Source organism: Pseudonaja textilis, chromosome 2, assembly GCF_049901715.1.
Source record: "Pseudonaja textilis isolate UNSWEBS1 chromosome 2, rPseTex1.2, whole genome shotgun sequence".
Taxonomy (NCBI): domain Eukaryota; kingdom Metazoa; phylum Chordata; class Lepidosauria; order Squamata; family Elapidae; genus Pseudonaja; species Pseudonaja textilis.
Genome location: NC_141991.1, coordinates 58,528,471 through 58,672,649, shown reverse-complemented (window position 1 = coordinate 58,672,649; position 144,179 = coordinate 58,528,471). Strand labels below are relative to the sequence as shown.

General features: G+C 38.9%; 2 long non-coding RNA genes across 3 annotated transcripts; both read right to left on the bottom strand.

Moving 5' to 3' along the window:
* Positions 1-35,395: 35,395 nt before the first annotated feature.
* On the bottom strand, positions 35,396-39,608 carry LOC148126866 (uncharacterized). Its single transcript, XR_015741411.1, has 3 exons — positions 39,429-39,608; positions 38,866-38,958; positions 35,396-35,630 (listed from the first exon to the last, which is right to left on the bottom strand). It is a non-coding gene; the product is annotated as an uncharacterized LOC148126866 (long non-coding RNA).
* A 12,666-nt stretch (positions 39,609-52,274) lies between these two features.
* Positions 52,275-101,399, bottom strand: LOC148126865 (uncharacterized). 2 transcript variants are annotated; one of them, XR_015741410.1, is made up of 3 exons: positions 101,274-101,399; positions 60,814-60,895; positions 52,275-52,401 (listed from the first exon to the last, which is right to left on the bottom strand). It is a non-coding gene; the product is annotated as an uncharacterized LOC148126865 (long non-coding RNA). The 2 variants fall into 2 exon arrangements; XR_015741409.1 differs by lacking the exon at positions 101,274-101,399 and adding an exon at positions 66,420-66,629.
* Positions 101,400-144,179: the final 42,780 nt, after the last annotated feature.

Genomic DNA, 144,179 nt, shown 5'->3' with positions numbered 1-144,179 from the left:
AAGTAATCAGTGATCTCTGGCTAAAAAAAAGAGCAAATTTAATTTTATGCTGGTTCAATAGAACACTTCTTTCCAAATTGTAAGGTGTAATAGTACCATTTTACTCTGTGTTCATCAGATTCTACCTCAATTGTTGTGTCCTGTTAAGGGCGTACCTTAAAAATGCTTCAGCATATTAAAACAGAAAGTGGAATGTTATCTACTGTGGAAATTTTAAATGAGACTGGCTGTATTCAGTAGCCTAAATTATTTCTTTTTTCTCTGATTCCTTCCTCAACATTCACCACAGTGGTGCTGCTTAGGCTTATGATATTTCAATTTGTTCTTTCACCAGTGTCATCATTTTTCACAACTGCAAAATGACATGCTAATTTTTGTTCTCTCTCCCACCAGATTGTTGATAACTGTCAAGATAATTTCTGGGAGATAGCAACTCTTGGGGAGGATACCTGGCTATGTGAGGGTGACTGTGGAACCTTCTTTATTATTATTATTTGGAATGTTTGATTGTAATCTCTACAACTGTACTTAACAACTCCACTATGGTTGAGACAGAGGTAGTCCTGTCAAACAGCATAACTTGCAATGACCATGTGGGAAAGGGGCCTGTCACAGAAAACCTCATTAGACAGTGGCAGTCACTGTTCTGCTTTGCTTCCTTCTTCTCTCTTTTGTTTGTACTCTGCATTGTTATTACTCAGATAGTTATTTATTACATCCCTGAAGGGTTAGCATTATCGTGGAGATAACACTGACTGTACCAAGCAATGTTCCTGGTACTCTGGCTATTAGGCTACGACCATAATTGCTAAAGAATGGTTTGGGGCTTGTCAATGAAAAGTTGGGCAGTTTTCTAGGAGTTAGTAATTTCCATTGAGAACAATATATCATAAAGGAGATTTTTTTTAAAAAAAAATCCATTGCAAAAGTCCAAACAAAATGATCAAACATATGCAGTTAGTGATGGATCCCTTTTGTAAATAGGGCAATTCAATGAGTCCCAACATTAAACGGACCAACCGGAGCTAAAGCTAGTAATATTTTAGAGGTTGGTTTGAAATATTACCTGATCTAAAATCTATTACTTTTGATAAATCATCTGTGATTCTGGGCTTAGAAATTTCTTCTTAGAAAGGAGTTCAATTTATATGATCTTTATGGAATAGAAATCAAAACTGGAAACAATGAGCAAGAGAATAGTTTGGGGAGAACTAAGAAAAAAGTTCTATGTGTTTCCAAATTTTCTGAAGAAGAAAGATCTTCCCTATGGCCAAATCAAACTGTGGAAACTACCTGCATGTCTGAAGATCCAAGTTAGTGGTATTTTCACATGTCACCAGAATTAACGGATAACCCTGGAAACAGTTAACCGTAGGATGGTTTGTTAATCCAGTCTGCAAAAATTATGGAATCAGATCTGCTAATGGTATATCATGCAGGAGAATCTGAATTTCATGTGCCTAAATTCTCATAAAGCTAGTATTAAAAATGAAATAGTTTCTTTTTTTCTTTTTAAAAAAGAAAACAGCTAGTGGTGGGCCCCTGGCCCATTTTTTCCCCTACAAAATGAATGTACATTAGCATTGACTTATTAAACTGATGTACTGTGTCCTGAATACTATGTCTTGAAATAATTTCCTTTACATTTCCCCATTTGTAAACTAAAGAAAGAGTTGTCAAAAAAGGAAGCATATGAAAATTAAAGTAGTGGGAGGCATATTTGAAAGGAGCAAATTGGCATGTCAGTATTGTTAAAGAAAGCAAAGAACGTGTTTAAGAATTTGTAGGTAGCCTGAGATTAAAGTTACATTACTAGATAGTAATAACTCTGAATACTTTTTCACTTAAGAGTTTAACAAATCAATCAATATATTTTCAATCAATTAAAATACACACTACATTTATGTGTTATGTACAAAATGGAGACAGACCAACTTTTAAAAAGGAAACAGAACTGTCCCTTCCTAAAAATGAAAAATTGTGGTAGAAAGAGTTCATATTTGATCTTACAAGATCAAAGACTTAAAGAGTAATCTTTCCTATCATAATTTGCTTATCTGGAACAGAAACTTGAATGACACTACTGAAATTTCTTCTTTGATGAAATACACCCTCATTGTTACAATCATAAAAATTTGGTTGGGAGGAAAAAAAGTTAAACCAAACCTAAAAATGTGAGCATTTGAAGTTCTATGACCAGCTTGGTTGCTTAGTGTTTTGTCCAGTGGTGGGATTCAAATGTTTTTACTACCGGTTCTGTGGGAGTGGCTTGGTGGGTGTGGCGTGGCTTGGTAGGCGTGGCAGAGGAGGTTTATACTGCAAAATCCCCATTCTCTTCCCACCCCACTGACCAGCTTTCCAGCTCCATTCTCCTGTGCAGGGCAATAAAAGAAGACCCAGCCGATCAGCTGGGACTCGGGAGGCAAAGAATAGATGGGGGTAGGGCCTGTCAGAGGTGGTATTTGCCGATGCTCCAAACTACTCAAAATTTCTGCTACCAGTTCTCCAGAACTGGACAGAACCTGCTGAATACCACCTCTGGTTTTGTCCAGCCTTCATCCGCACCTAATCATTTGGAAATCTCATTGTTCTGCAGCAGGAATCAGTAGAGGTGAAGAAAACGGATGATGTCATAGTTGGGTGCATCATGGTGCAGGTGGCATACAGCAAGGCCCAAACAGAAGGATGAGAGAGATGAGTACATCTCTGTGATGTTTGGCCCAGGCTATAAATTGGAGATAAAATCAAGAGTAAATTGTAGCTGTTGGAAAGTGTTTGTGCAAATTAGAGATTCAAAATAGTCACAGCCTCACCTGTGTCTGATTAAGTGATGTCTCCTACCTAATTTCCAGATTGCAATTGTTAGTAGTTTTATAGAGGAGATGCAAAACACAAGGCCCCAGGGAGGAATGCAGGCCCAGAAACGTTGAGTGTGGCCCCTAGAGGCCCTCCAAATGTTGCAACCTTTAATAGGACATAAAAAGTACATTATTAAATGCTTGACTGAATAGTAATCCTGTTAACTCTATTTAATGCATTTAATGCTAATTAAGCATAGCCATTAATGAAATGAAATGAAATTTCATGTTTGCCTTGGCACAACTCACAGGCACACCATTTGACATTACACATTCCTTTTTATGTAGACATAAAAGAACAGGGGAAAGAATAAATGTCTGAGGAATCTTGGCTGTTAAAGAGTTAAGCGGTAACCTCTCAGCACAACCTCCTAGAAATGTCCATCAAAGTAGCAGCAGAAACCACTTCCAAAGTGGTTCCAAAGTGGTCTCCCAACTAGAATAGACTATAAGGAAGGATTCTGTGCTCAATGATATCTGAAGTGCTTGAAAAAGCCAGCCAAGACTTCTGGTTTGAGCTTCTTCGGTGACAGACCAGAACCTTGTCTCTCCGAGGCTTCGATCCATGCTCACCACTGGAGCACCTTAAGCCAGCTGGTTTTGGGGCTAAGCCACCCCGTAGAGGTGGTGAAGAGGGGGGAGACTGCCTGCAGGGTTGAGGAGAGCCGCATCTCTCCTCCCCAGCTGGCCATTACTCTCTTTCCCGAAGGCGGTTGTAGCAGTGGTCAGAAATGGCCACCACAAAGAAGAACTTGACTAGAAAAGAATGTGCAGGAGGAAGATAAGAAGAGAAAATTTTGGTTGACCGGGTCAAACAGCAAAAGTAACAAATAAGGTACCCTGGAATTTAAACTTAACAACATTGTTCCCAAAGAAGATTTTGAAGCTGTGAAGGAAAGAGAGAAAGGAAAGGATTAGTATTTTTTTCCTTCCCTTCCTTATACTTATTGCTAAGAGACAAGCAAGAAATTGGAAAAAAATCCACTTTGACATTAATAGGCATCTAAGCTGAAAATAAAAGTCAAAGGGATAATAAAGATTTCTGGACATTTAAAAGTTTTTAAAAGCAGGAAAGGAGAAAAAAAAGAATAAAAGGGCAGGATCTGGAAAAATGGAGGAGACTGTCTGGAATTAAGGAATGGAACTGTAATTAAAAGGAACTTACACTGAAATTTTAATAAGATTCCTCAATGATACATTTTAATGGAAACTTGGTAACAAAATAATATAACCCCAGGAAGAGAAAGTGGAAAAAAGAAGCAAGTAGAAACAGCCTTGGATTATTTGGATTATTTGGTGATTTTGGGTTTTTGCATCTAGATGACTAAAATTAACTGGGTGGTTGTTTCAAAGTTTTTAAAATGGTATCACTCTTAGAAGAACTGAAAACAGAACTTAAAAAAATAGAAAGAAGATGCACAAGAAGGGAGAAGTTCTTTTGGCTTCGTGTTTCAATTCTTAGAAATGGAAATCTGGAACTATGAGAAGCAACAAGAAACACTTGCAGAACAAGAAGATTGGGACAAAGAAGAAGCCATCTTTAATGATCAAATAATTTTAAGTGGGGGGGAGAAAAGGGGGGAAAGAGAGTGAAAGGTTTAAGACTAGAAAAAACAACCAAAAACAAGAACAATTTGAAAGGTAAGTATAATATTAGAAAGCAACAGAAGAGGGGATTACAGATGAGAGAGTTAGAAGTATAGAGAGAAGAGGGGGTAAAAAAGGGAGGGAGAAGAAGAGGGGGAAGAAGGCAAGGAAAAGAAGTTGTAAAAGACAGAAACAAGAAATGGAGAAACAGGGAAAAGATATAAGGATTGTAACCATAAGTTTGTTTCGAGATAATGGGTGAAAATTTAATTGTAAAAGGGATTCTGCAAAGGTACATAAAATAGCTTTGTTATATTACTAATAGAAATAACTTTAGAAAATATGATAATGGATAAAATATTTACTGTAATGTAGTGGGATGTTTGTTAATAACTAAATGAATTAAAATGATTGAGAGAATTAAATGGGAACATTTTTAATTATTAGTAATGATTTATAAAAATATAAGTGAGAAATATGGAAAAAAAAGAATTAACTATGGAAAGTTTATAAGTGTTCACAAGGAAGTATGATATTTAATTGAAAAGAAATGTTAAAGATGTTAAGATTTTAATGCATATTAATGATAGAATTGAATTGGAATGGAATGTGTGTTTTATTTACATATATATATATAATTTTTTCTTTTTAAGAATATAGTCTCTATTTTAAGAATGTACCAAGCAGAACTTGATTTGAAGTTATGTATTATATTGAATGCTATAATCTTAAAGGTATACATTGAAGCTTAAATAAGAGTTTGAATGGATAACATTAAAGGATATAAAGGTGTCATACTCTAATTGGTAACTACAGGGAAAAATTTGCTTAATAAGAAAAGATAATGTGAAATTGAAACAGGATAGGCAAAAGTATAAATATAATGATTTGAATTGGGATGAGATAATTAAAACAAAGTTGAGAAAATTAAAAGAGGGGAAAAACTATGTAGAAAATATAAAATGGTAATAAGATATGGAATAGAATATAAAAATGAGCATGAAATTGAGTTTTGTGTCTGTATGAAGAAGTGATAACCTGGGACCATGCTATTTTCAAAAAAGATCTTTTATTTGTATTTTGTTTTTGTGAAAGCCCAAATGAAATTTTCAAAAAAAAAAAAGCCAGCCAAAAAAAAAAAGCCAGCTCCTACCTCCTGTGGTTTTCTCTCTACAAAAGTTACCACACAAGAATTCCAATGAAACAGAATCTAGATAATAAGTTTCAAAGAATGGTTAAACTTGCTAATTCCTTCCATTCATTTTTTCAATACATGGACAGTAAACGGGTTCCATAGCTGAACATAGCATCTGAGTCCGGGCTAGGTTTCTGAATGACTGGTCATATCACAGTTATTTTAATGGCCTCCATAACAGAGCACAAAGTTACCATGAACATATGCATTTAATGATGTCATCTCACAAATGTTGTGAGTGTGTACCTCTATTAGCAAATCTCTCTCTCTCTCCCTCCCTCCCCTCCCTCTCTCTCTCTCACACACACACTTAAATTGAGCTTTAACATTACCAGGAATATGTCACTATTTCCCTCCTTTCCTGGTCTGCAAATGTCCATCTCTCTTCCTGGATCCTAGACATTTATCTAGGAAGAGCATAGTTAAGTGTACAAGTATTCTTCCTTATACTCTAATTAGTGAAAGCCTTTCCACAAATAAACATGTAATTGACACAGAAAATAACACACGGATGGGCAACTATGGCCCCTTTATGACTTGTGTATTTCAACTCCCAGAATTCCTGACCTGAGTCCACAGGACATAAGGGAGCCATAGTTATCCATTCCTGCAATAACAGAATAGGAAGGGACCTTGGAGATGTTCTGGTTCAGGGGTCGGCAACCTTAAACACTCAAAGAGCCATTTGGACCCATTTCTCACAAAAAAGAAAACACCAGGACCCACAAAACCCTTTTGACATCTAAAATGAACACTGCATATATTGGTTTTTCCCCCTTTATGCTATGTATAAAAAAACTGTAGTGTGTTGCATGTCAACTCCTAATAAATCAATCTTTTTTACTCTGAGAGATGCGGCTAGAGACTTATGATTTGAATGGGGGTGCATGTTGGAGTCCTGACAGCTAACTGACTCTTCGAGGTGACACAGGAGACAACTCCAATATTTAATCAAGTGAAAGGGCTACCCCTTATCAGAGGCATCTTGGGTAAAGAGTAGGAACATCCAAGCTGATTGCCTTGTGATGAAGTTCCATGCAGAAAACCCAACCAATTTTTTTTTGGGGGGGGGAGGGGGGTTGTTTTGCAACCCTAAGTTCTAGACCCGCAATAAATTTGTTTTCTTTTTGTGTTGTACAGGTAACCTTCAAGAAGTGAGGGGAGCTGAATGTCAACTAAAAATAGTTCTTTGGTCTTTTTAGTTGTTAGCAGAAAGGAAGGTGGGAAAGCAGTGCATTCCTTAGGCTTTAGATAATTACTTTGGCAACCGAAGCTTCTGGCACACAAAATTATTACTGGAGAGCATGATTGATGACTCTTGGCTAAGGATGTGTCTCATTGGAGAATATACATCCAGGAGGTGGGGGGAAGACCAGGGTCAAGGGTGAAATGAATGATGTGTCAGAGTCAGCTGCAACTGGGAAACGCTGACATGTCAACTCCTAATAAATCAATCTTTTTTACTCTGAGAGATGCGAGACTTATGATTTGAATGGGGGGACATGTTGGAGTCCTGACATTGCATTTATGAAATCAACAAACTGCTACAGAGAAAACAAATTTTTATTTCTGCATGCAACAAAAACATTTTGAACTCTAAAAAAAAAAGATGGGTGGAAAAGCTCAATAAATTGTCTGCTGGCAGGTGTTGCACATATGCTTTGAGCGACAGGAAGCCACAGCAGAGGGACGAAAGAGCCACATGAGGCTCCAGAGCTGCAGGTTGCAGATCCCTGTACTAGTTCAATCCTCTGCTCAAGCAAGAGACCTTATACCAGTGGTAGCTAACCTTTTTGGCACCGAGTGCCCAAAGCACATGTGCGTGCATTGCCAAAATGCAATTTATGTGTGTCCTTCCGCATGCCTGCATCTCCCCCCCCCCAGCATGTGTGTGCATCCCCTGCATATGCATGTGCGTCCTCATGCATGTGTCCCATCCCCCACACATCAAGGCAGAGACCCGAAGACTAGTTGGCTGGCAGGAGGTGCATGTGCATGCATGGAGGAGCGGAGCTAGGGCAACAGCTCGCATGCCCAGAGAGAGGGCTCTGCGTGCCACCTCTGGCATGCATGCCATAAGTTCGCCATCACGACCTTATACCATTCCAGACAAATAGCTGTCCAATCTCTTCTTAAAAACTTCTCAGTGATGGAGCACCTCTGACAGGAGTGTCAAACCTTTGCTATACCCGCAGATGTACAATTCTCTATGTGAAATTGGTAGTGTTTTTTAATGGGATAGTTTTAGTGGAATAGTAATGGAATATTTGGTGGTAAAATCACACATGGAACCTAATACTTGGAAAAATACATTTAAAAAAAAATCAAAAATTGAAAATTCACCACTTAATATTCTAATGAAGTTTTTAGTAAAACATGTGATAGGCTTACTTTAAGGAGCTTTTTGTTAGTCTGGTAATACCTCTTACCCCTGATAATAGGTTAATGCATATTAGGTTTATCGCATCGGAAAAGGAAATAATAAATGCCAATGTTCAATTCACTCAGACTTCAGAGCCTTTGTTTTGGCCTGACACTTCTCTCCCTGGGCTGCATTCACAATGCATCCATATGACAGGTTTTGGGGAAATATTTTATAGAGCAGCTTTACTCAATAGAAATGTTGGACTAGTTCCTACCTGCCTAGGTTTTTCACTTTGGGAATGATAATCTGATTAGGTGAGGCTACTTGCTTCCCGAAAAATTTGGCTCAGTGCCTGACACCTGGAATGGATGGCCTAAAGTTCTTCAAAAGTACTGTATTACAGGCCACAAAAACCTTCCTGAAGGTTTTTCCAGTAAATTCAACTGTATAGGATTACATCAAAGAATTAGAATATCCTATGATAAAATACTACACTTTGTTTTGGATCTTTATTTCATATTGTTGTAAATTCATTTTTATGGGGTGTTGGATTGGGACTTGTCCCTGTCCGGTTTAAAAAGTGTTCATCTAGGAAGAACCTTTGTCTATAAAATATAGCTTGTTTATTGATCAAAAGGAAAAATATTTATGGATTTTATTAAGATTCATTTTGCCTTGCAAATTTTCAGTTGCAACTGTATAAAATACATGCAGGTAGTCCTTACTTACTGATTTTTTCATTTGGTGACCATTCAAAGTTACAACGATGTTTTAAAAAGGCTTTGCAACCCATCCTTACATTTTTGACTAAATCAGCATCCCACCGTTACATGATCGCCATCTGCATGCTTCATAACTGGATCCCAACAAGCAGAGTTAATGGAGAATGTGGAAGTAAAATTGCAAGTCATAATCACATAGTGTCTCCTTTAACAACCAGTGACTTGCTTAACAACTGTATTGGAAGTGATGTTATTAAGTCCATTGAGATTATGTAATGAAGTACAGTGCTTAGTGACAGAGTTGCTGCTCCCAATTATGGTTACTAAGTGAGAACTACCTGTACATTATGATTTTCATTTAAATATATACTAGATTGCATTTAGGTCAGCACCGTCATACTCATTTTCTTAAGCCTTAATGTTTGTCTTGTAAGTAAGGCTATTTAAGAGTCCTGGTGGCACAATGATTAGAATGTAGCACTGCAGGCATTTTTTTGCTGACCGCTGGCTGCCAGCAGTTTGGCAGTTCGATTCTCACTGGCTCAAGATTGACTCAGCCTTTCATCCTTCCAAGGTTGGTAAAATGAGAGTGTTGAGGGCAGTAAGCTGACTCTGTCCACTGTTTAGAGAGGGCTGTAAAGCACAGAAGAGGTTTATAAATCCAGGTGCTATTGCTATTTGAGCATAGCTAGTTCAAGGAACCATGGCTTGATGCAAGATGTTGCATCAATGTTAAGAAAATGGATAAAGTTTCTTGTGATCTTAGCTCTTCCACTTATCAATTTGAGCCCTGTCTGATTAAAGTGGCCAAGGAGGGGAGAGTGAGATAGATTCAGTCCATAGTTGTTACCACTTTGCAGAGATAGGTCATGCCACTGAAAATGGCAATAGTCTATCCCACTTCTCAAGAGGGTTACTCTGGACCAGTGTATGAAGCTGTCAGGTGAGGAGATATAGGTTCAGATTCAACCTAAGCAAGATGAAATAGCTATTTATTCAGAAAATGCCAATTCTGGGATTGTAATAGCTTTGATTCTTGATGGTGTAGTGAACCTCATGGACAATGCAATTTTTTCCAAATAAAGAAACATTTTTAGTTTAATAGTTGTCTCAATAAAAATATGCAAAAGGGCAATCCATCCATTCATTCACCCACTCTCACGCACCTTCTTATCTATACGATGATAATTAAAGTTTAGTGCTTTCAGGGTATTTCAGGGTATTTCACAGATATTATCTCAGAATTACTCACTGTTAAGAATATGGGCATTTTGCAGACAGAGATGAGAAAATAGCATTCTGGACTAGTGGCGAGATTTAAACTGGGGATTTAAGCCATCATGTGCCCTTTGGATATTAGCTTAACCAAATTAGGGCCGTCAAAGGGTAGTAACTGTGTGTTTAGTTGATAAAAATATAAAACTTCTTTAATGCTTTGGCAAAAATAAGTTTTAATCTTAACAAACAATAAATCTTCACTCATTCCCTGTGTATCATCACTAGCTTCCTGGTTGAGTTCCATCTACTGAGAGTATGTGGTCCTGTTCCAACAGGTTCCTTTATCTGTCTCCAACTTCTTGCTGCTTCCTCTCCATCTCTAGTTTGCGTAGGAGGCATTTGTCTTTCCTAACTTGTGCTGACTTCAGTGTGGGCTTGCCTGTGCCTAAACATGCACTGATAAAGCAGTTTGGGATGAAAATTCTGCAATTATTTATGTACCAAGAACTTTTTGTTATGGTTGTTAATGGAAGTACACAGCCTTTGAAAGGGCGTGGAGTGGTAGCTGTTATTAAAGGCAGATGAAGCAACTGTTTTTCTTTTCATCCAAAACGCTGAGTCAAATTGTTAAAAAAGTGACAATTTGTCACATTTGGAGTATTTCTAAGAAAAATCATTGCCTTTTCTCAGACTGAGTTTGACACAGCGGAATGAGTTTGAAAAATAACGAAAATTACAATAGGTCCATGTTGCTAACTCCCAAAGTCAAAAGAGAATTGATCACATGTTTTTGTATGGCAGCCAAGCTTCAAAAAGATGTGTTCATGTAGCAACACACAGGAAAAAAAAATTCCATCCAGTTCAGGCTTGATATGATATAATCTGAGGATTTGAATATGAAATTGGAGCATGGTGGCTCATGTGGTTAGGACACTGGGTTGGAGGCTAGCAAGCCCGCGTTTGAGATCCGAGTGCTGCTGCATGGTGGGATGAGCACCCATCTGCTCCAGCTCCTTGATAGGGACATGAAAGGAGCCCCCACCAGCATCCCATGGGCAATGGTGATGTCACCAGCTAATCTTTTCAACCCAAAAGCACATTAAATGCTACCTCCAACACAAACAGAGAGAATCCGAAATAATGAACTGCATTCTAAGAAGTCTTCTAGATGCTGAGTCAACAGAATATCTTATTTAGATCAGGCTTATTGTTCCATCCAGATGTTGTCATTATTATCCCTTATCTAGTCCGAAAGTAGTGTGTTCCCTTGTGTGTTTCCTAGAGACAGAAAATTATGCTTCTTCCTCAAACCTGCTCAGATTACTATCCAAGTTTCTCAAAGAGCCATCCTTTTATGATGTCAAATTCAAAATCATTGGGGGTAGGGGAAAGCTCAGGTTTTCCTGTCACCATTTCCCTGTTCTCCCAAGCCCATTTACCATGGAGCAGAAGATTCATGTGTCTATTAGCATTAGCAGAGAGAAATGATTTAATGGGGGGAAAAGGATACTGGGGAAAGGAAAAGGATGAAAATGCCTGATTCTTAGCATGTTGGCCCATTCTGATTCCCATAATTATCAACACATTCACAAACACACACAAGAAATTATTTTGGTTTTTTTTTTTTACTACATCCCCCTGTGGTACCTTTATTTGATATATGTGAGGAAAGGAAGCAAGAGTAGAGAGGGGTAGTTTTGTCCCAACTTGGTGATATAATTAAGAAAAAAGAGAGAGAGACTGAAAGAATGGGTGTTATCCAATTAACCCATTTCTGATGACTAACTAATAAGGGAGGAGAGGGAATATCTCTTCCTTTTCCGTACTCAATGAATTGCCCAAGTTTCCTTTGGAAAGGATACAGGGAAGTAGAAGAGGACCATGCTCTTTAGAATATTGACCTAGCAAATATCCAATATCTCCTCCCCTGTGACATCTAATGGCACTTGACATTTGGCAGTCTTCTATATTGGACAGTTCTATAATTAGAAGATGATATTTAATAGCCAGTGATATTTCATAACCTACTCTATGCTCCGTGTTTTATAACTAGTCTCTGTTTTATAACAATTAGAATTTTGTGCGCTCTACAGATTAAGACTGTATCTGTGATAAAACTGTAGAAGGATGTGGGTGGCAAAGAATTATGACCCATCTGGATGTGTTCTGAGCAGGATGGAAAAATAAACACCCACATGGTTTCTATACTGCCAAAGGCTCAGCTCCCATCCTGAAGCGCCTTTATTTTTGGCCTTACATTGAGCGGGGAAGGGAGAAGGAGCAGGTTTGAAATCCGCAGGGTGGCATAATTTTTAGTGACATCGTTAAAACAAAACAGACACCCAAACACAACTGATTTAGAAACAAAAGGTTGAATTTTAGCCTAAAAAATCCAGAAAGAACCATATATAATTAAATGGTCAAGATAATATGAGAGGTTTTGACATATACAATGCAACACTTTCTGACCAAATGTTTCAAACCTGATAAAATGCAAAATATTGTTTTTTTAAAAATTGGGGATTATCAATACAATACGTAGGGTCATTGGGTGATCTAGCAGACCACCACCCCAAAAAAAGCCACAGCCCAGACCAACAAAATGACACAAATTCTGACAAATAATACACATTTCTTCTGATAAAGTATTCCCACTTCATCTCCCAGAGAAAGGGAGTCAAAAAAGGGCCACATGGCAGCTCCAACATGTCAACAAAACTTCACTTTGATAGACTTCTGTGTATCAGTTACAAAGGAAGATTAATTTTGGAAAGTAGATGCACTGCAAAACCAAAATAGCCTTCATCTACTTATGGTACCAGAAAAGCCTTGTAAGTAAAGCTTATTTTTCAAGCAAATTCTAAAAATGTTGCCTGGTAACAGACATGCATTCCAGTAAACCTGCATTTGTGGGTTTTCCCCATAACTGGGAAGAAAGATGAACTGAGATGTAAGGGGCCAAGCAGGCAGTTCTTCATCAAATATCTTCCAGTAAAATTCACTGGTGAATGCCACAGAATTCTTGGAAGCCTGGCACTCAGATAAATCAGACATCATCAGGCACATAGAGATAAATATCTACATATCATTCAAAAGACATAATCAAAATACCAAAAAGGAAACAAAAAGACTAAAACCCCTCCTTACCAGCAATCAACACCCAGATGAGTGGGGATTAACACCAAGTTTAACACTAGACCAAGAATTAAAAAGAAAACAATACCCCAATCAAGAAACTACTAACTCAGACAAACAAGGTAACAGTAAACAACAGTCCAATGATGGAGCCACTAAGACCACACTCAGCAACACTGACGGGGCAAGCATATAAAATGAAAGTAAATTATACTCTGTTCTTGCACTGATGGTGTTATCTGGTTTGGTAATAAAATGTCTACAAAAAAACAACCAAGCTCAGTGAGCACCAAGTATCCCTTAAATTAATTAAATAAAAATTGAAAATAAAAGAAAACTCATTAGACTACCAAATGTTGTGAGCCTTTGCAAGGGATGAGAAATTAGAGCAAGAATTTAGGCTTTTTAAAATATTATTCTTGCATATACTGATATTTAGAAGATGGAAAATAACATGCATGCTATTCATTTGCCACCTCTTATGGCAATATCTTTTAAAACTGTTAGAGCAAGGTTTCCCAAGCTGTGAGTGGTACTTCCCTTGGGGAGGTGCTGACAGAGTCCAGGGAGGGTGTGAAGAACCTTTTAGGTGTTATTGTTAAATAAATACACATTTCCCAAAATTCCATTATATTGTTTTCATTGTTCATTTGGGTTCATTTTAGTCTTTGGGTTTTTAATATTATAGTAAAGGGAGATGTGAGAGCAAAAATTTCAGGAAGCTTGCTCAGGTCCTTCCTTCCTAGAATCAGAATAGCTGCCACTCAAAGTTTAATGTCTGATGTTCCTAGTTTAGAATGCACATTGCAAAAAGAAATGGATTCCTTCTAAGCCTGAGAAGTTTTATGTTTCATCTGGATCGGGTTGCACTTCTCCATTTGGCATCAGTGCCCCAATTGGGTCCTGAATTCTCAGCTACTGCTAGAAGAGCTGATGGCAGTTCTGGCTAGGAGGGCTTTTGCACACGTTCATTTTGTGGGCCAGGTGTGCCCTTTCCTCACCCAGGAGCCCTTTTAGATGTCTTAGGCACTCATGGTTTGACTATAGCAATGTGCTCTACATGGAGCTACCATCCAGAATTAGGATAGGTTCACAATGCAGCAATGTGAAGAGCAACAGGTACTTCTCATTATGCCCATGCATCATTCCTGGTATATCCAAGTTGCATTGTTTACCAGTTGACTAATGGGTCCAATTCAGGGTGCTGGTCATTACCTATAAAGACCTCCATGGTATATAGAGTCTGATTATCTGAAGGAGTGCCTGTCTGCAAATCTATCTGCCTACCCAGTTCATTTAGGCAGAATAGGTGATCTGCAGTTCTCACTTAAATACTGTCATCTTGTAAGACTGAAGAATCAGGCCTTTTCTGTTGAAGTCCCTGTCCTCTGGAACAAACTTCCCTCCAGAACAGAGATGTACAACTATGACAACTGTATGACCTGTGGACTTCAACTCCCAGAATTCCTGAACCATCCAGATGAAGTCCACAGGCCATGAAGTACTTCTGGTTTCCCCTTTCCAAGATCAGGAAGTCCCTTAAGATCTGACTCTGTTCTCTGATCTGGGTTTAGACTGTCTGTGGACCCCTGTTGTGTCTTTAATCTGAATAATGGGAATGCTGTTTTAGTTTGGGAATAAATGTTATTTTAATGGCAAGCCACCAGAAGTCTCAACATTCAACAAGGAAAGCTGAGGGGTCAGACCATTTTGTTAGCCTCCAGGAAGGCTTTAAGATACCTTTAGATACTTCCCTGCACCCAACAGGCCCTTGATTGATGATGTTTTGTTAATATTGTAGGTTGTTATTTTATTATTTTATATGATTTTTTTGTAAGTTGCAAAGATCAGCAGGGTAATAAAACAATAATATAATAATGATGTTTATTAATTTGGTTTAGCATGGTGTGTGAAGTTACTCATAATTATGTGCTCCTATGAATGGTTTAACAACTATGATTCAAAAATCCTAATAACCATGCAAATACTCTTCTTCCCACTTTGTTCCGTTTTATTTCTTTTACAATCATTCTGTGGCCACTATTATAATGTGTTGCTTAACATAGATTTTTCTTTTTCTTTTAAGCATTATTAGAAGGCTTTTCTTCATGAAGCATTCCCTTGCTTGTGCAAGTTTTGGCTTCACTTATTCCTTCAAGCACCCTGGAAAAATCAAAATTCTTGGGCCACATTACAAAAATCTGTGTTTACTGATGAGGAAGGAACAGAGGAGGGCACTGAAATGCAGCCAGAAAAAAGTAGAGAAAGTGCAACTCATTCTTTTTCAAATCTGCACTCCCATCTTTATTAATTTGTGTCCTTTGATCCTGATCCAAAAAGTTAAAACAATGATTTAATGCAGACTGTCTTTTAGAAGGCAATGCAACTGGTAAGGTCTGTCTGAAATTTCCACTCAATAGCCCACCATCTTTTTTTCTCAATTGATACATTTTCTTTGATTAAATTTCTCAATTGTCTGGCAATTGCTGAAGGACAGATTGCTGATGGCATCAATAACTCATCCCAAACTACTAATGAGACTTTTGCTTTGCATTTTTGCTTCTGTGTCAATGATAGTTCTGGGTTTTCAGAAACATAGCTTAATGTGTTATGAATGCTCCCCCCCATGATAAAATTTGAATTATAGCACTGAATTTTCTTCAGTGAACAAATAATATATGTAGGAAAACTTTTTAATTTTAATTAGGGAAGGGGAGAAAGAAGGGGAAAGAGGAATAGGTACAAGGGGAAAGAAAAAAGTATCAACTTCCAACTTTTTTCAGTGCAGTAAAGTACAAAATAAAATTACAATCTGAAAATTTTACTTCACTAACTTAGCAAATACTTGCCATTTCTATAACAACAAATTAGCTTAATTAGCAAAATCCAAACTTTCATTTTCAAGCACAAAGTCCAGAAATAGCTTCTCCAGAAGTAGAAACAAAGTTTGATATGTTCTTATCTTTAATGAAACCAGTCAATTTTGCCATTTCTGGCAGTCACACTCCTTCTCCTCAAATTTTTCCATCCATTCTTTTGTTGTGGGGACTGAAACATATTACCATTTCTGTGCCTATTAAATATTCACTACATTCAATGTATACAACAATAAAATTCAGAAATCAGTTTTCTAACACACTCTGCTAGAGAGAAGTTCCCTGAAGCACAAGCTCCAGCACAAGTCCAAAAGCTTGGAAGACAAAACCCCTAGTTCCAGTGACCAACCCAGATTGGATCCTGTTTTCCAGCTCTTTATATGTGTAGGAAAACTTGGCAGCCTAATGTTTGCCATTTCCTTCTAGAGTGTCCAAGTCATGTATATGTATGTGTATGTCCATGGATATGTTCATACTTTAGAGATAGATACAATCTACAGCTTGAATTTTTTTTTAGTTATTACTCTTCCTTTTGTCATTGTCTTAATATTTAAGGCAACGTACAAACCAGCAACTTAGGCTATTCCTTTCTATCAGTTACAACAGTTTCTACATGTGGTAACTGTATAGATTATCTCCTACCAATTGGATTTCAGGTTCTCACCCCCCTGCCTCCTGCCAATGTTCTAATACTTTTGGTGGAGATTGCTGGCAATTGGCGGAGGTGAAAACTCTTGAGGTTCTCCTCCAGGATTTCCAAAGTCTCCCAACTCTTAGTGGTAGCTTATCGAGTCTCTGCATTTATCCACATGTTCTTTAGCAATTCAGAAGGGGAGAAAAAAGAAGGTAGATAGGTAGATAAGTATGTAGGTAGATATGTGGGTAGGTAGATAGATAGTTAGGTACACAGTGTTTCAACTGAAAGTGGTGTTACTTTAAAATATTATCTCCTTTCTTCTTTGCAGTAAGTTGAACTAGCAGTTTTCATGTTGATCTGTCCATTTGCACCAGGAAAGGAGCAGGTCTGCTTAGGAATTGTAAAAGGGCTGTGAGAGTCTGAATACTTTCTCTGTGGGAGAGAGATCTGTTTTGTTCCCAGGTCAGTGGAGATACATGCTTATTAAAACTGATGAGCGCTTTTATCTACTTTCATCAGCAGTGAAAGCTGAGGCATGAGTGAGGATAGCGAAAACCAAATTATGATGGTTTCTCATCATGAGACTGACGAATCCTTGCCCACATCCTACCTGGCATTCACCACTATCTTTAGACTTTTGTCTTCATGGGAACTAATTTCCTCCCAGGGTTTTAGGTAATACGTGATCTAACCAGTCGGGTGACTGGACACACCCTTGGGACCTAGAAGTCTTGTCTTTCCGCTCAGCTGCTGTCATCTGTTGACTCACTCTTGCTCTCTCTATCTTTCACACACACCTGAGTATACTTGTAAGAATAATGAAACATTTCCTAAAGTCTTTTCCATTACCAATCACAAGAAATCCACGACATTCCAGAGGTGAGCTATAAAGCACACTTCCTGGTTAATCACTTAATACTAAAAGGTGGGGTGTATTCACAATCAGTCACTGTATTCTCAATGCAGGTAGTTCTCAACTTACAACAGTTCATTTAGTGACCGTTCAAAGTTACAATGGCACTGAAAAAAAGACTTATGATTTTTTTCACAGTTATGACCTTTTCAGCATCCCTATGATCATGTGATCAGAATTCAGATGTTTGATAACACATTCATATTTATTACAGCTGCAGTGTCCCATGGTCATATGATCACTTTTTGCGACCTTCTGACAATCAAAGTCAACGAGGAAGCCAGATTCACTTAACAACTAGGTGACTGACTGCAGTGATTCACGTAACAACAGAGGCAAGAAAGGTCGTAAAATGGGGCAAAATTCACTTCACAAACATCTCAAGAACAGAAATTTTGGGCTCAATTGTGGTGGTACGTCAAAGACTACTTGTACGCAGCATTTTGTTCAAAATCGGCAACAGCTGATTATTACCTGAATATGAATGTAACTGTTCACCAAATTATATACATTCTATCAGTAGCAAAATGTTGAGATAAAAATGCTTTAAAAAAAAAAGATGGCAAGTCTGGCTGGCAAATACTTCATTAGCATAACCCTAGATTCAGAATGTCTCCAAACTTGGCAACTTTAAAACTTGTGGACTTCAACTCCCAGAATTCCTCCGCCAGCCATGTGCAAGGTGTCACCATTTATGACAAAACAAAGTGTCGGTGTATGTGAGTGTATGATAAAAAGTACATTTGGCCTAATCTGCCACTTTCTGGGGGAGAGGTGATTTTCTAGGTAAGACGAGCACATATAAATTTAATAAATAAATAAGTAAATAAGAGACACTTTGAAAGAAGAAAACTCCTTGCTGTTTTATTTGAAGATGTTGTCATTTCTGAAAATGTATAGTTTTGAACAAAGGATCGGGGAGATCCCAGGCAGAGAATCAGGGAGATGACCTTGAGAGAAATAGACAAGAATCGTTCTAGAAGCAAGAAGGGCTGATTCATTCCCTGAGTCCTGGGAAACAGGACAGTTATTTGGTAGAGATTCAGACAGGCTCCTCCCTGAGCCATTGGGATATAGGAGAGATGAAGTACAATCATGCTTGAAAGATTTTGTCATTATATTCTACCTATGTAAACATGAGTGATGTGGTGGCCTAGTGATGAAAATGCTGACCTCCCACTTGGAAGGTTGAGAGTTCAAACCTAGGCATTGGCAGATGTTTCTCTCCTAAGAAATTTTTTTTTTTTGCTGCGAACTCTGTGTGGTGTCAGGAAGGGCATCCAGCCAATAAATGCTCAGCTCCATCCATATGCCACAACTCTACCACAATTAAGGGATTACTGGATTGTAAAAAGGAAGTATACTATACCTATTTCAATAGCGTATAGTTGTTATCAACATGTGGAATTAGTTCCTGATCTGGTCTAACTGATAGGGCTGACATCCTAGTTTAAATTTCTGTTTGGCTATGGTGAATCAGTCAGGTGATCCCATTAGCTTGCTTTACTTCACAGGGTTTTTAGAAGACTAAGATAGAGAACTTGAATGAAAGGTAGAATTAATAATAATAATAATAAAAATCAATAAAGGAGAAACAACACTCCTTTCTAGCACTGATGATGTTACCTAGTTAGAGTAATAAACATCTGCAAGAAAACAAGCAAACTCAGAGAGCACCAAGGGCCCCTCAATAATGAAAATGTCCATACATGCCTTTCTAAAACAGTAAAGTTTAAAAGCTTTAATAGCAAGAATTAAAGACAAGTGGAAACATGGGGGGGAAATCTGTTCCATCTTTTTCACGATTATTTCATGAGTGCAGTTAATATGGCCTAAGTTCCATTAAAGACAAATGATACTTTTTATAAATGAGGCAACAAAAAACTCTTTCTGAGCCAAGAAAGGACATTGTGGTTGTGTTCACATATTTATGACGAAAATGAAGTTTCTGGGAATCAAAATATGTACAACTATGATAAGTAATAAAACGAATAACATGGAAAGCACCAATTACACCCACATCCTATCTGATTTGGGGCAGTAAATGAGTTCTATGTTGTGAATCAAGACCAACTGGGCCAGCAGAAAAATCTAATTTGGGGTGGGATGAGAACTGTTGAGCACAATATATCCTGATATCTTATAAAACGTGCTTTGATCTGGTGAGTTGAAAACTTGCTAAGATGCAAACGTTAGCAGACCATTATAATATAGTTGTATTTTTTTTTTGATAAGCTTACCTTCAAAAACAAGAATTATCCTGAAGATTTTTCTTAATGTTGGATATATGCAAGGGCATCATACAAAATAAGGACAAGCTGAGTCTTTTGGAACTCAAGTGATTCAGATACCTTTCAATGGAAATGTTTGAGACTTTGGTCCACAACTTGAATCCCCAAGGATAGTACCAATGCAGAAACAAAGGAATAATGCCAAAGTCTTATATTTCCCTTGGTTGTGCTATTTATTTTAGTGAGTTTTAGAAGGGGGAAAATGTCCAGAAATTCCACCAAAGTAACATTTATTTAAGAAACAAAATATTTTCAAGGTATAGGACTGAGGCAATTAGCAATGCCACTTCAAAACAAATGTTAGCAAATGCCTTAAAAACACTTCCATTATCTATGGAGATTCTGAATCATCCGGTTCATAGCTATCTCAAAAATGCTTTTTCCAAAAGCCAATTAAACTTCCTTGGTTTTTTTTCTTTGAAAACATTTTGCTTCTCATCCAAGAAGCTTCAGAACTGACAAAGAGTTCAAAGAAAAAACCAAGAAAGTCCAGTTGCCCTTTTGAAAAAAACACTGTTGGGGCTACTATAGGACTTGTTTTGGCTTACTGTTTGACTAGAAAGTCATAAAGGATCATATTTTATTTCAGTATTAAGCCATCTTGAGGAATTGAGATGGTTCTCTTGTAGCCCAAGTTACCCTAGAGCAAGAATATGAATAGGTAGATCTTCTCTGTTCTCCCACACAGTATTTTTACTAATCTGATCTTGCAATAATCCTGTACCAATCTTACAGTAGGTGTGTTAATTATATTAATGAGTCCTTCAATCAGTTCTCTTTCTTCATTTGGCTTGTACATGGACTAGATACTCCTTTTCAGTGGGAGGTACCTCGAAACAAGATCTGATCAGATTCCTGTTGACAAGAGGAGAAAGTAGCATATCAACAGATAAAGCTAAGGAATGTGGATACAGTTTTATCTGAGGCTAAGAATAATTATTCCTCTCTAACTGAAATGAAACTAGATCTAAACTTGTCTTTCTCCTGACAAGAAAGGTCATTATTTCTTTTCAATATTTACTATATTTCTAATCCATCCAATAAACAAGCAAAGTCAATTAGAATAATATATTACAATTATTTAATGAATTCTGCTATTCATAAAAGAAATTAGACCTTTGGAAAAAGGAAATGGCAAGAGGGTTTTTCAGCAAATTCCTCTGGAATTCTTTGGACTGCTTTCTTCTTTCCTTTGATGGGTCTCCCAATAATCTAACATTGTCATTATAGGAGATTTTAAGAAAATAAAATGAGAAATATGTATCCAACAATTTCTCAAGAATGGATCCAACTTGATAGTGACAATAATGTGAACAAACTTAAAAGAGAGAAACATCCCCACCCCCCCGGGATATCTTTTTTTGGGATCTAACCAATTGTGAAGTGCCAGGGAAGCAACAACTACTTGACAGATCATTTATGATGAAAAGAGATCATTTGTAATGGTCACGTTATCACTCAATAAACACAAACACCATTTCCACCCACAAGAATAACTCTCAATTTCTTTTATCCTTTGAAATATTTGCTATCTACAGCATATTTTGTTTCCCTCAAATGAATGGGAACTATCAGATCAGGATAATTTATTTGACCAGCAAGTCCTTGGTCCAATGAAGGATGAAGCCCCCATGATTTCTCCATGTTCCTTCATGGTCAAGCAGATCTGCAAAAGAGAAGAGAGAAGAATGACGGAACTATAGAAATCCAGAATTGTCATTATAGGAGATTTTAAGAAAATAAAATGAGAAATATGTATCCAACAATTTCTTAAAAATGGATCCAGCTGAATTTTATTTTGACACTGTCACTGGATGCCCTCCATTGAATCTGAAGGTTAAATTAGGAGATATAAAATGTATTATACAGCCCACCTTGTTCTAAAATAATTACAAAACATTACTAATACGGCAGAAAAGTACAAAGATGAATAATGGGGATTTGGGTACGCAGGATACTGAACGCATCTCACAAGTTACAGAGTGCTCATTTCTATCTTACACTGCTAGTTTTCCAATTTGCATTGATAGTCAGAACAGAGAAAGTTTGTAGAGGAGGCAAGTTGAGCTAGCCTTTTCACACATGCAAAATGTACATCCTTGCTGGCAATATTTGACAGGCCCTTCAAACTGATGTGACATTGTTCAGAAGGAATGTTGGGGAACATGCGTTATCAGTGCTGTTAGGCCCACACAAAAGCTAGTGTTTGTCATCTGAATTTATTATCCAGTCTTTTTAAAATGGCAATAATATTTCAGCAACGTCAGATCATCTTAAGCCATTGAATCAAAGTGAGTTGAACAACTTAAGATAAAACATTACTATCAAGATAGTCAACAATGAGAAATTGGCATTAGTGCCTAAGAAAGAAAAGTCAGCAATATCATGTTATTGACTAGGTACATATAGTCTGCAGGGTGTAAGCTTTTTACTTCAATAAAGAGCAATGCCATACACTCCCCAGATCAGTGTTCTAAGCCCTTGAGAATCAATAATGGCTAGCCAGCATGTACTTACATGTTTGGACCTATTAAAGCCCAAATATCTTCCCATCTCTAGCCAATGCCAGCAATATTCAGTAACCAGCAATTTGGAAGTTATGTGAAGATTTGGATTAAAAATACTACTAATGGTTTCTCCTTATATTAGATCATGCAAATTATTCCTTGGAACCTGACATATCTTGATAAGCACTAAAAACTATTTGAAAAATATAATTTGAAAAATATAATTATAAAATTAATAAATGGATTTTTTTTAGCAAAAAAACTTTGCTAAAGCAGATCAAAGTCCATCTTGCTCAGCATTCTGTGTCCATCTATAGCCTGCCAGAAGCCAGCTAAAGAGTTCACAGCCAACTCATTCATATTCTTTCTTTCTGATGAATGTGAATAAAAGCCATAGACATATCAACACTCCATGAATCTAATAGTTTTTAAAGCTGCCATTTCCACTGGACATTGCCACATCTTGGAGCTATAGTTTGCAGTTAATTATATGTTGTGTAAATAATAATATTTTCCGGTCCTTTTTCTCTGGACCCATTAAAATAGTTACTTCAAGTGAGGGACACTGTCAGACATATGTTAATCTAAACCATTCCATGCTGTTACACATTTTGTTCTTCAGCTTTCAATGTTACTGAATTAAATCTATGGAAATTTCTTTTTATTGCTTTTTAGCTTTAATGTAAGCTGCTGAGAGTTTTGGAGTTGGATGGCCTCTAAATTTTTATAACTTTTATAAATAAATAAGCAAATAAAGACATTGATCACATTGTGCCTGGATTCAAAATTGTTTATTCGTGATCCTTCTTTTCCTCAGACTAATTTTTCTAGAATTGACTTCATATTAATAAATATTAATTTTATTGATCCTAAAACTTTATATAGTAAGACATAAATGTATCTTTGTGATGATGCAATATCACCTTATATCCGGGAAGCTAATGGCCCAAAATTTTTAAACTTTTCCTTATGGTCTAAAACCTCTGATTTCAATGCTCTGTAAGGTATGCTCTGGTTTCAATGCTCTGTATGTGAGACTGATGCAGACTGAGCCAGTCTGTTATGAGAAGCCTTTCTCAGAAGTCTTAGCATTTTTTGCTCTATATTTGGAAGAACAAGAAAATAAACATTTATGCATGAATCTTCACCAAGTGATGATCCTTGTTTTGCTAGCTTTATGGGTTTTTTTTTTGAAATGGAATGAGTAGAAATATACAAGTTGAAACCTCTTTGTTCTGGCCTTCCCCAAACTGGAGCCCTGAAGACATGCTGGGTTTTTAATTCCCAGAATTCCAAGGCTTTATCCATACCATCTTGGAATTTGGGGATTCATAATTCCAACACATCTTGGAAGCTTCTAACATTGAGAAACATTGATCCATGAGGGTCTCCCACCTATGTGTAAGTTGGCAGAAAACTATACTGGCAAGAAATTTACTGATCCCTGGCTTTGTCACTTTTCTTCCAAGTTGTTGACCTGATAGTTCTTTCAGATAACCAGTGCCAAAATCAGATAGATTTTACACACTGTCAAAATAAAAGTGTAACTTCCGGTTTGAGCTTCTTCGGGGACAGACCGAAATCCGCGATCGTGTGCAGTTTCAATCCGTGCTCGCCACTGGAGCACCCCGAGATGGCTGGTTTTGGGGCTAAGCCACTCCGTAGAGGTGGTGAAGAGGGGGAGACTGCCAGCAGGGTCGAGGAGAGCCGCATCTCTCCTCCCCAGCTGGCCATCACTCCCCTTCCCGAAGGCAGTTGCAGCAGTGGTCAGAAATGGCCACCTCAAAGAAGAACTCGACTGGAAAAGAATGTGCAGGAGGAAGATAAGAAGAGAAAGTTTTGGCTGACCGGGTTGAACTGAAAAAGCAACAACATAAGGTATCCTGGAACTTGAACTATAAAGAATAACATTGCTCCCAAAGAAGATTTTGAAGCGGCGAATGAGAGAGGGAAGGGAAAGGATTTGGGTTTGTTTTTTTTCGCCATATTGACAGCTAAGAGATTTAAGCAAGAAACTGGCAAAAATCCACTTTGACATTAACAGGCATTTAAGCTGAAAATAAAATGTCAAAGGGATAATAAAGATTTCTGGATTCTCAAAAACTTTTAAAATAAGGAAAAGAGAGAAAAGGAAAAAAACAAAAGGGTAGGATCCGTTAAAATGGAGGAGACCACCTGGAAGTGAAAGGAATTAACAGTGAAACTTTAACAAGATTCCTAAAAGATACGTTCTAACTGAAACTTCGTAATAAGATAATAGAACCCCAGGAAGAGAAAGTGGAAAAAAGAAGTAAGAAGAAACAGCTTTGGATTATTTGGATTACTTGGTGATTTTTGGATTTTTGGCTATTGGATCTAAAGGACTAGAATTAATCGGGTGGTTGTTTAAAAGTTTTTAAAATGGTATCACTCTTGGAAGAATTGAAAATGGAACTTAAAAAAAAAGCAGATGCACAAGAAGGAAGATGTTTTTTTGGCTTCATATTTCAATTTTTAAAAATGGAGATCCTGAACTATGAGAAACAACAAGAAATGTCTGTAGAACAAGAAGGATGGGAGAAAGAAGAAGCCATCTTCAATGACCAAGTAATTCTATATGGGGAAAAGAAAATAAAGAGGGGAAAGAGAGTGAAAAATTTAAGATCTGAAAAAACAACCAAAAAAAGAGAATTGTTTGAAAAGTAATTACAACATTAGGAAGAAATAGAAGAGAGGATTACAGAAGAGAGAATCAGAATTAGAGAGACAAGGGTCAAAAAGGGGAGGGAGAAGAAGAGGGGGAAGAGGGAAAGGAAAAGAAATGATAAAGGACAGAAACAGGATATAGAGAAACAGGGAAAACCTACAAGGATTAAAGGTATAAGTCTATTTAGAAGACACAGAGATAATGGGTGAAAACTTAATTGAAGGGGGGATTTTGCAAGGCTACATAAGACAGTATTGTTATATTAGAAATAGAAATGAACTTTGAAAATATGAAACAAGTGTGATTAAAATGATAGATAAAATACTCATTGTAATGTAATGTAATGTTTGTTAATAAAGAAATAAAATAAAGAGAATGAGAGAATGAAGGAAAGGAGGGGAACATTTTAATTATTATTAATGAGATAAAAATCTAAGTGAAGAGGAACATGAAAGAAATATGAAAAAAAATATGGAAATATTATAAGTGTTCCTAAGGAAGCATGATATCCCATTGAAAAGAAATGTTAAAGATGTTAAAGATTATAACTAACATTAATGATAGAGCTGAATTGGAATAGATAAGTATTTTATTTATTATTGTTATATATATATATATACTTTCCCTTTAAGAACTTAGAGTGTATTTTAAGAATGTACCAAGCAGAATTCGACTGGAAGTTATGTGTTATATTGAATGTTATAATTGTAAAGGCATAAATTGAAGTTTAAATAAGAGTTGAATGGATAAAAATTAAAAGATACAAAGGTATCATACTCCAATCTGTAATTACAGGGGAAAATTTTGTTTAATGAGAAAAGAAAATATGAAATTGAAACAGGACAAACAAAAGCAGGGGTGGGATTCTACCAGTTCACACCTATTCGCTAGAACCGTTTGTTAACATTCTAAGCAGTTTGGAGAACCGGTTGTTAGAAGAAATTACTGGCCTAATCCTGTAGGAAGGTAGGAAGGAAACATTCTGGTATTGCTTACAGAAACTGCCTCTCCGTTAACCCTGATTACATTCTTGGCAGGACTAGACTTCCTGTCTCTGGAACTTCTCTGGAGATTTTTTCCCCTCCTTTGCTGGTACTTTGCTTATGTGGAGTGACCATTCAAAGTTACAATGGCACTGAAAAAAGTGACATGACAATTTTTCACACTTACGACTGTTGCAGCAACCCCATAGGCCAGGCGACAAGATGCGTGCCTCAATGTGAGTGATGTTGAGTTGGCCATGCCCACCAACTAAGCCACGCCCACAGAACCGGTTGTTAAAAAATTTGAATCCCACCCCTGGACAAAAGTATAAATATAACGATTAGAAAGATATTGAAACTTAGAAAAAGAGATATATATAACTGAATTTAGAAAGGAATGAGATAATTAAAAGCAAGGTTGTGAAAATTAAGGGAAGGGAAAAATTATTGAGAAAATGTTAAAATAGTAATAAGATATGGAATAGAACACAAAGACGAATATGAAATTGAGTTTGTGTCTGTATGGAGAAGTGATAACCCAGAATCATGCTATTCTCAAAAAAAGATATTTTATTTGTATTATGTTTTGTGAAAACCCAAATACTTTTTTTTACAAAAAAAACAAAATAAAAGTGTAACATAAGTTGGATATGCAATATCCTTACAAACATTTGAAGGTGTTCAATGCATGCTTTGAAGGCAGCATAGTAGACACTGCATGAAAATATACCACCAGGGCAGTGATGGGATTCAATTTTTTTTAATACCGGTTCTGTGGGCGTGGCTTGGTGGGCATGGCAGGGGAAGGTTCTCCGAACTACTCAAAATTTCTGCTACCGGTTCTCCAGAACTGGTCAGAACCTGCTGAATACCTCCTCTGCACCAGGGCATATTTGTTGGTAAATCCAACAGGGCAAGGCCTGTACCATAGTGTTCCCTCTGATGACATATTGTCCATTTTATTCAAACATTATTATTATTTTAAAAAGTATGTTTAGATTTGCTTCTTCTTTTTTTTACATAGCCACATAAATGAGCACACAGTACCTTTTTTCAGGGTGGTGAGAATCAGATACTGAGCTGAAATACTTAACATTTAGATAAGTGCTGTATCATTAGCTTTTCCAGGAACTGAAATGTCTTCATGGCCCATCTAGATTATGTTGCTCATCTTACATACAGATGTCTAATAGCTCTTCCTTCCATTTAATCTAAGAGACAACATTTTAAAACGAGTTCTGTGAACAAAATCACCAGCGCTCTTGCAAAACATAGTTTTATCTCTGGGTTGTTTTATTAATATATGCTGCTGATTATATAACTTCCTGTTTCTATAATTTATTTCATCATAGTATTTGCATAAGCTTCAATTTACTTATAAACTGAAACTAATTTTCAACTGAGGATTGTCACATAATAGATGGAGTCATTGATCTATAAATTCAGAAATGACTAAAAAGCTCCCATAGATTTAGAATTAATCCATCCAGTTTGAACAATCTAAGTGCAGAGGTGAACTGAATAAAATTCTGAGGTGAGGCAAAGTTTTGTCTCTATGAGGTTCCTAACCCAGATATTGCTGTACACAACATAAAGATTATTGTCTTGAAGACCAAAAGGCTTAGGATATAAGCCTTTGAGCACTGGTCCTCACTGGATTTACGAGACAACATGAGAATAAATGCAATGCCATGCTAGATCGGACTTTTGGCTCATCTAGTCTAGCAGTCTATTCTCAAAATTACTGGCCAACTGCACATGGAAGCCCACTAGTCTCCCAGCAAGTGGCCTTCAAAAGAAGTCACGGTGCCATTTAATAGCCATTGATCCCCCATGACCTCCATTAATTGGTTCAACCCTTATTAATCTCAGCCAAGCTGGTAGCCAGCACCACATCTAGTAGTTGCAAATTCCAAAGTTTAATTATATGTTGTGTAAAATGCATTACAGGTTCTTTACTTGGTCTAAAAAGAAAGAGGCTGTGGCACATAAATAGGGGAAAAAAGTTAAGGATGGATTATCATGAGAAAATCTATGTAGTCATTAGGAGTTGAAAAAGACTTGATGCACACATATAAACCTCTGAGATTTTCACTCTTGCCTGAAATCACTGACATTTTGAATGATTTCATCACAACAGTCCTCTCTCTTGATGCCTAGAAATTGCAATTGGCTACCTCATTCCGTCTAATGGTGCAGCTGCCTGCTTCTATCGGTGTTCCTTAGTGGAAGCAGATGGCCATTTAAGGGCATCTTTCACTTTATGGGATTGCATTGGTAAACATCTCTATAATAACAATGTATCTGTGGATTAACACTATATAATTTAAAAAAAGCAGCCAGTAGAAGAAAAAAAAAGGAGAAAAAGACTAATAGCATATCTTTTTGACCTCTTTTCAGATGAGTCTTGCCACTTTATATGCATATGGTATTGATCTGACAAGAACTCAGATTGCACTCAGACATCTTTCCTAGAAATAAGACCCATATTAGATTTTTTTTTTGTGTGGAGGAGATATTTACAGGATTCCACTTTACAGGATTCCATTTTATGAGTAGTTATATATTTAAAACTTACTGCATTGACAATTCTATCTACTTAAAATTATAATTTTCAAAGGGAGACTAAAAAAAAAATCATATTGAAAATCATTTGAAGAATGAAAGGAAGAAAGAAATCGTTGTGTTATTTTATTTTTTTTACTCTAAACTTTGTTCCAGCCACTATATAACTAAGCATAAAGAAATTATTAAAAGTGAAGATTCTTGTAGTAATTATGAACATGTAAAGTTTAGGGATATAACTATTAAATAAATAATTTAATGTGATTTGTTCAACCAACTTTGTTTCTAACAGTTTTATTTTTAGGCAAGGGGACTTTATTGTTTGCTTAGAGTTAGCCCATGGAAAGAGAAAATTACTAAAACAGCCTACTTACTTTTCAATGAAAAATATACACTTTTTTTTAAGAAAGAAAGAAAACGTTCAACGTTTCATTCTAACTAGCCCTAGAAAATGTATTGGCTTATGGTAGATAGTGGAACTTCAAACTTTTAGTTTTGAAAGAATGTTATTTCCCATGGGATATACCTGTGATTAAAATGTTTTAGAAAAGTTGGGCATAAAAACTGGACATTTCAGAGAAGCTCTGTAGTGCAGCAAATGTTTTGCAGATGATCCTGGGTTTAAGGCAGGGGTGTCCAACCTTTCACCTTCCCTGGGCCACATTAGAAGATGAAAATTTGGTTTGGGCCGCACATAAAATAAAATAACAGTAACGATACCTGATCATCCAAAAAAACCATAGAAAACATAGTTAACATATTAAATTCATTTGGAAATGAAGTGAGTGAGATGTTTTTATTATTAATTATTTATTAAAAATTATTTATTTTTTATCACAGTTTTTTTATCACGGTTTTTTTTATCATGGTTTATTTTCCGGCCAAATTTTGCGGGGGCGGGGGGAGAAAGCTCACCCGCCTCGTGCCTACCTCTCCTCCTGCAAATGGCCCAGCTGGATGAGGCAGGACTGGAAGGCAGAAGCAGCAGCAGCGGCGGGGGCAGAAGCAGCAGCGGGGGCGGGGGCAGAAGCAGAGGCGGCGGGAGCAGAAGCGGCAGGGGCAGAAGCGGCAGCGACGGCAGGGGCAGAAGTGGCAGCAGGGGCAGAAGCGGCGGGGGCAGAAGCGGCGGCGATGGCGGTGGTGGCAACAGCAGGAGGTGGCGCTCTGACGGCGCCTGCTTTTTCTGTTGCTGCTTGGCCTGGCGCTCGCCTCGCCCTGCCTCGCGCCTGCTTCTCCTCCTCCTCCTCACTGGCTCTGGCACGAAGGTTGGGGTGGGCACTGGGCCGCATTACAAGGTGACCTGGGCCGCATGTGGCCCTTGGGCCGCAGGTTGGACAAGCCTGGTTTAAGGCCTGCAACCTTAAAGAACCATTTGGACTCATTTCCCACAGAAAAGAAAACACTGGGAGCCACAATATCTGGGTGGGCATGGCCAACTCAATGTCACTCCCACCCAATCACATGACACCCCCCCCCCCATGCCTATCCAGGATTTGTGGCTCCCGGTGTTTTCTGTGGGAAATGGGTCTCTCTCCCTCCCTCCCTCCCTCCCTCTCATTTCTGTTTTTTGGGTTTTACCTTCTCAGGCCAGGCAAGGAGTGACTGGGAGGGGAGGGGGTGAGGGGTGAAGCCAGCCAGTGGTGGGATCACCCAACACGAAGCTACAGCAGAAGGCCCAAAGAGCCACGAGGCTCCACAGCCACGGGTTGCTGACACCCGATGTAGAAGATATGTAACACATTTAAAAATCCAAGAAACCTAGCCTCACAGAGTCACCTTCCACACCAGAAAAATCACACTGCTCTATATTGTTGCCAAAGGCATTCCATACTTGTCTCCAAGTAAAGTGGAATCTTGTTCATCAAAACATTTTCTCTCATTGTAAAGAGAAGAATTGTTTGGATAGCTCAGTGATATAATATGAGCAGTTTCATTGGTTTCTAACTTGCACTTTTCACCTCAATTTTTCACCTGAAACCTTCATATTTGTAAGAGGGCCCTGTTAGCCTGTCTCAGTAAATACAAGAAAAAAAGCATTTTAGCCCTTTTATGGTTGAATTGATTTATTGTAGCATAAACTCTTGTGAATTCATGTCCGTGAGACAAGACAAGTCAGAGGCATATTTATGTGAAAGCTTTAGCTTGATACATCTGGAAGACACCTGGTTGGGGAAGGGTGAACTAAAATAACAAAGTATAACATTCCAGTTCAAAGAAAAGCAGTTTTAACAAAGAAGATAGCAAATCTAATTAGTAAGTTGGTAAAAATGTAGGCCGAATGAGAATGGTTTTCATTTGCTGGCCAAAAGTATTGGAGGAGGATTTCCTTGGACTAATATAACTATCATGTGGGATGCAACCACAGAAAAAGCTGTAATCTGTGGTGCCGTATCTCTCAACAGAGCTTATAACAATCTCCAGACAGTGTGGCCAGCATGAGTCATAGTCCAGGACATCTGGAGAACACCAGGTTTGGAAGGGTGACTTAAAATATACTGTGCCTCAGCCATTCCAGTTTTAAAACTCCTTACTTAGGCCCACCAGCAAAATAGAAGCAAGGTCAATGAATTGATAGCTGGACTCCATGCTTTAGTTTTTAGAGCCAATCGAATGTTAGAAAAAAATTAAGTCAATGGACTTGGGACTCTGTTTATCTGTGTCTCAATCAGTGGGATAAAAACTTAACAGAATGGGATAAAAACTGATATGGGTCAGCAAAAGAAAGATTGTGTTAAAATGAGCTTAAATTATGCAGAGGGTGAGTACGAAAGAATCCTGTCAAATATCCCCCAAATATCTCTGTATTAGAAGCAGTAGGGCAGTGGTGCCGTATCTATCACCTATTCTAAGCCTCCCTGCCTCATTCTTCGTAAACATGAGATTTAAACCAGGGGTCTCCAACCTTGGCAACTTTAAGACTTGTGGACTTCAACTCCCAGAATTCCCTGAAACAAATGCATTCCTTTTTGATATGTCTATCCACTGTAGCCTGTTTACTCTCTTGTAATCCCTTTCTCTGCATTCTCTCCGCTGTAGCCTGTTTACTCTCTTGTAACCCCTTCCTCTGCAATCTCTCCGCTGTAGCCTGTTTACTCTCTTATAATCCCTTCCTCTACAATATCTCTGCTCTAGGGGCGGGGGGGGGTGAGAAACAGGCATGGCTGGCTGAGGAATTCTGGGAGTTGAAATCCACAAATCTTAAAGTTGTCAAGGTTGGAGACCCTGATTTAAACAACCTTCTTTGCGCTTCCTAGTGCACATATACATACAAACCACTTAAGTAAAACATAAGCAGAAAGCATAAGTATGCATATATAGGCAACACATAGGCACCCATCCTGATTATGCTATCTTTCTCTCGCATACACAAAGAGGCAACATATATGCATCTGTCCTGATTAGACAGACACATTTGCACATGTGATTAGTCTCTGGGAAGTCTTCTTTCACGCACAGAGAGAGATGTAATATTAGCCAGGAGAAAATGGTTTTTATGGACAGTGCTGGCAAGAAGGTTGAAAAAATAATCTAGGAATGTTCTTTCCCTACCTTAGTTGCTTTCTGGTTTGTTTAATGTAAACAATTGTGGCTTAGTTCATATCTCATGCTTAGGTAAGCTATGATTTACGAACTCTAATAGTTGAATTCAAACATCATAAAAGACCAAACCACACAACTCATCTTAAGCTTAAAATGATGTGTCATCCATCCAATCATGTGCAGTATCCTCTCTTGGAACAATTGCAGTGTTAAACCAGGCCTTACAGTTTTGCATCAGGGTGATATGTGAATGAGACAAAGCAGATTTTCATATTTAGTTTAGTTTCCCACAACCCAGATTAATTCCAGAACAACACCCACCCACCCACCCATCCAGTGTGTTTATCTGAAAAGAACTAACATCACACCATTCCTTATATGATCTCTGACAAAAAATAAAATAAAATTGTGAACTTACTCAACATACTCAGAGGTGAGCTACTGGAGGTTCACAGGGGTTTGGGAGAGTCCCCAGCTAAGATTCTGTGCAGTTCGGAGAATCCTAAATCCCACTTCTGGCTGGCCTTGCCCACCCTGCCCTGCCCTTCCCTAGAATTCCCACACGGTCTGTTTTGGATGCAGGTAAATGCAGGGTGCGTGCAGAGGCTCAGGGAAGATGAAAAACGGGCCTCCCGGAAGTTTGGGAAGGCCAGAAACGGGCCCGTTTCCAGCTTCCAGAGAGTCTCTGGAGCCCGGGGAGGCTGTTTTTGCCCTCCCAGAGGCTCGAGGAAAGCCTCCAGAGCCTGGGGAGGGCAACCCTGCCCCCCGCTGTGATGCAGGAGGCCGACTAGACCATGCCTACCATGCCCACTTCCACCCAGCAACCAGGCAGAGAACCCTTTGCTAAAATCTTAGAAGCCCACCCACGAACATACTGCTCATTTCTCTGGCTGTTCAGAACTGCGGTTAGAACTTAACTTATTGCAATAACATCAGCTAGATCATAAAGGTTGTTTAGAGAAAATTCACAATTAGTCTAATGATACCTGCAGGGAAGGGAGGGGATTTGGAGCTTCATGCCTAAAGCAGCTGCCCTGTCATAAGGACCAAAATAAATGGTATGAGGCTGTCACAACCTATAACGATCTACTTCCATATAAAGATAATAATACATCTGACATCAGCTTTATGAGGACATTGCAGGCAGATTCATGCAAGAGCTGCTTCCATTACAAGGAGAGGCTTTCTTCATCCCTTTGCCGCGCAATCCCTCTTATGGCTTGTGAATGATTTCCAGAAGAAATCAGAGGAGGTGGAGTTTACCCAACCCAGAAATCAATGACATGCTTTAGTTGGTCTTGACTTTGGCTGAATGTATTGTATGAGCACAGCCCAGCTCAAGGCCAGAGGATTTCCAATGCTGTAATTTAGTGTACTAGGTGCAATGGCACCAATTTTGTCCCAGCTATCATTAAATTATTCAGGGTTAGGATACTGAAGCTTCTGCTTAATGGAGCTCAATTTTGTCTTTATAAACCCAAAAACCCAAAGGAGCAACACAATATGCAGCATATTCCTTATTGTGTCATTACAATTCATCAGTGGAACTTGGCCTTACCCTTTGTGCAAGGTCACAACAGATCTTGCTGACTAAAATATGGACTAGTATTGGATTTAGCAGTTCCCTGGCCTTATAAGTAAACAATAAGTTTATTTCTTGTCCCAAAGGTGCTTTTTCAAAAGGCAATTGGGCTTTGTTTTTCCTTGAAGAGGTTTCACTTCTCATCCAAGAAGCTTCTCCAGAACTTCTCCAGAACTGAAGAAGCTTTTTGGAGGAGAAGTGAAACCTCTTCAAGGAAAAACAAAGTCCAGTTGCCTTTTGAAAAAACACTTTTGGCACAGTTATGACCTGGATGACTGAGAATCTCTATATACAAATTTACTTCTTGGGAGAAAAGTCCAACTTTGTGCACTTGTAGATAATTAGTAAACTTTGGGAATGTCAGAACTTGAGGGAGTCATTCCAGAGCATAGAATTTTTACTGCAGTGGTACTTTAATATTTTTGCTTTCCAAATTGCTTTTTCTAAAAAAATAATCTTTTGTTCCCCTCACAGAAGTGCATTTCCATTTGTCACCCTCCTTGCCTTGTCCTCCGTACTCTTGGAAGAAAGTGCCAACAATATGCCAAACGAAGACAGGCTGTTCAGTTGGCGTGATAGAGGTAGTTTTGCATGTTCTGTTATGCTGCCCTTTTCATCACCCACAATACTCCGAACTATTAGTGTGCCTACTCACTTTTCACTTAAGGAAGTTGCAGAATAGAGAACTAGGAGAAGACCTGGGACTGGCTCCATTCTGAGGTCAAGAGCTGAAACTCAATGAAGCCCAAAGCCACAGCACTTAGACTTATATACTGCTTCTTAGTGCTTTACAGCCCTTTCTGAGCAGTTTACAGAGTCAACATATTGCCCCCAACAATCTGGGTCCTCATTTTACCCACCCCAGAAGGATGGAAGGCTGAGTCAACCTTGAGCCTGGTGAGATTCAAACCCCTGGCAGTCAGCAGAATTAGCCTGCAATATTGCATTCTGACCACTATGCTACCATGGTTCAATATTATCTCTCCCCCAAAACTTGTGGGAAGCAGTGAATTTAATAAGACATTCACATGACATAGTTTCCCCTTTTGCCTTTCCCATGGAGGGAGCTGAAATTGAAATATGTGCTATTTTCTGCTGCTGCAGCAGAAAATATCCTGAATTGGCATAGTTATATGATTTTTGCTAGTATCTGATTCAATTCACAAATTGGTTTGGGTGGGACGAGTGAATTAAATATGACCAGAAGCTCCCTTTAAAGCATTACATTGCCCTAAGATTTAATAAATTATTCATTCAAATCAAGGGTAACACAGGAAGACGTTAAAACTTTCAAGATGGGGGCCACCCTCATAAAGCCCCACCCATTTTTACATATATGTAAAATTATATGATAAATTATACAATAGGTAGAAAAAGGGGTGAAGTTTTGATTAGCCAGTCAGGGCCACCTCTTGATTTTTTTCGATCCTCCCAATAGATGCTCCTAAGAGAACCCCAGTTTGAAGGTTGTAACTTATTTAAGAGGCCATTGTATCCTCATGTCTTCAGTCCAGCAGGCAGGGCCTAAAGATCTATTTTATTTTGCCCATCTTTTTGAAGGCTTGGTTTTTTTTATTATGGTTCATCACACAGTCAGCTAGATGTTTAGACTGGATTTGGCATTTTTACTAAATAACAACAACAACAATAATAATCATTGTTGTTGTTATTATTATCTCTTTTATTCATTAAACATGAAACTCAGTCAACTAAATATTTAAAAATGTATCACAATAATAATAATAGTTGTTGCTTTTATTGACTGTTTTTATAATAGTTGACATTCAAGTTTTTGTGTAATTGTGACCTTGTAAATTATCTGCATCTTTGTTTTCTTACTCCATCAACAGATTTGACAGCCTAGATTTACATTATTCAGTTTATTTCCTGATCCCAGCAATCAGCTTCCATTCATCCCTTTCACTGTGTGATCACTGCGGTTTGTAGATCACACGATTCGTCATACATTCCTATGGTGAAGTTCAAAAAGTGCATTGTTATTATCATATAGTTTGAAAATAAACATTCATTGAAAAATATTACAATTGAAAAACCAATGTTCTGATCCTAGAAATTTATTTATTTATTTATTTATTCTATTTATATAGCTGCCCACCTAATGCTTTTCACACTCCTAAGTACTTGGCAGTTTTTTGTACAGCAAAAATTGCTATAATTTTCACCATGGATACCAAGAAGGTTAATCTCCATCTCTGCCCTCTCCCCTCTTTGGAAGACCTTTATGGCTCCCGCCACCTTAAGAAAGTTCAAAACATTTTCAAAGATCCATCTCATACTGGGCAACCTTTTTTTTTTTTTGCACTATTACCATCTGGCAGATGGTACAGAATAATAAAAACAAGGGCAAATAGGTTGAAAAAAACAGCTTCTAACCCAGGGCAGTAGCTCTTTTGAATTCTACTGTATAGTGCAGTGTTGGTGTGTTATCGGGGTTTTTTGGTTCAATGTGTGGAGTGTGAAGGATGTGTGTTTGTGTTCATTTTCATGGTCATGATGTGCACTGAAGATGGTGTTTGATCTCATTGTACGAGGTGCAATGACAATAAAGTAAACTAATAATAACTAATAAGGTTCAGCATTAAGTGTGTCTTTCCCTCTTCCCATTTGCCCTCCTTTCTATTTGTCTGTCTCCTCCTTTGCCCATTCGGATACCTGGTAACCTTATTCAGGTGTTACTGAAAAGACTTGAAACTCAGTGCCAGGCAATCCTCTCTGAGGCATCTCTTTCACCAAAAAAAAAAAAAAAAAAAGCCTGGTAATTGCTGCTTGCCTCACTTTCTCTGTGGTAGCTCTGGGAACTCTCAGGAGAACCTGAGATTTCAGGCAGGTTGATGTAGGGCAAGCAATTTTCAGGTAACTAATGAGGTGTTGAAAAGTAAATAGAAGCATTCTCAGCTGTGCTGGGACACCAAAGACAAATCAATGCCGGATATAATTACTGGTATAAATTAATGCAAATATAAAGTTCCAGGTAAAATGTGGACATAACTGAAGCTTGCTTGTTTGTTTCCAGATAATTTTCTCATTTTTCTTCCTCTGCTTATTGTTCTCAATTAGAATTGAACCTTGGGTTTCTTCCTAGTTCTTGACATAAGACCACAATTGAGACTGGAACTTCCATGGCTAAGCAAGGCGATTGATACAGGAGACATGCCTGACGTTGCAATCTTTTTTTGCCATGGCCGTTAAGCAAATCACCACGGTCATTACATGAATCCAATTTCCTCCTTTAACCTTGCTTGTTGAAACCTCTTGAGGAGGTCTCTCTAACGGGGAACTTGTGCCTGGGATGCTGCAACTATTATAAATAGATGGGTGCCAAGTGCCTGAATTTTGATTATGAGATTGTGGGGGATACTGTGATGTTTGGAACTGTGAAGACTGGTTGTAGGTCACTTTTTTCAGCACCATCATAACTTTGAACATTTGCTAAACAAATGGCCATAAGTGGAGGACTCTCTCTACTAGACCAGAAGGACCATGATGCGTTTTAGCTTTTTGTATTTCTCCATAATGCAAATAAATTATTAGATCAAGTCTCTTTCATCCGCCTACAAGCTCACAATTAGTTTTTGATAAAGTGGCTTTCTCTAACTGATGAGCAGACGTTTCTTGGCTTTTGGATGTTCATGAAACACGTGCTGGGTTAAACCTTCAGCCAAATTAGCACAAGACTTGGATACCAAGGAAATGGGGGTACTGCAGAGGCTTTCCCTTGTTATCATGCCCTTAACATGTTCACTCCCATCTCAACTTTAGTTTTCAGCACTTACTTACGGAGTTTTAACATGTTGCCATTTAAGCAATGGAACAGCTGAGAGGCACCTTGTGAGCTTGTTTAGGATATTAATTGTCCTTAATTCAGCTCTGTGCCCACTTTGCAAACCAACCTGTTGCCACATCTTTGGCAGCAGCCTGGCTGAACCTTGTCAACTCCTTGCAAAGGAGATGGTCACTGGCAGTATCACTATTTTCGTTTCTCCCTTTACGTGATCTAAGAAAATGCTTCTGCATTATTGTTCTGACCCAGCCTTCATAGAAGCAAGAAATGGACTCCACACCAAGAAAACCCCCTCTTTATTTACACATTGGGAATTAATGCATTCACCAACAGAAAGTCCAGGCAAGAGTCCTGCAATAAGTTAATTGAAACAATAAATAGTCTTTATCAGCTCATTATGATAAATGTAAGGCTGTGAGCTCCCAGCCGGGAGGATGCATATTAAGTTAGTTCAAACAGAGAAATAGATAAAATTCAATTCTGGCAAGGCAGTCTTTGTCACATGAAACACACAAGGAGCAAACTTTCTAGAATTGAGAATGGTTGTCTGCGACAATCAAATCACTCTCCTTTCCTCCTATTTATTCCCCAGTGAGGGAGAAGCCATTCAGCATCTATGTTTATTTTGCTTCCCGAGCCAGCTCATTGTCCTCTGTTGTGCACCTCTCTTATCTTGCTTTGTGTTTATCCACATCTGGAACAGGCCCCAGCTGTTCCTCCTCCTCACTCATCTCTGACTCCAAAGGCAGCCACTTCTCTGGCTGGGAAATGCAGGGCAGCCCTGACTCTATCGCTGTGTCCGACGCGGAGCATCCATCAGAGCCTTCCCCAGGGTCCAGAACTGGCCCAAGTTCTTCCCCAACCTCCTCATTGTCTGAGTCTGCTGTCAGCTCTGCTGCAATTATTACTGAGATATCTAGGAAGGAAGAGCTTGGCATACGGATTTCAAAATATTCAGAAATATTTTATTTATTTATTATATTTTTAGCCTGCCTTTATTATTTTTAGAAGTAACTCCAGGCGATGAACATATCCAACACATCTTCCTCCTCCTATTTTCTTCACAACGACAAGCCGGTGAGGTGAGGTGAGCTGAAAGAGTGTGACTGGCCTAAAGTCACCCAGCTGGTTTATTTCATGCCTAAGGCAGAACTAGAACTCATTTCCCTGGTTTCTAGGCCAGCACCTTTATCACTACATCAAATTAGCCAAGGAGAATAAAGGAGAAGGGGAAAAAAAGCAAAAATGTCAAGTTGAAGAATGATATACTTTTATGTTAAAGACTCTGAGTCTCCTTTTATTATACTGTATTATTATTAATTGGCCTTCAGTCCAATATTCTGTACTTCCAGAGCTAATGGGATCCCAAACATCTAGTCAATTATTGTTCTCTTGTGGCTTACCTATCTTAGACATGGATTTTATTCCTTGGGTGGGGACTCTGCTGTTCTCCTCCATGCAGTTTCCCTTGAAGTTCAGGTATTGATCTGTACTATCTTCAATGGATTCAAAGAAACAGGAGATATTATTTCAGCTCCCACTGAAAACTTTTCATTTCTAGTTTGTGTACAAATATTTGTGTTGCCCTTTGTTCTGGATTGTCTTTGATTTCAGTAAACGACAAAGTCCATGGAACGACCCAGGGCATCTGAGGAGTAATAACCAGCCCACCCTCCCAAGTTTTTGTCCTTGTCTTGATAAATTAAAAACAAATCTGGTAACTGAAGAGAATTAAAGATCAGTGTAATATACTTTCTTGATCTGTTCTGTTAAAACACCTATGAATTTCACTTCAGCCTCATTGCTTAGCTGGCTGGCTAGGCCTCCTAACCAGATTCAAAACCTGCTCTGCAACTTTATTTTAATGAATGAACCTTTTCTTCTTGTTTCTCATTCCAAATTTGCTGATTTGATTGATGTTTCTCCCTATGTTTATTTTGCCTGCGCACACGCACACATATTGTACCTTTTTTGTCCCTTTACCTGTCAAGGCCGTAGCAAAAGTAAGAAGGCTATTTGATGCCTTTTTTCTCTTGTCCATTGAGTGCAATGCTGCCTGAAGAGTGTCCTCTCCCTGGCTAACGCACAGCCTGAAGTTCAATTCTTCTGCAACATGTAAAATGAGTGGGATGTTTGGAACCTTGGAATATCCTGGAAGAAAGAGATGAAGTCCATGGAGGAAGCACTTTCAGAACACAGGGAAAAAACAAAATTTGTTGGGCCATTAATGACATCCATGCTTCCAAAGCAGTGTGTTTATGTGTCTTTTTTTTTATATTTTGTAACTCAATTATACTTCCCTGGTTGTCTAATTTCCTTTTAAAAATGGTCCTTCTCTGCTTTGTATTTCACATAAACAACCTTTACACATGTACTGAAAATGAAACTTAAATGCGCCTTTATTGTCAAATGTGCTTTTTTTTCCTTTTCTTTGCGAACTCTTCCAAATGTGAGTTGGGCACTTGAGATAAATATACACAACAGAAAAGATCAAGGACCACGTAGCCTCCTAAAACATTTGAAAAGGACTACAATAACTATTTTAATACTTCTCTAAGGATCTTTCCTTCTAGCATCTTCGTTTTAGACTTCTACCATTTATCAGTATACTAATTTCATTCTGTTTCAATGGTCTGCCTCCATCTGGTATCCTCTGGAAACTAGTATGGCAATAATAAGCAGCATGGAGCCCCCCCAGATACTTTGAATCACTAACTACTCCCATAAATCCCAGAGAATGAGGTGACTGGTCAGGGCTTATGGGAATGTTACTTTGAAACAAGTGGAAAGCATAAGTTGTCCACCACTTGATTAAATAGGTTTTCCAAAATGTTAGCTAATTTAGGGTTGTTGTTGTTGTTTTTTTAAATGAGCATAAAAGTATTACCCATGAAAACCAAGACATCCCCCACCCTTGCCCAAATGATAATGTAATTTCCTCATTGAGGAAGTCAGGGTTTTTTTAAGGCACTTATCATATACGTTCACATTTGGCCTGGGTTGGTTTTCTTCCTCTTTTCAACTCTTTTCATTCTGTTTGGGCAAAGATTTTTTAAAAAAGGATGTGATATGTTTTTAAGTTTTGAAGATTAAGAAAATGGGCTGTTTCAGTTTCCTTATTCAATGATATGCTGATCTAATCTCTCTCTCTCTCTCTCTCTCTTTCTCTCTCCCATCCTCCCTCTCCCCACCTCTCAGGTAGAATGGTAAAACATCCAGGGTTAATTATTTAATTATTATTTCAAGGTAAACTAATACTATAGACATGGAGGGTAGCAGATTAGGAGGATCACTATTGGTGACTGATTGATTTACTTATTTGTGTTCCATGTATTTTGCCTTTCCTCATTTCTCAACCTTGGCAAGCTCGCTTCTGGCTGCCTAGGGAATTCTGGGAGTTGAAGTCCACACATTTTAAAGTTGCTAAGGTTGAGAATCTCTGCTTTAGGAATTCAAAGTGGAATTTGCAATGCTTTTCCCTTCTGTTATGGAGAAAATAGTTTCTATTTTTTCTACCCCACACAACAACACAAGAAGGCTGTATCCTGCTTTTCAGTTTACTTGAAGAGTCGCCAATGAAACCATGACAAGCAGTGGGTGGCTCTTCAGGCAAGGTTGCCAAGGTTGAGAAAAACTGTTGCTTGGTGAAGCTTTTTTGAATACACAAACCCTTGCCTTTTAGTTTTAATTAGACAAACATAATTATTTCTTAACCAGGCAAAAATCCAGCTATGTGTGTTGTAATTATAGATCTATTTCCTTGATAAATGTGGATGCTAAGATTTTAACAACTACTTTGGTCTACAGATTACAGTTTGTTCTTACAACTGTTGTAAATCAGGCTGGATTTAGATAGAGTCTGACAATATCATATGTTTAATCAATGGTTTTGCTCCAACTCAAAATAGATTCACATTTTTGGGATGTGAGAAAGTTTTTGACATATTAGGTTTTCCTAAAGGCTTATATTTTGCACTGATATTATGCATTCCATCCTAAATAACATGCGATCATAGTATATTTTCTTCTTGGTTGGATTTTAGGCTAAAGCACACAATAAGGATATCTGCTTTCTTTCTTTAAAAATGTGTTAGATTTTCTTGCCTGTCTAATTAGAACTTCTGAACACATTACTACAATTACATCAGATCATATTATTCTACTATATGTTATTTTATAAATGCAGATAGTGTTTAATAAATAGACCAGAAATGTTAGCCTTAATCATGTTTTATTCAGCTATACATTCAACAATAATCTCTTTGGTTACATTACAGTATATAATGGAGTAAATCAGACTTGATGCCATGGAATCATATCAAGAATGTCGTCATAAAACCATAGGACTAAGATTTCAGATTATGTTTTTATTTATTTGTTTGTCATAAATATATTCCCAGGACATTCCCCCCCAATTGATAGAAATAAATTTATCCCTTGTTTCGATGCAAATGAAAGAAAATCTAGATAGATGTGTTTTATTTATTTCTTTTTAAAAAAATTATTAAACAATTTTTCTTATGCTTCCGTGATGGTATACATACTTTTACATAAATCTTAACAATCCATACATTTGTCTATATTCCTTAATCTATCTTTGTCCACTATAACTTTTACCTTATTACCCTACTGTCATTTCTCTATTCATCTATATATCTATTATTTACAGTACATTCCACGTCAAATAATAATCAGTTTCCTCTCTTTCCTTTATCTCCATGGTCAACTTATCCATCTCGGCACACTCTAGTATCTTTTTAATCACATTTTCCGCTGGTCACATACTATCACTTTTCCAATTCTGTGCGTAAGTTATTCTTGCCACCATTAATAGATGTAGCATTAGATACTCTGTTTTCTTATCATATTTTCCCGTTATTATACCTAATAGAAAAGTCTCCAGTCTTAATTCAATTTGCTGTTTAATTATTTCTTCTTAGATAGATGTGTTTTAGATGAATTACATTTTGAGGGATCTTTCAAGTTAATATATAAAGGGTTGTTGTTGTTTTTTTTGCAAAAGCTTGTTGCAAGACTTTTCACTGTGCAAAATGGTAATTCCAAGCCAGAGTTCTTTATTTAAGATGGGAAACCATATAAATAGTTGAAATTAATAAATTAACCATTAAGAAAACTGGATTTAACCTCCTACATTTTCAAAGCCATCACTGGGGCATCATTTTAACTTTGATCACTAACTGGAATAAGAAAATTCAGAACTGGTTCTTATTTGGGCTTATCTTGGAATAATTATTTGATTGTACTAAAATCCTGACATCTATTGGGATAATTGTTTGTTTTGGGATCTTATTTAATATTGGCATTTAATAACGCAAAAATCTAAAGAAAAGATTGGATTGGAAATATAACTTTGACCCTTTTATAGATAACAGCTATACTTTATGGGATAATTTGGTTTTGTTTTTTTTTAAAAAAGGACAGATCTACTTATGGGTAAATTAGATTTTTCATAGCAGTACTTTGGATTAAACAGTGTGAAGAAGGAAGCCATTTTAAACACTGTAACTGTTTTTATTTTTTACTTTGTCTCCTGCCCAGATTTGGTTTTGGTGTTGGTTGGTTAAGCTGGAGAGACTTATATATTTGTCTAATAAACATTTTCTTAACTGATCACATGCCTTCAAGTTTATATCAACTCCTAACAACCTCTGCACACAGACAAGCAAACAAATATTGCAAAAGTTGTGGCACAACTTTTGCAAGAGTTCTGGGGGCTGCCCCCAAGATTTTCAAGAGCCCCCAAATCCCTGGGCTCTCAGATGGGGTATTTCTGGGCTAGACTGGGGTCTTGGACTTGCTTTCACATCTGGCAGCCAGATTGATTCTCCAGACTAGACCTAGGAATGCAGTTTTCTCCCTATGGAACAATAAATAGCCCTGCAGAATAACAGGAAAAAGGAGCTGATACACAGAAAACATGTGTTTGGAATGAGAGTGGAAATGGTTAAAATGTTGCTTTATATTTAATCGTACTATGCATTAAGTGCACCCTCAGCCCTGAAAGGCCATAATATCGGAAGATCCCACAACCAATCTAAGACTCTGTGGCAGGATACAAATCAAACAAAATAGGGAAGAAAAACAGCAGTGCTCAGTGAAAATTGTTGTATTTATCAGATTAAAGGAAAGCGAACTTTTCTATTGTTCAGCAACTTGAACAGGGATTTGGGTTATTCTAAGAATAGCCAGTAAGCTGATAGAACTGGATTCTTTCTATGCTTGTTGTCACATCTAAACCAGTGTTTTCAAACATGGCAACTTTAAGATATGTAAACTTCAACTCCCAGGATTCCCTATTCAACAGTTGGCTGAGGAATTCTGGGAGTTGAAGTCCAGACATCTTAAAGTTGCCAAGTCTGAAAAACACTGGTCTAAGGCTTCAATGATAGTAGCAAATTGGATGAAGAAATAATAACCAAAGCTTAATCCAGATAAGACAAGGAGTACATGAGAAATGTGTTTGTGTCTGTTTGTGTGTGTGTATTTCAAAATGGCCAAGATGATGGCTGCAATTCTATGTAGCACCAGCACCATGCATATAAAATAGGGTGGGATTTCAACGACAGTTATAGCCATAGGAACCCAGTTCTGCCTGCCTTGTAAATTGTTGTTGTTCTTGAGTCAGTCAATCGCTTCCAATTCTCTGTGACCTTTTGGGCAACAGTTTATGAAGGTTGTTGATCAGGAACTGCTTCTCTCAGTTCTTGTGAGCTCAGTCTGTGGTATTAGCAATAGTACTTAGCCACAATATCTCCTGCTGGCCTCTTTTTCTATTGCCTTTATTTTCTCTATTCTGTAGGTGAGGCTCTGCTTGGCTGTTTCTCCTCACCATTCAGGCAGCATTTGATAGGAATGTGAGAAAGGATCATTTCAGAGATGACACCAAACTTTGGGATTCTTTCCCTTGGAAGACATGCTTGGCCCATTGTTTGGAGAGGTTGGGGTGGATAAGAAGACTTGCCCATTTTCTGATATCAATTGTTGCATTTTAATGGATTATTTTAATCAGACTGTGGAATATGCATGTTTTTGTGTCTCTGTTTTTATTTGATTTAAGTTGTTTTCGAGGCGATTTGATTGCAGGTATGAATTTAATACGTTTCCTACATTGCTTTTTGAACCAGTCTTGATTTCTTAATGCTGCAGTCTTTTGGAAAATATCTTTGTGAATCTGGCTGAATCTGAAATTGATAGTCCTCCACACAAAGTGACTCTTGGGTTGGTAAAAAAATGTAATTACTATCAATCAGCATATAGGCAGATGAGGGTTAGGATCTGGGGTATCTTATTATCGGAGCACTCTACTTTCTTTAGCTTGGTACCCACAAGCTACAGTTGTTTTTCAGGCCTTGGTTCTTGAAGCAACATGGATATTAAGAATGCTGTCTGGGGCTGATTGGAACTGTTAAACTATTTTGAAAAGTGTCAGATGGGGAAGGGGCCTTTCAGTGGGGGTTAAAAACTATTCCAGGGACCTTGACCTTCATTTTTAGTTGATTCATGCCAACTGCAGTCAAATGTGGAAGCTGGAAGATGCAGCAGATGCCATCTGGCAAGCAACAAAGAACTATCAGTACATAATATCTGAAGCAAAGACATGTGTCCTCCTTCAAACTGCCACAATTTAAAGCCCCACTGCTCTCATAATGATGTACCTTAGTTCCCAGATACTCTCAGAAGAAACTGTGCCAACTTGGCATATATTCCAAAAGCCTTTCTATACAAAGGTAAGGAGATAGATCCTAAATATACGTGCTTGCAATGAATGAATTTCAGCCTGCTGGCTTCTAAGAGGGATGCAAGAAAGTGTTGCTAGATGTTCTTAAACTGATATCAGAACATCTATTTAAAGAAAGAAGGCATTTGTGATGTTGATGGGCTCCAGGTAAGGAGTAGCAATGAAATCTGCATGCAAATCTCTTTGTTCAATAGGCTTAGTAGCACAGGATGGGAAAATGTGTAGAAATCCTGTCTAAAACAATCTGATTCTAGAGAGATACCTAATCCAAAAAAGAAAAAGGATTAAGGTTAGGGTTAGGGTTAGATCTAACCCTAACCTGGACCTAAACTTGATGGATCACATTCAAAATGACACACAGCAATCTCCTGCATTTCTAACCAGCGGTACAGTTTTCAATGTACTTTAAGGTACGTGTGCACTGGCATCAAGCAACAGGAAACTCAAAGTTCTGAGAATCATCTCACCGATAATAATAGTGCAAAGGTGCTGAGACAAAAATATGAGGTGAAAGGGAAGTTGAGACTGCGTGCCAGGCAACAGTTTTCAAGAAAGCAATATGTTACAATTATAGACAAAACACTGTCTCTTTGTTTACACCAGATTCTGGATGTTTATCACTTACACATTCAGCATCATGGTCTGTATTTGGAATGAGGAAGGAAACCAACTGTGGTGATGAGCCTTATGTGTTTTTATTTTGCCTTTCACCACAATCCTTATCTAGTTTTGCATTTGGAAAGACATACGTAATAAACAGTGCAGTTCTGTGCATAGGTCCCACCTTGCTGACTGGGATGTAGTAATTTATTGATTGATTAATTAAATGTAATCACATTGTCACCCATCTCACATGAAATGACTCTGGGTAGCATACAACAATCAAATAAAAGATAAATACAACCTTCATAAAATATAAAAGAATTGTTATTAAAAATAAAATATGTGAAGAAATAATATAGGCAAACCATAGGTAGAGAAAAAGTAAATGTATCAATACTGGAGCCATCTTAAGATGTTATTGATTCTCTGAGACATAACCAAGTCTTGAGGGATTTCTTGAATACTAACAGGGACTGGGAGTAGGGGAAAATGTTCCATTCAAAGGATGCCACAGCAGAGAAAGCCCACTTCCTGGCAGTCATCAAATAATAATAGATGATGCTCACAACATATTTTCTCTGCCAGATCTTGGGCCCGTGTAATTGGGGGAGAGGCATTCTCTCAGATAACCTGGTCCCAGGCCACAAAAGGCTTTTAAAGGCTTTAAAGGTTAAAACCAGCATCCAAACACTGGCAGCTAGTGCAACTTGTGGCCCAGAAGTGTAACGTGTACTGTTCTGAGAACCCACATAACTGCCCAGGCTGCTACATATTGCACCAGCTGAAACTTCGGGATACATTCAAGGGCAGCCTCATGTAAAGCACAGAAGTCCAATCTGGAAGTAACCAAGGCATAAGTGACTGTGAGCAGAGTCTTCCAATCTAGGAATGGACACAACTGATACACCACATGAAACTATGGAAAGGTACTCCTAATTACATCTGTCACTTTCTCTTCAAGCAGGAGCTGTGAATCTAGGAGGACCTCCAGATTGCACAGTGTGTCTGTCTGGGCACTGCAACCACATCCAGTACCAAAGATGGCATAGTTCTAAAACCCAATTGCTAACCCAATTGCTAATCCAATTCCAACAGAACAGGAGAACAAGCACAGCCGTCTTCAGCATAGCCAGTCCTCTCACCAGTTCCTCAATCTACTCCTCCAGAAAGTGACCCCCAAATTCCTAAAGCAGCCCCAGATCCAATCACTGTCAATTCAAGTTAGAAAAAGCAATTGCCAAAAAGCAGAACAACCAGGCAAAGCAACAAAAGAGGCAACTGCAGCCATCTTCCAGTAGATTATGCTATAGTCCAAGCTAGCCGAGTCTCCATCCTTGAAATCCAAATATGTAGAAAAGCCCACCTCCACTTGTATAAGCACCACAGTTTGGTTTGTCATACCAAACAATTAAGATGAGAGCCTAACTGTGGCTTTCTTAATCACATGAGATCACAATGCCAGTTCTTCTAACAAGTCTTGCTCCTTATCTGTTTTTCTAGTGCAAGTAAAACATGAAAAAGGGCAAAGGTTAGGCTCAGAAAAACCATTGTATATGAATAAGTGTATTTGATTCCATAAGTGTACACTACTTATTTATTTATTTATTTATTTATCAAATTTATATGGCTGTTCATCTCACACAAAGTAACTCTGGGTGACATGTAATAAAACCAGCAATTAAACCATGGCGATGCAGTGGTTAGTATACAGTATTGCTGACTAACTCTGCCCACAACTAAGAATTCAGTCTTGACTGGCTCAAGGTTGACTCAGCCTTCCATCCTTCTGAGGTTGGTAAAATGAAGACCCAGATTATTGGATGCAATAGGCTGACATTTGTAAACTGCTCAAAGAGTGCTATAAAGTAAAGCACTGTGGAACGGTTCATAAGTCTAAGTGCTATTGATAAACATACAGTATTATAAAGCCACTTAAAACTCTTAAATAATTACATCTAAATAAGAACAAGATCACAAGAGGATTGAAATCAGAATATTACATATACTGCAATAATTAACATAGGGGATCAAGCTATGTCCCTAATTGCAACAAATTATGAAAGCTAATGTGAATTTCACGAATACATGTATTCTGTTTTGTTAACATCCGTCATTAGGATTTCTTTGAGAGGATAAATGATAATTCAAATAATAATGGATTATAATGGATCATCTCTCCACCTAAAAATCTCTGGATACAATGCACATACAAAAGAGCTCACATCAATATACTCAACACCCTCAACTGTTTTAATGAATTGGATTTTGCAGCTGGATTTTTATGAGAGGAGATTTATTTACAGGACATACTTTATGGGGATAGGTAAAACTTAGCTTCTATCTAACTTATCTTCCTGGGAGAAAATGAAAGAGACATTGCTTTGTGTGCCTAGGAAGAAGGAAGTGACCTCAGATTAAGTTTCTTAGACAAAGAACAGGCAGCATGATAGATAAACAGAAGCTCAGAATAAATTTTTAACTTTCTATGGAGCTGTGTGCATGCATGCTTGCCAGCTGCTCATGTGGAACCATATCCACTCCACCCCCTGCCCGGTCCACAAAACCAGAAAGATTAGGGAAGTCTGCTCTAGATGACTTTTTTAAAAAAATATTTATTTGTTGGAGTAGTTAAAGGAACAGAAGAGCTACACAAATTAAAAATAGAAGATAGAAAAGGACAGAGCCGTTAATAAAATATCAGTAAATATAATTACTGTAAAATTGAAAGTTAATGTCAAATTAAGTTAAATGTAGAGAATTATGTTCATTATACCATCTGAAGAAATTGCTAGGAATGTCTATACAACTCTGAACATCAAACTCATATTAATAGCATCACTATTTGCTATGCTTCCAAAGAAAAAAATGCACCTAATCACATAAATGAAAAAGATCAAAGAAATAAACAAATAAAAAAGGAAAAAATAGCATGAAAGAGAAAAATCAGCAAAAATGATATTGGGAAACGTAACTCTAAATTCCCTCCCATTGAACTCAGATGATGATTGCTTCAACATACTTATAAGCATTGAAATTGTTTCTAATGACTGGTTTTACATCAATTGTTTCCTTCTTCAGAAGCACACTCTGTGTAATTGAATTTAACTTGTGGTATGACACATGATATATGCCTTCTCTGATTCCCTATGGACCGCCCTGAGGCCAGTTTTGCATAAGAAGGGTTCGTGTGTGTCATGGTGAGGCCTATCCTGTGCAAGAATCAGTCTTGTAACTCTGTGAAAGAAGGAACACTTGAGAATATAATGGCATTTTTAAAGTTTTTTTGATTTCATCAATTATGTTGCTTGCTGTCAAAAAATCAGGTTCAACCATTAAGACCACTTATTCTCTAATCCAGTATTTCTCAATCTTGGCAACTTGAAAATGTGAGGACTTCAACTTCCAGAATTCCCAAGCCAGTATAGCTGGCTGGGGAATACTGGGAGTTGAAGTCCACATTTCTTCAAGGTTGAAAAACATTGCTCTAATCAAACACAAATGTAACCTTTGAAAGAATTTGGTGATTCTTTGTTTTGGTTCCTAGCCCAATAATGCAGAGAGAGATCTCTCCCTTCTCATTCCTTGGTCCTCACAAACCTATTCATGTACTTCCCTTGAGATCGAACCATTCAGGAGAAAGGAGAAATTACTTCACTGCATTCAAGGTGATGCAAAGTTGATTCAGATCTTGTCTCTGAGATCTGATTCAGTCAGGGCAACAATTCTTAGCTAATAAATATAAAATAATAAACTTTCTCTTGTGAACCCATTAGAGCTGCAATACTGAAAAATCTAATCTGGAATATTCTATTACCTCTTTCTTTCTTTCTTTCTTTCTTTCTTTCTTTCTTTCTTTCTTTCTTTCTTTCTTTCTTTCTTTCTTTCTTTCTTTCTCTCTCTCTCTCTCTCTCTCTCTCTCTCTCTTTTTTTTTCTTCTTTCTTTATCAAATTTATTTGCTAATCATCTCAGGGTTCTATTAAAAAAAACCTTCACTAAAAAGCTGTCAGAAGAAAGCTTTTTGAATAATGTGACTCATAAACTGGGCTAGCTGGAAGATTGTATTTTGCTGTTTATAACAAGGATTGGAAAAGGCCAAGTTCCATTTTATTTAGGAACTTAAACAACAAATCCAATTTTCAGCTTCATTCCAGACCAAACTGGATTTATCCTATCAAAGAACAATGAATAACAAATGTGCCCTGAATGTCCCAAGCCATGTTTTCTTATTTAGAGTTATAATTTGCCATCTGGATTCCATGTGTGATAGTTAAAAAACATGCAATCACATATGAAGGCCAACATTCTACTATTACATATGGGAATGACGATGATGATCTAGGAAAAAGATTACTTATTTCTGAAATGGAACATTTGTGCAGAGAGTGATAAAAGATTTAAAATAAGCCATGTGTCTAGGTTACTTCTGATCCTGTCATTTGCCCCTGATCACCAAGCAAAATTACAAAGCCTGGAGATGACTTTCTTCTAGCATCAAAGTCTGAAGGAAGCCTTATCCTTCCCTGAAGGGGTTGCCAAGAACGTGTTAGCCCTGGTCAACTACAAAAGACAGTTTTGCATAACCAGTGTTAGCGTTATTATGAAACTGTGTTCTTTCATCCTTATCACCTTTATTGCTTTTTGTCCTTTGTTTGTATAGCCATCAACCAACTGAAGTGCAGTCACTGGTAGGAAGTCTGCTTCGGTCTTCCTATTTTTTTGTACTACTTATGTTGATCGGCATCATCGCTGTTGCCCTGGGTTTTGCACAGTAGCTGGCCAAGTTTACACTGGGTGAAATCCAAAGCTGTTAGATTTTTACTTCTTAAGTAACAATATCACTGATGCTTCAAGATCTGAAAATCATAGTCCCAACCATAGAAGGTCAACCACAGGAGTGGTATAAAGGTTAAGACAGCCACTGTGACTGTGTAATTGAAGTCCCATCCCTTTTCATGTTCTTTTATCACATGATTGCGTCCATTATGTTTGTACAGATACCAACATATGAACAACAGCCAACTTAGACATTTAACTTGAAGGATTGAAAATAAAGAAGTAACATAAGCTAAATATTCATTTCAGAAAGATTAAGCTAAAAGTTACTTCCAGAAGGAAGGCTTAAACTTTATCTAACTTTTCTGCTGAACATCCTTCCCCAACTTTTCATCTGTAATGTTCCAAATGAACATATATTTGGTTTCGTGGTTGCTATGATAAATAAACACACATGAAATTTCAGGCAATAGAGTCCTGTGAGAGTACTATAGCGTGTCAGAGGCTAAATGCAGGACAATATTTTATATATTCCTATCTTGACCCAAGTAGGTTTAGGATGATGACTGATCAGATCTTCAAGTCCAAGAACTGGATTTTAAAGGATCTTGCAGTTCTTAAAAATTGACATGGGATATGAAATAGATACCTAAATATTTGGCAGAAGACAGAATCAGGACAAATTTTCTCTCCCCAGTTTAAGAGAATATATTCCCCCATAATAACCCTTTTCAGTTGTAGACCTCACAAGCAACTATTGTTCTGAAGCCTTTGTTCCAGAGGTCATGAACAGACTAGATAAATTTGCCCACAGGTACAACAAATACAAGATACTTGTTGGGCTAATATTTGTTGAGCTGCATAAAGCAAACATTTCTACCTCAGCAGGAATTACCTATGATTCTACTATCTTGTGAGTGGTTTGCTTTCCACATATAACATCACTTCTGACCTACAAAGAGCTACATTGGGTTTTATTCATGACAATTAGCCAGGATAATGAAAGGAAGCCTATATTTAAATTTATTTGAACCTCTCTTAACATTTGAGCCAAGGCCCATTTGTAATGGTCACCCAAATTGGCTCCGGAAATGGGAATTTAATTTCTCAATAATTACATAACCAATTTGGGTATATACATTTTTTTAAGGAGACAACCAGTTTGGTTTAGTGATTAAGGAACCAGGAGACTATGACTTGTAATCCTGCTTTAGGCATGAAAGGCAACTGGGTGACTTTGGGCCAGTCACTCTCTATCAGCCCATCTTGCTTGCACAACTAGCTGGTTAGTCAATGTTGCCACCACCAATAGATCAATACTCAGTTGGTATGAAAAAAAGTGGGAAGGAAGAGAAGAAGAAGGAGGAGAAGGAGAAGGAGGAGAAGAAGGAGGATAACAACAATGACAACTACAACAACAACAACAACAATAATAATAATAATAATTTAGGATTTATGTGTGTGTATCTACAGTAACATGTATATATGTGAAACTTGGATACTTTTACTTATTTGTTTTATATGAATATAATAAGACTATGGAAATAATACTGCAGATATCTAAGGATATTCAAGAAATGCACTGATAGATATTGCTTCAGACTAACATAGGTCATAGACATTTGCTATAAAAAAGAAATGTTTCCTCCTACACTCTGAAATCAATTTCATATGTGGTTTTTATTAATCTCCTGGTAACAATTTGGATGGACTTGCCACCTCCAGGGTGTGGTTAGGATGTCCTCAGCTCGCGTCAAGACCTTTCTTGTTGTTTCCTGCGTGGGAGGGCTGCGTTTTTTGTTTCTGAAAAGGAATGTCATATGATGGGTCAGCAACTACAGATCTCTATATCTGAGTTCCACTTCCTTCCTAAATTTGATAAACAATTAAAGGAACTATTTGTTTATGTGTATGTGTGTGTCTCCGTTTCAGATTTTTTTTTTTTAGTTATTTCGTTTACTGAACTCTTGCTGCTCTGTTTCTCTCAGATGGAGTGGGAAAGGCCTCTAGTGCTCCCTTCTCCTTTTTAAAAAAAAACAAAATTATATTTTTTCCTGATGTAGGAATGTGGAGAATATGAGAACCTGTGCACCATTTGGTGACCTTGTATTAACCCAAGAAGGCATTTGCATTAATACGTACTTGTTGTGTGAAGGAGTCAGGTAAAAGAACGGCTTTATGGCTGCAGCATAGCTCCAAATAACTACACAGATTGGCCGTTTATGGGAGAAACAGGAAAAGTATTTGGTGCCAGCTCTTAGAGATGTAAAAGCTAAACAAGAGTCATGGTTAACTAATTCATCTGCATATACATACATTATTAAAGGTTGTGTTACAGAAGTGGTACTCAGCAGGTTCTGACCAGTTCTGACCAGAACCGGTAGCAGAAATTTTGAATAGTTCAGAGAACTGGCAAATACCACTTCCAACTGGAGATTTTACAGTATTCTTCCCCTGACACGCCCACCAAGCCATGTCCACGGAACCGGTAGTAAAAAAAATTGAATCCCACCACTGTTGTGTTACCATTTTTAAATTTAAAATATAGCACTAGGCAAACCCTGGCTCATTGTTTCAGAGCTATTTGCTTATCTAAACTGAGAAGCAGAATGACCAAAGGCGGGCAGGCCAAAAAAAAAAGCAGTGGGATTGGGAAGAGCCTCCAACTTCCTGCTGGCTTTCCCATTGAGTTTCCTTGAGGGAAGCTGAAGCACCAGAAATCCTCTTCCCTTCCTTTAGATGGGGGATTGAGTGAGTAAGAGATTATGCAAGCAGCCATGTTAGGGAACACTGAAAATGAGGATAAAATGATCACAACAAAACTGTGGCAGCACTGAAGCAGCCACAACTTCCCAAAATTTCAATCCCATGGGCTAGTCCATTTGATGTACCCCTACCCCTTCTCATTTCTACATGACTGTATTAAGCAGCACAGCAGCATCAATAATCTCCTAAGGTTACGGTAGTGCTATGATTTAAATGAACTGAACATGTGAATTGAGTAAACTTAGGAGTATCTTCTTAATTTAGTGTTAGCAAAGAGTTATAATTATGGGTAAACAGAGAGTCAAATTTATCTGTTTCTATTATATTTGACATTCTTCCGGGTTGTAGGAAAAGAGAAATATTACATGAATATTTCACAACTAAAACAAATCTAAGAATTATTTACATGGGCTGGCTAAAGTGCTAAACATGTAAAAATATGTCCAGGGTTTAAAATTACCAATTGAGCCATTGTCTATGTGTGTATATGGTATGTATATACAAGTCACATGTGATAAGATGAGAGTCATTTTCATACTTCATCCTTTTTATCATCCAGTTTTTCACCCAGGTTCTTTAAAATTAAATTGCAATTACTTTTACCTCTGTTAATCCTGAAGCATAGAGAAGACACAAATAATATCTTGAGGCAATCAGTGCACATGTTTCCCATCACAAATCAGTCAGTGCTCACTGAAACTGTGTGAAGTTTTGATTTAGAAATTTTGTTGAAGACAATTCAGGTCAGGTCAGAAATGGTGTAGGGTCTCCCGCTTGGGCGGGAGGTTGGACTAAATAACCTACAAGGTCCCTTCCAACTCTGATTATCTGTTCATCAGTTGAGCTTCCATTTCCCCACCCCTTAAACTGAATCATCACAGTTGGTTGTACAGATACATTTCTCTAAACTAAATTTCAGTTTGAATCAATTCAAATTGTATCAAGAATATTGTATTGAACTGAGATAAATCAGTGATTTGAATCAAACTGATGAGGGATGAGTAACAGAAAAATATAAAGTACATTATTCAAGCAGAACCTCAACCCCTGTGAGTTAATCCCTGGTTTTGAAATCATAAAAAACACCTATTTCATACCGAAAGGAAATAAAATAAAATAAACTGCTAACCGCATCCTCCATTTTTTCCAATGTGTCAGATGATTTTTTTAAAAAAAATCTGGGAAGTTACCATGAATGGAAGCTTTCCAGATGCAAAGCCAGAAGCCTCTATTTCATTTAAAAGTCCCTATAACTGTGGCAGTGAAATTATAATGCATTGACAATTTTGCAATCACCGACTTATATCAATAGCTCTAATTATAGAGTTGAATGAATAAGTGAAATTAAATCTAGACAAGATATTGAAAGATGTTATTAAACAGAACACTGAACTAAGGGATAGTATTCACATTTTTTTTGAATGGGCTGCCCTCTCTTTGCATTAGACATAAATTATTGTAAACCACCCAAAATCATTCACTGAGATGGGTGGTTATAAAAAACAAACCAATAAACTCAGTTCTTTATCATACCCAATATGGTGAAATTAGAGAGCTCCTGAGCATATCCTAAAATGGTACAAAACTCTCATGGAAGTGCCCTGGTATATAGCTCTGCTCAAAAGTTTCCAAAAGGTCCCTCCTGCTCCCTTCCCCCATCCCCCATTATTATTTTAGTAAATCACTCAGGACTATGAGTATACCTGACCCTCCTTCCTAGTCCTAGTTTCCTCACACCATCACCGTGTGAGGTGAGCTGGGCTGAAAGAGGGGAAACAACTACATGCCAATTCATAGGTAGACTTTTCCCCTTCCCTCCCTTAAAAAGATACCTTCAAAGTTTAAATGTGGAGCATGATGTACACCAAGACCAGAAACCAAGCAATATTCTCACTGGTAAATTAGAAAAAACAGGATTTGTTTCTTCAGCCTATTATTCACCACTTCACAGTGCTATTTCTCAAAAACATTTCCTTAACATTCAGATGTCAGATATTTCATTATTTTGTTTAGAGGTCCTATTTCTGCATTCAGGTTGAACTGGTACTCAAATCCTTAGCAGAAAAGTAAGTGTCTTCTATAATATTCACAGCCTCCACCTATAAATTCCCCACCCTTGTCTTGTAGAACAATTGCTGAATTGTTCTGAGATGTTAACCCGCATAAATTAGCTCCAGCTATCTAGGGTTTGATCTGGTTCTTTTGTGGCTGTTGGGTTGCATGCAGATGTGTGAGTCTGTCTTACCACCTACATATATTACTTACATCTCTTTCATCTTAATTGACCGGAGTCTCTCAGATATATGGTGTGGGCATGACAACTAAATTTTCTTTTTCTTATACAGGAACAATTTCTGAACACTGTATAATTTATTTCTAGTTCAGGAAAAAATGTACTAAATATGCCTACCTCTCCATATGCCTATGACTCAGCCACAATAAGCAGAGAGAGTTGTTAATCTGCTTCAGCTGGTTTTCCTCACCAAATCCCAATCTTTTCCAGTCTGTGGCCCGCTATACACTTTATATTTTCAAATGTGCAGCTAAAAATGTAAAGTGTGAAGTCAATCAATGAGTGTTTCTGCGAATGCTTGTGACAAGTGTTTTGTCCCAATGTGAGGAAATATTTTCCAGACAGGAGGAGAATCAAGTGAAGGCACTCAGGGAACCTGATGCAAGAGCCAAACTGCAGCATCCAACCCACATTCTTGATCTCAGTCTCCATGAGTTCAACCTGCAACTGGAACTTGGTCCATTCAGCCCAAGGGAATCCTACTACCTCTATGCGGCATGTCAGACAGCAAGGAGTGCTCAGTCACCAGGAGCCACTTGGGATAGGCAGAACAACCTAAAAGTGACCAGGCGTTGAGAATCTTCTAGCAAAGACTACATGTTTCCTTGACTCAAAGTCCATTCTCAGTGCAGAACAAGACTCATCTGTAGCCCAGTCATGCATCCCCTCTTTCTAATTCTTAATTAGGAAATCTTAAAAACTTCATCTCATGCCTAAAGTAGAAATATACATTGTCTTTCCTTGGAATGTGTCAAGATGCAGCCCAAGAATGTAGCCCATAATGTAGAGGTATCTTCAGGAAAGAGCCAAGCAACCTTCCTTTTGGGGGACACATTTGGTAACAAATCTGGATTTGTTGTTAGTTTTACTGTGGTTTTTTTCTTCCATGTTCCTCACTTGGTAGAAGGCTAATGGCTGTTGTGAAGAGGAGTTTCATAATTTATAATACTTATTATTTCCATAGTTACTCAAATTGAAGGAGTCATTAATATGTGATATATGAGTTATTGTTCCTGGTATTATGTGGTTCGTTGCTTATTTTTATGTTTTTTAAAATGTTTTTAATTGTTACTAGCCCCCTAAATAAATAATTCCGTATTGAATTTCAGAGATGAGGATCTTTGTGGCCATGTGAATTTTAAAATCTATTCCTAATGGTGTAGAGCAGGGGTGTCAAACTCAAGGCCCGGGGTGATTAGATCCGGGTGATTAGATCTGGCCCACAGGGGCACCCTGGAAATGGCGAAGGACTGGCCTGCGGTGCCTCTGCCAGCAAAAACAGAACTTGGGTGGGCTGCACGCAACCCTCTTGAGCTCTGTTTTCATTGGCAGAGGGTTACTTACAGGAGGCCGTTGTAGCCGAAAATGGAGCTCAGGAGCCTGTTTTCTCTGCAGAGGGCTTGGGCCACCACAGGCACCCCTGACACGAGTGATGTCGAGCTGACCACAGCCACTCTGGGCACGCCCACTCTGGCCCTCCGAGGTAAAATACAATCCTGATGCGGCCTTCAATGAAATCGAGTTTGACACCCCTGGTGTAGAGCAATCCAGAAAACATGTAGGGGAACATGAATAATTAACCTTTTGTATATTAAAAAACAGCATAGCAACTAATGGAAGATCCCAATGCAGGCCTAGGAACATTGGTATTCACCAGATGTTTTGAATTACACTTTTTACAGTCTCCAAGCACTGGCAAGCTTTGGGGAATTTTGAAACTAGTAACATATCTTCATTATTAGGCTGTTTCTTCTTATGTAAAAATGAAAACATACAAACTGTGTACAGTGGCACAAAAATCTATAGTTATAATAAAATATATGACTTGAGAAACTAAACTAGGATATGGTTAAACTTTCCTCCTGGATTCTTATTTCATAATGAAGGCATTATTCAACTGTTTGTCTAAATTTTCAGACAAAATTCACAACTTCCCAGTTCTCCTTCTGCAAATTGTTCCACTTGAATAGACTTTTCAGCTAGAGGTAAAGTAGTGTTTACTTCCTTCTGGAAGCATAGCTATAAAGTAATTTCCATGTTGTCGTTACTGCTGTTGCTGTTGTTCAGTATGATAAAATAGTTTACTTCAGAAAAAAACTTTCTGGAGAAGCAGAGGATTAATTGTGCTGACGTGAAAGACACCTTTAAAGGTGTCTGGCACTGGTATAGGGCTGGAATCAAAATAGTCTCAGACTTGCAGAAGAATTCATTCAGTCATTATGGGAGTATTCTAGCTGTCTCTTGCCTAGAAGAATACATAACTTTTCTGCCAAAAGTAACAAACTATTTCCTTTCTCCTTGTGCTCTGGAAAGCCTGAAGATAATGTTTGCGGTTGCCAAAGTGTGATTGTGAAAGAACCCAGTTTATGGATCCCCAAAGATTAATCATGTTCATAGCAATGCTATGATGAAAAAATAATGTGGAGAATTAAAAACTTGTTTTAGTGTTGATCACAAGCCCAGCAACTTCAGCTTAAGCCCTTGTGTTGGTGTGCAAAACATAGGATTACCTCAGTTCAGCTGTATGTCTCAGACTAAATCACCCTACTAGTTCTCCACCTTTATTGGATCTGCAAAATGCCCTTCAAGAACACTTTTTAAAAATATGAATTGCGCTCTTTTGGGGAAGGTGATCTTTTGACTTTCTATTTTTTTGGGGGGCGGGGGGGGGGGGGAAGACATCCATTTTAGCTTGGAGTTGTGCATTGGCTGGGAATCCAAAGAGCTGTCTGGGATAATGACTTGCAATATAATTTAGGATTTCTTTGAACTTGTTCTGTGCCGTGTTTTACCATTTTTACCATCATGGTATAGATTCAGATCAGAACCTATGCCCACATCCAGTCATATATGCTCCTTGTTTTCATCCACATTATTTTAGATGTCTCTTTTATCATTTCACAGCAAACGAGGAGAGGGGCCACTCAGATCTCTTATCCAATGCCCTTACTGCATCTATAATCCAGAGATTGTACTTCCTCAGTATCTTAAGTGAACTCCTCAACATCTGAAACCAAGTCAACCAACATTTTAATGGTCCTGATATAATACTGCTTAGGACATTGGAGAAAATTAAAATGGCATTTGCAGTACAGTACTAGGCCAGATTTATTATTATTTTTAGCTAGGTGGGATAAACAGCTGTGTTCTTGATCGCAGTACAGAGATGACCACTTCCCTTTTCACTTCCTACAATACATCAAAGTGACAATTTAAGAAAAGATAACAGTCAGCAGTTATCTTCGCCATTTCGTTATGCACTCTTTCGTGCATTTGTGAGTGTGTGTGTGTGTGTGTGTGTGAGAGAGAGAGAGAGATTGAGAGAGAGAGAGAGAGGGTGGTGGTGGTGGTGGTTTTGAAATTAGTTCAACCCAACACATAAACTAAGCTGAGAAATCTGAGGAACAATACTTATGGTACCATGCCAACATTGCCAATGAGCTCAGTTTGCTGTGGACTACGCACTTAGTCTGGATTTGGCTTCTTAGAGATGTACGGCATGAACAGCTTCAGCTGCAAAGCGAGAAAGTATGATTTTTAAAAGGGATTTATTGGCTGTACAAAGCCTAGAAGTCTGCTGTCTGCCAGCACCCTGCAGTGGAAAACTCAGGCTGTTGCTACTCTCGTTTGTTGCTCCTTCTCCTTCCTTTTACCTTGAATAAATGGCTGCAGTCTGAAAGCTTGCAAGGATGCCAGCTGGAATGCATTCCATTTCTTTTTAACTTGTTAGACATGCAAGACAAGTTTACAGTTTGCTAATGTGCAATATTTACAGTTCTCCTGAAAGTCAGCTCTGCACTCCCCATTGCCAGATAATGACAGTCTGGACTTTAGAGTTCAAAACCGGTGCTGGCAGAGAGAAACTCTCCTTTTCCATATCCTATCTTAATAAAGAGAGCAAGGTCCACTGCTAAATTTTGTCTGTACAGAAGTGAAGTCCACAAGGCATCCATTTAATTATGGAGGTCTCCCTTGCTTAGTTACAAGAGCTTCCATTGAACTATTTCAAACTTACAGAGTTTCATAATATTTGTTAGAAGTAAGAAAATGAATTGACTAATTTACCAAGGCTACAAAATGAACAGTTGTCACAAAGAGACCAGAATTATAGAAATACAAAAGACACTGCATAATATAATACCATACCACACCAATACAAATTCCTTCTGTATTTCATAGGACAGTAAACTGAAACAGGAAGGAAGGAACACAATGATGTGATAAGGAGCCCATAAGTGCTGTAAACAGAGACTTGAAGGAACAAAGTTGGTTTAGCCTAGAGAAAAAGGACTGAAAAGAGATATAATAGTACTTTTCAAGTATCCAAAGGCATGTTTTACACACACACACACACACACACACACACACACACACACACCTAAGACCAACCAGTGTTTGTTGAATCATAGTGTCAGATATGGAATAATCATGTTAAATTTCAGAAGGTAGATTCTAGTTGAATATTTGGAAAAAGTCTTTAACAGTAAGGTTCAACTGTAGAATTACAGTAGCTCAACAACAGAACTAATGATGAGAGGAAATGTTTTTCCCCATGGGATCTTTTAACAAGAGGACATATTGAAAAATTTTCAGAGATGCTTTCATGTGGAGGTTTGCACTCTCAATTCCAAAAGTGAATGGTCTAAATATCCTGCCTCAGTTCTATCATAATATGATATAGCAGCTATGGGGAGCTTATGATGTTCCTATTGGGACTCCAATGCCCACCAACTTATGATCAGGAATTCTGAAAATAGCAGTTCAGCAACTTCTAGAGGCCTACAAGTTCCCACTACTAATAAAACAGAGTTGGGTAGAGAAAAGGTTGTAATAATGTCACATTGAGGCTAATGTAGGATGTTATAATTTCATCTATATTTTTTTAAAGTGCAAGTAATTCAGTTTGAATCCTATTACAATTATTATATTAACATCTGATTTATAGAATCATATGTTAGAATTTTTAAAGGAAATGGTGCTGAATCAGAGGTTATTTTGTTTGAATCAACTCTGCTGAATTTGCTACTCTGTGTGTCAGGTAAAGACAAAGAAAAGAAAGCTGTCAAACCCAGAGAGCAAGTAGGATTGATACATAAAATTTGTCATGACGCAGTCATGATGGAGGAGATTCAGTTACAAGCATTCTATTAGCTCACCTAGTTACATACTTTTTTGGCCCACAGTTCTTCATTTTCTTTTTTGCATTGATTCTTTTTACATCATCTGCCATGAGAAATACTGAAAAACACAAGAGATAGCTTATTTTTTAGTTGATCCAAATAAAAAGAATCATGCTCCTCCCAATTGGACAACAAATTATCTTCAGAGTACAACTGATAAAAGTTGGTTTAGAAAATGCATATGTACCCGCTGTGTGCTTTTATAGAAAGTATATCATACAGAATTGAGACTTCCTCGGGAGCAAATATACAATGTAATTTTATGAATGTCTAGTGAAAATTATGCCACACTGAGTTCAATTACATTTAAGGTGTAATTGCCACAGAGGATTCCTAGCAGTGTCAATCAGAAAGCATTTTGCAGCCTATTTTATATTTGGCCATCCAATTTCCAAACAACTCTGGGTAGCTTACAACTGAAAACCAACTTGTTAAAAGAAAAATATGACAGATGAGAAGAACAATAAAGAACCAAATTGAATTAAATCAAACAAACCGAAACAGAAAGGAAGACTTCACAAACACCCTGTCTCCAAGGCCTAGGAAGACAACCAAGACTTCAACAATTTCTTGAGTGGAAAACTCTATAACTCCCCCATCCCCAGTTTAAAATTTATTGTCAGTATATTATAAGATTAAGGAGTTTTCATTGTGTCTTTTAACCGCGGCTTGGTGTTTGTGGATGTGTCTTCTCAGTTTTGCCTGTTGCCCCATATAGTTCAACCACAAGTTCAACCATAGTTTCAGAACAAGTCAGATTCAGAATTTCTACAGCATGACATTTAAATGAATCAGCCATTAACAAATAACAGATAATTGAGATAAGTTTCATCTATGAGCCATTCAAGAAAGAAAGCAAACAGACCTAAATATACTCTTCCTCATTGCACCACCTATTAACCAGTACCCAGATAAGCAGGAACCAGCACCAGATACATATGAACAATCAAAGAAGAAACAATACCCCACCCACAAAGCAATCAAGGAAATAATACCCCAATCAGGGCTGGTAGGACAAGTTCTCCCATATAAACAGTCAGCAAACAGCACTCCTCCATGTACTGGTGATGTTACCTAGCCTGGTAAGGAAACATCTTCAGGAAGAGAAGCAAGCTCAGAAAATACCAAAACCCCAACAACCCAACCCTCATTTATAATCTCTATTGGCAGCATGACACAACATATTAAGTGAAAACCAGACCACATTCTAGCTTTGTGCAATGAGTTCTCTCTCTCTTTCTCTCTCTCTCCCTCCCTCTCTTTATTATTATAGTATATGTGAACAGAACATTGCAATATGTGTCTTAGAAGAAAGATAGGAAAAAAAGTAGAATAAAAATGTATTAATTTTTCAGGTTGATTATTTAATTGTTCCAACTTGAGAGGGGCAAAATCAGTCAAGTGGGAGGGAATGGTGTTTATTTGTGCTAATTTCATATCTTTAGTATGGGAAACTTATGCAGTATAACACAGCTGTGAGTCCTTTGTAAACTGGTTGGATGTAATACATTAATGCATATTCAGTTTAAATGCGTAAGGCACACTTAAACATTTATGATCCAGACAAATTAGAGACAGGATAAATATAGAACTCAGTAGTCTCATGTGAACAATCCTATCCTTATTGTAACCATAAGGCAAAAATATTTTCCTGTTGCTCTTTCTGAACACTGACACGTAGATAGAAAGTACTCAGCCAAGGAGGTTGGATGGATGTTTGCAGGAAAAAACATAGCTCAAGCTTTTGAGTGGTCTTTGGACACTAAAACTGTCTGATTAGAGCAGACTTCTGAACCTGATTAATCAAAATAAAGCCCCGATTAATTCAATTGTCCTTCTACCTAGGATTTGGCCAGGTAGATATAAATAATGCAGGTGATTAATTGAGGCAAATTGCAGAACCTCCAGAAAATCCCATTACATTTTTGTGATAGGCTTCTTTACCTTGCTTTTCTCTGTCTTTTATCTGAATGAGGATAATCTAAATAGAGAGAAAGACCCCAAAGAGATTTGTCATTCAATAAAGGTTCAGGTGCTCTTTAAAAGCACTTCCCAGTCTTTCCATTTATGGGGACTGGAGCATCACCATCAGAAGCTTTTGAAGATCCTCTAGCTAGAGTTCAGTAATGAAGTATTTGTAGCATCATGAAAATGTGTCCCTCTCCCAAGTTGATCTGCATTAATTAATCAATGTGTTTTTTAAAAAAATAATAGGGACTAAAATCTCATGAAATTATTAAGCCCATGGTTTTATGTTCCCACCTGAACTATTATGAGATTTTGGTTGAGAATACCAAAATCTTGCATGATTTAACATTCTCAAAAGAGTTCATTCATTACTATGTATATAACATTCTCTTCTGTACCAAGAAACCACCTACCATATTTTTGAACCACCAATGATCTCTCAACCAAACATTGGGAACCTTTCTCAACCATTCCTAAGTTTGTCAATTCCTAACAATGGGAAACTGCCCATTCTACAGTGCAAAGGAAGTGCTGCAAAACTGCTTTCACAGATTCCTTCTGCAGAATAGCTAAGCTGGACTTTAATTGGCAAGGCCCATAGCATCAAGGGAACACTAGGCTACTGTATTGATCCTAGATCAAGGACTCCTTTCATTGCACAAAGTCCAGGTGTATACAGATTGCCATAGGTTGAACGCATATCAAAGACTGTTTATGGGAATCTATATGAATTTGACTGCTAGTACAGAGACTTTCTGTACATTTCAAATTTCAAGTTCAAATTAGTGCAAGTTTTGTCAACTCATAGGCCGTCAAGTATTTACTTCCAAGTTGGAGTCTCCAGTCCTTGAGATCATGTCCTTAAAATTCAGCAGTAAAATTATTGACTTGTAGCAGCATGATTTTTAGTAACTATTTGCTAAATAAAAGGTAAATGCTGATACATTAAACCTTCTTGTGATATAGCACACTATCTGATCCATTAAACTCTCTTTCCCGAAGGCTAAAATGCCATCCCTCCTGGGGCTGGCCTTGAAAAACTACTCATGCCCCAGAGGCCTCCAAATGAATATCTATGCTTCCCTAAGCTTGTCCTTGTTTTAAATGTAATGTGAAAAAAAATCCACAATGTAAATCTATAATATTTTCATTAAATGTTTAAAGAATACATTTTCCTTATAGAGAAAAATGGGATGAGAATATTTTTAAAGACAGGGAAAATTTTCTAATTGCTCTGTATAAATCCCTTTTGAGGGAATTATTTTGATAAAGCAAACAATGAAATTTCTGTAGAAAGAATTTTTTTCTCAAGAAAATTCTGTGGTGTTGATTTATTGCATAAGTCTCATGGAAAGAAAAACAAGGTTTTTTTTTTCTGGCTCTAAGCTTGCACTGATTCTTGTTCACCTGGGCTCCACCCTTAATTCCTAGAGAGAATTCCATAGCGGAAGCTTAGAGTTCCAGACAGCAACCCCCAAGCCCTATGAAATATAGGAAATGAAATAATGAACAGTGAGGTGCAACTGCAAAAAAGGCTAATGCGGTTTTAGGCTACATTAGCAGAACAGTACTGTCCAGGTCTCAAGAAGTAACATTCACAGGATACTGTACTTTCATCCATCTTATGTGTAGCCCTATTTTGGGGCAATGTACTTCCCATAGAGAATATGGAAATTGTACAGTCAATTAATATATAGTTTGCTGTCCCTAAAGAAGATGGTTTAAAGGAATTCATTCTGTTAATTTGAAGAAAAAAATGACTACATTGCAATCAAGATAATTGGAATTACAAGGAATAACAAGGACTCTTCTAATCACAGAAAAAATTCTCTGTTGTCCCATAATACAAGACTTTTGGGATTGCATGATTGGAACTGGGTTAAACGTTAGGAGAACTTCCATAAGAGCAGTTTAAGAAGGGAACAAATGATTTGCAGAGTGATGGGCTCTTCCTTACTCCAGGATTTTGGAAAGAAGCCTAAGCATCTGACGAAAATGCTGTAGTTCTAGAATTTCCTGCATTAAATGGGAGGAAGGGGTGCCTATGAAGCCCTTTTCCAGGCCAGTGATTCTTCTAGCCCTTTTCACACACACACACACACACACACACACAGAGACTTGGAGTGAAACAAGGCATGAATTTCCACATGGTATGTTGTCCCCATGCCTTGTCTAGCCTGCACTTTCTGATGGTTTCTGTTTGCTGTAAGAACTCCTCCATACTTCAATGGCACAGGACAGTCAAGTATGACTTGCTCAGCTTCAGGCATCATTTTTTTCAATTGCTATTTCAGTGAGGTTCTTTGAAAGACAGGAAGGTTAAATGTTACTAACTCCTGGGGAGGCAGGAAATTAAACTTCCTCTTCACATCTGAATTAACCCATACTTCCTGTTGGAAACTAGAAGTGGTTGTTCATGTTTTTTTTATAGGAAGTTAGACTGTTTCAAGGGCAAGGTTTTTTTTTCCCCTGAATTGTGCGTTTCTGCATTTTTTAAAGAGAACACAGAGAACTGAAGTGGCTCCTATCTTGCTACCTGGCAAGTTGACTCACCTTACTCCCTTCCTCTCCCCCCCCCCTTTTTTTCCTTTTCATCCTGGTGATTTAACAGAACAAGGTGACTCTTGCTTAAACAGAGCAAACAACCATTTCTAATCTGCCTCTTTATCTTTCAAATATTAATCTCCAAGGAAAAACACAATGACAGCTCTGAACAGAAGACCTGGAGTGACAGGGAAGGGCTTTTTCAAAGTTATCAGTGCTTTCCTCAATATAATTCCAAAATCTGAAGCTTATTTACCTAGCGTTGTTTATATCAAAACCTGTTTAAGTTCCTTTCCACTTCTGTTTCTCACCTACAAAGAAACTTGCAAATTTTGGCTGTGGTTTGAGATGTTTTCAAAAATAGGGCATCAAGCATGAGGGTGCGGGTATTTGAAATAAAAAGAAGAGATGGCAGAGGGACATGAAAAAAATAAGTTTCCCAAGATGCTCCCCAATGAGTAAGACTGCAACATTAGGAAAATGCTTCAGGTGGCCCCCAAAAGGAAAAGAGTAACTTCCATCCCAATTTAGGCAAAAACTGTACTTGAATAGTTTCTGTATTAGGATGTGGAGAGTAAAAAAGCTATTTTTTTGGTGGTTGGTTTTTTTCTCTTTTAATGGATTTCAAAAAAAAAAAAAACCCTCTTAAATACAGTACTTTTTAACATACCTAATTCATTAAAAAAAGATCCCACAACTCCAGCATAAACTTTACAGTCAATTGCTGCCCTTTCTGTATTGTCAAAGATATTATTATATCCCCTGCCAACCTCAGAGACTATTTCTTTTTGTTAAAATATGTTTATAAGCCATCAAGCCTCAAATACATAATTGCATTTTTCAAAGATGACGTCACAATGCAGTTATCGTTATTCTGATGTCACGGTAATGGACATTATGATAGTGAGTTGAATATGGATTTTTGAGTAGCCAAACTGTTATCAAAGATAGGAAAAAGTGGAAATACCAGCAAGGGGGCTTTCATTTCCTTATCCCCCTCCATACCCCTAAAATGAAAAAAAGATCCACCCCCCCCCAAAACCCCCATGCATATTGGAAATGGTGCTTACCATTGGGTAGAGAAAATGGAAAACGAGGAGGAGCAGAAAGGGGAAATGAAATGGAAATTTTGGGAAAGGAGCCTCCCTAGGGTCCCTCTGATACTTAGAAAGAACTAAAACACCCTGGGAGCTCTGACTGGGGAAGGGTCTTCTTTACCGAGGAAGTTAATCTGCAAGGGTATGGAGCGGGGGGCATTGCTGTGATTCAGATATGGCTGCTTTGCCTTTCCTGGCAGTGCCTTAGATTGAATGCCGGAAGCCGCCTTAGTCCCAGGTCCTTAAGGTGAGCACGTTCCCCTTTGACACAGTTTAGCCATTTTGGTGTTTACCCAGTCAGAGTGCGTAAAGCAGGGCAAAGAGCACATTGTTTCCATTCCATCCGAAGGAGGTTGAATAGCCAGGTAAAGTGATCGGTCTAATATGTCCCAAAGCAATTAATTTGCTATAAAAGGATTAGTAAATATCCCAAAGTACGACTCCGTAAATGCTTTTACTGAAACAGTGGAAAAGTACTCCTTTCCACCCACCCTCTGTCTTTTAGTCACCCCATTGATAGAAACAAAAGCTTCAAAAAAAAAAAGCTTATTAAGAGATAAGATGTGTCTCGAGGAAAGAGAAACCTTATCCTTCTTATCTGTATTATTATTATTATGGAGAACAGGAAGCTAGGAGAAGAATAGCTCTTCCTTCTGTTTTCCTCAGTTCTTTGTACCACAAAGGTGATCTAGCAAACATTAACACACCACAAGCCTAGAAACTCATCTCGCTGCCGTTCTTCGTATACCATGGATATGAAGCACCTGGATAGAAGAAAACATGATTTAGTCTTGCTGCCGAATCGTTAATGCATGAATCATTCCCTTTGCTCTGGATCCAAAGGTTCTCACATTCTGAAGTGCAAAATCTCTAAAAATAAGATGAACCCAAAATATATTGAGCTATTTTTACATAAGACGTACAGTAGGCAGTTCAGTTCCAGTATAGATTTATGTCCTGATTTGTGAAACAGAAACTTTATTATGGGCTATAATCACTGAGCACCCCTAAATTCCTTTGGAGAGAGAGCACTCAGAGAGCCAGTATGATGATCTTTATTGCATTTGCAGTTTATTATTTATTTTATTTGAATCTCGAGGCCCTCCCTTGTAAAGTAATGATGGGGCAAAGCAATTTACAGAGCCCCCTTCCTCTTCCTTATCCAACGATTTTGTAGAGAAGATGAGTCTTGCTTACCTTGGTGTCAGTGGTGGGATTCAATTTTTTTTACTACTGGTTCTGTGGGCGTGGCTTGGTGGGCGTGGCAGGGGAAGGATACTATAAAATTTCCAGTCAGAGGTGGTATTTACCAGTTCTTCAAATTAATCAAAATTTCCGCTACCAGTTCTCCAGAACTGGTCAGAACCTGTTGAATGCCACCTCTGCTTGGTGTTCTTACTACTCTCATTTCAATGTTCTCTCTTTCTCTTACTAGAACATGTAAGCCAACTTGGGTGTTCGAATAAAAAGAATATAACTTGAATAGAAAGGTTGCTTCTATTTTAAAGAAGGAAATGAACAAGGAAATATATGAGTAGGCTACAAGGCTAAAAGGGGATTTGACTCATCCTGAAGTAAAATCTCTCTCCCCAAACATCTACCCTTTGTCACCTATGCAAGAAGAATTTTTAAGGTGATTCCATGGTATGGAGATTTTTTTAAGATGAGACTTTTCAGACAGTTTCAAGGGGTAATGGGCCCATCTTTATTCCCCGGTTCTTTTTTGCCCCTTTAATCAACCAACTTCATTTAGTTAACATAGTTTGGGTGTGGCCCAATAACATGAAACAGTATTATTTCTAGAGGCACTATTAGCAAAAGACAATTAAGGAATTAGGGAAGAGGTTAAAGTACTGTTACTTACATATTCTCAGGGTGAAAGAAGTTGCAGCAAGACTGATAGAAGCAAGCACAGTAAGCAGTAGTAATTAACTACGGTAGTAGTAAAAATCATAGCAGTGCACTCTACTCTCATTCTAGAGTCGTAGGCATGCATGTGGATATACAGGCATTGAACTCCAAGAAAGGCAAATTGTGGAATACTATCGTACAAAATTATATAATCTTGGCAATTTCTGGATATGGGGAGTTCAGTTCCCAGCATTTTTAGCAATAGATCTTCCGGCTGGGGAATTCTAGGAATTAGTCCACATATTGCAAGAGTACCCAAGCTGAGAAATACCCTTCTAGTAATGGGTATAAGGCCTGCATCCTGTTCATCCTTCTGGTTGGCATGGATTTATATTGTGCACTTCACGTTGTACTTCAAGTTATTTACACAGAACTTATTGTTTTAATTTTTGCATGGTCGTAGTCAGAAATTTGTTTTCCAAAAGTATCAACTAATTGGGGTTCCTATAATTGGACATGAACAGATGTAATATTCCTACCACCAATTTTATGAACAGCACACATTGCAGAGAATTGATAGATAGGTACTTGTAATTCTGTCTTATAAAAGGAAACTTTTCTCAAGTTAAACCTCCCCAATCCCTTAGATCATGTCTGAAGAATATTTACTTATTTATTATATAGTATAATATGTACTGTATATTTGTATGTAAACATCTACAGAATCAGCTTTGGAATAAAAAAAATCCAAACTCTATAAAATTTATTTATTTATATGATTTACACAATTTATTGCTGGATATTTATATGTCTTCCCTCCTGCCCGCCACCCCGCAAAATAAATAAATCTCACAATAGAGACTCTGGGCAGCATGCAAATTTGAAACAGCAACAATCCCACAACTTAAACCACAATATCCAAAGTTAAAATGATAATCTCAATTTATAAAGACAACTTTAATAAACAGAACTTGCCTAACCCATTACTGCAAATCAAATGCCTGGGGAACAGGCAGGACTTCAATGTCTTACAAAAAACTATATAGATTTCCAAAGGGATGTTTTTCTACTGGGCAGATGCTACCACAACTCCCGAGTCCAACAAGATGCCTGTCTCTAACGGAACATTTTCAGAAATACCTTTTCTGCTAGAACTGATGAGGAAGGCAGAAATAATGGGAAGAGGAAATGCAGTTCCTCAAATAAGCTGGCTCCGTGTCATGTAGGGCTTCATAGATAGCAATCAGCATCTTGAATTGCATTCAGTAGCCCACTGAAAGCCAGTTCAGGCAGCAGAGCAGTGTTGTAATGTGGGTACAACAAAATGTCAAAAGCTGCCCGCACCGCTATATTCTGGACCTATAACTTCCAAGTGATTTTCAAGGGCAGCTCCATGTTGAGTCCATTTGCAGTAATCCCAGTGGGAAGCAACTAAGGTATGAATGAGTCACCATGAGCAAAGGAAATGCTTATGACACTGAAGGAGGTCAGATCCATGAGCTATGATTGTGGCACTAAATTAGTTCATTCCACCCTGTTATGTAGTAAGCAAGAGTAATGGGGCTGACTATGTGGGTTTCGCAGTGACGCACTCATTGCCACAGTAAGCCTAATACAGGATGCGCGAAGCCGTCAAACGCTGACCGTAACTGAGAGCAGACCCTCCGACGACAGGCCCACGCGACAGGCCGGCTGGAGTACTCAAATGCCGCATCAACATGGTGGAAACGTCCACTACAAAACACACGTCCAATGCTACCGCGTTCGGGAACCGGACGGGTGCAGGAGACCATTGGCCTCGCGCCAAAAATCAACGAAATGGTCCACGCGGAAAGCACGGCGCACCTGCACCGTGTGAGAAAGCTATGGCGACCGCGTCCGGGTCCGATGCGCACGGAGACTACCCGCTCCGTGTGAAAAACGCAAGCGGGAACAGAGGACTGCCAGACGCTCAAGGTGGCCACCTGGAACGTGGATTCGCTGACTGGACGCCGACCGAGATCGTCAGGGCCATGCGGGACAGGAAGCTGGACATCTGCTGCCTCCAGGAAACTCGCTGGAAGGGCAACAAGGCTACGACTATAGACGGCTACAAGATCATATACACCAGCTGTAAGGAAAACCGTGGCGGTGTAGCTGTGGTTGTCAGTCCAAGCTGGCAAAGTTCCGTCGCAGAAGTTAAGCGCCTCACAGAACGACTGATGATAATCGTCGTAGCGACCGAGAGGCAGCGCCTACACATCTTGTCCGCCTACGCCCCTCAGACCGGATGTCACGAGGTGGAGAAGGATACCTTCTGGGAACTGCTCGACATCCAACTCAGGCAGATCCCACACGAAGACGACATCATCATCTCGGGCGACCTGAATGGTCATGTAGGGCGGGACAAAAACGGACACCAGTGCCACGGTGGGCACGGCACAGGCGATACGAATGAGAATGGCCAGAGGATCCTGGACTTTGCCGACTCCCATGATATGACCATCACGAATACCTGCTTCATTAGGCGAGAATCTCAACTCCTCACCTACCATAGCAGAAACGGGAGCCACCACACACAGATCGACTACATCATCGCATCGACGAAGAGCCGCTAAAAACGTGCTCAACGCCAAGGTGTACCCGTACGAATCGAGCAGTCAGCACAGGCCGCTGATGGCGAAGATCAGGATCAGCAAGCCCAAGACCAGGATTGACAAAAGGAATGCAGACCAGCCACGAATCAAGTGGTGGAACCAGAAGAAGATGGCGGGACCCCTCATCAAACCGGAGCAGTTCCTGCAGATGGTCGACGGGCCACAGGAAGCGTGGTCCATGCTGAAGAGCACTGTTCACACTGCCGGCTGCCAACAGCTTGGTTGCACCAAGCCAGGACGGAGACGCATCGAACGAGATACATGGCTCTGGACACCGGAAGTACAAGATGCCGTACACCTGAAGAAACGGCTCTACAAGGCCTTTCTTCAGGACAAGACCAGCGAAGCTCTGCGAATACAAGGCGGCCAAAAAGGCAGCCAAGAAAGCAGTAGCGACAGCCAGAAGCTCCCACTACGATGACATCTACGAGAAGCTGAACACGCGAGAAGGCGAGAATGAGATCTACCGCCTAGCCAAAAGCAGACACAGGAAGACCCTGGACATTGACCAGTTTCATGGGATCAACGACGAAAGGGGAAATTTGATCGTCAACCCCAGAGACGCTGGAGAGGTGGCGGCAATACTTCGAGAAGATCTCCACCGAGGAGTTCCCACACCCACAAACCCCGCGAGGTGACCCAGTTGAAGGCCCAGTCTCAGGCATTTATGCCAGCGAGGTCGCCGACGCCATCAAGGCCATGAAAAACGGTAAGGCAACAGGACCAGATGACATCCCTGCCGACTTCTGGAAAAAGGCACTACCGGGCTCGGCATTGTGGCTGTGCGAGCTGTTCAACAACATCGTCTCCACGGGAAAAGTGCCACACGACTGGTACCGCAGCACCACTGTTCCGATCTGGAAGGGAAAGGGCAGCCCAGCGGACTGCTCCAACTACAGACCGGTCAGGTTACTGTCACACACTATGAAGATCTTTGAACGCATCCTTGATAAGCGCATTCGGGACATCGCCGACATCAGCGCCAACCAGGCTGGATTCATCAAGAACTGCGGCACCACCGACGCCATCTTCGGTGTGGGATGCTGATGGAGGCTCACAGAGAGAAGAAAATCCCGCTCCACACCGCCTTCCTAGACTTGGAAAAGGCCTTCGACCGAGTCCCGCACGATCTCATCTGGTACGCGCTGCGAGATCACGGCGTGCCTGAGCTGCTCGTACAATGGGTCCAACTCCTATACAGATGTCACAAAAGCCGTGTAAAAGCGGCAGCTGGGATATCAGAGGAGTTTAATATTACCGTCGGCGTACACCAGGGCTCTGCTCTCTCACCACTGCTGTTCATTCTGGTGATGGACACAATTACACACGACCTGTACACGCCCGCCCCATGGACGCTGCTCTACGCCGATGATGTGTTCCTGGCCAACCTGTGCAAGGCTGAACTCGAGCACCGAGTCCAACAGTGGCACGACCGCCTCGAGCAGTTCGGGCTCCGGCTGAACCTAAAGAAGTCCGAATACCTGACCACTGACATTGAAATGACAGGCTCCATCCACGTGAACGGGCAGGAGCTACCGCGCGCCTCCACCTTCAAGTACCTGGGAACTACTCTTGGGGAAGAAGGCCTACTACAAACTGAGGTGGCAGCCAGGATCAATGCAGCGTGGGGCAAATGGAAGTCCGTCACAGGCGTCCTCTGTGACAAGAAGATGCCGATGCGCCTGAAGGCGAAAATCTATAACTCTGTGGTGCGCCCCGTGGCCATATACGGCGCAGAGTGCTGGCCGACGACCAAAGAAGTCGAAAGCAGACTCCAGATAATGGAGATGCGAATGCTCCGATGGTCGGTAGGCCTCACCCTACTCGATCGCGTCAGGAACGAAGAAGTGCATAGACGGTTCAACGTCGTGCCCATCCCCACGGTCATGAGGCAGTCCCGGCTACGATGGTTTGGCCACGTGAGCCGCGCCAAGGAAGAATCCATCATCAAATCTGTAATGAAGGTGACTGTCGGAGGAGCGAGACCGCGTGGTAGACCTAAACAACGCTGGATGGACACGATCAAGGCCGATCTAGAGATCGCGAAGGCAGACCCGACACACGTGGCAGACAGAGAGGTGTGGAAGCAGTACTCAAGGACATTAGCGGACCTCGCCCGAGCGCGAGACAAACGCTGAAGAAAAAGAAGAAGAAGAAGAAGAACTTCCAAGTGATTTTCAAGGGCAGCTCCATGTTGAGTCCATTTGCAGTAATCCCAGTGGGAAGCAACTAAGGTATGAATGAGTCACCATGAGCAAAGGAAATGCTTATGACACTGAAGGAGGTCAGATCCATGAGCTATGATTGTGGCACTAAATTAGTTCATTCCACCCTGTTATGTAGTAAGCAAGAGTAATGGGGCTGACTATGTGGGTTTCGCAGTGACGCACTCATTGCCACAGTAAGCCTAATACAGATTTCTATATTACTTTTCTCCCACAACTGGTAAGCTATTATTTGGCATCAGAAGTTGGATCTCCTACTGGGTCATAACCAACCATCAGAAATTGCTTTGCTATATTAGAAATGTAACGCAGCTTGTCTTTATATGGACATTACAACTATCATTATTACCAGCAAAGATGACATTTATCATTAGCTTAAAAAAGACCATCTGATCTGGCCTGCATAATAGTTCCAATCACTGAGCATCCATCAAATGCCCTTTTTGTAACAGTTTTGCCACCTAGCATTAGCAACCCTTAAGGTGATTTTTTTCCTCTGTTGATTCATTTTCAGGATCACATTTCTCTTTCCATTTTTGTAATGGGAGTTTTCTTATAATCTTGTTTCCCATAAGAGAAGATGATATTGAAAGACTTGTGATGACCCAGTTACAGATAAATAGTGAGTATTTCTCTAGCTCTCCTATTTTAGCTGACAGACAATAATGAGTTATTTTGATATCATGGATGGAAAAAATCAGCTGCCTCAATCCTTGATAAAAGTTAAAGTCTTGTTTGCACTTGTTCAGCTTTTCACCTCTAGTCCAACAAACATAATTATGGGGATGGGTAAGCATATCAGAATAACCAGGAATAAAATTGTAACAAAAAAGGCGCATCAGTGAGGGACATTTTCTTAGAAGATCAGTCTAATTTCATAGCAATTGACTCCGACATCTCTTGCAGATCCTGGTTACCTGAAAAGTCCTCCTCTTCTGTAACATTATGAATAAAACCTGGTACTCTGATCATATGATTTCCTTGAAGTTTAAAAACTAATGAATTATTTTTCTGGCATTACTACTCATGAAATCATATCTCCTAAAGTAGCTCTGGGCCACATATGGCGACTAAAAACTTGGGATTGTCTTGCTGAAATCAATCAAAATAGCTAAATAACAATGGTGTGCTTTTTCATCATTGGGTGCTAGTAGAGAAATAAAGCAAGAACTAGGTATCCTTAGTAGAGCAATGCCAACATTTTATACTGCAATTGGTACAAAGCAATTTGGACTGATTTGGATTATAAAAAATTATCAAATCAAATGGAATATTGTACATTTGATTAATTCAGCCCTATTGGACCCAGTTTAGACAACTTTCTCCTTATATATTCCTGCTTTTTAATGATCTGGATCCAATCAAGTCCAACTGAGAGATTTTAGCCAACTGAATAAAATTGGATTGATTTTCTAAATTAAATCGAACATTGCAATTAATTTTATAAATCAATTTGATTAGTTTACTATAATTCCAATTCTTACTTGTTCCCCACTTTGATTAAGATCCAGGGATGATCAAGAATTTCTAAAATTTGTTCTTCTGTCCTGTCATGTCCTGTCCTGTCCTGTCCCTTTATATGTCCATTGTTTTTAAAAAAAACAAAGCAAACATTTTCCCCACGTTGAAATTGAAATTTATGCTCCCCCCCAATTAAATTGCTCCCTGGAATAGTAAGACAAGGGCTAAGAAATTCTTTGAGGCAGCGTGTTATTGTCTGTTCCTGTCTGGAGAGCAACAGGGCTGCAAACTCAGTGCTGTATATCACTTACTTATTCTTTTGCTACCCCTTGGCCAATCCAACTAGCTGTCAACCACTGACAGAGCGGGGCCCACTCTGGTTTAGCAGTTAAGCCATGTTTTTTTGTTAGTGCTTCTTTACTTGTTCCGATTTTTATTGTTGCTGCTCATTGATCTGAATACGATCCAGCAGTTTGTCCCTCTGCAATATTAAATGAGTTTATGTATTGAATGAGATTCCCACCCCTCAAGAATGCTATATATGGTGCAATATCTTTGATTAAAAGAACATCTCAATCTTTTTTGCTATTTATAGAGAAAATGTTCTGCACGTACATATGAGCCAAACACTGCCATCTTCCGAAACAGTTCTTGCTGTCACTAGCTTTTGGATTTAATCTGCATTTGTCTTTTATTTTTACACAGAGTTTCCAGTAATATTTTATCTTGCTCAATAATACCCACTTAGCATAAAAAAAAAATTGAAACATTTTCACCGGTCTCCCACAGCAGTTCTTAACTGAAGCTGTTGATCGAGTTTAAAGTGGAGGAGTAAAACCTGTCTCGGTATTTTGCCAGGTTGGAATTGCTAATTTTTTAGCAGCTACTTATGAAAGTGTTCACGTCCTGATAATCCAAGATATATCTATTCTCTAGCTGTCATGTTATGAACTTATAGGACTTCCCACCCCGTTTCGTGTTCATTTCATTTCTTTCTTTCCCCCACAGGCATGTTTTACTATGAACATTCTAACATATGTCTCCAGGATTATCATTATTATTTTTTTAAAAAAGCAACAAAGCATTTCCAAACAGACGGGCACTCTCTGCTTACCTGCAAAAATAGTCTAATCATCTAACACGTCAGATGGCAAACACTAAAACAGTGCTGGTAGCTGCCTGCACTGTAACTACCATGGAAACCTCCACTAGATTGGAATTGCTAAAACTGATTTGCAATGTTTGAATGCACAGCTTACCAAAACTGGTATTATTCATTGGTTGGTATTTGTATAGATAAACTGTATCACAAGAATAATTAAATGTAGCAATGATCATCAAGTTGGATGAAGACAAACAATTGTAAATGACTTCTAAACACGATGGCTATATACTTACTGAAGACAATATTCTATTAGCTACCCATTGCTGAGGAACATCAGTAAGAATATGTTTTTATAAATCTGTCTTGTTGAAGTCAGAACTGAAGAAGCTTCTTGGATGAGAAGCAAAATATCTTCAGGGAAAAACAAGGAACTCCAGATGCCTCTTGAAAAAGTACCCTTGGGCCATGTCTTGTTGAAGGCTTCTTGTAGGCATCTGGCTGATCATTATGGAAATGGAATAACTATCTCTGATTTGCAGCATCAGAATTAGTTGTCTGAGTTGCTGGAGAACAAGTTCCAGCTATGTAATTATTTTCATCTTAACTCTGTCCCTTTCTACTGTAGGAACAGCATTCTGCATTCTTATGTTCATAAATGGGAAAATGAGTGATATCAAGGTGAAGGAGAAACTCCCCATGTGTTACAGATGCAGATTTTATTTGCATGGAAATATGTTAACAAGATAGAATATTTTACTCAGTAGAATCTACTGTTGTTGGATTTCATGGATTTTCAGACTCTGCCCAAAAATTAATAATCTGTACTCTATATTTACCATATAGTCTTTCCCTAGCCATATTGTACAGATTGCTCCTTTATCACATCACATACACATCACATTAATACGCCAAACCTTTCACTTTAGGGCTCTTCAAAGGAAGAAAATAATGGCCCTGTTTAGGTGGAGAGGAAAATATAAATCAGAACCATGCTTCATGCAGAAAATTTAAGACTGAAGCATTCTCAGCTAATGGCTGCCAAGCTTTTTACCTGAGGATTTCCAGTAAGAACCTTCTTCCCTCCATATAGTAGGATTGTTTTTTTAAAAAATGCATTTTTTTAAAAAACCCATTTGCTCTGTGAGTCAGACAAGAGTTGCACAGTGATGTTCATTAATTTTGTGGTCTAGGTCACAACTCTGAATTTGCAAATACGATATACAAAGTGTTTAAACATTACAAGCATATAATTAACAGTCTGGAAAGGTTTTAAGAGTTCAGGAGGAAGGTGCAAGGAAAGAACAGTGAAGTAGACTACTGAAAAGATGACCCTTAGAAGGACTTTTCACAAACCTTCCATCACTTTCATGTCCCATAGTTGCTGACTTTCTCCATTGTAATATACCCTCTAACCCCCCTCCTCCTTCCCCTGATGCATTAAACCTAGGTAATGATTCCTCGAACCAAAATTGCATTGGAAAAAAATGTTGGGTCAGATCAGGTCAATAGTAAAAACATGGTCAATCTTCTCCAGAAGGCACTTTCTAAGAAATAAATATATAAGAAAACGGACTCTGCTTCTGGAGTCCAACTACTATGAGTCATTTCCACTGAAATGAGAAATTCCTAGCAAAAGAAGGGACAAAGTGGACGATAAAATAGTACGGGTCTGGGCTGTGTCTTTTTCATTCATTAAAAGATATTAAATTAGAATTCCAGGGAGGAGGGGGCATATAAATATTTGTAAATAAATAAAATGTAAAATTGGATCTGTACTGTAAAGAATATAATAGTGCAGCATTCTTGGAAGACTTTGCTGCATTACTGTTTTCCAATAAATCCTCCCCCCCTCCCTGCCACCCAGAAGAAAATTCCAAAAAAACCAAACAAAATCTTCCCTCATGCTTGAAGAGTGTCCCGCAACAACTTAATCCGTGGTATTCCATTCTTTTTCCAATGGTGACTTTCATAGTAGCACCCAGAGTGCTTTTTCAAGAGGCAACTGGACTTTCTGGTTTTTGTTTGATCCTTCCATTCCCTACCATCCAGTCAGAGCTGAAGGAGCTTCTTGGATGAGAAGCGAAAGGTCTTCAAAGAAAAACCAGAAAGTCCAGTTGCAAAGAAAGTCCGAAAGCACCTCTGGGACAGCCATGACGTGGATGACTGAGAATCTCCATAGACTTTCATAGTAGCAGTAAAGAATCTACGCAGTAGGAAGCAGAGTGGCCAGCCTGATGAACTAAAAGGAGTACCAAAAGGAGGTGGGTATTTTGCATTTCAACCCTATTATATTAAGTGTGTGGGTGGGGGTGGGGGCACAAGCAGCTACTTTCTCAGTGGAACACTTCTTCCCAGCAGCAAGAGCTTAAGTCAAAGACTGAACTGGTGGTCGGCATACAATTCATGACAGTTAGACTTTAAACGTGTCCATCACCCATTTACCTTTCCTGGAAGCGCTATTTAGTTCAGGCTCTTGAGTGCTGCAGTATTTGAGGGCTACCAGGTATTGTCTTGTGGAAGGGGGCTTTTGTTTTGACAGAAGCAATTACCTAAATGTAGAGCAAGTTTGGGGGACATTATGATCAAATCTCCAGATGCTTTGATCTAAAGGAGTTTTCAGCTGCTTTGATATCGATCAATCTCTCCTGTTATAAGGATGCCTGTTGAACCGGAGTCCAGTTTCATCTTCTCAGCTGTACAGATGAAAATTGTACAGATCAAAAAAAAAATATGGCTGTAAAAAATGTGACAAGGGCAATGCCCATGCACTGTTATCATTCTCCAGTGCTATGGAAACTGTCTCAATTTAATCATTGCTTCATCTCTCACACCTTGTTGAGGCACAAGGTGCTCTGGATCACTGCATTTTGAAATGAGTGCTTGTAAAAACAATCTAATCAATGCCCTGAAGCATATTTCTCCCTACCCAAATCCCTTGTGTTAAAAAAAAATGAGGGGGCGGGATTTGTGTTTCATCTCTTTGAAAGAATCATAGGGGAAAGATCCTCTATCCTCTATAGACAAGGAGTGTGCAAGCATCAGAAAGACAGCTGACTCCCCCCGCAAAAAAAATCAATATGCAACTGGAGGTACTTCCAGGTGGAAATTCCAAACTGGCAAGGGACTGCAATAAGCCACCAACCCATCTAATGGTACTGTGTCTGAACAGCATAATGATGACAGTTGGTTTACATTTCCACAGTTGGATGGGTGCTGTGTACCTTCACTAACAGAGTTTTCCTGCTCTTGCAAAGGAGGTAAAATGCAGTGCTCCCGATATGTGAATGGCTCCAGTTGTGTAAAAATGGTGAAACGGAATATGCCACAAAAGTGCTTTCTTTCGAGAGGAGGAAGGGGGGATATTTTTAAGCTTGAATCTTGGGTGGAAGCAGAGCCAGGCTGGGGATCTGGGGGTGTGCAGGGACTATTTCTTAATTATATTAGTGATTATGGTGCATGTTTTTCCCCCCTAGCTACTAAGTAGAGTATTTTAATTTTTGTATTATTGTCATTGTTTTTATGCTGTTTTTAATTTTGTTTGCCACCCAGAGTCACTTGTTGAGATGGGCAGCCATATGGAAGGAAGGAAGGAAGGAAGGAAGGAAGGAAGGAAGGAAGGAAGGAAGGAAGGAAGGAAGGAAGGAAGGAAGGAAGGAAGGAATTCCCCCATTTGTAAACTGCTGTTGATGATTGTACCAAATTAGAGCAGTACCACAGGAGCTGCACATTAGAACTGGCAGGGTTGGGAGTCAACATGTAGCAATATGGTTGCATATTTTTGTATAATCAAAAATCCTAAAGTGGTTGATTTAACACATGCCTATGAAACAGCTGAGCATTTTCTTCATGACTGGCAGCAACTTTCACACATCACCTCTTCTTGCTATATTAGAAATGCCAGGAATTGAATTTGGGGTCTTCTTCATACAAAGCAGATGCTTTAATCCTGAGCCTTCTGGTGAAAGGGATTTGAGGTTGAAGGAAGGCTAGGTCCATTCGCCTATTGGCACATCTCTACCATTTGAAGACGGACAGGAGTGCAGTGTTTCTGGAATAAGAGTGGAAAGAGTTGTGGTTTGCTATTGAGGGGTATGGTAAAAGTTGCATTCCCAAAAGTATGAGGGTCAGGATAAAGAAATAGCTTGGGGCAGTTCCTTTGATCCAAATGTACATTTGATTAAAGTTGTTTTAGATTAAGTAACACATAAGCATATTTTTCTTCCATTCAATGTTGTCCAATTCTCTGCCTAGACAAGTCCCTGCAAGATTGGCAGGATTTTTCAGAAGTGGGTTGCCATTGTCTCCTTCCTAGGGCTGAGAGTAAGTGACTAGCCCAAGATCCCCCAGCTTGCTTCATACACAAGGTGGGACTAGATTTCATGATCTTCAGATTTCTAGCTTGAGGTCTTAACCAGTACATAAAAATAGCTGTCATATAAACATAATGACTCCTTGCTTATTTTATTTTGTCACAGAAGCAAATTTAAGAAATGTCCTGGTGAATTGAAACTTTGGGGAGAGAATAGATATGGCCCTGGAGCAGAGGTGGTATTCAGCAGACCAGATGTAAATGAGGGTCTTGGCACATACAGAGCAATAGTAATGATTGGTGATCTGACTTGTTTAAAAACTGCCAATATGAATGTTTCCCACCCTGTTCTTATAGCTAATCATCACTGCAGCCCTTTACAGATTTTATTCCTTTCACCTCACAACAACTTGGTGATTCATGTTGCTCCCATTGTGTGGCCTTTACCTAAGGCCTCGCAATATGTGCACGGATAGTTTTTTATCTTTCTGTAGGGCCATGGTGGTTTCATCTTGGCTCCCAAAGGATCTTTACAAAGAGCTTTTGCACCGACCTGTCATACTAATTTTCAATTCAAAGAGATTTGTGAAGGATTCTAGAGGTGATAGTTTTTCCCCCAGAAAGCAGCTTCTAGAAAAAGAGCTGAAGTGCCCCAGTTTTGCACATACCATCTTTTGAATAGTAAACTCAGGGCAGGACAGGGGCATAAGAAAACTCCAAAGGCTTGTCCACTTTTCTATTTCCTAAGACAGACCCAAAAACATGATTCTAGGGAAGCCCATAACCAGATCCTGTCCCCGCTCCGTGAAATACATTCCATATTAATCACACCACTCTGATACATAAATAGCTAACTGCAATATGCACATACAAACAAAAACACACAAACACACACACATGCATGGCAAGGAAGATAGGATTTCCAGTGTGTTCCAATACCTCAGGGGCTGCCACAAAGAACAGGGAGTCAAGCTATTCTCCAAAGCACCTGAGGGCACGACGAAGCAATGGGTGGAAACTAATCAAGGAGAGAAGCAACTTAGAACTAAGGAGAATTTTCCTGACAATGGAACAACTTGCCTCCAGAAGTTGTGAATGCTCCAACACTGGAAGTTTTTAAGAAGAGATTGGACAACCATTTGTCTGAAATGGTATAGGATTTCCTGCCTAAGCAGGGGTTGAACTAGAAGACCTCCAAGGTCCCTTCCAACTCTGTTATTCTAAGATTCTAAGAGGGTACAATGTATATATAACAGACTTAATTCACCTTCCAAAATGGGGAAAAAATAGATCAAACAACCATCCAAGTTTCAAGTTTCAGATTTATTTTTGTACATGCAGAAGCGTACAAGCAGTGTACCTTCAACCTGAATAGAAGGAAGATAATGCCAATTCTACTAATCTTAACATAAAAATAGAAAATGTTTAAAAACTAGAGGCCTTTAATGAGGACTGGAAGAAATTGCTGTGTCAGGGATAGGAATATTTGAGGTCAATAGACATATTTGGAATTTTGAGAGCACGTCATGGATCAGTGTTTCTCAATATCAGCCAATATCATCCTTAGATTTCAGGATGTTCTTTCATAGAGAAAGTAGATAGGCTGCAATAAGCATTTTTATTTTATAAGAAAAGTCAGCGGGTTCAACATGAGGCCTAGATGCATTCTGATACAGTAAATAAAAATAATATACTACAGGCAGTTACTTTCAATTGAGATATGCTGATTTTTCTTATTTGTTTCTAGAAATGAATCTTTAATAGAAATTAAAGCCAAGCAGGACAGGCAGCCAGGCAGATACCAAGGAAAATGTCCATGGGCATATGCTTTTCGTTAGACATCCCATTTCTTTATTATTTGTCAATTTTATATACTGCCATCATTAGACACCTGGCAGTTAGCATCATGAGACATAAACACACCATGAAACATGATCATTAACAATTAGCATAAAACCTACTCAACTTCCACCCCTTTTGGTGCTACGGAAATATGTCACAGTGAACTGGAGATCTTGTTCCCAAAGTTCTAATGCCAACTGCAATCATTTAGGCCACTTTTTAATCTATTTTTGTATTAAATTGATATAGATACAGTTGTCCTTAATAACTATCAAGTTTCCCTTTACTTGTTTTCTTGCAGACATTTCATTACCCAAATTAGGAAACATCAGCAGTACTAGCAATCTAGCACTAGCACTGATGATGTTACCTAGTTAGGATAACCAAATGTCATGAATACTTCAGCTTCAACCACAACAACACAAGAGCACACAATAGATACAAACTCAAGGTTAATTGCACCAAACTTGATTGTAGGAAATACGACTTCAGCAACAGAGTGGTCAATGTCTGGAATACTCTACCTGACTCTGTGATTTCTTTCCCAAACCCCCAAAACTTTAACCTTAGACTGTCTACTATTGACCTCACCCCTTTCCTAAGAGGTCTGTAGGGGGCGTGCATAAGCACACCAACGTGCCTACCATCACTGTCCTATTGTTTTTTTTTGTTTTTTTTATTTTTCTTAAATGTATCCATGTATTTATAACTATGTTTTTACTTATACCTATTATCTTGTAAGCAATTGACAAAAATAAATAAATAAAAATAAATAAACATAAATAAAATGTCTACAAGAAAACAAGCAGGCTCAGAGAGCACCAAGGACCCTTCATGTCAACTCTGAGCTACGAATATTCTCCTTTATTAGTTTCTCAATGCTTGTAAATGTGTCATGTTACAACTTCATTTCTGCACATTATCCACCAGTCATTTCTAGAAATAAACTTCTCATAAGTGCCTAACCATCTTAAGGCTTCTTGCTCTTCCAGGTGCATATGTGTAATTTTGTAGACATTAAAATAAAGGCGTATAAGTTGAGGCTACATTTAATCTCTGAAAGTTTGGGATCTGGCTTACAAAGATGTCCAAAACTTGTTATAAATCATTATTTCTATGTGATGGGAGAAAAAAAAAAGAACACTAGATTACTGAAACTATTAACTATTAAATTGTGTGTGGAATCTGTAGGCCACCCTTATCTGTTCTATAACTGCGGTTTGTAAAATACTGCAAGAAAGAGCAAATAATTGAAATAAAGATTTACACTGTAACAAAAATAAGATCTAGCCCCCCTATTGAACATCTATTCAAAAGGGCAAGGCATCACACAGATTTACCTTTCTGATTCACAGCCTGAGGATAGAGCCAGATTTTTAGGGCTTCTTTAAACAAGACAATTAATATAAATTACAATTTTGTCCCATCTCCATCTGCTAGCTTTTAGAGTACAGCCCTGAATGGACAATTAAAATTCATCATGGAGGAAATTTAAACTATTGGTAACATAGCATTGAAGCTCTGTGGAAGAAGGACAAAAGCACCAATAAGGTGATATTGGCTAGTTGATTCAGTTAAAGCTGATTGAATTGAACATTATGGTGCCTATAGCAAATTCTTATTAGCATGGAAAACATGAATCATTCCAAGCAATGCCAACGTGGCATTCCATCAGCTAGCATGCCTGGATTAATACAATTCTGGAGACTATCTGTAGCTCAGGGCTGAATTCTCGGGGTCTTCAATACAATATGTTGACTTCAATGCTCCATGCATCAATGATATTACTTAGTTTGATAATGAAACATCTGCAAGAAGAAAGACAAATTTAGGGAATAACAAACATCCAAGGAAGACTTCTGGAATGGTTCATTATTCTTGCCATCTTTTCCTATTGGCTCCTTTGAAAATACCCATGTGAATTAACTGGTGGGTGGTGAACTGGTTGTTAGATAGGCATTTAAGAAACCACATTCTATGGGAGGAGTTTATTACAGTGTAATTCAGCCTACCCCAATCTGACCCCATCCAGATGTGTTGGGTTAAAAACTCTAGGAATTTTCAGCCAATGTAACTACTGCCTATATTGGTAAGAATTATGAAAATTGTCATTGCAACATATCTGGTTATTCCCAAGCCAGAAAAACAGGGTTCCATATGAATCTCACTTTAATTTAGTCAGAAGATGACTTTGGAAAACTCAGCGATCCTCCAGGGCATTATTTCCAATGATTTCTCAATTTCCTCTGATTCTATCGCTTATTTGTTTCTGCACTTAAATATTTTTGAGGACAATGAATTCTTTTACCCACATGTCCAGGATATTGTCAATAGAGTATAACTGACAATCAGCCAGCATGTTCTGTATTCTGTACAGTGGTAGATTTGTCTTTCTGTACAGATGTAGATAGATAAACTCAACAAAACATCCATAACAAAGTACTTTTATTGGTTCATCAGGTATACTCATAACTCACATTTGTGATGAAGTTCTTCTTTAATGACAAATCGTTTGCATATTTGTCTTGTAAGTAAAATGATGGTTATCTTCTATCCTTTTTCCCTCATATCGTTGTGATAGAAGTAGAACAGTTACCACGAGTCTGTGAGTTCAGCCAAGAGCGAGGAAACCTCCTCCAACCCATCGAGGATCAATTTAGTGACCAATCAGGATTACAGATGTGATCACGTGATATGGACTACATTTCCCAGGATACCTTAACTACATTCACCATGATGCATTCCCTTAAGGGGACAGCTCACAATTGCTACCTAACTATCCAATTCCCATACACTGGCTGGACAGCACACAGCAGAATCCAACACTCATGTACTAGCCAGTACATATTAATGAACAGGTTTTACTTCAATTATTCATTTGTATTTATTATTCCAATCTTGATTCAGATGAAATCCTACTATGTCATATACAATGAGGGCATATTAAGCTACAGTCTGCCTCTTCCTCTCTGAGGAGGTGCTAGAATTCCTTCTCAGCATTGCTGGCTGCCAGATTCCTCTGAGACTTGATTGAGCTTTCTTTTTGGAAAGGTCAAGCACACCTCCCAAGGGTAGCAAGTGTGCAGACAGATGCTGGGGGGAAAGCTGTTGTTATTTGCAGAAGGATGAGGAAATTCAAACTCAAAAGATTGCATAAGGAGTTGAAAACGGATATTTTTAAGACTAATGGAAAAGGGGAAATAGCTTTTAAAATGCAGATGAAGCACTTGGGTTTAGGAAAAGTAGAAGTTTATGATCTGATATTTCAGTTCCCCCAAATTGCATAAGTTCAGGAGCCTGGCTTTTTAGAGGAACTTATTCCAACTGGTGTAAAGCACTGGAACCGTATAGCCAGCAAGAAACTTTCTTCAACTTTCATTTTTAGCGTAATACACGATGAGCATTTTTAGGTGACTCAATGCCTAGACTCAGCTTTGTGCTAAGATGTAATATGGTCTGTTTTATTTTGATTTACTGTGAATGCAGTTATTATACCTTGCTATTATGTGTGCAAAAGGGTGTTAAACTTTGCTGAAAAAACAAGAAAACGAATTATGGTTTAATGCATTGTGCAAATCTTGTCAGAATATTGGCCAAAACATTTCCCAGGTTGTACCCACAGTAGGCATTATGTTAGAATTACTGTGCCTCATGAATTCACCATTAATTATGTTACCATACATTTCAGAGCTACTCAGGTTTTCCAAGACTTCATCTTCCAATGTTTTTAATGCTATTATTCTGCCTTTCTGTAAATCACCTCTGTGGTTTCGGTGTAGGCAATGACATAACAAGTACTGAAATTCACTACTCATATGGAATTAGATTTGATTAAAAAAAAGTTTTTAAATGACCACTAAAACAAATTTTATTTTTCCCTTAAAGTGCAACAGTGATGTTATTTACCTATTTTTCCTTTTAATTTCTGTTGCTTTAATATATGACAGAAGAAAAAAGAACCCCAAATCAGAGAAACATAGGGAAAACAAAAACAAAAATACATATTTTAAAATGTTTAACTATGCTATCCTTTCCCTTTTTGTAGGCCCACGCATCTTACTGAAATGAAAGACAAAGTATTAACAGTAAAGTCCATTAAAACAATAATTGGTATAGCAAATGAGAGTCTTGTGTTCTGTAAACAGTATATTGCTAATTTTAAAAAGAAAGGATGATAAATTTCTAATTTCATGCATTTATGTGCTGTAGGAGAAGAACAGGCAGAGCTGGGGGTGGTGGGGGTGGTGGAGCTAAACAAATCATCAGCCTAGAGTCATTCCATTGTCACAAACGTTCTAAGTCCAACCCATCTTGAATTCCATTGACCCTTCATGCCAATTTAGTAATGAACTTTAGCCGACTAGATTATTGTGTATAGGCTTGAGCAGTAAATTTTCTGAACAGGTGATTCTTTGTGCCTGGTGTGTGCTTTCCTTCTGATTATGTTTTAAAAGTATATTTGTGACACAAAACAAATTTTGAGCCTTTTGTTTTTGACAGTCATAGTTACTAATAGACAAACATGGTTAAATAATTGAAGGTGGGCATGCTCAGAATCTACCACCACAACCCTCTCCCTAAATAGCTTGTGTGAAGTGATCCTTTCTACCCCAGCAGATGCATCAGAACTTTGGTCTGGTTGGCAAAGTAAACTTTCTGCAGGAATGTTGAAAACTGTAGAGTACAATATCTCTAACTGTTATGTCCTGAGAACTCTAGGAGTTCTCACTCAGGTCCACTCACTTTGTGTGGGCGTTCTTCCCCCTTTTCCTCATTGGTTGGTTCCTTCCCCAGCAGCCAGCTATAAAAGCAGGCTGCGGGGTCCAACCAGTCGCTGATTGCTGCGAGCCAGTTCCAGGCGTGGCAAGCACGGTCAGCCCTTTATTGTTATAATAAAGTATTGTTGCACTCATGCTCTGGTTCAGCCTCTCATTGCCCAAACTTAACACTGGCGACGAGGATGGGATGGCTACCAGAAGCACCATGCAACCACTGAGTCACTAGCCGCCGATCCGCAGCCCAGAGAGAACGATCGGCATGAGCAGAGAAACGCTGATCCGCAGCCAGAGAGAGCGGTCAGCAAACAAAAAGAGCAAACAAAAAGAGCAAACGCTGATCCGCTGACAGAGAAAGCGGCCAGCAAGCGATAAGAAGCAAACGCTGATCCGTAGCCAGATTCGGTCAGAATCGAAAGTTAGAAGCGCCTGTAGCCGCTTGTTAGCCCAGCTACAGGAAAGTGAAGCGCCAAGCAGCCGCAGCCGCTCAGTATCAGGCGCGAAATTCAAACGGTTGTCATTTGAATTTCAAACCTAAAAGGTACAGCACAGCGCTGTAGCTAGTCACTGACGCCACACAGGCGCGAATCCAAACGCCATCAAAGGCTAACGGCCAAACGTGGTTAACCCAGAGAGAAAGAGAGGATTGCAAACAGCCTCTCCTGAGCTGAAATCACTTGCCCACCACGGGCACTAAAACATTGTCTGCTGCCCCAGAGAGATTTTTTCCACAGGTTGTTCAACCGGTCCCAGCACCATGAGTTCCAATCCAGTCTTCCCGCGTTCAAACCAGACAAGGAGAAGTGGGAATCGTATAAGAACCGCTTTAATCATTATATCGATGCAGTTGGCCTGGCGGATGCGGGGAGCATCGGAAAAATCGTATTTCCTAATCTACTGTGGAGCCACCGTCTCACGACATTGCCACGGCACTCGTGGCTCCTCGTGAGTTGAAAAACGCTCCGTGGTCTGAGTTACTTGAAATTCTCACTAACCACTATTCCCCCAGGCCCTCACAGATTGCCAGGAGATTCACCTTCCGTATGAGGAAGCAATCCGAGCAAGGAGACCATCAATCAATATATGGCGCTCTCAGAACAGCAGCACTGCATTGTGGGTTTGGAACCTACCTGGAGGACATGCTCCTCAATCAATTAGTCTGCGGGGTCAAGGACCTCCACCTGCAAAGGCGCCTTTCTCGCAAAAAGACCTCAACCTCGCACAAGCAGTCGAGGAGGCCTTGGCAGCTGAGCTGGCAACAAACTCAGCCACCGAAATCCAGGGCCCAAGTGCCAAGCTGACATCACTTCCCAGTCCACTCCAAGGAGGTGGTAGCAGAGGAAACCATCAGTGATGAAAACGAAGTCCACCGCCTCTCTCAACGACAGACGGCCGCAGGTAGGAGCCAAACAAGAAAACATCGGTCCACCCAAGCACATCACCCTGTGCCTAGCCTGTGGGGATCTCATCAGAGGGCCACCTGCAAGTTTAAAGGAGCCACCTGCAATAACTGCCATAAAAGGGACACATCGCGAGAGTCTGCCAAGCCCCCCCAAAGCGCAGCACAAAGGCACCCCCTCGCACTCGGGACCACAGAGGCAAGTATTGAACTGTCGCACGCACCACCTTGCCAAGCACACTTGCCACACAGTTAGTAAAATTTCTCTCCGCTTTCCCTAGAAGGTAAACCGTGCCGCATGGAGGCTGACACAGGGTCAGCGCCTCAATTATCTCGTGGAACACCCTCAAGAGGCTCCAACCAAGCCTATCCACTAGCCGGCTCCAGAGATGCCAGTTTGGCCTGAAGGACTACCAGGGGAAGACCATTCCTGTAATCGGCAGAGGCAAGTTTCTTGTCAGTTTTAAAGCTTTTAAAGGTCACCTACCTCTAGTGGTAGTTAACGGCAATCTACCCACCTTATTGGGGCTCGATTGGTTTCCCCATCTCGCCTAGGGCTAACAGGAGTCCATGCTGTCTCAACCTCAGACACTGACTCTTATTCGCTGATTACTCAGATGTATTCAGCGAAGAGCTGGGGTGTTATAACGGTACCCCCATCTCATTCTCAGTTGACCCCAAGCAGTCCCAATCAGGCTAAAACCGCAGAGGGTCCCATTTGCTATTCGGCCAAAACTAGATGCGGAATTGGATAAACTATTAAAACAAGGGGTCATTGAGCCAACAGATTTCGCCAAATGGGAGACGCCATTGTCACACCCTCAAAAAGACAGTAGCCTGAGAATTTGCTCGGACTACAAGATGACAATCAATAAATTTCTACAAGTTAGCGCTTATCCTGTGCCCGCTATCCAGCACTTATTACACACATTCAACCATGCAGCATTTTGCTAAATTGGACATGTCTCAAGCATATCAGCAGTTCCCTGTAGATAACCAAACAGCGGAACTCCAGACAATTGTCACTCACAGGGGTGCCTTCCGATGCAAGCGCTCCAATTTGGCGTAAGTGTTGCCTCGGTATTTTTCAATCCTCATGGAGCGGATTTTGCAGGGCCTCCTGGTGTAGCACCCTACTTCGACGACATCTTAGTCTCGGCCAGGGACAGACCCCAACTCTTCCAAAGAGTTCGAGCTGTGTTAGAGAGGTTCAGACAGCATGGCCTCAAGTTGAAAAAAGAAAATGTGCCATTGCCACTAGACAGGTGGACTTTCTGGGTTATAAAATTGACGCCTCTGGCATTCACCCCTGGAGTCCAAGGTTAAGGCAATCCACGAGGCACCCACTCCAACCTCCAAAACTGAACTACAGGCGTTCTGGGGCTATTGAACTTTTACGCATCCTTTTGCCCCATAAAGCATCAGTAGCTGAACCCCTACACAGATTACTGGATAAAAAGTCACCGTGGCACTGGGGGCACAAAGAAGACCATGCTTTTCACGCCGTCACAAATCACTACTCACGCCAGAGGCGGTACTTATTCAATTCGACCCTAACCTCCCTTTAGTACTGGCAGCAGACGCCCCTTTTGGAATTGGGGCGGTACTAAGTCACAGGCTTCCCAATGGCGCCGAGGCTCCCATCGCTTTTTCTCAAGGACGCTCTCTGCAACGGAGCGCAATTACAGCCAGATCGATAAGGAAGCCCTAGCAGTTGTTGCAGCCGTGAAAAATTTCACGAATTCCTTTTGGCCATTTTTTCGAGCTGGTCACGGACCACAAACCCCTCCTGGGCCTACTAGCCGGGACAAGCAGACCCCTCAAGTCCTCTCCCTAGGATGACAAGGTGGACTCTCTTCCTAGCAGCCTACTCCTACAGACTTATACACCGCCCGGGTAAAACACTGTCCCACGCTGACGCACTCAGTCGCTGCCCCTTGCCGGCCCGGCTGAAGACCCTGCTCCTGTCCACGCTATTTTCGAGATCACCCAGTTGGACCTACCCATCACTGCCCTGGACATTGCTGCTAAAACCAAGGCAGACCAAACGCCGCCCAGGTGCTCGACTGGGTGAGGAGGGGGTGGCCGGGTGGCAATGTTGATAACAAATTCACACCTTTAAGACTCGCATGCAGGAGTTGTCCAGTCTGCAGGGCTGTCTACTATGGGGCACTCGAGTGGTCATCCCGGCCTCACTGCGCACTCCGAGTTCTGGAAGCGCTGCACGAGGGACATCCTGGCATCGTGAGAATGAAGGCGTTAGCACGCAGCTACGTGTGGTGGCCGGGTCTAGACGAGGACATTGTCAATTGGGTAAGTTCCTGCAGCATTTGCCAGGAATCCCGTCCTGCTCCCCCATTGCCACCCCTACTAGATGGGAAAGCGCCAGCGCTCCGTGGTCCAGAATTCACATCGACCTGGCCGGCCCTCTGCATGGGAAGATGTTCCTAGTGGTCGGGACGCCTATTCCAAATGGATTGACGTGAGCGCAGCTATCCACGACCACCACACTAGCAATCACCAACGTGTTAACACGCCTGTTCGTAACGCATGGGCTACCTGACTCCATTGTCTCCGACAATGGCCCACAGTTCACATCGACTGAGTTCAGCCGCTTCGCTGCCAACCTGGGTATCCGCCACATTTTCACAGCCCCATTTCATCCTGCCAGTAACGGATTGGCTGAAAGGGCCATCAGGACCACTAAAGAAGCCCTGGCAAGGTTCAACAAGGATGACTGGCACCACAAACTCGCGCGGTTCCTGATGAGCCAGCACTCAACTCCTTGTTCAGTCACCAATAAGTCCCCAGCTGAGCTCCTGATGGGCAGGCGTCTGAGGACTGTATTGGACAGACTACACCCACAATACTGCCCTGACTCTCCCTCGCCCACATCGGGGTTAGACATTTTATCTTACAGGAGCCAGTTTTCGCGAGGAACTTCGCTGGAGACCCCTGTGGATCCCGGCGAGATCGTAGCTATCACCGGGCCGCGGTCGTACGGGTCAGACTGGAGGATGGTCGCGTCTGGAGAAGGCACATAGACCAACTGCGTAGACGCCTCAGCACCATCGCCAGCAGGGACCCAGAGGCACAAGACGAGGGGAGGTTTCATCCTCAGCCTCACATCCACATCACGCCCAGCGATCAGTTCACACCTACAGTCGGTTCCGAAAGCCCGAACACAGACAGCGGCGCCCAGACAGTTGACCAGCCCGATCCAGTCTACGGGAGCACATCCCCAGTGATCAACCCTACGAGCCCCAGGCAGGCCCGAACCGAGGGGCACACTGGTGACACTTTGCCGACTCCGCCTGCCCAGGCAGACCCCGGACGGACAGACGACGTCCCAGAGCTACGCCGTGCCCGGCGCCAACATAAACCTCCTGCCTACCTCAAAGACTATGCATGTTCGCATCTGGGGGAAGGGGTGTTATGTCCTGAGAACTCTAGGAGTTCTCACTCAGGTCCACTCACTTTGTGTGGGCGTTCTTCCCCCTTTTCCTCATTGGTTGGTTCTCCCCAGCAGCCAGCTATAAAAGCAGGCTGTGGGGTCCAACCAGTCGCTGATTGCTGCGAGCCAGTTCCAGGCGTGGCAAGCACGGTCAGCCCTTTATTGTTATAATAAAGTATTGTTGCACTCATGCTCTGGTTCAGCCTCTCATTGCCCAAACTTAACACTAACTGTTTGACAAGACAATGAAAATTGTATTTTTACTTTGTAATAAGGGCACCAAGTTCTATTGGCATCACAAACAATAGTTCAAGAAGAGTCTTTGGTGAACCGTTTACACAGAGATGTAATGCCTGCCTTTGCCACAATGAACAAGTATGTGTTTTGCAACGCAGTATAGCATGATATGAAAATGAAATACGGGCTCTCTCAAGTAGGGGTGGGATTCAAAAATCCCACAACTGGTTTCCTGCCCAGTTGCTGGTGGGCATGGGCATGGTGGGCATGGCCTACTTGAACTTCCTGTTTCCAGCTTCCGGTGGGCCTCCAGAGCCTGGGGGAGGCTGTTTTCGAAAATGGGCTGTGTGGAGACTCTGGGAGGGGAGTGGCAGGGTGGGAGGGGCCAGCCGGTTGGTTGAAATACTGGTTCAGCAAACCAGATGTAACTGTAACATCCAGTTTGCCCAAACTGGTCTGAACCAGTAGAATCCCACCCCTGCTCTCAAGGCATACTCACAGGGAATACGATTGTGCCATTATGTAGCTCCACTATCTATATATCTATCAAACAGTTCCTCCTCTTGCCATAGGCCAGTATTCTCTTTGCAGATTTGGGTGTCTGTGAATGTTTATCATATGAAAAAAAAGTGCAAAAAATCTCCACAGGAATTCAAAGGAGTGACAATAAAGGGCCCCAGGTCACAAGTTCTTGAGAATAACACGGAAGCGAGTTGCTGTTACCTTCTGCCAGGGTATTTGTTTGATGTCCTAGACTAGCTATAGTCCTGAGATTTCCTGTGGTCTCCCATCTAAGTAAGCCTGATCCTACTTAATTTCTGTCAAGGTTCATGAAGATCCATCAGGTAATGCCGTCTGGTGCAGCAGGTCTACAAATGAGCAAATAGAAGAATGGTCCTTCTCTATGGGCTTTTTCACTTTCCCTGCCTCTGAACATATATAACTTTGGGTGGTATGGCTTAGCACTGGCTTGCAGATATGGCCAAATATTTTAATAATTTCTGAATAGAGTTCTTGAGTACACATGAGTCCCATAATATCACAATAAGTCACTGAGGACTAAGTAGCTATTCTACTCTAAAGAACATCCTGTACCCACAATGTCTGTTTGGTATGCTTTCTTACTCCATGTGTGTCTTATGTCTTTGAAGTTTCAGTTTCAAATTCTCCAGAGGTCCTGAAGGAAGCCATAAGATTTTCCCTTATTGTTCGATCACAGTAGTGATATGAAAATGACAGACTTTTTTTTTTTTAAGTGCAGTTCAGGAAGAAAAAGAGGCGTCGTATGACACCTTGGCGGAGATATTCATGGGCAAAAAACCAAGTGCTTAAAAATGAGGGTTGCCTGGATTTAATAACAGTCTTTCCATAAGTGGCCACTCCTGGTAAGGGTACACTTATATAAGGAATGTCTTCTTTTTAAAGAGTTCATTGTACCACAATAAAAAGAAAACTTGAAGTAGTCTTCTACAACTTGGGGTTTTTCAGATGCATTTTACTACTGTATAACCCCTTTACTAGGGAATTAGAAGAGTTTCAATCGAACATATCTAAAGTCGCCATATTGAAACATAAAAGTACTAAAAGGGTATGAAAGGTTGATAGAAAACAATGCAAAAAGATAATTTAATTTGGTCTATAGATCTTATCCAAGATGTGCTCCAAGGCAATTTTCCTGAAGAAAGGGCCATACCATTGGAATACAAAAACAAAGAATAAAAACATTATCCTTTTGCAGATATCAGAACACATGATGCAGGAGAGTCAGATACAGATAATCAGAATTGGAAGGGATCTTGTAGGTCATCTAGTCCAACCCCCCACCCAAGCGAGAGACTCTATACCATTTCTGACAAATGGCAGTCCAATCTCTTCTTGAAAGTCTCAACTGATGGCACTCCCACAACTTCTGAGTGCAAGCTGTTCCATTGGTTGATTGTTCTCACTGTCAGAAAGTTTTTCCTTGTTTCCAGGTTAAATCTCTCCTTGTTCAGTTTCCATCCATTATTCCTTGTCTGGCCTACAGGAGCTTTAGAAAATAGCTTGACCCCTTCCTCCCTGTGGCAGCTCCTCAAATATTGGAAGACTGCTATCATGTGTCTCCTGGTCCTTCTCTTCACTAGAATTGCCATGCCCAGTTACTGTAACCGTTCTTCATATGCCTTAGTCTCCAGTCCCCTAATCATCCTGTTGCTCTTCTCTGTACTTTTTCTAGAGTCTCAACGTCTTTTTTATAATGTGGTGACCAAAACTGGATGCAGTACTCTAGGTGTGGTCTTACTAAGGCTTTATAGAGTGGTATTAGTACTTCCCTTGATCTTGACTGTATCCCTCTGTTAATGCAATTTAGGATTGCATTAGCTTTTTGGGTGGCTGCTGCACACTGCTGGCTCATATTTAGCTGGCTGTCCACTAAGATTCCAAGATCCCTCTCTCAGTTACTGCTATTGAGCCTGGTTTCACCCAGTCTATATGTATACTTTTGGTTTTTCTTGCTTAAGTGTAGGACTTTACTTTTCTCTATATTGAATTTCATTTTGTTAGATATGGCCCAGTGTTCTAGTCTGTCAAGATCCATCTGGATCTTGAGCCTATCTTCTTGGGTATTAGCTATTCCTGCCAGCTTAGTATCATCTGCAAATTTGGTAAGTTCCCTATCTATTCCCTCATCTAAGTCGTTAATGATGATATTGAAGAGTACAGAGCCTAAGACGGAACCTTGTGGCACCCCACTGCTTACTTCCCTCCATGTAGACTTAGACCCATTAAGGACTACTCATTGAGTACGGTTTGCCAGCCAGTTGAGAATCCATTTAGTGGTGGTGCTTTCTATTCCACTTTTTTCTAGCTTACTAAGAAGTAGGTTGTGGTCTACTTTATCAAATGCCTTGCTGAAATCTAAATATATTATGTCCACAGTATTTTGCTGGTCTACTAATTTAGTCACTGTGTTGAAGAATGAAATAAGATTGGTTTGGCATGATCTGTTTTTAACAAACCCGTGCTGACTGCTAGTTAGTTAGAGTCAATAAATACCTTCCCAGGAATGGAAGGGTGCTTACACTCCACTGAAATCAATTACATTTATGTTCTACAGATCATACTGCTATAAAGAAGTGATGATGAAAGACAAAGACAATTTTACTGAAGCTTATTTTTCTGCTACCTTCCTAACAGCTGAAATAAAAGACATCAGGCACAACTCTAGCTTGAGTGGAATTATACACTTAAGAAAATAATTAAGTCTAATAAATCTCAATGGTACTTCACTGGTTAACTAATTATTTAACCAAACATAATTTTCAGTGCTGTTATATACTGTATCTTTAAGTCATATCAAGTGACAGCATTTAGTTGATATTGGATAACCTCTTAGACTAAGGAGAGGTAGTCCAGCCAGTACTTTCCACCAGGAAATTCCAGGATTGTCATTTAGATTGGGAAGTTTCAAAAATAAAATTGAAAGAAGTTAATAGCAAACCATTTCTATATGGGACATCACCATGCAATCAGTAGGAGACAAGCTCATTTTCAGAGAGTCAATACTGTTTAAACTGTTTTCAGTCTTAATTTATTTACAAACCTGCCCCATCTCTGAAATCACCAACTAAGTCATGTTTGACTTGCCCAACTTTGAGAATATCCATTTGATCCAAAACAAAGCTCTTTTTGGTGAAAGCACCAGTAAAAAAAGTGGTGCCATCACACTTATGAAACTTATTTCCTGCTGACGTTTATGTAGGACTTGTCCTACATAAATGTCATTTATGTAGGATGTTCTCTACTGATTTATCTCTGGCAAGTTTTAGTCTAGCAAATTAGATTTTGACTAGTTTTAAAATTGTTTACTGGATTGTTTTGTCATAGTTCATTATTTATATTGTATGGTAACCAGCTTCTAAAAGATGTTGTCTTTAGAGCATATTTATAACTGTCCCTAAATAGCCAGATTAACTGATTATTTAATAATTGAAATGTATGAGTATTGTTGCATGCTCTGCAAGAGAAGTGCAAAAACCAGGAATATCAACTGACCTCTGGCATGGCACAAACAAGCTCTGAAACAGGCACCAAATAAAGAACCAAAAAATCTTAATTGTTCCTCTTTGAACTAGAAGCTGCAAAAACTCAGAAGTTGTGGCACAGGGTATTTATAGAGTTATGGTAAACTTCTCATCTGATTGTATAAACCTAATTTTCAGTAGCCAGTTAGCCTCTCTGAATAAAGCAGCAATATGGGGCTGGATCACCTCTTCTATGTGAAAAGGTTAAGGACATTTATTTTTATTTTATTTTATTTGGTTTGTCAACTGCTTACAAGATAATAGGTATAAGTAAAAACATAAGTTATTAATGGATACATATAAGAAAAATAAAAGAAACAGTAGGACAGGGACAGTAAGCACATTGGTGCGCTTATACACTCCCCCTACATACCTCTTAGGAAAGGGGTGAGGTCAACAGTAGAAAGTCTAAGGTTAAAGTTTTTGGGGTTTGGGGAAGAAACCACAGAGTCAGGTAGAGTATTCCAGACATTGACCACTCTGTTGCTGAAGTCGTATTTCCTGCAATCAAGTTTGGTGTGATTAACCTTGAGTTTGTATCTATTATGTGCTCTTGTATTGTTATGGCTGAAGCTGAAGTATTCATTGACTCTTTAGTCCATCATTCTGTTTCTTCAGCTGCAACAGAGATCTATGGAAAATGCATAAGCATAAGATGGAAGCAGCAACGTTCCCCATTAATTTAATTGCAACTGATATCAAGAGACAGATTGCCTCTAATATTGGAGGCAGCACTTGACCGTTCTGATTATTGGACCTGGAGAAACTGATCCTCTGTTAAATTATCTCAGCTGGAAGCATGCTGCCTCTGGTATTCAGATAATATTGAACCATCACTAGGCCTTAAAGCCTAGTGTAAAAGCAAAAGGAAGAACCATTCTCTTTCTTTCCATTTCCCATGATGCATTATTTTATGCATCTCCATTATGTTCCCACACTATTTTTCTTTTTCTTTTTTAAATATTTTATTAATTTTCCAAAGTTTAAAAACATAAAATAAAACTATATGCATTGTTATCCACATCAAGACATCTTTTACATTTCCTTACATTTTTCAATATAGGGTGACTTATTCCATTACCATTACATCTTATTCTTGTTACAAATCAATGTATTTCATCTTACACTTCAATCTTTTTTATAACCTATAGACATATTTACATACTTCCTCATTCTTTTCCTTATTGCCATTTTATTTTCTTTTTATTTCTAAACCACTCATAGCAGGCATCCCAGGCTCTATGATATATTGAATCTTCTTTGTGTTTTAACTTCAATGTTAGCCTGTCCATCTCTATACAGTTTATTATTTTCTTTATAACCATGCCCTCTGATGGTATCCTTTTCTCCTTCCAAAGTTGTGCATACGAAATCCTTGCAGCTAGTTAGTATGTGTAATATCATTTACATATCTTTTTAACTGCATTTTTGTGTTATTATACCTAATTAAAAAAAATCTGGATTAAATTCAGTTTTCTGATTTATAACTTCCTCTCCCCATTGTCTGATTGTATTCCAGTATTTCTTCACTTCCGGGCATGTCTACCAAATATGAAAATAAATGCCTTTTTCTTTCCCACACTTCCAATAATTTGGATTTAAATTAAACATTTTTGCCAATCCCACACCATTTTTCTAAAGTAAAGAGTAACAGCATGTGATTTTTCTTTAATGTGATTTATCCTTGCTAAATAGGCTGCTGTTTGTATCATTTCCAATTCAGCAACTGAATCACACTGATCAGAACTGTACTCTGTACTCTAACCATACTCATAACATAGAATTGTATGGAAGTCTTACACAAATCTCAATACTTCCCAATATTTTTTTTTTAAACCACAGTCAATGATTGGTCAACATTTGTTTGAAGCTAGCAACCATGACCTCAGGATCTCTTGGTCTGTCTCAATAATCATATGTTAAATTGGGATATATTGATTTTTTTTTTTTTGCTTACTTTGATTTGCATTTTCCATATTGATGTCAATTCTCCAATTTGGAGAGATTTTTCTGGGAACCTACCACTGTTTATTTTAACATTAATATTGCTGACTTTAGCACATTTTTCAATCTCATTAATCCTTAACCAATTCCCCAAAGTCACATCCTTTCAGAGCCTAAAGTATTTGTTTGTTGCTATTCTTTGCTTTTTCTTATTTTCCTAAGAGTTCTTTTGTCTTGTTGCTGCCCAGTTTGCAAAGATGTCTTTGGTGAGGGACTTTATCAAAAGCTTCTGAAAGCTCAAGTAAACAATATCTGCCAATAATTAGTTGGCATCCAAAGAATTCTAAAGAGTTGCTCTACAGCAGGGGTCTCCAACCTTGGCAATTTTAAGCCTGGCTGATTTCAACTCCCAGAATTCCCCAGCCGGCTGGCTGGGGAATTCTGGAGGTTGAAGTCTGCCAGGCTTAAAGTCTGCTAGGCTTAAAGTTGCCAAGGTTCGAGACCCATGCTCTATAGGGCTTGTCTTTCTAGAAATTATGTTGAACCTTCTCCCACAGGACCTATGTTTTATTTCTAAATAACCTCTCTGAGAGGTTCCCAGCTTGGACTCCATGGTTATTACATCAAATACTAGGGAAAAATGGAAAGTGAATGGGAATATGATACTTGCATTTAAGTACATAAATTGTGGATAAAATGAATAGAGAAATATTGGTCTTATTTCAATTTTGAATTCTTAATTCAAATAGGTAAGCTTATCTAGTGGAGCTAAATATTGATTCAGAGATACTGCTTGACATAGTAGACAAATTATGGAATTCTCTGTCATAGGAATTCAGTGGGTAACATTTTTGATGATGGCTGCTTTTAGTGAAGTCTACATATCCCAAAGCAACTGTTGATTTGATAGATTAACTACAGTAAGTATAAGCTTTCTTGACCCTAAAGCTAAGTAAGGTCACACATGGTTAGTATTTGGATAGGAGGCTACTAGGAAATACCAGAGCTGAAGGCTAAATGGGAGAGTTGACAAAATCCTTCTAAAGAAAGCAATGGCAAATCATTTATGTATTCTGGCAAAGAACATTTTATGCATTTATCTATGTAGTAGATCATTTTTAAAAACAAAAAGCAAAACCAAAAATGAATTTAAGGTATATGACTGAGAGTGTTCATATCCTACTTACAGATGTCTTTGATGCATCCTGTTGATCATAGTGGGAAACAGATGCTTTGCTGAGTTTTCAGCCCAATCCAGCAGGATTTTACATAGATCCATATGCAAAAGCTGCTTTGTTGGAGTTGCTTATTCTGAGATTAACCATTTGGTGCTTGTTTTACACTTTGATTAGGTCTTCATAGAAGGCCAAGTGTGACAAACATGTTTTGCCACTCTGTAAAATTATCCTGTATTCAGAACTCCAGTCCCATTGTATATTTTGGCCTGTTTGCCTTTGGAAAATTGATTTTGGCCCCCTTGATGGCCTTGGGGAAAGTGAAATGCAGTAACATAAGACACCACATACAGGACTGAGGAAATGGAGTCCAAGCCAAAAATGAGCAAACAGCTCAACACAAAGACAGCTTTTTTTGTGCCTAAGAGACTTGCTGGAGGTAAAATTTCTTCCTTCATCTTATCTATTAAGCTTCAAAAATTCAAGCAGTCAAGCCAGTTCTCTAGCCCAAAAGATGAAATGATTACTTCCAACAAGTCTTTTTGTTTGTGGAGTTTGACAGTCCCAGGGAGGCAGGGAGAAAAGAGTCCAGTTTTAGGGGCTATCTTGTACCCAGAGATTTATTTTCCCATTCTTATATTTCTTAAGAAACTTTGCTAAAGGCAACAGATATACTCAAATCCCTTTTAACTGGCCTGCCAGATTTTAAGGGATGATACATTAAAAACTCAAACAAACAAATATGTATATTTAATTGCGTGTTGTTTCCAAACATTAGTACTTATGCATATGTGAGGAAATATATATGTCTAACAACAAGGAATCTGGTAGTAAAAATTAGTTATACTTGCTTGAAACCAAGAAGGCAACAGCTTTGGTGCTATTCCTGTACACATATACAAAATCATTTACTTCCAGCAAGACAAAACTGAGTGCTGACATGAAACAGTTATTTATTAAGCCAAGCTGCCTTTATTTGTAAATAGCTATGATTAGGTAAGTAGATTCAGTAACCAATGGCATGAGGAACAATAGCCACCTTATAAAAACTCACAGATTTGGGGGGGGAAAGGATCAATACTAGCTAGTGTACATCCTGGTTAGTTACTTCCTGCTAGGGATCCCTTGTCATTGTCAATTGTTCTTCATCTCTAATCTAGAGTAGCACTGCCATTCTATAGTGTTTATTGTGAACTGAAAGATGAGGAGATGGGATGAAAGCAGCCCAGACACAGCTAAACCTTGCCAGTGCAATGGGATAAGCTGCCTTATTTTGCTTAGCACTAGACTTAATCCTCTTTAGGTTTGTTGACATCAGTGTGAAAAGATGTCAGGGCTGATAGGCATCACTGATTTAAGGCTGGTGCCAACTTTGCAACTGTATCTTGTATGAATTGTACCCTGTTTCTCCAACAATACGGCCTCCCCCAATAGGAAGTCCCAGCATGTTTTATAGGCATGAAATGAAATTAAGCCCCTCCCCCCAAATTAAGGCCTATATTAAAACATGCGAAATGGGGGGAATGGTGGGGGGGCTTGCCGGTAGGAAGTACTTTTGTTGCACACCCAGATATGGTGCTGCCTGTGTTGACCCCGATACGAAGTGCCCCACCAATGCCGAGGTCAACATCCAAGCCGTCGCCGCCTGCCCGAAGATGCAAGGGGGGGGGAGGAATTAAGTCACCCCCTGAAAAGATGGCCTAGCCATTTTTGGGGGGCTCAAAAAAAAATAAGACCCAGCCTTATTATATGAGAAACACGGTATTCTCAACCACCACCAATTTCCATTTGGTAAATGATCCACGGGTTAACTGAAATGAAGTAAAACAATAAAACAGAATCCACTATCCTTTTGTCACCCATGAAAGTAAGGAACCAGAACAATGGTTTTGGAAAAACTAAAGAAATCTATATTTCACCAGCATTCCTGTTCATTAACTTAAGAACCTTCTGCTTGCTGCTGTTGGTTTTTTCTGCTATTTTTATTGATCGATTGGTTGCTGCTAGTTGTTTATTTATTGGTTTGATTTCTTTACTCCATTCTTGTTCAGACATGGAGACTCAACATCATAAGGAAAAATTAAATACACCCACAATTAATAAAACCACTATTCAAACCATGCAGAGGGAAAGAGATATATCATCATCTTTTTCTAAACACATCAACCATTACTTCCAAGAAAGACATTCCATCTTTTGGAATTTATGCAGGAGAAGAACCTCTTCTGTACAGACCTGTATTTATGGAGACATTTGAAAAATACTGAGATTTTGAACTTCAACATTCAGCTCCACCTGTTGGATATGAACTGGTAAAAAAAAAAAAAAAGAGAAGTGAGATGATACTTACTCAGCTTTGACAAATGGTTTGGGAAGTTTCATGGTCAAGAATACAAAAGGTAATTAAGAAGTCCTGGAGAATTAAAAGGATCCCTCTTCCAGTTTCTCACTTCCCACAAAATATCCCTAGTCCCATATATCAGCCAGAAGCAAGATTGAAATCTTAATTGTTCAGGAGTGCTGTGAAAAATACAAAATGGATAAAAAGATGGGCATCTTTTTCCAGAAGTCTCTCACCAGTGGTTTATTGTCCCAGCTTTGTGAAATGTTCTTAGATTGCTGCTTACTGTCTGGATAAATGCCAGGACTACAGGAGGTATCTGGATGAGAAAATCTCATTCCTCAAGATATGATTACTTTGGCAAGAGATTTATTTAATCACACATAACTGCAAGTTAAAAAAAAAACCCACAAAGAAACAGAACAAAATCCAAATCAGTGAGCTAACTATTACACAAAACCTCTTTCATGCACGCAGCTCTGTTGACAAAGGTCCCAAGGAGCATCCAATCCAAAATTCCAAGGCTGCTTTCAATTATGCTGAATACTATGAACAATATTAAGATAACCCATCCTGGGAGATTTAAAAGGGGGGAGGGAAGGCAAATGTGCATGTTCAGGACACAAAGCACTGGAAAGCATCCTTCCCCAAGGCAATGCCCGGGAGATAATGCCCAAATTTTTGTTCATGGTCAAGATGGCCAGTGATAAAATTACGGGAGCTGGTAACTGAAAGGAGTGAATTCACTTGTGACAATGGCAGACCTTCCAAAAGCCCTTCTTATTTTGGCTGCTAGCTAAAATAGAACTGCTTTGAGAGACACTGAGAAGAAAGGCTGCTAAAGAAAACTTAAAACTATGCTAACTTCTACCAAAGGCCCCGACAATTTTAATTGCATTGTGTTCCAGGGACAATCCTGAAGCTGTTTGGTGTCACTTTGAATACTAGTCTTTCTCCTTGCACTTGACGCCCCCAAATTCTTGAGTAGCTTCAGAGGCAGATTTTGGAAAATGCCACCAAGAGTCTATTTACATTCTCCTCACATTAGGGACTGGAATGAAAGAATGGGCCAAAAAAGTCAAGATGTCAGCCACACTTGTGTCACTGAAGCCCCATCCCATTTTACATTCATTAGGTTTTGTTTATTCCCCTCACCACACACACACACACACACACACACACACACACACATACACACACACTGCAGATATCCCTGAAAATGACTTTCCTCCTAAAACACAGTTTCAGATAACTGGTTTTAATCTAATGCAAGTGATTGGGAGACTAGGCATGGAGTTCCCTGGGCCCCAGGACCCAATTCTGGCAGGAGAGTTCAGGCACCAATATTCTCCAGTTTTAGAGATTGGGGGTGGCTAACATGATGGAAGGAGGGAGAGCACACAGCTGCTTCTTCTCTTCTTGCACTGAAACAACATTTGATGCATGTTTCATGGGAAGATGAGGGAGCAGTTACTGCTGGAAAACCTTCCTCAGTGTCTGAAGGCACTGCTTCCTCTTCAGGGTCCTGTTTGTTTGTTCATTTGTGTTTTGCTTATATGGTTCTTGATGTTCCTGTGGAACATGTATTGATAAGTTTTTCTGCTATTGAGATGCAAAATGCAGTCTTGTTCATCCTCAGGCTGGATATTTTGACCCAGTAATAATATGGGGTAGGTGACCATCTCTGGGATGTAAAATCTAGATGACTACTAACCAGCCCGTTTTAAAGAATAAGATTCTGATTTGAATTACCCACATAATAATGTTGATAAGGTTTTCTTTTTTCCACATTTTCCATCACCACAGGATTCTGAATAGTGCTGCTGCAATGGTAACAGCTTTTAATATATATTTTTTTCATTTCATCAGATGTCCTTAAATAGTCTGAAGCAGTTGAGATCAACTTGTGCAGTTCTTTACAGCATATGATGGTGATCATAGACAGGGATTAGACTGTTGAAATTGCATTGATTATTCTACTTCATCGAGTGGTAATCATACAACTATTAGCATGAATCTGAAAAAAGATATCTCAATTGGAATGGGAATATTTTTACACACACGCCACAATAAAATAGTTTTTTTTCAAGCTTTAATTGTGTGTGTGTAATTAAAACTTAATAAAAAATAAACCAACATCAGAGAAAAGGGGAATAAAACCTTAAGATGATCACTGTATATATTCTGATGAATAGATCAGTGAATTGTATGCAACTAGAGAAAGCAGCAAGCATAGAATATAGGCAAAAATACCAGTAAATGCATTTTTTAACATGTGGGCTCAATATCAGTGAAACCTGTTATTCCATTAAATGCTCAAGATCAAACTTTTTGCAATTTTCTCTCCACTGTGTTTCAATAGTCACGATTATATATGTATATGTTAATAGCATTAATTGTATGCTGATTGAATCGATAAAATGCAGAACTTAGAGGAGCAAGGGCTGATCTTTTGCACGTTGTTTTTGTTGGCAACACTGTCTCTGCATTAAGGGATTGGAGAGGAGGTGACTTCAGCTTAACCTGAGCTGGAAGAACAAGGCAAAGCATCCAAGTGGGGTCTTTGCAGAAAAGCTTATGCAGCTGCAGAGAAAAACCCTTTCTCTGGCCCCTTCCTATGAGGCTCCCGTTATTTTGCCTGCAAGTTAAAAAGCAGCAGGCCAACAGTAAGACAGTTTATAATATGTCCCAGACTTTCTTGAATTGGATGAGCATGTGTGTTCTTGAATGTATGTGTATCCATTTCAGAAATTAATTTAGTTTTCGTCCTTCTTTCCTTATTTGTCTTGCTGCCACCTACCCCCCTACCCCTATCGGATCATTACTGCCAAGGACTGCATGGGTTTCATTAAATCTTACTCAATGCCAATGCTAACGTTTTAGCACATGAATCTAGAAGAGAAAATATCAAGATTTAGCATAAAATTTAAATTTTCATCAAATTCCTGCTGATTGTTGCCTTAAACATAGTTAATTTCTACCTGAATATCAGGTGAAAGGCAATTTTCTTGAAGAGCAGATTTCTGGTGAAATTGTATGTGAATAGTTAGTCCTTCAGAAGACCAAGAAACAGATTTCAGCAGCTTGATGGCTGCTTAGATCCAGAATGGTCAGAATAGAACCTGAAATAGATTCTTGAAGACTACTAAAGGATGAATAAATAAATGAATGAATATAATTTTATGCTGCATTTCTTAAAATATTTAAAGTAATGCAAATCTGTGAAACAACAATATACCAAGTTAAATGCATTAATGACGTCAGGCGTTATAGCCTGCTAAACATTAAACGTATCCCTTCTTATTCAATAATGCATGTGGTGGTGGCTAGATCTAAGAGAAACCAGAGGTTCATAGCTTCTATGGCAACCTTAGATTTGTCCCCAGTAATTTGGACCTGACATGCAAAAATCTCTGTCCCAGTTAGAATTGAAGCTCTACCTGATGATGTATTAGACCTTGTAGTAGAAAACTGTTATGTGATCTGGCCCTTGGAGGGCATTGCTATTACCCCTTTATTGCAGTCAGATCATTTACTGGTCTAGATGTAGACATGATGGTTGGCCCCTACAAGATTCTTCATGGTTCCAGATGAATTCTGGTGTAGGCATGGGAACTTTTCCAACAAATTGACAGGCAAATCCATCAAGGCTCTACAGGAAGCCACCGGGACAATTCTTTCAGCAGTTCAGTGTTAGATATTATTGATATTTTGAAGATAATCCTACATCACCACTCCAGGCCCTGATGCTGATGCTTTTTCTTCATTTACTTATTTAGAAATTTTATACGGCCCACCATCTTACATGTGAACTCTAGGCAGCTAAGAATAATAACAAGAACAATATAATAAACCACTATAAATCAATCAGACAAATACACCAAATTAGAATAATGCTGAACTCTTATCCCAGTATATGGAAAGGTCAGAGAACAGGCTCAAACTGAATCTTAGTAAAACAGAGTCACTGTTGGTTTCTCTGGTATGTCCAGTGGTGTGCCTGGATAGGAAAACACTATTGGGGAAGAAGCAGTTTGATGACTTGGGATTTTCTTGTAGTTGCAATGTCTGCTTGAACAGAAAGGGTGAGATTTTACTCAACTTTGGCTAGAATGCCAGTTGCAGCTCTACCTGAGTGACAAGACCTTGCTGTTGTGACTCATGCCCTCATCGCCATTCTCTTGGATTACTGCAATGAATGGCACATGGGGCTTCAGTTGTCCAAAGTGCAGCCATGGTCTGGCACTCGTTGGTAGAAGCACACGCTATCTCTGCATCTATCTATCTATCTATCTATCTATCTATCTATCTATCTATCTATCTATCTATCTATCTATCTATCTATCATCTATCATCTATCATCTATCATCTATCATCTATCATCTATCTATCACCTATCTATCATCTATCGATCTCAATCTATCTCCATCTATCTCTCATCTATCTCTCATCTATCTATTGTGCAGCCATCTCCTACTGAGAGACACATCATAAAATCCTAACTTGTTTATATCAGAGGTGATTTTTCAGCTGACTTTTTCAAATACTCATGTACTTAGCAAGTCAGCAACAATAGAAGCCTTGTTGCATGATGAACATCTGAGATTACTGGCTATTCAATGTTTCCTTATGAAATTCAAGCCTTAGAGTCCTGAGTGGCACAGTGGTTAGAATGCAGTATTGCGGGCTACTTCTGCTGACTGCTGGCTGCAGTTTGGCAATTCAATTCCCATTGGCTCAAGGCTGACTCAGCCTTCCATCCTTCTAAGGTCAGTAAAATGAGGACCCAGATTGTTGGGGGCTGACTCTGTAAACTGTTTAGAGAGGGCTGTAAAGCACTGTGAAGCAGTATATAAGTCTAAGTGCTATAGCTATTGCTTGGAGTCTTTCTTCTACCACAGAATTGCTGAGGCTGGGTGAACATATGTTAAGTGAACATATGTTGTTGCTTATTATTATTCTCCCGTCTCCAGTTACTTCCTGCCCACAAAGATCACAATCTAGTTTAGCATCCGTCTGAAATAATCTTGCAAAATGATAATTGAAGCAGCAAAGCTGCCTGCACCTCCCTTTCACACATCCAGCTCATTCCACATGTATACACTTACCTTTGTTGAAGATAAGCCAAAGTACACAACACTTTTCAATAAAGTTGTGATTTTTTTTATTTTTGAGAGGTAGTTGCTGTTTGCTGGCAGACTGAAGGCTATATCATTTTATTGTTTTAACATTTTTTAAAAATAATAAATAAATAATACTGGTGCAGTCACTGTTGAGTTGAATGGTGGAAGGCAATCAAAAATGCTGAAGAATACATTCATGTATGTACGCATTATTTCTTTATAAGATTTATAAATCAGCCTACGTCAGAGGCTTTTGACATTTTACAAAAAGAAAACCCCAATACAAGGAAAACCATTAAAATCCTAAACTATGGTAAGCAATAACCATCAATAGATCGGATCATTTTCTACCTGCTTAATCACCTAGGAAAGCCAAAGCCATTAGAATGGAGGGTGATCTTGCCTTAGGCGAAAGATGATCCCAGGAAAGAAAGCAGCCACCAAAAATGCCGTTGTTGACTAATGACAGAAAACTGAGGGTTGGAGTAGAGAAGTGAGAAGATCAGGTGACTGAGAGTGGTATTGTCAGTTGAAGAGTAGCAAGTGGAGATCAGCTAAATTTCAAAAAAAGGAACCATATAGGGTGCAGAAAGCAATTAGTGGCATCCAGGACAGCCTGTAGGGTGAGGGTGAACTAGGCAATAGGGACCCATGAATTTTCTGAGCATTGGCAGTTTCCTTCCTTCCTTCCTTCCTTCCTTCCTTCCTTCCTTCCTTCCTTCCTTCCTTCCTTCCTTCCTTCCTTCCTTCCACCCACCCATCCATCCATCCATCCATCCATCCATCCATCCATCCAACCTACAAGCAACTTGAAGCAGCAGAACAACTGCTGCATTCAAAGCAACAAATATGAGCCAGGATTCACAAAGATCCCAATTATAGCCCTCAGCAAAACAGCACAAGGAAGAATGGGTGAATAGGACGTGTGGCAGAAATTAGGACTGGTGTAATGGAGGCCAAGGCTGATTTCTCCTCTATGATATAGTTGGCAGATTGGCAAGGACAGCTAAGTCCTTAATTAGAGCCCAATAGGTTGCTATGAGATCTGGATAGCTGGGAAAGAAAGAAAGGAAGGGGAGAAAAGGAATTGTCTAAAAATAAAACCAAAGAATAACGGTGGAGGAGAAATAAAATACAAGATCTACAAATCAAATAGGCCACTTCTCTCTTAAGTAGAAGTAAAAAAGTAGAAATAAGAGAAGACAATAGAAATAAGATATCTAAAAATAGAACCCTAGGAATTTAGGTGGTTAGTATGAAGGTAAGAACTACGTAAGAAATAATATGGTAGGAGAGAGAAAAATAATATATGCAATTAAGAAAGTGTATGTTGTTTCAATGTAAATAGAATATCGAAGTATTTGATCTGATAACTTTATTTTTTATAATAAAAGTAGTTTTCCCATCAAAAGTTGGCTGGTGTTTTTCTTTGGCTTATTCCATCCTTAAAACTGCAACAAATACAAATGAATTTTCTCATAGGCAGTTCTAAACATTACACCTGTATGGTGGTTATATTCAAATGAGTTAATTTTCCCCATAATATAAAATGTCTGCTTTTTGTTTGCTACAATGATACTTAATTTTTTTTAACAATGTAAACTTTTGAAAGCTGTTCTCTACTCTATTTTTTATTTTTGTTTTATTTATTTTGATTTGTCAATTGCTTACAAGATGATAGGTATAAGTATATACTGTATATAGTTATGAATACATGAAATGGGTACATATATATATATAAAAAAGAAACAATAGGACAGGGACAGTAGGCACATTGGTGTGCTTATGCACAGCCCCTACAGACCTCTTAGGAAAGGGATGAGGTCAATAGTAGACAGTCTAAGGTTAAAGTTTTGGGGGTTTGGGGAAGAAACCACAGAGTCAGGTAGAGTATTCCAGACATTGACCACTCTGTTGCTGAAGTCGTATTTCCTGCAATCAAGTTTGGTGAGGTATCTTGAGTTTGTATCTATTGTATGCTCTTGTGTTGTTATGGTTGAAGCTGAAGTATTCATTGACAGGTAAATCATTGCAATGTATGATTTTATATACCATACTTAGATCAGACCAAAGACAGCATAATTCAAGGTTTTCTAGGTCTAGAATTTCAAGTCTGGTGGCATAAGGTATTCTACAATGAGTAGAGGAGTAGAGAACTCTTCTTGTGAAAGTCCTTTCTGGACTTTCTCAACTGTGCTAATATCAGATACATAATGTGGGTTCCAGACTGATGAGCTGTATTCGAGTATTGGTCTAGCAAATGTTTTGTATGCTCTAGTTAGTAGTGTGATATTACCAGAGAAGAAGCTACATAGGATTAGGTTAACAACTCTTAATTGGATATTCTGTAGTGGAGTACCCTGGAAAAATGCTGGTTAGCTGAAACTCTTAAGCAGTAGCACTTTATAAACTATTGTAAAGAAATATACTGTATAATAGAACACAAAGGTGATTGAAACAACATTAGTTATTGTAATAATGTTTTAAAGCAATTTTATTTGTAATGTACTAGGTAAACAGAGGAATTATACTTAGTAAAATTAATCAGTGAAAAATATTCCTGATACTATGATTGTTCCTCTCTCCTTCTAACCTTGGGATTGTGTATTGTTTGCCAAGGTTGCCGTTATAATAAGAAATCACAGATAATCGCAATAGTTAAAATAATCATGTTATTCTGAAAACTGCCATGGTTTGGAGAATCTTCTTGAAGAAATATATTGATCAGTTAAATGCTATTTAGGTTCTCAGATAAAACATGAGATGGAGAAAATTCTGATGCATTCAGAGGCATTCAGTTAAAAATTCCTAACGTGTCTGGATCTTAAAAGAGCTATTATTCATTGCATTGCTTTGTTAATTCTACTCTGAAAAAAATTAGTTCAAACATGTCTGCAGTCTTGGGCTGAATCAGAGCAATTGGAGTACGCCAACAGAAGCTAGTTATCATTTTGTACATCAGGGTGGTGGCCTCTTGTTATTAATAAACCAGAAACTTTTAATATTATTTTTAAAAGTGTTATGCTCAGAAGAATTCTTTATTACTCATCCTTCATTTGACAGAGTTGAACAAAATAATAAGTTGGAGAAATCACTAAGCAATTTATTAAAATCTGAGAGCTAATTATCTTGTTCAAATGTCCTAGACTGTATGTCCGTTGAGGGAAACTTTAATTAATTGCAACTTATCAAAGCTAAGAATAGCTGCAGTGCATTCTGGATCTCATCTCATCTCATCTCATCTCATCTCATCTCATCTCATCTGATGTTGGTGTGTCTACCATTATAATTCATTATAGTCTTCCTATAGTCTCCACCCAAGACAAAGCTGGACAGGAATTTCAATAAATTATTTTGGTGACACCATGCAGTTAATTTCTCTTCTTCCTCAGAAAGGCTATAGCAGCAACAAATCCGAGAAAAACAAGAAGCCTGTGGTGGCTTCTAGATGACAACCCAGCTAAGCAAGTCATCTAAGCAAAGAAATATCAAGCAAAAGAACAAGAGAGATAAGTAGAATGTTTTTGCAAGTACAATTCACCAAAAATATTTCACACAAAGGCAAGAACATTTTGACCTCTGCAAAGTAAAGCATCCCCTTCCCATCAACTGTACTTTGCATTGCTGCTTTTCAGAAAACAAAAGACAGCATATATGGAGAAGCTATATTCACAACCTCCTCCCCCACCTGGCTTTCAGACTTTTAGTTGATGGCAGAATATTATTTACCAGCAGCTTTTTCCAGCAGATAACAACAACAACGAAGAAGAAGGGATTTGTTGCAACTTGATTTTATGGTTTACAGCAATGAACAAATTCTTCATATGTGAGGCACAAAAGCCACACTCCCAAATTCTTTTCTATGCTGTAATTTCACATCACCACCATAGAAAACAAACTTAGATTGGCCACCTGATACATCATAAATCCCATTCAGACATTGCTTTCATGTAAGCCTGGATTTAATTGTTTCAAGAGGTTTGCTTATCTGACTACTATATCACAATTACAATTTAAGTTTTATCAAATACAAAATGCCAAGGGGCACTTTGGCATCTCAAAGACCAGATAAATGTAGAATGCTTCTTTTGCTTAGCATGGAAGACATAAAATGAGACATTCCTTTCTTAGATATCATTGGAAGAGAGTTCTATGGTGGTGTGGAATCACAACTCTCAACTACCATTTGGGAGCAGTCTTATAAAATCAAACTCCTCTAAGCTTGATGCTATATTTGACAACACTGTACTTAAGGTGTCCATCTTATCATCTAATAATATATGTGAGCCAATTATAGTGTTTCTTAAGAAAATGAATAAGGTTTTCAGATCTGTATCTACTGCTTCTTGTACTGTATATCAGATCTTTCCTCAGCTTGACTAAGAAGAGCCTTTAAGGCTCTTGTCCTGCTAATTATTTCTCAGATGAATAAAAATACTTATCTTTTTGCTGAGTTTTTCCCCCCAGGGCTAAAGCGAGTGATGGCAAGACTATACTGAGCCATCTCAAAATCCACATATTTTTTAAGAAGTGTAAGCCGGTAGTTAACGTTTCAAATTTAGCAAACTTGTTTGAGAAAATTGTAATAATAGAGGAAATGGATTGTTTAGATCATTTGCAGTCTTGAACTAGGAAAGAAGTTGGTATAAAGGTGGATTGGTTCAACCTGATGGATGATCTGTATTAGGAGAGAAACAGAATGTGCAAGTCCCAGTTGATATTCCTGGATCTTTCAATGTCTTTTTATATCTTTGACCTTTAGGAGTATATAATTAGAATAGAGTAGAGTAGAACTGGAAGCGACCTTGGAGGGCTTCTAGTTCAGGGGTCGCCAACCTTTTGGACCTCAGGGATCACCAAGCTCATAATTTTAAATCCCAGGGACCACTAATATGAATTTTGACTGACGGGAGCTTGCTGACATTGGTGGGAGAGAGAGAGAGATCTGATCTAACCTCTCTTTCTCCCTCCTGCCCTTCCTCCCTCCTTCCCGCCCTCTTTCTCTCTCTTTCACACACACACACACACACACACACACACACACACACACACAAACACAAACACACAGAGGCAGAGTGGGATTCAAATTTTTAACAATTGGTTCTGTGGGCATGATCTAATTTGTGGCTGTAGCTTGGTGGTTATGTGACTGGCTGCGCAAGGCTTATATGTAAACATTATAAATATTTATATAAATATTGGGTTTTTTTATAAAAAAGAGCAACTTTTACCCCAAATCAGGCAAAGCAGGCAGGCAGATTGAGTTGCTCACAGAATCACAGAGTCATTCAGAGATCTGTGATATCAGCTACCTGAACCTGTCACATAAAATTTGCTTGCAAGCAGATCCATAAAATTTGCTAGCAAATTAACTCGCAACACACCATGTATGTAAATATTGAACTTTTTATAAAAAGAACAACTTTTACCCCAAATCAGGTAAAGCAGGCAGGCAGATTGAGTTGCTCACAAAATCACAGATTCATTCAGAGATCTGTGTTTCTGCCATCGGCTAGCTGAGTCTGCACCGCTTCACTCCTAAGGAAGGTTCGGCTCTGCTTAAAAGCAGAGCCGAAGATCTGAAGATTAGCTAGAAAGCAAGAAATCCAATGATTTCCTGCTTTCTAGCTAATCTAAATCTCCTGGCACAGCAGGACAGCTGATGGTCAGAAAAAGGAAAAATAGCAATTTAGCAGGCAAGTTTGCCAGGTAAGGAGTGAGTGGGCAGGCCATGTGGCCAGCACAGCCTTGTGTTTCTGTGCAGCCTGTATTAATTGCTTTGTGGGGGGGTGTTCTCTGGGGGGTGACATTTCTCTGTGGACCACCAAAATTTTCTTGCAGACCACCAGTGGGCCACGACCCACCGGTTGGTGACCATTGTTCTAGTCCAACCCCTTGCTCAAGCAGGAATTGCTGTCCAGTCTCTTCTTAAAAACCCTCAGTGATGAAGCATCCACAACCTCTGAAGGCAAGCTGTTCCACTGGTTAATTGTTCTTACTATTAGAAAGTCTCTCCCCAATTCCAGATTGCTTCTCTGCTTGATTAGTTTCCATCTGTTGTTTCTTGCACCTACCCTCTGGTGCTTTGGAAAATAAGTTGATCCCCTCTTCTTTGTGGCAGCCCCTCAAATACTGGAACACTGTATCATATCACCCTTAGTTCTTATTTTCTCTAGATGAGTGATGACTAATCTTTTCAGCACCAAGTGCCAAAGCGCGTGTGCCACATCCTCAAAATGCAACATGTGCATGCCCTCCATGCATTCTATTCTATTCTATTCTATTCTATTCTATTCTATTCTATTCTATTCTATTCTATTCTAGTCTAGTCTAGTCTAGTCTAGTCCAGTCCAGTCCATTCCATTCCATTCCATTCCATTCCATTCTATTCTATTCTATTCTATTCTATTCTATTCTATTCTATTCTATTCTATTCTATTCTATTCTATTCCTTGCTTAAAGATAACAATCTTTTACTTATTCTAGTGTATGTTTGATTTTATTTCAGTCATTTCCAAACAGCCAGTCTCTCAACCTTTCTGGATCCACTTGAAAATGCACCTGAAGTTCACCTTAGCTGTTTTGACTATTTCCTGATCTATTTGAACACAAAATGTCTTTGGGAACAGCATATTTACATGTTTGTGTATTCTTAGAATTGGAACAGAACTGTCAGCTAACCCATGTTTGCTCTTTCTGCCAGCAGCTAAGCACAAATAACTATCATCCAATCAATGCTCATTTGCTAGTCAATAACTAAGTGCATCCTCTTGTCCCCTCATATTTGTGTATAAACATACATCTCTACCCACTTCACAAAAATAAAAGAGAATAAATTACTCACAACTTCCCATCATTCTATGCTTGCTATGATGATTAATCCCCTTTGCCTTCAAAACTCTGAATGCTGACAATCCCATAACTCTGTTTTCAGACTCCACCTGCCTTATGAAATGGTGCAACCAAGCAAGAGGTACCTTGGGTAAGATTGCTTCTTGCTTGATTTAACTCTTGATCCAGGGATAATCTGTGGTTGTTTTTCATATCTGGGTGACTTCTTTTCCACACAAAGCTTTATTTAAGTATTTCTAGGACTCTTGAATCATGTTAGGCATGCCACACTCCATCCCATAATCTATCTCTGTCATAATAGGCAGCTATCACAATACAACTGAATGTATGCTATATTGGTTCACTTTGGATGGATGCTCATTTTGTTCATTATTAAGAAGGAAGTTCTTGTTCATTCCAGCATCCTTAAAATAGCATCATTCCTCTTTTTGTAAGCAGAAAAATCCAACCAGTGTCAACTCTGAAGCGAACCTGGCTGAAGCCATCTTTTGCTGCCTCATGGTTGCCATGAGCTGGGAGAGGGAGAAGGGAGGGAGGAAGTAGATAGACAAGCTAACCGCCAAAACAAAAAGTTTTCCAGTGGAAACCAAAGTCATCTTAACAGGTGTCTGTGAAAGGAGGAGGAGTGACCAAGCAGTCTGCCAGCTACTTTCATTGGACAATGTGACCTGTGACATCTGGGAGGGGGCTCTTTTAATTAGATGAAAACCGGGGGATCTTTTAATTAGATGAAAACCGGGAGATCTTTCAGAGTTGGTTTTCACTGGCTGTGCTGATATGATGTATCCAATAAGCACATTCCTTGAGGAATTTACCTGCCTTGGAGTTCTGCTTTCAATGAGTGCATTACTTGGAATGCGACAACCAGATTCATTTACAACTGATTTGAAGATTCAGAGACAAGGCATCAACATATTTGTTCCTGGATAGATGTTTAAAATAAATGTTTCATTTTCATGGAAAAGAGGCTAATGAACACATATTATTATGTGGAACAATGCTTTTATAAATTATATTCTACCCCCCAAAATGGGACTTTAATATATGCATAATGGTTTAATTAAACAATAGTGCCTAAATAATGGAGCGGCACATATTCATGCTTGCTTCAAGCAACAGTGGCTATGTTGGTGTTTCAGCTTTTGCAAAATTAATATATACTATTACTTTCCTCCTAATATAGACACTGAACATTGAAGGGATTTGTTTCTCCTTGGAAGAACCATAGATGTTCTTCAAAGTTTTTTGAAAATTGCTTTCCATTTTCAGTTCAGGCTTATAAAGATCCCTGCTCATAATAAATCCCAGAAATACTTTAGCTTTGCTGCACTGATTCTTCAAGTCCCAGTTTTAAGACCTCCAATGGCTGTGCAAGACATTCATTTATATCTCTACAACGTGCAATTCCACCTCCCTGCTGCTTTCATGTGATTTCCGGAAGACTCCTTGTCCAAAGTTGTGTCTGATCCACCAAGCATCTGATACGAAAGGAGAGGTTAAAGTGCTACCAAACCCTAGAGAGATGATTAAGTTTCAGCCCAGAGATATAGCACTTAACTAAGGAGCAGGTTCAGTCATGAGTAAATGTTTCCTTTCAAGGAGGATCCTACCTGCCAAGATAAATTTCTTCTAAATGACCTGACAACTTCATCTCTGGCCTAGATAGGGGTTTTTTTTGTTTGTTTTTGAACCTCTGGCTTTCTAAGCCTTTAGTTCCTAGCAGCCAGTGCTGGAACAAATTCTATCAAACATACTATCTTGTGAACTTGATTGCTCTTGGCTTGCTGAACTTTGCTTCCTGAGTCTTTTAATGACTCTGGCATTGCTTCTGAACTTTAATTCTCTATTTCTATTTCATATAGTAGCATATGAAGTTTTTTTAACTTGAGTAATATGAAATAATAATAGCATTTCTTTTACAGTGGACAAATAGCCAGAAAGGCCTATGTCAACGTTGCATTTTGGACGGGTGATGGCTCAATATATTCTCATCTGAGTATTTAAGAAGAGAAAACAATTATTATGAATTATTTCCATGCTCTCCTTCTGGAACATTCCTTTTGATATTAACTGTGTCACCTATAGTATTGTAATTGATGTATGGGCTGCCACCATCATCATAGAAATGAGTGGATGCAAACACTGTGATATATTTTCTCACCCTTTTTTACTGTTACATTCTATGTCTTTTTTCCTAATTGCTTTGGGATGGAATGTACAAGAATATGGCTATATTACCATTGTAACCATAGGAGCCTTAGACAGGAATATTTGTTTCAGCAAGATCAATGAATCTGACATAGGCAGCTTGTGTTATTACAATTTTTTTTTGGGGGGGGGGGCAGATAGAAATGGCACCTATATGCAAGCTTGGTTTGCAAAAGGTGGTTTTCTTTTGTAAGAATTTCCCATGTAAACTATGAGTAATTACCTCTCGAAAACTTGGCTATGTTTATTGCTTTTGTTCTAATTTCCTTTCCTATCTTTTCAGGACACTCTGGTGCCATTCAGCTCTTTCATCCTTCATTGCTTCATGAATACTGTCTTCCGTTGGGTAATGAGTGAATGGAAATCAATGAACTTTCAAATGTGTTCACTACAACTCATCTGACTAGTATTACCAGAGGCTTCTCTGAATTTGTCCTATGTGCTGCCACACCTTATTCCATATGAATACACCATCTGTGAACGTCAGAACACCCCTCATTCTTTGTGTTTATGTTTGTCCTCACGGGTAGGAGCCTGGGGGAAATTCTTCACAAGTTAAAACAAGCCATGGAACAAAACATGTCATCAATGAGATCATCAGAGCTTCGCTTTTTGTAGCCTCTTCTCTCCCTCTATGGTTGAGCAACACAGAAAAGAGATAGAGTGGATAGAAAAACCCTATCCATATATGACTAAAACTCTCATGTCATTTGATTGTTTGTAACCTTTGATGGGAGAAATGGGGCACCACAGGGCAGCAATTTTTGAATCAGCATAGCTCAAATGGGCTAACTTAGAGAATATGTCTGAAAACTGGGACTCATGGTTCCCGTGGGATTGAAATCTGGCAAAGTTATGGCTGCTTCAGTGCTTCTGCTATACTATTGTAGTCAATCATGGTCACATAACTGTAATATTGAATGCTCCTTCCAATTTCATACAAAGAGTGTCATTGGGATGCCAGCAGGAAATTGGAAGTCATCCCTGTTCCTATTACTTTTTTGCCCACCCATTGTCATCTGTTTCTCTGTTTAAGTAAAGAAAGATCTCTGAAGTGATGATCCAACACATCATAAGTTGTCTAATATTCTGTAAAGTGGGGTTTCCAACCTGGTGCCCTCTGAATGAACTGGACCACATCCTCAAGCTGGGGTGATGGGAGTTGTGGTCCAAAAGAGTCCATGCTTTAGGCCTATGGCCTAAAGTAATGGGAATTTGTGAAGGTTCTCTGTAATGAGTAGGTAACTTGACATTAACTTATGAATTGATGTTCTATTTATACTTAAGTTGCCTTATTCATTTTAATACTGTGCCTATATTCTGTTGTCCTATTCCCTGAATGCTGTGTCCCATTCTTAAGAAGATTTAAAATGTTCATTAAAAATCACTTTGGCAGTTTGTATTCCTGAGCTTATTGCATTGTTGCTTGGAGGTTGTTGCATCCTCATCATCTATTTTGTTGGTGTTGATATTGTTCTTCATCACTCTGTAGCTTTTCTTGCTGCCCAATGCTTCCTATTGGAAGAAGTCCAGTTGGAAGAGATTCCAGCCAATCTCTTCTGTTGGGATTAATTGAAGCCAACAGGAAGCCAAATAAACATCAGATCGTAGGATATTCTTCAGCAAAAAACAGGACACCCAACATTCCCTTAAGGAGCATGGCCAGGTATTTCCATTACATACTTTGAAACTATACACTAAAGGAATGTGAGATATTTTTTCCCTTTAAAAACATAAAATGGAATAGTGTGGAATAATCCAGTGCTGACAACCTTGAGAAAAAAAAAACATATCAGAAGCCTCTCTGGATTATGTTTGGGGTAAGGCACATGTGGCTGAAAGTATACTCTTGGGTCTGAGCATAACACAAGTAATTGGCAAGAAAATTCTCTTTTCACAAACAATTAAAATAAAAGAAGCCTCAAGGATTATGCATGAGTTATTTATTCAGTTTACAATTCAGATTTTCATTCATAACAATATCCTTAAGGTGGCAAACATCATCAAAAAATACAAAATGCAAAATACAAAAAATGGTAACAAAGAAAACATGAACAAGATGATTAAAACCACACACATGCCTTACTGAATCAATCAGTGAATCCAACAGAAAAATAAATGATATACATTTCACTTCCCTCTCTCAAAAATATCACGAGTTCAGATAGATATACAGGTAAAACTCGAAAAATTAGAATATCATGCAAAAGTTCATTTATTTCAGTAATGCAACTTAAAAGGTGAAACTAATATATGAGATAGACTCATTACATGCAAAGCAAGATAGTTCAAGCCGTGATTTGTCATAATTATGATGATTATGGCTTACAGCTCATGAAAACCCCAAATCCACAATCTCAGAAAATTAGAATATTACATGCAATCAATGAAACAAGGATTGTACATAGAACAATATCGGACCTCTGAAAAGTATAAGCATGCATATGTACTCAGTCCTTGGTTTGGGCCCCTTTTGCAGCAAGGTCCTTGGTTTCCAAATGAGATGCAAAAGTTGCTCTCATCAGAAAAGAGGACCTTGGACCACTGAGCAACAGACCAGTTCTGTTTTTCTTTAGCCCAGGTAAGATACTTTTGATGCTGTTTGTTGTTCAGCAGCGGCTTGACAAGAGGAATACGACATCTGAAGCCCATGTCCAGGATCCATCTGTGTGTGATGTTTCTTGATGCACTGACTCCAGCCTCAGTTCACTCCTTGTGAAAGTCCTCAACACTTTTGAATGACCTTTTCCTGACAATCCTCTCCAGGCTGTGGTCATCCCTGCTGCTTGTGCACCTTTTTCTTCCACCTTTTTCCCTTCCACATAACTTTCTATTAATGTGCTTTGATACAACACTTTGGGAACATCCAACTTCATTTGTAATTTCCTTTTGAGGCTTTCCCTCCTTATGGAGGGTGTCAATGATGGTTTTCTGCACAACTGTCAGGTCAGCAGTCTTTCCCATGATTGTGATTCCTACTGAACCTGACTGAGAGACCATTTAAAGGCTCAGGAATCCTTTGCAGGTGTTATGGCTTAATTGGCTGATTAGAGTGGGACACTTTGAGCCTAGAATATCAAACCTTTTCACAATATTCTAATTTTCTGAGATTGTGGATTTGGGGTTTTCATGAGCTGTAAGCCATAATCATCACAATTATGACAAATCATGGCTTGAACTATCTTGCTTTGCATATAATGAGTCCATCTCATATATTAAGTTCACCTTTTAAGTTGCATTAGTGAAATGAATGAACTTTTGCACGATATTCTAATTTTTCGAGTTTCACCTGTATGTTTTTGGTATCTTGGTTTTGAAATAGCATTAGTAGCATCTTAATACCTCCAAAGGAGACTTTCTCCTTCATAAAATTTATCATTCACATTTCACTCAAACTTGCCATTTAAATTTTTTTTTAAAAAAGAGCAGGTATTCCTAAACTGGCTGGGAATTCTGGAATTTACATTTGGAGGTTATCTAGTTTAAACATTTCTCACCTACCTGTTTTCATGTCAAATGGGCCAGATAACAGCCTCATCTTTAAAAGTGAAAGAATACCCTTCATTTGCACAAACGAACACAGTTGTCTCCTTTGGCTAACAGTTGTTCCCCAAAAGACCCTGGGCCGCTAATCCTAATGAAGAGACAATTCTGAAAATTGTTGCTTTCCTGACCATCCACATGGAAACCGATGTATGCTTCTATATAAACAAACATTTAATAAAAACATCTTATCCTCTTTTTCCTGTTTGGTTCAGCCTTCGGCTTTAGCTTATTTTTGTGGCTTTATGGCCAATATGATGGCAGTTAGTTGAAAACCTGCCTATGCTTCAGAACAGTATTAAAAGTATGGGAAACTCTAGTAGCTTCACATTTGAATTCCACATTTGAATTCTGTTTAGATAACTCTGATAGATTAAGAGCTGGTCACAGTAACATGGCACAGCATTATCATCTATTAGGTTGAGATATTGCTGTGTTATGAATCTCAGGAGCCCTTTTTTGCCATGAACATGCTTGCAAGGCGTGCTGGATATTGAGGCTCAGCACCATTTTGAGGGTGGCAGGTTCTCCACCCATGGGATAACTTTAAGCGAGAACTGTGCCTGCCTTTATATTGATTAAATTCTGGCCTGTTGTTTTTGGAGAAACTAATCTGAGGAGTAAAGGAGCCTTCCCTATAGTATCTGCCAACATTAGTAAGAATCTATATTCTGCTGTGACACAACATGAAATGATGACATTGACATGTTGCTGCTTGAATGCTGGATGTCTTCTCCCAGTTCTACTGAGCTAACACGTGAGAAAGTACTGCTGAATTATTTGGACACCAATGAGAAATGGTTGCAGGTAAATATAAAGTGCCCTCCAGATCGATAGACCCATACATCTGGTTTCTGGACAGAAATTGTAGTTGTGTGCAAGTTGCAAGGAGCTCCTGGCACCCAGGGGACAATTCTGATCCTTTGAGGCCAAGGTAGTTCTACTAGAATATGTAGGACAGACAGAGAGAAGACAGATGTTTTCAGAGACTTCATGGCACAGTCCTTGTTGCAGGGAGACAGATCCGTGGCTGTTGCAGAAAATGAGGTTCCTGGGGAAGGAGAATATCAGACTGAAGAAAAGAGAAGTTTTTCCTCAGAACTTCCTCTCACACTGAGGATTCTTATCCTGGGGAAGCAGGGCTTCTGGATATAAGTAAGTATAAATAATTAAGAATGCAGATATCTGAGTATCTGCTGGGCATGCTAATCGCATGGTGACTTGCCTATCTGTTGTGAAGCTTGTAGATGTCACACACTATTTTCATAAGGAATTGCAGTGGCTCACATGGTAAGACGCTGGGCCTGTGTACCACCGAGGTCGGAAGCTCAGCGGTTCTATTTCCCTGAGTGAATAAACCACATAGGGACAAGAAAGGAGCCTCCCCTGAATGCCTATTGGCATTCAGGCATCCCGGGGGTAAACACTACCTTAAAAAATTCCTTTCACAGAGGCAGCCAGCCACCTCAGTGATCCCTGGCTAACACGTGCCATACGCTAAATAAATAAATAAATGCTACCTTTCCATCCACATGGCCAGCTAGGCAGGCAGAGTTAAAATGTCTCAGTGTATGGGAGAAATATTGGTGCCAAGAGGAGAACATCCTGTTTATTAGGCATTGAAAACATTTTGCAAAAAGCTGGACCTGTACAAGAGGGGTGAGCTCTACCTGAACCAAAACAGAACCAAACTACCAGCACTTAAATTAAAAAGAAGGCAGAGCAGCTGTTAATCTGAAGGTGAAAGGAAGGCTGGCAGGAGCTGAGAAGCATCTGGTTTGGAAGTAATCACGGCTTAGAGAAGAAATAGAAAAGGATTATGTCTGTTCTAAATGGGAAGTGATTGTAATAAGAGAGGATAATGTAGGGAGATGTGATGACTCTTCAAATGTCCAGTGTAAAAGTCAAGAGAACAATTCTCTGTGAGTATGTTGTTTTGCTTCAGCTTAGAAAACAGAGATCCTATTTAATGATGTTGTTTTTTTCAATCTTGTTTTCAAGTACCTATTAGGATGAGACATAACAAGAATAGTAGAAACAAGACAATAGTAAGAAAGAACACATTCAAAATGAATATTTCAGAGCTGGTATTCAGCAAGTTCTGACCAGTTCTGGAAAACTGGTAGCGGAAATTTTGAGTAGTTCAGAGAACCAACCACCTCTGACTGGAGATTTTACAGTATCCTTCCCCTACCACACCCACCCAGCCACGCCACCAGAACCAGTAGTAAAAATTTTTGAATCCCATCACTGGAATATTTGGAGCAAACAGGGAAAAGACCAGTCTTTCCTACCACAAGCTAATGTTTTCTAGATTCTTATTGGCATGACTTCCATAATTCCTACAAATGAGACCTGGCTCGCTAGGAATGATGGAAGCAGAAGACCAACAGACGTGATGGCTAGGCTGTGATATGATATACCTGGAAATTACAAGCAGGGGCCCAGTTCAGATCACTAAGAAGATAGGAGGCAGCTCTTCTACAAGGCAAGCCACTTTACTATATCACCCCAAAGCTTAAACACATATGGTGGCACAGTGATTGGAATGCAGCATTGCAGTCTGACTTTGCTTACTGCCATGAGTTTGATCCTGACCAGCTCAAGGTTGACTCAGACTTCCATCTTTCTGAAGTCAGTAAAATGAGGACCCAGATTGGGGGCAATATGCTGATTCTTTAAACTGCATAGGAAGTGTTGTAAAGCATTATGTAGCATTATATAAATCTATGTGCTATTGCTAGTACCATATTCAACATTTCTTTGCTTCCCATGAACAACAACAAAAATATTGAAATCTATACCCTTATCTTCATACAGGCAACTACCCAATCTGAAACAGATAAGCTAGGAGGATGCCGCTCAGTTACTTTATAACAGGGCCCTTCAAACTTGGCAAGTTTAAGACTTGTGGACTTCAACTCCCAGAATTCCTCTTCCAGTCTTGTTAGCTCAGGAATTCTGGGAGTTGAAGTCCACAAGTCTCAAACTTGCCAAGTTTGAAGACCCTAGCTTTACAGAGGCTACAGATAACAGATAACAGATAATCAGAGTTGGAAGGGACCTTGTAGGTCATCTAGTCCAACCCCACATCCAAGCAGGAGATCCTACACCATTTCTGACAAATGGCAGTCAGAATCTCTTCTTGAAAGTCTCCCACAACTTCCGAGGGCAAGCTGTTCCATTGGTTGATTGTTCTTGTCAGAAAGTTTCTCCTTATTTCCAGGTTAAATCTCTCCTTGTTCAGTTTCCATCCATTATTCCTTGTCTGGCCAACAGGTGCTTTAGAAAATCGCTTGATCCCTTCCTCCCTGTGGCAGCCCCTCAAATATTGGAAGACTGCAATCATGTTTACCCTGGGCCTTCTCTTCACTAGACTAGCCAAGCCCAGTTCCTGCAACTGTTCATTGTATGTTTTAACCTCCAGTCCCCCAATCATCCTGATTGCTCTTCTCTGTACATTTTCTAGAATCTCAACATCTTTTTTATAATGTGGTGACCAAAACTGGATGCAGTACTCTAGGTGTGGTCTTACTAAGGCTTTATAGAGTGGTATTAGTACGTCTCTTGATCTTGATTGTATCCCTCTGTTAATACAACTTACGATTGCATTAGCTTTTTTGGCTGTGCCTGCACACTGCTGGCTCATATTTAACTAAGACTCCAAGATCCCTCTCACAGTTACTGCTATTGAGCCTGCTTTCACCCAGTCTATATGTGTACTTTTGGTTTTTCTTGCCTAAGTGTGGGACTTTACTTTTCTCTATATTGAATTTCATTTTGTTAGATACAGCCCAGTGTTCTAGTCTGTCAAGATCCATCTGGATCTTGAGCCTATCTTCTTGGCTATCTTAGCTATTCCTGCCAGCTTAGTATCATCTGCAAATTTGGTAAGTTCCCCTTCTATTCCCTCATCTAAGTCGTTAATGAAGATATGATACATGAACCTGATGGTTACTTCTGAAAACTTTTCTGAATGTGTAAATGTGAAGTCTCAGTACTGATGACTATTTCATACCAATTCTGGCTATGAGAGTTCTTACAAATTGTTTGCTTTATTAGCATTTGTGTAGTTTGAGGAGCATTGGAATGTACTTTGGCTGTTCTGCACAAACAAATCAAAATTAAAGTTATCCCTAAACCACCAGTAGACATTTGATTTTAACCCAGACCACAAATTGAGAATACACACATACACACACTGATCTACTATGCTGGTTGAATGCTATTAACTGTCTATAAACAAAACAGTTCAACCCAAATTTTTCAACAGATGTGTTGAACAATAATGGCTAGAAGTATGAGACTGGTGCTCTAATAAGCCATATTTAGGAATTGAATACAAATGAACTCAAGTGACTCGAATGCAAATAAAATGGAAAGGATAATGATTATCACACCAAGCAACTTGTTTCAGCAAGTTGATGAGAAGATAGTTATGGCAACATCCTTCCGTTTAAAATGAAGGAACAATAATTACACAAAAATATCAAAAATAAGCAGCATTCATTAATTTACTTTTGCCAGACTCAATGGAGTAGAAACCCAAGAAAAGGTAGAATTATAGCTTCACATAGAACAGAACAAATCAACCCAAAGTTCTCACTCAAGGCACAAACGACTCAGAGTATTCTACACATTAGGTGCATTAGGTGCAGCAACATTATGTGAAGACCCAACTCTCTGGAGAAGGTTCCAATGCTGGGAAAGGTGGGAGAAAATAGAAGAGGGCAACCAGTAGCAAGGTGCATAGACTCAGAATAGGGAAATTTTGTAGTATATGATAGCGCTTCCACCTCAGGTGATCTGAATAGCTGAAAGGCTTTAAGCCTGAGATACTTATTGACATAATCTTTCCTTGAATGGCAACGAAGGGGGAAATTGTCAATGGTTTACAGGGCTGGTATTTTTCAGCTTAGTTTGCACCCAGCATACTCTCAGTCAATCTTTACATACGCATCATAGCAAACACACACCACACTCAGTTCAGCTGGCAAAAATAGAGTTTGATGTTTATTTATTAAACATCAGCAAACACCAACACCTTAAACTGACAAAAATGGGATAAAAGGCAGGCAAGTGCAGGGAGAGGAAAGCACAAATAACAATTTACAAGATATACAGTAGCTATATCTTATTATATAACTATTTGCCTTGTCATAATCCATCCTGAAGATCAACCTTTCTCAAGCAGGGACGCTCTATCTATAGTAGATTAAAAAGTGTGGTCTCCCAAACTTGATAGAGAGGGTGTTTGTTACAGTCTACATCAAGTTAAGGAAGCTTGCCAAAAATGTCTTTGAATATTGCGAGTTGGTAGTTATGTTGTTGGTTTACGCTCTGAGCTTGTCCGGGTTTGACAATCCAAAGCACACTGAAGATGTCTCCTTGAATGAGGATGAAACGTTTGCAACCAAATCACCAAACCAACAACATAAGCTTTCCTTGGCCTGAGTCTTAAAGGCTTGTGACTTGTTTGATGTCAGGACTGTAACCTATTAGAAACATGCTTCCATGAACAATGTAACTTGTAGCCATGAGGATGGTCAAAAAGAACCCTAATGCTAAAAGAAAGATCTCCTAAATGACCTCTCTTAACATTATTTTGAAGGAGTTGGTTGACCTTTCATATCAATTTGCCTTTCTCTTCTTTAGAGATAAATTATATGTGTGTATTGTCCTGTTATTCCCAACATGCAAGACAGCTTCAGAAGGAGAGAAGGGATGAAACCCAAGTATCAATTACCATCTTTATAAACTCCCTAAGTAGACCCACAAAGTGATAAGAATATTTAGAAAGATGATAATAGTAGAATGAAGGTAATTCACAAAAGGGTAGAGTGAACACCTAAAAATTGTACTGGGATAATGGGAACTCATGAATTGAAAAAAATTTAGAATAGTGGAATTGGATCTGTTCTAAACTTCTGATTTGCACTTAATTTAGTTTTATAAATTTTGATAAAATTTGGGGCAAGGGTGAATTTAAATCAACAACAATTGAAGCATTTTCAGAACTATGGTTGTTTGCAATGTCATAGATGTTATTTTGTTTCTTTTAAAAAAAAACAATTATACTCAGCCTTTGAAAAATAAAGTCCAAAAAAAGTGTTAGCACAATTTGGCAGCTTCAGTGGCATTTTAGGTCCCTTTTCCTTCTCTTTTTCACTCTTGTAAGTTGAATGAATCTATTGTGGAAGAAGAACAATTACATCATGCTGAAAATCAGGAAGTATGGTTGATGGCTATGTTTTAAATTCTTCTCTCCAGCGATCCTACAACAGTATTTAAGAAAAGAGTTATCTGAATTCATCTTTTGTAAGCGGAATGCTACAGTGATTCATATGTGCAAGGTAATAGTGCCCCCTGCCCTCAAAACCCATTATTAATTCATATATGGCTCTTCTTGACCTCTTGGGTTCACTTTTCTGAGCTGTCAGTTTCTGGCACAATGAATGTGTGATCCAGTACTTCTGGGAAAGTGTCCCAAGATAGATTAATTCCCTGTTCCATGTTCAGAGAGAAACTATCAGGAGAGAAACTGTTTTCAAGCAACCCCTTTATCTCAACCATTCACCTCTAGGATCTATTTTCTAAACTTAGAAATTCTTATTTCAGAAAGGCTTCAAAGAGATGATGACAAATGTTGAGTAAACTGTTAACCTACATTACAGTTTCTAACTCCCAGACCTTCTAGCAAGCTTGGTTAATGACACCCACCACCACACACACACACACACTGGACCCAAGATGGGAAGTATAGTCCATCAACAGTTAAAGATAGGACAGTAGACCTTTCTCTCCATCGTGAGGATTTTATAACCTCAAAGCCATTTCTTCCTAGACTGATGTAAAACCCATCCTTTTTCTCTCCATGAAACTGACCAGTGTTTTTTTTTTCCACATGATACCTGAGCAATGAGCTATTTATAGCTACTGTGCCACAAAAATCACCAAGGCTAATACAAGCAAGTGTTTTTCTAGCTAACCAAAGAAGCATCTCTTCCTATTCCCTAGAACTTATTTCTCATCCCTGGACTAAGTGCTTGCAAGAGTCATAGAGTTGAAGGAGTTCACTTGAATTTACTGAATGAACTTCCCTACTTCCAACAGGAATCCAAGCAAAATCCATGACAGATTCCTGTTCATGTGTTCTATTTGAACACATCCAGACAAGGGGGACCCTTCTCTAGTTATTGGCCTAGTTGAGGAAGGAAATCAAAATTATGACTACTGGTACTGTCTTTACTGTAAGGTTTCAGTAACAGAATCTTGCAAGTCTGAAAACACTTGTAATGGTATGTGAGAATGACCTTGGGAAACAGGAAAAAAAAGTCAGAATAGGCAATAGTCAGACAAAGCAGCAGCTGAAGGAATGGGTGTGTGGCAAATCTCAGGAGGGACCCTCCCTAGATTCTTGGATTGTCAAAGTGAGGGGAAAAGGGATGAAATATTGTGTAAATGTAACCTCATAATAAAGTTGAAGCTAGTACTTCTGGGACTGCTGCTTCTCAGAATAACCCTTGAAAATCTGGCACCACACTTCTCCCTTTCCTTGCCTTTACTTTCCAGAGAAATAGGCTGGCTTCCTTTTGAGGTGATTTCTCCTTCCCCAATCTTTCTGTGGGTTGAGATATCTCTTGTCTGACCATTGTTCTGGCTTTGGATCTCCTTCCTGTTTTCTAGGCATATTCTTACAGCCTATTATGCTGATTAACTGAATCTATGGTTGAATTGCTTGTAGCGTAAGAAAAAAAATCCCTAACTTTCAATCAGAATTTGCCTTCCTTCCATCTGAATGCCTGATTTTTATCTGCCTTGGGAAAAGCGCAAAAAGGTCTTGGCCTTCTGTTACGTTATGTTACAATATTTAAACTACCATTATCTCCTTTCTTTGGAGACCTGCATTTTTTTTTTAAAAAAAACCTGTTTTTGGTGCCATGGAGGTTCTGTGAAAAGAAGAGTGGGACCTAACCTGAGTAAACAAGCAACAAATAACATAGAGAGGTTTCTATTCCTAATGCTCATCTAATTTTCCTTTGCAGCAGAGTGCTGAGTGGTAGGCTGAGCCTCTTCTTCCAATTAGAGCTTATGTACTCATAACTTGATAAGCCTTGCTGGCAAACTCCCAACCATGCACCAATATGATGGAAACAGAAGACAGAGGAAAAAAATGCCTCACACAAGTAAGAGAAGAATGGCACAGGCTTGGCAGTTGCCATTTCTTCCTAGAAGCTATCTGTTTTTTTTAGGAAAGTGTTGCTTAGATAGGACTCTGAGGCTGAGGGCTTGGATTTGGAAACAGGACCCAGGCCAGTTATGAATTCTGACATTCCAACCTCTCATCAATAGTCTGTGCTCACAGAAGAGAAACAAATGTGAGAGGAAACATATCAACACATTGCCTGGCATGAGGTTCAGATACTTCTTTTCTAAAGGAAGGCCTGCTGCTAAGGCCACACAGCTGCCGAGCTCCAATGGCTGCTTAAGTGCTCCACACTTTCCCTCCTTATTGATATAATCTAGAGAGGCCTATAGGGTGAGTTCTAGTGGTAGCCCATAAATCTTAGTGAACCTTAGTGAATAACTGTGCACCTGAAATATCACCAGCTTTTCTTTAATTTCAAAGCATCCTCAGCTCATTCTCTTTTTTACTTTTTTTTCCCAAATAAGTTTTTTACACAAAAGTAAAGAACTACATTTTCTGTGGGGAAAAACTAGAACCTTTGGAAATTGTTAGTCCAGAATAACTAAATTTCTTTTAAATTACACATTGATTTTTTCTATGGCCTTTAAGGAGTCCAAATACGTGTAAATTATTGTTTATTTCCAAAATATTGGTACTCAGCAACTTGAGTTTGTAATTTGAAGGAACAAATGGGAACTATAACAAAATGTCTTAAAGAAGAATGCTCCTGTACAATGAGGCAGTTAGCCAGTCATGCCCTCTTCCAGCAATTTTTCTTTTGCAACTATTTCCTGTTTCTCACCCAAAACAATCCTCAAAGAGATGCTTTTAAACTTTTGCTAAAGCTCCTTTTTGGGGAGAGAAACACTCTTCAAAATTACAGGCATGTGCTGATATCTCTTTTTTTCTGGCTTACTATAGCTACAATCTTGTAATCTTCACTGGCTCTGTTCTCACAAGACAAATAACTCACTCATCTCCTTTTCCAGTTTATACACTCCCGGTCAGGTACCAGCACTACTGATCAAGGATGGTTGGCTTGCCTTCCTTTTGATAGTCACTCAAATCAAATATTTATTACAATCATAGACCAACATAAGGTAAACCAGGTTTCTTAATCTTGACCATTTAAAGATATACGGCTTTCAACTTCCTGAATTGAGTCCAGCCAACAGATGGACAGACACTCAAATCATGGTGATTGAAGCATGGAGGCTGTTTCTCTTTTTCTGTCCCCACAACCCAAACATTAAGGAACAAACTATGGTAGAGAAATGTTTATCTGCCTCCCACCCATTTCTATTCCTCTCCCTCCTTCACAATAATTAAGGGTCCCTTTACAGTTTCTGTACAACTATGTAACTCTGCTATTCTTTTCAATCTTGAGTTAGATAAGTCCATGGCTGCTTGTTCCCACATGATCTAGCTGACCAGAAGATGTTAGTTTAATTCTGAACAGGTTTGGATTGGTTTAGGGATAAATCTAACTCCCTTGGGTTAGTTGCCTTTGATTTGTATAATAAGTCTCCCTCCCTGACTGATCCTGTTAAAGGTGAAGTGGGAATGGGCCTCTATGTGTTTGATGTTTCAGGATATACTAGTGATGCTGTTGCTGCTGAAATAACTTCCAAATGTCAAAAGAAGCTTCTTTGAGCAATTAACACGTTTATCCAACTAGCAGGATAATACAGGCAACTGTTCCCTGATCAGTGCCAGCCTTTCTTCAATTTCCTATATAAGTATTATCCATGACCAGAGGGAGAGGCCTGTAGGCAGGCAGTTGTCAGGTTTAAAGGATTGGTTGAATGAGCAGATTCACAGTCTAGTTCCAGAATTGTCACAAGAGACCAGCTGACTTCCGTGGCATTGAGTACCTTTGGCCAGCTATTTAGCAGCTACATCCATTTCTGGGCAAGAATAGTTCTTCCCTCTGCTTAAGTGAATTGTTGCCATGGGTTATGCATGGGGCAGCCTCAGGCAGAAACACAGCTTATTAAACATATAAGGAAAGGAGACAAATAAGCATCTCATTTACAGGGTAAGCAATTGTTATCAAGTTGCTTGGAAATCAAAGATACCGTAACTACCAGTATCAGGACAATATGTAGACTGTTATATTGAAACACCAACGCAGTTATTTGCCAAGAGGGAAATGTTTTGAAAGCCAATGGCTAGTTACAGAGAGAAAAAATGATTAGGATCGAATCCTTCTCCAGTTTAATTAAGAAAGGCTAAAAGAGAGTGCTCATTAAGTCTTCCTCAAATGAAGTGTTGATGCAAAGTAGCATAATGTGTCTGAAGAGCTGTGGGAGGGATTACAGGTGCCAGTTCTGCCTCTAATGATGCCAGATTTACTCTTTTGATCTCTATCTTTGTCACATTTACAGAGAAGGACAGGATGCTGCTGCCATAGACTGATATGTAGATATAGGTAGAAACCTCTTTGCAAAGAAAGTGCTGACTTTAGTATGTGCTGAAGGAAGACTGGGAACTTGCAGTGAAAAGGTTGCTGTGGTTGTTACTGTTGTTATTATTGAGATCCAGGATAATATACTGCTTATGGGATTGACCTACAACTAGGAAGGAACCCATTAAGTCCGTACTCAGTCATTGAAACTATTGAGCTGTCTATGGCCCTAGGGATGTGATCCTTTTTGTGGTCAACAAAAAGCTTCTTTAATTATAATTGCTGAAGACCAAAGGAAGACTTTCCACCATTTTGAAGTGGAAAATAGATGGAGATTATAGTTAAAAAAAGGTCTTCCAATACTTCAACAAAATTATTCTCCAAATTTTAATGGCTCCATAATTTTCTAAATATCATTCTTCCCAAAATATTCAGCAGAGCCCTTGGGCCCCCAGAATTTGCCTATTACCCAAAATTTTCCTATTGCCTATTACCCAAAAGAAAGCCAGCAAATTTAACAAATAAAAACATTTGTTAAGAATTTCTTTTGTGAGATTAGGTTTAGGATAGAGGCTTTCTTGTTTATGCACAAAAAGAAATTCAAAAGAATTTTCTCATCTTCTAGACATCTGCTTTATCATTGCTGGATCTGGGTATGGACCAGGTGGATCTTGTTGGGTCAACAGATCCAACAAATAATCTGTAGTTGTATTATTCTTGTCATCAATTTTTCTTAAGATGTAACAACTTAGTGGGTGGCTGAGAGATGCTGTATTTTGGGAATCCTAAATCCGAGTGAGGAAGTGTCGTAAAATCTGAGTTTTATGAAGGGAATTCTAGTATTTGTTTTGCTTTTAAAACATGTAGAATCTATTTTAGAACCTAAGATTGAAGATTTGGCATAACATTCACCACCAGCAATGGCATTTGGAGTTGGGAGTTCCTGGGCTACAGGTTATCTTCCCCACAATAAAAGTGCTGAAGCAGAATTGCTTTAGTGGGGAACTATTCCAGATCATTCAAACTTTGTAAAATTAATTTCTTTCATGAAAGTGTGGCCATAAGCTTCATAAGAAAAACCTCAGTGAGATTTCCAGCCAGCAGAATACACTAGCGAGTGTATTTAGAACTGGGACCACAGGCCCAACGGGATATGACTCATGTTGAATAAAGCATAGAAACAAAACAAAGCACAGATGATTAATAATGCAAAGAGCCATGTGGGATATTCTTGGTAGGAAGAAGAAAGCAAGTGATTACTGGAAGAGCTTGGAACAATAATGCCCTGTTTGGAGTTCAGCAGCCAAAGCCTATGGAATTTTTGTTGCATAAGGGCTGAAGATGACTGTGAGAACAGAGGTTTTATTGGGCCTCCTGCAGATGGCTGGAGCTCCTATAGACAGCATTCTTTAAAGCAGAGAATACAAGAGACAACTACCAGGAAAAGAATGTAGGAATTTGTTCCATGCCTAGCAGATTAGGGTACAATAGCAGTGGCCAGATCATTCTGGATTACAAGATAAAGACTCCCTAGAATGAGTTTAACCAAGTAAACTTCCGATTTTATATGGAAGCATCCATATAATTTTCTTGGAAATAATCTGTAAGTGATTTTTGCCATTATAACTTGAGTTTGTATTTCCAGCCCTGGAATTGCCCAGTGGCCTCCCATTGAAATACTACGCACGTCTAGATCCAGAAGGTACGGAACAAAACGAAGAATTTTGATACATTCTTGCAAGCATCAAGGCATTGATCATGAACTGATCACCCCTAAACTGCTCCTTATAAATCTATACTGAGCCTTAATGGGTATGGGCAATTCTGTGCATTTAATCTGGCTAAATTTCTTACTTGACCAGGCACAGATTACATCTGGATTCATGGTCTATGTATTCAGGAGAAATTGTCTCCAACAGTATTTCTACTTGTTTTCATGGCAAACCTAGAACACACAGTTTTCTACCCATGCTTTGAGAAAAGTCTCTTTTGCCCTTCACATTCGATCTCAAAGGATAAAGGAAAATGGTTTCCAAAGGGAGGATAATTAGTTAATCAATCCAATCACTTGGATTGTTAGTGGCTTTCTGTATTACACAAGCTACTTGTATTAGCATCCTGCCTTTTATTATGGGCTCATCTCTCTACCATTCTACACCTACCTAGTTGCAATTACATTAAAAAAGAAAGACATCATAGGAAAATTCTTTGACCTCATAAAAAGGGGCAGCCAGAGAGATTGCATAGTGATAGAGTGATGGAAAGAAATATAATAGTGGCATTTTCTCCACCTTAACTGCCACTGTCTGAATTTTAGCAGATTCTTGGTCCCAATAAAAATCATGCTCTGGTTATTTTCTGAGCCATGAAATGTCCTGAACACAGAGTCATTGGCTAATCCTGCTCCCCAGTATTTTGCAATAACAGTTGTACTGCAACAAAACATAGAGGTCCATTCTTAAAGTTAAAACAAAGCTTAAGCAAAGCCTCTTTTATTGCTTGCCAGTCTACATCTGTAAATGCAGGATCAGTACAGAGTACTGAAAATTTGATAAACTTTATCTGATTCAGATTAGAAAAACAAAATCTCACCAGTTCAAAGGATGAAAAAATGTCAGAAACCTCAAGAGTTTCAAACAGAAGAAATGTGTGAGACAGTATGTAGTAGAATATGTATTCGTTTGTAATAATTCAGTCCATACAAAAAGGCAACAGTGCTTTCATGATTTTTAATCTCCTAGTAATGTTGGTTAACAGCAACAACTAGGAATATTTTTCATGTGTGAGCAGCAGAGCTCACATATCTGTGACTTTGTGCTCTCACCATGTCTTAATATTACTTCCAGAATACTTTTGGAGGAATTTTGCAGAAGAGGCATGAAGCAGAAAATTCATCAACCTTTGAATTAATTCTTTTCTCCAATAAATATATACAAAGAAGATTTGAAAGTAATCTGGACAAATTTTCTGTCCATTTTATAGAAAAAAGTTTATATACACAAGTATATATTATATACATAGCTAATGTTTAATAAAATACTAGCAATAAGAGGAGTGAATTCTTTCCACGTTCAGCTTCTTGGCATTTTGTGTGTGTGTGTGTGTGTGTGTGTGTGTGTGTGTGTGTGTGTGTGTGTGGAGGGAGGGAGGGAGGGAGGAGGGAGGGAGGGAGGACTTATTCTTTCTTAACAAAGATTCCCAGGCAGGCACACCATCATAATTTTTCACATCATGTTTTTTTTAGGTTAGATTCACTTTCAGTATAACTGCCAACCCTCGAAATCCAGGCTGCCAAATATCTATAAATGATTTACCAGAAGATATCTTATCTCCTCTGGGCAAAACACATTGGAGAACAGCGAGCTGTGAATCATCGATAACTCTAGCAACACATCCTCTATAAATCTGTCCCAACTGTTTCCATGCCGAATTTATGATGGCAGGATGCAATCAAGCTGTTTTCAAGAAGAAGATTATGATAATGCAAAGTAAAAAAGATATAGATTTAAGGGAATAAGCCATGGAAACACCCAGAAAAGTGGTTCCCAATTAGATATTCCACCAAACATTTTGTGACTTTATCTGTAGTCTGAATTTATATTTTTAATAGTATTTTATTCGTATTATATATAGGCTTTGTACAGTTTTATCCTTTTTAACACTGTAGGCTTCCCCCAGATTAATCCTGTGGTAAGATGGGCAGCCAATAAATTTAAGAAAGAAAGAGAGAAAGAGAAAGAGAGAGAGAGAGAGAGAGAGAGTGAAAGAAGGAAGGAAAGAGAGAAAGAAAAAAAAGAAAGAAAGGGAAGAGAGAGAGAAAGAGAGAATGGCTGGGACATTCTAATGTATCTGGAAAGTGCCAGATATAAGGAAGTGGTTCAAGAAAGAGTGTATGAATAGTATCATGCCTGCTCATCTTTTAAGTGCCAAAGATTATTAATTAAAGTATAAGACCCAGTGAATAGAAACTCTACTGGGAGAGAGAGACAGAGACAAAGAGAATTATTAGAAACAGAATTGCAAACAAATATTTGAAAGAAAAAACAGGAGGCAGCAAAAGAAACCAGAATGACTACCCCCCAAAAATCTTAAGGAATATTTGAAACAAACAAAATATCACATATAGGAAATGGAAAGACAGGTAATTACAGGAAAAGAACAGAAACAGCCTGGATTCCTGCACTAAATAAGTGTTTGGATTTATTGGCTCAAACTGTCCTTTCTAATTTCCTAATTCTATTAATACAGTTCTGTTTGAGGCTGGGGTGAAACAAATAATCCAGGAATGATTGACATTCTCAGTGAGGTGCCTTACACGTGTGCTACACTACTATGTCACCCATATCAGCAATGAAAGGCACTAAATTGGGGGAAGACACTGGGATGTAGAAGGCCACATAGACAATTTTTAATGTCCCATAAATTATTAGCATCTAAATTCATTTCAGGATAAAAATGAAGTGTACTTAGAAACATGCATGCCTGGTTTTGTATAGGAGTGTAAACAACAGCAGAAGACAAAATACGGAAGGCGACAATAGCTATAGAATGCAACATGGATGAAATATATATAATTTACATTAAATTAATATATGTATGTTAATACAGAATAACCCTAGCTTTGTGCTTATGTTGTATAATGCTTCATCATATGTCTCTGGAAGAATGCCCAGAGAAATTGTTTCCTTTCGGGTAAGAAAAAGCTGGGAATGATATTGTGTTTTTGACCATGTCTGTTCATACATGCACAATCTGAGCAAATGGAAGAAGACAACCATCTGGACAGATCATTCTGATTGCTAGGCAACATCAATTTGCTGAAGGAAGAAGCCTATCCACGCTCTCTTGCAACCACCAGCAATACATCTGTGCAGGACCTTGTCACCATTTTGCCTGGTAGTTAGATTCCAGCAGCTTGGATTTTCCCTTGCGTAAAGACTAGCTGCTTAGGAAATATTCCCACTTTAACAAAAGATGAGAAGAATGCACCAACTGCTCATACAGTACCACAGAGCAACATTCCTGTTCAAATATGAATGCTATGTAAAAATTGACTGCCATTTCTCAAGGACCACCCTGCGATAAGATGCAAATAAGAGCTTGGAGATACAGTATGTACCAAAAACATCCCACTACGTGATAATGAGATTTTTTTTTTGCCATTCTGATTTAATATGGCTGCATTCTTCCTGCCACAGCATCAATATGTATATACTTAATTGGTTAGATGCAAGTTCAACTGGATTTATATTGGGAAGAGTGAACATTCACAAGAGACCTAAGGAATATCAGAAATTTTTCATGAAATATTACTGCTAAAATAGTTGCAAACCTATTCTTGTTGTCCTGTCTGAGGCTGTTTTGCCTTCTGAGGATAGCTTAATCACCACACTTCTAGCAACAATACAGTATTTACATTTCTGAATGGTATTTATTTTAGTGATTAGATGCTGTGACTATCACCATTTGCTACAAACTTAGGGTTATGTTCTTATAAAATGTCTAACCAAATGCATTTGTTCAATGCATTATGGTTAGCTGGTTAGTTAGTTAGTTTTTCATAGCTTATCATCTTGTGAAAATGCAGCTCAGTTGATTGATGTATGAATCTAGAACACTCTTTGCTGTGTGCTATGCAAATACTTGATGCCACAATCAACAACCTCCTTGCTAATGTTGCTTTCCTCTTCAACGTACATCTGAAATTAGGTTTATCAATATGTTATTTAAGTAATAAACGAAAATCAAACTCCTGCATAAGGACCATGACCTATTTTTTATTTATTCTATGCCAGTGAATCATTGGCATAGTTCCAATGTTATAGCAGCAAAAAAAGCAATTTGATGACAAACTCCTTCACTTATGTTCTTTTTTTGTTAAGATTTAGCAATCAGACACAACTTAGAAACAGAACATTGTGTCACTTGTGCAGGAACAAACTTGATAGAAAACTTGGCATGTTGATTCAGACATCATGAAAGCTTTACCCCTTGTTGCTGAAGTACTTATATTAAAATCTGTGCTGCCTTAACAAGTTCCTTTCTTTAACAAGACATTTATGCATCATACTATAAACACAAAGAATAACCATAGTAATTGTAAGCTGCCCAGAGCCTTGGTTGAGAATGGCAGCTATTGAAATTGAATGAATGAATGATAATCTTATTTTATTTTATTTTATTTTATTTTATATTTATTTACTTGCTTACCTACCTATCTCTATCTGTCTGTCTATCTGTCTGTCTATCTGTATCTCTCTCTCTCTCTCTCTCTCTCCTATTAAACCTCTTAATTGCCCATCTCCCTCGCAAAGGGGCTCTTGCAGTTAGTCCCATTCAGTCAGCTTTCAGTGACCCCCCAAGATTGATGACCTCTGTTTTTTATTTAAAAATAAAGATAATACTAACCCATAGATTGTTCTCAAGCCCAGCCAGCACTGACTTATCTTTTTTGGCAATGATAGGCAGCCCTTTCAATATACTTCAGCATCTCAGAATCCCTGTAGAACATTGCTCTGGAGATTTATGTAGTTATTACATTTCAATTAGTAACAAACATCCTAAAATATATATAGCTACTCCTCAACTTCCAGCAGTTTGTTTAGTGATCATTCAAAGTTACAGCGGCACTGAAAAAAGTGACTTATGACCATTTTTCACAGTTATGACATTTCCAGCATCCCCAGGATAATGTGATCTAAATTCAGATGCTTGGCAACTGGTTTATATTTATGATTGTTGCTGTGTCATAAAATGGGGCAAAATTCACTTAACAAATGTCTCACTTAACAACTTAAATGTTGGGCTCAATTATGGTCATAAGTCGATGACTACCTGTATTTCAGTTCATATATACAATGACATTTAAGCCACCAAAGGCTTTCTACAATCACCAATTTCCAAAAGACAATCAGCATGGGACCAACCTTTCTTTAAAACTTGCCAATGTAAAGAGTGTATATGGCCAACAGAGACTGTTTTTGAATGTCAGTTTCACAACAAAGAAACAACATTGCCTGGCCTTAATCCCAGATGCTTCTACCAAAATGAACCCACTGTGGTCCTGAACGTCTCTTGGTGCCAAGCCGAATGGGTTTCTTTAGGTTAAAAAAATCAGCATTTTGAACTATATTGAGAGGTCTCTGAGTAATCAAAATAGATAGAGGCCTCAGCAACAGTGTAAGAGGCTTCTGTCAGCAAGGAAGTTGCCATATCTTGTACCAACTGGATTTTTGGTAATTCTCTAAGTCACCCACATACAGCACATTACAGAAGTTCAGCAGGATGGTATTGTTATCTATGTTGCTACTGCATGATTCCAACACTCCCAAGAACATGAAGGCATCAATGGAAAGCACCCTGGGTGTGGCTTGCCAGAAGTTCCATTTACGCAGTATTTAATAACAGAGGCTGCCCTAGAAAATGGTCTCTGTGTTGGCAATCTCATGGCTACTCAGTGAGGAGCCATACTTAGTCACAGCACACTTATTTTCTATGTAGATCTTCGATTCAAGACCCGTTATCTAGTACTACAGGCTCCTTTGGGCTGAATGGGGCAAGGAGACTTTTGAGCCCCCTCCTGCTCCAATGGGCTTTAGCCGTGGAGACCTTCAAGCTCCCAAAGGTGTTTTTTCTACAGGCACTTGGACTTTCTGGGTTTTTTTTTTTTCCTTTAAAGACAGAGCTGAAGAAGCTTCTTGGATGAGAAGCAAAACTTCTTCAAAGAAAAACAACAACAAACAAACCAGAAACTCCAGTTGTCTCTTGAAAAAAGCACCTTGGGGACAACCATGACCTGGATGACTAAGAATCTGCATAGACGTAGAGCTTCAAACTAGTTAGTCTCCCTTTGCTTTCTTTTCATAAATTGTGTTACAGATTTCCAAGTCTTCCTTTCCTTAGCATACTGTTGGTTTTTCTGGCCAAGCAGCTTCATGCAATTTCTTTATGCCTTTTTGCATTTCACTGACCTTTATCATACAGCGATGAAAGTTTGGAAAGTGACTTGAACAAACAGCTCATTAAGGGAAAGAGGCAAAGTGCTGGTGGACATAAGCCAGCTGTATTGTGCCACCAAAGCACTCATCTGATAAGAGAGGACAATAATCCACGTATAAAGTTGCCACCTGACTAGACATACCCATATGCTTGATTTCCTTCCTTCCTTCCTTCCTTCCTTCCTTCCTTCCTTCCTTCCTTCCTTCCTTCCTTCCTTCCTTCCTTCCTTCCTTCCTTCCCATATGATCATTTTCACATGAATTGCATTTGCCTTCATGAAAGTATGTATATAAATGAACAACAGTGTTCAGATTATAATAACCACTCAATCCATTTATTTCTGAAAGTGATAGGCCAATTACAATACTGTTGTGATGTTTTACATTTAAATATATATACCATTACAACTTTGTTCCAAAATCAAATTATCTACTGATCTGGACTGATTCAACAAGAAGGAAGTGGGGATCCTCTGTCTTCAAGGCTACAGTGAACTTCAGCCAAATGCCATGTACTCCATAATGTTCTTTGGTTACTTTGTCCAGAGGTGGTATTCAGCAGGTTCTGACCAGTTCTGGAGAACTGGTAGCGGAAATTTTGAGTAGTTCAGAGAACCAGCAAATCCTACCTCTGATTGGCCCTGCCCGCATCTATTCTCTGCCTCCCGAGTCCCAGTTGATTGTCTGGGTCTTGTTTTTTTGCCCTGCACAGGAGAATGGAGCTGGAAAGTAGGTTAGTGGAGTGGGGTGGGAGTGGAGATTTTACAGTATCCTTCCCCTGCCATGCCCAACAAGCCACACCCACCAAGTCAAACCACGCCCAACAAGCCATGCCCACAGAACTGGTAGTAAACATTTTTGAATCCCACCACTGACTTTGTCCCATTCACTTTCTCCTTTACTTTGTATACATATATATTTCTGTAAAACTTGGTGAACAAGAGACAACAAAGGCCCAAGGAATATTCACTGGAATATTTAGGCGAATATTTTACAAACCAAACCTCAGGCTTCTGGCCTATGTAATACCAGTACTTACTCCAGAATGGTGTTATTATACCCCATCCCCTCTAAACAAAGCAAAGCAAAGCAAAAAAGAAAAGGTATATTTTTGTGATCTATGACTAATTAACAACACAATCCTATTCAGCACTAAGTTTGAATAGTCTGTTTGCTCACTGCACCTAGAATAATGGCAACTCACCTGCTGATCTTGTCTGGACTTGGAAGCGATGCAGAGTCAGCCATGAATAGTTCTTGGGTGGGAGTTGTGGGGAAATATGTAAAACACTTCCTTGAAGAAGATTCTGGCAAAACACTTCTGAATTATTGCCAAACTAATTATAGGGACATTCAATAAAGAAACCTGGAATTCCATTTTACTTGAAAGAGATTTTTATCTTTAAGAAAGAAAAGGGAAAAATTGAGATGATTTCAGACAGACCACTTCACCTGTATGTGAAGTAAGGATTTTTATATAAAAGCCATCCATGGAATTACACTGTATTACATTACATTGCTTTTAGTCCAATTTTACCATCAGGAAATGAAATTCTTCCTAATGCAATTAGGAATGCAATTGTCTTATTCAGGCTACTGATTCAAAGAGTATGATCTGGATTGCTTTGTACGTGGTGAAATTTGCTTTTTCTCTGAATAAAATAACTCTCTGACTTCAGATTGTCTTAAAGATCAGAGCGAAATAAGAAACTTTATTTAAGTGGTCTTCATTTTATCGCTGCAGAGATCATAGACTATATTCATATTCATGTATGATGGGCCATTTCAAGATAGAACTGAGATTAACCCCATGAAATTAGTGAGTTTACTTATAAAATGTTGTAACCAGATTTAATCCTTCAAGTTGCAAAAAAGATACAGTATAAAGTCTTGTCTTTTTTCTTATCAGCTTCCTCAATTGGAGTTCATTGCCTTTTCCCAACCATGTTTTGAATTAGGTAATGGAAAAGGTAAATGTTTATGAAGATTTGGTAACCATAGACTTTGTCACTGTGCGAAATGAATGATAGTCAAGCAGATAATCATGTCTTCTTATCACACTTTAGCTGATCACTTCCTGCCCTGTGCTGGCAATAACACAATTAGTTGATGCATGTGTATGTTGGCACTTTAGTTTTGTTGGATCAGCACAAGCAGGCCGACTACTTTATATAGAATTCAGGGTTGAAGTGATTCCTGTGTGTGTGTGTGTGTGTGTGTGTGTGTGTGTGTCTGTTTCTTTGAATTATACTTGACTTCTGGCAACTACTTGCACAAATCCTTGCAATTTCCTTTGCAGTATTTTCAAAAGTGGTTTACCTTGGCCTTTTTCCTATTGGGAGAAGGACAGGGGCTTTTAACCTAAAAATGTGCATTATACTTCTGGAATGTTGTCCTGTTTTGTCTGTAGAGACGTAAGGAACAACACTCTGGGTCTGAGCTGGTATTGTTATTTTTGTTGTGTGGAATCTTAAATCAGAGGTGATCTAAAGAATCCTGTGCCAGACGTGAACCCTACGATTCTCTCTAATGTTTTAAGGTGATTATTTATAGTACTTTCCTAAAGATAGGAAAGATAAATTATTACACACATGAAAAGTAGTGGATTTTATTAAACAATAATTAATGAAATTCATATTTATTATTAAATCCAAACTTTCATTTATTTGGAAGGCTGTCCTGGCCTAAGTTACTTTTTGACCTGGCCCTCCTTATGTTTGCAGGTCTGGTCTATGGCTCTTTATCCATTGGTGAAAAGTATTTAGCACCAAAATGTTGTGCATCCCTGATATACTGTATATAGTAAAGGGAATATTAAGACTGAGGTTTTGCTCTACCAATGCACAGGTTTTGGTACAGCTTTTTTTTGAATGCACCAACCACATGCCACACATCCCAATGGTATTGAATAAAATTGAGTTTCTCCCCCTATATATTTTTTATTTTCTGGTTTTAAAAAATCTAATTTTTAATCTGCTAAAGATTTCAGGATGGTCCATGAATTTGGATAGGAAAAAAACCTACAGTGTTGTTTTCACCAAACTCTACCTGAAATCTCATTCTCCTTCAATAATGAAAGTAGGCAACAAAGTAATGTATACTCTATATTACTCTCCAAAAACGTTTGTAAGCTGCAATAAATCTCAAATTATATATGTATTTTATTATATGCATTTAACTACATTTTTTTCTGTCATTGCTGATTGACAAAGAGATAATTGGGGAGGTTGGTGAGCTGTAGGTAGACTACTCAACTCTTTTGTGTGAACGTAGCACTTCTCTATTAGCAAAATCTGGTTGGTGATGCTTTATAAATATATCATCAGCTTTAATACTCTTCAGACTGAAAAGGCATTGAACTGGATGAAAGAGATATATTTGTACTGCAGCATCCATAACAAGCCCATGCAAGACCATCACAATTAGTCCTGATGAGACACTTTGAACAGTGAAGATGACACTTTGCTTTGTCAAGGCAAGCAATGATGCCATTTGCTCCACTGAGGAAATATGTGTAGTCCAGACAATCTTCTCTAGTGTTTCCAGTAGACATTTGTGTTTCTTGGGCTATAAGAAGAGTGGAAGGAGGCTGAAAAAGCAGCATGAACCAAAACAACATGGAAGCTTCATTTCACTTTTTAGAAAGTGGGGGCTAGGAGAGGGACCCTGTTGCTCCATCAAACAACTTCACAGCCTCAGTGAAGCAAAGCACATTTTCAAAGCTTTGCACATCCTTAGCACTCAGGAGGAGAAGTCCATATGGTTTAGTACTGCCACTCAGCCTTGAGCATCCATCCTAAAATTACTATTCTAATTGTAACTGGAAGACAGCCTGAGATTACTAGAGTCTTAGTGCCTAAATCCAACAGTTTAAGTATGGTCAATAAAATCCAAGTGAGAAAAACTCCTGTGATGATTGTTTTCTGGTCAATAATATCTCCCAGCACAGTGTTCTTCAACTGTAAAATAATTTATATTCCATAAATGGTATTGATTAGTATATGCAGGCTATGATCATATATTGCAATAAATAATTGGTAACTATTTCCTTACCAGCTTTTTTCTCCCTTTTGTTTCTTTACTGTTTTAAATGTAACTAATAAGAAACTCCTAACTCTGAAATAGCTGAAATCAGAGAATCATTTCTGCCTTTTATTACCAATGCAGCCATTCTATAAATGTATGGGACCATGGAATATTCTACTCTGGACTTTGAGAAAGATATCTAGAAGGGAGCTAAGCAATGTGCTTGTAGTGGAAAGCCTGTGGCCTCTTTTAGATATATAATGACCCTCTTTATATGCATAATGACCGTTTAATCCCTTTATTTGGGGTGGGGTCAGAGCGACTGAATGGAACTGAGTGTTTACTACCTGGGTGCCCTTCCTGACACCTATGCAGAGTTCACAGCAGATGTTTTCTTTTTGCACCCTGATAGAGAAATATCTGCAGCTGCCTAGGATTGAACTCTTAACCTTCCGAGTGGGAGGTAAATGTCTCCCCTCTAGGCCATTGCACTATTCATACACACATACACACACACACACACACACACACACACACGTATATACATTCATACATGCACATACACACTCACAGCACACGTCTCAGGGAAAGAGAGAAATCTTTATGTTAATGTCAGGTGCCAGATATCAAGAACAAAGGTTCAAAGGTAAAAAGTTTAATCCATGCTACCTCTAAACAAGAATTTTAATTACTAGTGGTCAAGATAAATTGTGTAAATAAGAGTTGAGAGAATTCAAGGTGGACTAGACTTAGATCTCTTGTGGGCAGAAAGGGACTCCAAACTGATGGTGCACTTGACCATTCCTTCAGGCACAGCCTGGTCATCTCGTACAGTTTCTTTGTCAGTGTTCTTATGTGATATACCCCATCAAGCAGTAGAGGAGTCCATGTTGAAAATGTGACATCAGGCCTTCTTATTACTCTTGGACAGCAATCATCTGTCTAAAATTACAGCAAAAAGTTTAGTTAACTAACAGACTATTTCTGGAGGCTGGCCAACCATGAGCTATGCTTTCTTAATCCTATTCAGAGTGCCCGTTGCATCAGAGTATCTGAAAGCTATGGCCTCTTTCCCTTTGGCTTGTTTACATCCAGCCAAACCAGTACAAACCTGTTCCTGAGCCACTCCTTGAAGCAGAGCTTCTGAAAAAAAAGGAAGAAACACCACCACCCCCTGAATTTGTTTAAATAGGATTATATAACCGATGTACTGTGAAGGAGCCAATCCAACTTAACTCAAGAGAGCTCTTTTAGGGAAGAATTTACAAGGGGTTCAAGAAAGGGATATACCTTTTCAAAAACACTTGAAATAACTGTGATAAATCTAATGCAGATTCCAGACCAGCCTCTCTGTTTGTACAGTATGAAGACAGACTCTGACCTTCTAAAGCTCACATGCATAAGCATATAAGCATAAGCATCATCTGCACCTATATAACTGTCTGGTTTGGTTCTGCAACCCAACAGGACAGACATAGACTTCAAAGGATAATTAGGACTGCAGAAAAAACAATTACTACCCACCTGCCTTCAACTGAGGACCTGTATACTGCATGAGTCAAAAAAAGGGCTGTGAAAATATTTACAGACCCCTCACATCCCAGACATAAACTGTTTCAACTCCTTCGCCCAAAATGACGCTATAGAGCACTGCACACCAGAACAACTAGACACAAGAATAGTTTTTTTCCCAAAAGCCATCACTCTGCTAAACAAATATTTCCCTCAACACTGTCCAACTATTTACAAAGTCTGCAGTACTATTGCTATTAATCTTCTCATCACTCCTTATCACCTATCCCCTCCCACTTGTGATTGTATGACTGTAACTTTGTCCCTTGTATCCTTACGATTTATGTTGACTGTTTCCTAGTATGATTTGATTGTTGATTGTACCCTAGGGCTATCATTAAGTGTTGTACGTTATGATTCTTGATTCTTAATGAATGTATCTTTTCTTTATGTATACTGAGACTATTTACACCAAGACAAATTCCTTGTGTGCCCAATCATACTTGGCCAATAAAGTATTCTATTCTATTCTATTCTATATTACAAAAGGGTTCTAAGACATTAGCTTATGTTTTTATGCATTTATTTAAGAACCACCCATCTCCTTCACAGAGAGTGGTGAACATATTAAAAGCATAAAAATGGTGTGTAAAATTTAAAAGTGAAAAGGAATGTTAAAAATTGACTAAGGCTCAGGGGTGAGGGCTTTCAGGGTGCTAGCCAGCCCCAAGGCCGTGTGCTCTGTGCACCCCAAGAAAGGGTACAGAACCATGTTTCAACCCCCTTTTGGAAAGTCAAGGGAAATGGGGATCTGCTCACTTCTGGAGGGAGATGTTCCACAGTGGGGAGTGGGGGTGGGAGGAACAGCAGAGAAAGCTCCCTTCCTGGACCCTGCCAATCATAATTCTGTGGATGACATGCCTTCCCTGCCTGATTGGTGGAATGGGCTGATATAATGGGATGAATATGGTTCCGTAGATAACCTGACCCAATGTTGTGTAGGGCTTTAAAGGTCACAACCAACACGTTGAATTGGACCCAGAAGAAGATGGGTGCCCA